Source organism: Musca vetustissima, unplaced genomic scaffold (assembly GCF_032173495.1).
Source record: "Musca vetustissima isolate MV318-11 ecotype Yass unplaced genomic scaffold, APGP_CSIRO_Mvet_v1 utg15158, whole genome shotgun sequence".
Taxonomy (NCBI): Eukaryota; Metazoa; Arthropoda; class Insecta; order Diptera; family Muscidae; genus Musca; species Musca vetustissima.
The window spans coordinates 740,998-885,176 of record NW_026887821.1 but is presented as its reverse complement, the minus strand read 5'-3'; the positions used below and the strand labels follow the sequence as shown (position 1 = coordinate 885,176).

The window sequence follows — 144,179 nt, the reverse complement described above, 5'->3', positions numbered from 1 at the left end:
GGTGGTTTAATTTTTTTTTTAAATAACAACGAACGACTGAATTAAAACCGGAAAATGTTGTTGTATACTACCCCATACGTTTGCCAGACCTACAAATGTTCGAGGGAGATCCAGTCCAGGTTTTTGGTATTTTAATGGTTCCAACCGTGGTGGCAATTAGACATTTCGGTTTTACCGAGAATAAAATGTCGCTTTGCAGAACATGTTGAATACATAGTCCCCATATAAGGGGTGCATAACATTCTCAGTACTTTGAAGGTATTTACCCCGTTTTCACCCAGGTACATTTTCCAACCAAAGTGGATTGATTTGAAAATAACATAAATGTACAATACTAACATTTTCTTCTTAGACCCACTGTGCCCTTCAGAATAGCTCATTTGCAGCTATAGAATTTTTTGAGCATTATAATTTTATATAATAACTCTTTGTGTGAAAACAAATTTTGTTAACAACATTTTTCTTGGCAAAGGTTAAACAAAACAAACAAAAGCAACAAATTAATATTTGACAAGAATAACACTTGTCACACACTCGCTCTTATTAAGTACCGACCAACCGACAGGCATACATACCTACATATGTGTTCCTTCTGCTTACTTGCCTTGCTACGTGTAACAAGTAACAATCCCATTGTGTGGTTATGCGCATGCGCCGCTTTATAACCCCTCATACTAAAACGTATAATAATGCTATGACAATAACTCGTATTTAATGTTGTATGACATCTAATTAAGTTAAAAGTTAAAACTCTTTTAATTTCATATCATTACCGGCGAATTAAATTTAGCGAGGAACCTTGTCAAACTAATATTTATTGCGATTTTAATTTAGCTACTTCTAAGTTATTTTTTTATTTTTTTGATAAATTGTTTGTGGATATATCAACTAATTGGTGTTATATAAAGATATATTTTTTTAAGGAATAAGTATTTCTGGAGGACACTTTTAGTTAATTGCAAAAGTATCCAAACTTGTGTTAAGAAGTATTTATCAATTTCTTCTTCTAACATCAATTAGATTCGAAAATAAATTAATGAATGGCATCAGTTTTAAGTTATAAATTGCAAATTACTAAAATAATGCGGATTGAAAATAATTTGCGTTTTAGAAACGCTACTGTTTTTAAGTGAATATTTTTGAAGCTCTTACGATATTGAATCTGTGCAAGACTCCATTTTTATTATCCAGAAATCGATTATTACAACTGACGATTACAACTGCAATGTTGAATTGAGGTATGCTAAATGTTACTAAATTTGATACAATTTGAATTTTGGTCGAACCGATAGAGCTAGAATCCTGACATTTGGAGTTAAGATCGCTGTGTGGGATGGGAATTTGGAAATTCGTACTAATATGTACTAAATTTGCTGCAATTTAAAATTCGGGTGAATCCATACATCTGGAGACCTGGAATTTGCAGTTAGGATCACTCTTAGGGTGTAGGAGTGGGGTATTTAGAAAGTTTTGGAAAATCATACCGATGTGTGCTAAATGTTACTAAATTGTGTAAACCGATAGAATTTTGTATAGAGCTAGATAAAGATATGGAGGTATTTTGAAATTTTTGAAGAGAACAAAGGTACTAAATGGTATTAAAATGGTCGATATTGATTTGCTCATCTGACATATGTAGTTTTCAGTGAAAAAAATATATATTTTGGCATGTTCCTATAATACCCATATTCCTTACCGAAATAGCGGGCATACTTATCCCTAGTGATGGAGAACTAGAAAAAAATTTTATTGAAAAATTTTACCATTTTGTAGGAGGTAATTCTGACTTCTGACCTGCACTTTGCACATATATAATTTCTTAAAGTGTGTAAACTTTGTGGGGGAGGCGATTGTTTTCATCGTCCTTTTCCTTTTGTCAAGTCCTTGTGTGTCTGTTTTTTGTGAACAGTAACTTAACACCACAAGAAGAGATTTTTCTACCTCGAAATATTCTACAATAATATTCCACCTTAGTTTTTTGATAGGGTTTCCAAAAGGCAGGATAGCGATATGCGATTGTTTTCGTCGTCCTATTCCACTTATACCATTTTACGAACTTATACACTTATACGAACACTATTAATATTCGATAAAATTGTACTTTTGAAGAACTGTCCTTATTTCATTATCATCGAAGAAAATGAAAGTTTAATTGAACTTTTAAATTCAGGTGACCCATACATAAATTATTATTTTCTCTAACCTATGATGATTATGTAAATTTTTGTTGATAAAAAAAAAAACTAAAATATAAACATTTTCCAATAATGGGAATATCGACTACCATTTCTACATTCCAGAAAATTCCCTCCAAAATACCGAAAAAAGAAAACGTGATCGAGCACCTGTTGTCAAAATTTCTTGGCATGGTTTAAAGCCATGAATGAGAACATGTTTAAGCCACCACCACCAACAACAACAACACACTCACACACATGCACATAATCGCATATTATCCCACTGTTGACATTTGCATCCAAATTTAATTCGGTTTTATGGTAAATTCATATTTATCCAATTAGAAATCATTTGAGATGAAGCGCAGCAGCCGCACCTAAATTGATTGTGTCTTGGCCATATTCGGGAGAGGGAACATGGCAGATATAGAAATAAGTTCAAGCCAAAGCAATTTCAACATCATTCAAAACAATGAATTCGACTTGGAAGACAACGCAATGGATGTTAAAGAAAACCTGGCGTTGTTTGTTGTTGTTGTTTTATTTAAATATTCCCCCTGCGACAACCTAAAAAAATAAAATATAAACAGAGATGAAAACAGAAATGTTTTCTATATATATATTTTGATGTATTTTAATGAATACAAATCCGTCTCCCAGCATGGGTGTGTGCGTGTGTGTGTTCAAATCGGAAAAGACTCACAACAGGTGTTATGTAATACCCCCAAAAAATGATTTTTGGTGTTAGGTTTTTTATGCACATTTTTTTGTTCGTTTTGGATTTCAGTTTCCAGTCAGGCAAGCATTTGTTAAACGTTATCTGTTTTCGAATTTCAAATGACCACTGACCGACAGACCGATCTTCATACCATAATCAACAGATAAAACAAACGTTTCACTGTTAACTGGGTCCCAATAATGGCTTATTGTTCAAATTCCTTAATGCCAAAGTATGTCAACGTTTTTTTTTTTATTTCGTTTCGTTTTTTTAAATGCAGCAGCATTCAGCGACCCGAACCCATCGCCCTGCCATTGATTGAATTGATGATGACAGTGTCATTAAAGCACCTTTAAATTAGGTGGATGGATAGATATTGCCACAGAAACACATGCACGCACACGTACGCACACCCTGAACCACCCCGTTTGGAGAGCAGGAGGAAGAGCCCGTTAAAAGGCGACTATTGATTTGTAAAGTGAAGCCACCAACTACGCACTCGGAATATGTAAGATGGTGTCATTAGATATAGTGGACACTATCAGTGGCATGTATCGGTGCAGTAGTTTTATCTGTTAACGTGTATCGTCCGTAGTAATACGTTTGTATGTGTAAGGCGCTCCGATCGGCATCAACTGTCAGTCATTTCAGAGATTGCACAAAAATTCACAATATCAACGTTTTGTCGTTGCTGTTGTTTTTGTTGCGATTCATAAATTGAGACATTTCATTGATAAATCGCATGTTTGTTAGCCCTCCCAAAATAAATGGGCCATTGTTTCCATTTCGAATGGGTGATGGATTTTTCTTTTTTTGATAATATTGTTTGTTTATGCTTTTATTTTGATAATAAATAATTAGGAACATATTGTGAAGAATTGTGAATTAATACACTTGAACTATATGGGAACCATGTGTATACTATTTTGCGAGATGTATTCAAAATTATGTTATTCAATATTTTTGTTTAACAGTTGTATCGAGGGGTCATAACTAGTTTATGAATTTGTAGACCCTAAAAAAATATTGTTTTAAATTGTTTTAAACGCCCTTGGTAGACCCTAAAGAAAATATTATTTTATAATTCCACGCCCTTGGTAGACCCTAAAAAAATATTTCTAAAAACTCCACGCCTTTGGTAGACCCTGAAAAAAATATTCTTTAAAAACTCCATGCCTTTGGTAGGCCCTGAACAACTATTCTTTAAAAATTCCAAGCCTTTGGTAGACCCTGAAAAAATATTCTTTAAAAAATCCACACCATTGATAGACCCTGGAAAAATATTCTTTAAAAACTCCACGCCTTTGGTAGACCCTGACAAAATATTCGTTAAGAAATGCTCGTCAAAGTAAGTCAAAGCATTTCGAATTTCTACTAACGTTACAAATTCATTGATTAAAACAAAATATTTGACCGCAATGAATTATTTATTAATTTGGTGATTAGAAAATAAAAAATTTTATTAATTGCTTATTTGTACCGATTCATATGAATGCCGATGAACAAAGCCAACACCACCAGCACGACCATTAATATGACAACATTTGTACTATTTTAATAAAAAAACACAAAAAACCGAAAGGGGGCCAAAATCGCTTCGTATCTGTTCATTCATACTGAAGAGCGAGCATGCGCAACTATCCAGAAATTAACAACAACCGAAAACTTAAATTTTTACGAAATTGATTTTTTTTAATTATTTCTACACCTGATATTCGTCTCTTTTTCTTCACATACGAAATAAACCAAGCATGCAGAGTAATAAATGGGACAGACGAAGAGACAGACCCACTAGTTGTGGTGGTGCTGGTGGACAGACACTACTGACCAAATTTTATGGTAAACTGAGAAAGATCACCACAAAGCAAAGACAGTAAAATATTTCACAAACCGCTTTTTCTCTCGCTCTCCTTTCCTCATCATTTTTTCTTTCTTTGAACTTTTTTTATGCATATTATGACAACAACACAAAATTCCAACCATAAAAATAAACTCACACACAAAAGGTGATCATTGATCGGACATCGATTGGTAGCGGTCGTAATGTTGATCGGCCCTACCGAGCACCTACCTCCTCTGTTCGTTGAACGTTCAACGTTTCAAGGTGAAAATTGTGTGTAAATGATAATGGTTATTATAAAGGAAAAAAGTGACAAGCGTAGATTTGAGGTACGCCGCCAGTGCGGCAACAGTGCAGTCGACGTCTCTGCCTTTCATGGCCCACTATTGAAGATGATAAACAAAATTCACTGCACGAGACAGCGTCAACGGCGTCCAACAGAGTTGACCGCTGGACAAACGTCAAAATCATCGACAATGACAGAGTGAGTGTCCGTCTCTCGGTTTTGACCACAAATCGTTTGTTGGTCAAATCTTTTAACATATCCGAAGCAAAACTTTGAAAACGATACCAAATCTGCAGGTACATTGAACTGCCAATGTTGAAATTATTAATTAAAATAAAAAAAAACTATTCTGTCTGGGAAAAATATGGTCGGATGTTTTGAGAAAGATCACACCATTTGACTTGTTGTTATTTTGTATAGTTAATACTTATATGAGGTTTTCAAGATCAGCTACAAAAAACGTTTTGAATGTTCACTATATTTCTGTCCAACCAAGTCCATATTTGAACATATAAATATCCAGTTCAATATAAGGTATTTTGATATGAAAGTAAGAATTTAATGCGTCATTCTGTTGGTGGGTAAAAACCACCATCACAAAAAGTAGGTTCCCGTTTTGGTACAGTCCCCGTTATAACCACACCGCCCAATTTTGGTATTTTAAATGTTTAGTCGTGTTTTGCAACCGAACTGGCTGTAATTTGGCATCCCAGATTCGTGGAGGTTAAAAACAATATATAAACATTTTTTAGTAAAGTTACACAATTTGGCAAAGGATCCGCCCCATTTTATTGGATAAAAATCTGATCGCATGATGAAGATCTCAAACTAATTTCCACACTACAATACATATAAGTAGGTTTAAAATCTTCTACGTATATAATTAGCAATTAGGGTCCATATTTTGACATAACTCCCATAAAAGGGTCCCGACCGATATTAGGTACGTTGTATGTGAATGTCGAACATATCGTAACAAGAGGTAATTTCAAGAATTCTTAGTTCTGCAGACCAGCGAATTTGAGTAACCATTTTGACTTAATTTATAAAATGCCTGATATTGGATTTATAAATATTGAAAATGTTGACCATTTGTGTGGGAGGTATCAATGGGTCCTACATTCGGACTTTATCTAGGTTTGATAAAGATAATAGGTTGTGCAAAGTTTTGTTCAAATCGGACATTCCATTCGCTTGATATTTAATTTATAAATATTGAACGTTTTGATGGATCCCATCTTCGAATTTGATCTAGGCTTGGTAAAGATAATAGGATGTACAAAGTTTGGTTCAAATCGGATAGTTGGTCCAAATCTACTGGACGTCTTGCTCGTTTATACCATCAACTTGGCCTTCTTGCAATTTGGCAGATTTCTTCTCAATTTGTTCAATGGTGACTTTTGCCGCTCGCAATGTTCGACCCATTATGTCGATGTCTTCGGCTTAGGTGAGTAACGTATGCTATTTAGTGTACAGAATTTCATTTCTGTTCATATTTGCATCTCGTATGGCCTTTTCCAGCAGGATGTTGAAACGACAAATTGTCCACTTTGTCGTTCGACCCTACCTTAATTCTCATTCCAAATTTCAAGTTTTTAGTTCAATATATTCACGTGCTACGAAATTGTACGAAATGAAATACAATTTAGTACTTTTCGGATACTTATAGTTTGAAAAAACTCTTTGTTACATCTGCCCTACACTCCATCAGTGGCCCTCATTCCAAATTTAATAGTTGTAGCTCTACAGGTTCGCCAAATACAAATGGTACCACTTTTAGTACTTCCCGTGCCGTTCTAGTAGGAATTTTCAAAAAAAAAACTTCCTTATGTGACTTCTTTGGACTACGAGTGATCCTCACACCAAATTTAAAGATTTTTGCTTCAGCCGTTTCATCTGGGCGTTAATGAATTGTCAAGTCAATCAATAAGTCAGCCAATCATTTTTGCAAATGAATGAGAATTACACTTTATATACCTCTATTATTTCGGTAGTTCGTGTAAACAATCATTGTTTCAATGAGAAGCCATACACGAAGGATACAATTTCATACCCTAGACAATTCGAATTAATCCTGTAAGTAACCACAAACTCAATAAACAAGTCAACCGCAAATGTCCCTTTGGAAAAAGGTCAATGAATTGTCAATAATCTAACTACAGTTGCAATTGATTTTCATAGTTAAACTGACTGACAGACGGCACACACGCACGGGTACTCTCCACCCACCCAATAACTGAAATTGGTCACTTGGTCTACTTATTTGTATGGAAGTACATAATTCGAAAGCGTTACACGGCAACCCTCAATTGTCGGTCACACAAAAGATTTCTCAGTCACATGCACGGATAATTAAGGGAACCCCACCCATTCTCGATTTTAATTTTTCAAGATTTTCAATGGGTGGTAAATCAATACCAATGCTTGTTAAGGTTTGTAACTTTGCACATATATATTTGAAGATTTAAAAGAGAAGAAAAATAATTTACAAAAAATTTTTGTGATTGTTTTATTGTTGTTTTTTGTAATTAAAGAAGAGTCCTTATTTTTGATGGCGGGCATGATAACTCCTCACTGGAACATCGGAATCCGAAAATTCCAACGGTGTTAGAAAGAGTACATGTCTGGCTCTCGTATGAACTAGGATTATTGACTTCGCTCTAAAATTAACAAAATGGTGGACCTTTGAAAAAATATTTTTGGAAAATCGCCGATTTTTTACCAAAAACCAAGTTAAAAAATAAGGAAGATCTTCACCGATTGGCTTTATCCTAGTTCATACGAGAGCTATACACTCCCAAAATTTGGAACCGATTGGATTATTAGTTTTTGAGTTATCGTGCTCGCCATTCGCAAAAAAATGTTTAGAGAAAAACGCGTTTAAAGTTTGAGAAGCTCTTCAGCCGTCACATGATGCTGACACAATAAATCGGCTATATCTTCAAGAGTTCTTGAGATTTTCACTTGAAATTTTGTAGAGACATTCTTTAATCAGTGTAGATTCGAATTATATCAACAAAAATTTTGACCCCGAGAATGGGGGGGTCCCCTTAAGGAAAATTAATGAGTGACTAATTTTTAGACATTTATGATCGAATAAGTTCCAACGGCACAATGCACCCAAGCAAATGATTTCCAGCAATTGTAACCCCTGCAACAACTGCAAGTGAAATAAAAACGAAAAACAAATCTAAAGGTGCAACACCTATGAGAAAACCTCTTTCTTTTTTGCGGGTGAGAAATGTAACAGAAACCTATAATTTCGTTGTTTGTTGTTAATGAATAGAGAATGAAAATTAAAAACAACGAAATTGTTTTTGGCTTTTCCTTTCTCACATACGATACGATATGTGTTCGTATGTATGTTTGTCTGTCGACAAAGTGTTGAATGGTAGTATGACAAGTTGATGACATAATAGTAGACAACTCGGTGGTATAAACAAACAACGCAAGTAATAACACGAGAGCTAAATCGAAAGCTTTCATATGAAGTAATCATACACACAGCGAAAAAAAGAAATACACAGCGATATACAAAGAGAGAGGGAGAGAGATACAACAGACAGAATAATGACGAGTACGAGTGATAGATACAAAAAAAGTCAGACCGAAAAGGGGTTGAGAGATAGACAACAAATGTAATTATGATAATGAATAATTTGGATAAAGATAAGAAAAAAAGAGGTGCGATTGTAAAAGAGTATTAGATATCAAATGATATGAGTTGTAAAAACTTCAATCAATGGTGTCAACAAAAATAAAAATGAAGCAATCAAATGACAAATTTGAGATTCAAATCTGTGATATTTTGTCAAAAAATTATTTTATATTTAGCCACGTTCGTCTGTCTTTAAAATATCGAAAGCTCGGATGGATTTTTTTCCCAACCTAACATTACTCAGATTCGTAATATAAATACTGCTCTGCTTACTGTTTTTATAATAGTTTCTATATAAAGGTTTCTTACGAATTAACTGGAATAATAAGTCAATGCATGCCAAGTCAGGCAGCCGAAACGTATAATTGATGGATTATCGGTCTCAACAATTATACGTCGCGGCCGTGTAAAAACGAACCGGTTTGATGCGACATTGCATCGCATTTTCGTGGTGCACAAATATTCATGTTATCCTGGTCGTTTCTCTAAAAACTTGAGACAAACAAATTGTCGATCCACTCCTTCTGGTAGCTCCCCCATAAAGTTGTCAAATTTTGCTGAAAAATTATTTTATAATATCACGAGAAAGGACTAACCGATTTGAATCAAACTTAGATCGTTAGATCTAGTCTGAAGAAGGGACCCATTGGCCCACTCCTTTTGGTACGTCCCCCACAATTGGCAAAAAATATTCGTTATTGTTAAATAATGAAAATAATTCCGACAGAACATCTTAATAAAGGGAATATTTTGACTACTCCAGTAAAAAGGAAGCGGAATAGATGAGAAAAGGTCCCATGTTCAATATTTTGAAGACTCTAATCTGGTTCTAAGAGTAAACCTGCATAAATGTTTTGAACATCGTAACTGCATTTGAGAAGACAGCAACCAATCTGTCATTTCAGGTTTCTTAAGAAGCACTAGCGAACTGACTTCGAAATAAATTTCCAACACAATGAGGTTTTGTCGGGGTCAGCGGCAAAGTATTCATTTTCATTTAATATCATATTTGTTATCCACCGTGTCAATGCTTCCAGAATATCTCTGTTTTGTGGTAGTTTATTAATACATGCAGCCACATTTCTTCTAAAAATTATATGTGCATATCGCTAAACCAATATACTTCATTGGCGATATTCACTTCTTTGAAGCTTATTTTAAACGTTTCGATTTCACACTATGTATGGTTTAATAAAGCCTATGCTTTCGCTTATTCTACTAATCGTTCTACCTCATGACTGCAAAATGGGGTTCCTAATTTGGTCTTTGACCAACATTAGGTTCGACTAGCTCAAAACGCCAGCAATAATGACCGCAATTTTAAATCAAAAGTAAAACTTAAAATTAGATTTTTATTTTCAATTTTATTTTGATAAAAATCACATTTATAGACTTCGTCAACTCTTCAGATTTCGTTGTCTTCTTGCCGGATATTTCAATAAGGTCGCAATATCACCAAAACTAATAACCTTGCCGAAATCTGATAAGTAGATAATTAATTGTACATCATTTTGCTCTTCACTGTTGATATGTGCGAACATATGGGAGCTGTTTTTTGGCAAGAGCAAAGTTCATATTTTGGCAATTTGTTTGCTTTTTTGCTCTTCTTGCAATCGGTCCATACTGTTGACGTACAACGCTTGTTGGCCCCCTTTTTAGCATTAGACAGAGAGAATATATACATACATATATACTCGTGCATATATATAAATTATGTTAAATTTCAGATGATTTATTGTGTCATTTTTGTGGGATAAATATAGAGTTTCTTTTTGTTGCTTGTACACATTTATTATGCATATACGTACATATATACAATATAATATATATATATATATATATATATATTTATTAGATAACACATCAATAATTATGAAAATTACAAATTCGCTTTTGCTGATAACACCATCGCAAAAAATCGCCAAATTGATACATTTGTTTACAAAACGATTACATGACTGAGAGTATTTGCAGGAGGAAAACAGAAAAAAGCTCTTTGAGATGTGTGTGAGAGAGAGTAACAGGAAGAGACACAACAAAGATACCCACCGAAGTAAATTTAACTATTTTCCGTTATCTATTTGAAGGGGTCTCACCTTTCTTTCTTTCTGTCTGTCTTTTTTTCTGATTCTATAACAATTTGTTGGCATTCAATGTGAATGCCAGCCAGGCAACCAGCGAGTCAGTCAGATAGCCTGCCTGTCTGTCTGTCACTACCAGACGTCATACATAGATACGAAACAATGTGTTGTGTAGATGGATAAAAAAATAAATATCCACATAAATAACTATCTGGTAGTCACGAGTGAATGTTTTTCGTTGTTATTGTTGTTGGTGGTTGTGTTGTGTGGCATGTAGCGCTACTCTCTGCGAGAGCCAAGAGCCATCATTTGGATGGAGAAAGAGCGTAGCATGCACTCATTCCTCCCTGAGCAAAGAAACGAAAGGAAAGAGAGTAGGAAAATAATGGCTGTCGCTTGAAGAACGCCGTTGTGGCGTTCGTACGTCGGCTCGCTCGGTGGCCAACCATGTGGTTGCCTGCCTGCTTTTGCTTGGTTGGTTGGCGAATGTGATGATGAATGTTGTTGAGATAGTTTTGTCTTGGGCTTTACGGGCTTCTACTCTCGTGAAATGAGCAGTTGGCTTTAGTTTGAATTTTGCTTTGGGTTGTGTCTGGCCAAAAAAGAAATAGAAACAAAAAATAATAAAACAATATAATTATTTTGTACAACACACCGAGAGATATTCCTAAATCAAAAACAACAACAGCAAATACCCACAAAACATCAACAACAACTACTACTGATATTCTTAACAGGATGAATTAAAATGTAAATACTAGCCTACAAATAATAATAACAACAACAAAATAAATATTCTACTTTTTGAACTTTGCGGTATTGCAAATTAAAAAGAAAAGAAAATTGTGTTAAGAACAAAATACAAATTTGCCAAGACGTGTTCTTTCTGTTTGTAGCTGGCTGTTCCAAACTTGTGTGTTTAGTGTTGTTTATTTTGTTGTAGCCAAAAGCTGCTGCTGCAGAAAAAATATTAAATGAAAATAAAAATGTGTGAAATTTACGTAAATCATTATTAAAAGGAAAAATATTAAAATAATATTTTGCTGAGTAGAGAGAAAAAGAATATGCAAAACATAGATCGGCCCACAAAAAGAATGAAATGTTTAATAAAAGTGTGAAAATTATACCACCCCTTCCTCCCCTAACCCCCTTTGAAGAGACAACAACACAACAAAATATGTTAAGAAATCTTCATTTCGTTTTATAGGTATTTTATTCGGTTTTTTGTTGTTGCAACGTTATTGTTGTTGCACTTCGATATATGTATATATGTCGGTAGCTAGATGAACGGTGTACGAGTAACTGAGCAGATATTATTGACTAGCTGGCAGCAAGAATTTGCAATGTACGATTCAAACTTTGATGAAGTCTGCCAGTCAGCCAGCCATCCATCCGTCCAGCGTAAAACTACTGCTGCAAAAAAAGTAGTTATAGACGTTGCGACGTCGCAGCCACAACAACAAATCTGTTGGTGGTGTGTCATGTGGTCTGCCTTTTTTCGCAATATTGTCGATTTAACTCTTTTTGGCGTTTGTTTTTGCACGATTTTAAAAAAGTGCACATTAAAGCAAACCAATGATGAAAAATAAAACACAACAATAAGAACAAAATACCGCAACACAGTAAACAAAACAGCAAAACGCCACGACGACGACGCGTATTAAATTGTTATTGTGTGCTACACGATATGGACATCGGCATTTGTGCGGCAACATTAAGTAAAAGTTTGCCTCTCAGAATCGCAAAAAAAAAACACAACATCAACAACAGCGTTAAACAGAAACTTCCGTTCCATTCGCAAACATGAAATACACACGCACACACACACAACCCATTGGATTGCCGCCAACCGACAACCCGTATTAGTCTATACAACAAACATAACCAGCAAAAGCAACTGAATCTTTAAGTAAAATTTTTAATCCATATCTTACATCTTATGTGGTATTCAGGCACATATATCGGCATTTCTGTTTCTTTATGTCAAAGTCGTTGGCTATTTTTCGTCTGTCCGTTCATTGTCGCCAGAAATTCTACAATAATTTCCCTAAATTCCATTCTCCCTCCCTCGTGACATTCCTCCTCTCAGAGAATTTGATTCGGCTGTCAGTTTGTTTGTGTGTTAAGTTCATTCATTCTTCCATTCAACCTCTTTTATTGTGTGATAGTATCTAATGTAGAGTAGAGTTGCCATTAATCGTTTTGGAGATAATCCAATTACGGAGTGGAAATATGAGATCCTTATTAAACCCTCTAAATGGCAAATTTGGTATATGCTTCCTATAAAAAATGATTCTGAAGCGGAATGAGTTTTAATCAACTGGCAAATTCTTACTGTATTTTTTTCTAGCCTTTTAAAATTATGTACATAGAGGCAGGCTTGCCGGTTATGAGATATGATTGTTATTTATATGACTATTACATATATTTCCAAGCGATGGAAATGGATATATTTTGGCATTACTGTTTATTGGTTGACAAAAATTGACTTTGATTCTGAACCCGTGTTTTGACCCATATAAGCGTCTCAATCGACCTGAGCTATTTTTATAACCCTCAATGATTGACGGTATAAAAATATCAATTCGGCCGAAATATAAAATGATATATTTTTGTTTATTTGAATTTTGCATGTAAGTTTTTTTGTTTCGAGTCAATTTCAATGATCTAGGTTTTGCAATGAAAAAAAATGAAAAAGTCAAAAGTGCAGATATCGTAAATATATATCGCACCTGCTTCGAGGTGCACGTAAGTAAAATCAAAAAAAAAAAAAAAAAAATTATAATATATTTATGTCCATGTATTCTTGTGAAGAACTTGGCATAATTTGGATGAAACAGAATTATATATGCTTTCATACATATTTTCATCCGATCTCAACTAAATGGTACACAGTGTACTAAATTGGGACCAGTTTGATTTCTGTGAAATTTTGTGTCAATCGGTTTAGGTTAGATATAGATATGGGTCCCATATATAGTTGTGTCCCATTTTATGTAAATGGTGCACCAAACTCCCATTTTTTCCAATACGTTGATTGGATTTTGTAATATATATATATATATATATATATATTTCCATATTAGTTCATGCAATATGTGCACCAAATAATAAAGGTTTCTCCTAACCAGATAAAATTGTGGAGCGCACTGTGCTGCATGTCAAATAGTGTATGCCACGGTTGCTCAATAAAGGTCCAGGTTTACCTAGAGCTCCCATATATAAAGTTGGTCGGTTTTATACAAATGGTACACCAAAGAATCCAAGTCTGCCCGGTCGACATGCAATTTTTCATAGCTTTCAAAATGGAATTTGTATGGTTTATATATATATATATATATATATATACATATATATATCTATAAAATAGAAAAAATTTGTTTGTTTGTTTGTGTGTATGTTCCCGATAGACGCTAAAACCGCTGAACAGATGTTAATGATATTTACACTGTATGTCATGACATGCTCTGAAAGTAACATAGGCTAGCTAAACTTCTAAAATTCCGCGTGGATGCCGAGTTATAGCGTGATTAGTAAACAAACCTCAAAATTTCGGAACATGTAATATGCGTATATCTTAAGAACGGTTACAGATACCGTCTTCAAAATTTGTGTGAATAACGTAGGTGTAAATACACACCATCCATACAAAAACGAGCTTGGATGATCAATGGAAAATACAATTTCTGCTGCATTTTCAAAATCTGCATATTGAAAACAGAAAACATTTCGTTTGTAAACTCAAAAATCGCTGGACAGATTTTACTGAAACTTTCACAGAATGTCATGACATGTCCTGGGAATAACATAGGTTATATAAACCTCTAAGATTCGGCGTATATGCGGAGTTATAGCATCGAATGTACTCATGCCTCAGAAATTATGAACATGTAATTTGTGTATATCTTAAGAAAGGTTACAGATACCGACTTAAAAATATGTCTGAGTAACGTGGGCGTACGTACGCATAATCCATTTAACAGGAAAATGCACTCCTCATTGCATTTCTATCTATACATACATACATATGTACATATGTATGTATGTATATAGAAAATCGAAAGCATATTGTTTGTGGACTTAAGAACCACTGAACAACTTTTACCAAGAGTACGTCAAGCGATGGAAGTAACATAGGTTAGATAAACTCCTAAAAATTCGCGTGGATGCGGTGTAATATCATCAAAAATAAGCATACTTCTGAAAGAATATATCTTTGTATGTATGTATGTTAGTAGCATGTAGCTACTTTCAAATTGGTTTCAGAAAGATGGCTGCAATTGCGCATCATCCAAAGATTTTGGAACGTTGAGGATATATTTTGAAATACATAAAATACAAAATATGTGCATATGTATGTATGTATGTGTATTGAAATACAAAGAAATAATTGACATTATAATTTTTTCATTTTTGTCAGTTTGTGAAAAATTTTATTTGAATAAAAAAAATACCAAAACAATAATGTCAATGTCTGATATCGAATATTAGGGTTGATCATATATAAAAAATGGCACGTTTGGGACTAATTGAGAATAAGTTCATTGAAAATAGTATTTGAAGTGAAGACCCTAACATACTCTAACAATTTATTAAAAAAATAAATAAAAAATGGATTGAATGTCACTTACACTCTTTATAACCCTTGATTTTAATTATAAAACTATTTATTTTCATCTGGAAAACACGTTATAAGTCGGATAGTGGGATATTAAGATGTGCAAAGTAGTTATTAACCCTATTAAGTGTACTGTACTGTACTGACAATAACGATCAGTTCATTAATTATACTAACCATATTCTCTTCATTTTCATGCACATACATACATACTTATAACGAAATAAAATTTGTGTAAAATTTATAAAAAATATCAATTTTAAATTTTTTCAGTATATGAAAAACATCTTTTTCTTAGTTTCAAAGGAAACAAGAATTACCACCATTACAGAAAACAGCGAAAAATTCAATAACTTCTATACAAATATCGTCAGTTACCAATAGGAAGACAGAGAACGCATAGATATTTCACACATTTCTGTATTGTTAATACGAGCATATAAGAATTCAATATTCAGGGGCAGCGAAGCGCCACGGGTCCTGCTAGTATATTATAAAATATCTAATTTAATTTCGACCGATTTCATTTCAATCGTCTTCCAGGATATTGTACATATGAGCATCTATTGTATGTACCAAAAGTGGTGAAGGGTATCATATAGTCGGCCCCGTCCGTCTTTTGAACATTCCTTGCTGCTTAATTTTTCAATCTCGTATAAAGCAAACGGAATATACAATTTCATCCAAACTTGGAACTTTGTAATATTTTTACCAGACCTAGATGAGGTCGATCGGTCCACCTCTACTAGTATCTCCCGGACAACATTTTGAAAATTTTTAAATTCAATATGACCTACAACGATTTTAACCACATCAAGTTCGATGATGGAATCCATATGTTCACTCCCTTAGGAAGTGATGTAAATCCAATTTTTATCATATGAAAAATTCGATTTGATCCATAAAATGTGCATCGTGATATTTCTACAAAAGCCAATTCCGATAATAATTTTGAAATTCAGATCTATAATACAATTTTTCACTTTCTAATCACAGTAAAAACAATACCAATTTTGGGTCATGTTAAGAACAACCCGTTTTTATTCATTAAAAATTGTATCACGTCAAATCACATGTAAGGAATTTCGTGTTGTGTTTTGTATAACACTTTGACGCTATTCCCATTCAAAGTTGTACGTTATTCAAATGTTATGGTAATGTGGATGCTCTAAAATGAAACAATACATTTAAAAATGGGGCCAATAACCCCAATATTATTTAGTATCTATTCATTTAAAAATTATAAACCTTGTTTGTGAGCATATTAAACCCAAAATAAATGACATATTTGAAATTACTTTTGAACGTTTTAATACGGGCCTTTAAATTACGCACCTGTCAGAGGTAGTTGGCCTTGATGCATTCCCAAATATTCCCTTAAATGGCAAAGTATGTTATTAAGGCCTTTTTTTGACAAATACTAGCCTTAAATAGCGAAGGTTTCTAAATCTTATTATGTGCAGATATCATGATATCCGCTGTCGTCACTGTTTAATCATCGATTTTTGCAATAATAAAAACGGGAATAATAAAAAATAAAAACAGGTTTCCATATATAGTAATGGAGATTGACCTTTAGCCGAAACATCATCAAAAACATTAACAATTTGTCAGGTAACTATAAATATCAACAGAATAATGGAGATCTTAAAAAAACAAAACATTTGCATTTCGCTTTCTCATCTTAACAAGACGAGCATCTTCGCATTTCCGTCCCCTGCCTATGAAAAAATAATAATAATATATATTTTACAATTACAAGGGACAATTTTAATTAAAATTGATTATAGTATACATTTTATTCTATAATTTATTATTAAAATATTAATTTAATATATTAATTGAAAACCTTGTAAAACCGATTTGATCACCGCAGAAAAAGTACACACTGGCAATAAATTATGGGCTATTCAAAGTTCATAGAAATCTACAAGGTCCTCAGGTCGATGTGTAATTATACTGAAATCCTGTATAAAGAATTAATTATTTATAATAAATATTTTGCCTAATAAAATATATTGCAATATATTTTACATTTAAAAAAATTAGGATCTTGTTCTGATTTGGGGTTTAGGTCAATATTTTAAAAAGTACACTTTCATTGATTCAATTTTTATTATAAATTTGGGTTAGTCCTATACTGACTTCAATTTCACTCTGTTCGATAAAGAAGTTCTTGTTACGAATCTGGCCCTTCAGATCCTCAGCTATCTCATTCACCATGTTTATATTAAATGTGGGTCGTAGGAGGTATTTTATTTTCCGGCAACCTTTAGGAGAAGCCGATGAACATTTAAGGAAAACGAGATTATAGGCCATGCATTTTTTCCACATGTCAAAAATTAAAAACCACGTGTCTGAAACATAATTAAATACACAATTTTAAGTAAAAATTGTTAAACTACTTATTTATTAAGAACCATTGTGAATTATGTAAATTGGCAACACATATATTTCATCTTATTTAGTGATCCCTAGATTGATCATTTACAATAAGATGTAGATGTAAATAATCGTTACTATGAATAGTGATGTATATTGACATAAGTAATCATAAGAACAAACTAGAATAAGAATTATCTAGAATAGAATGATCTAGAAACAAATAGCGAGTAAATAAAAGAAGTTGCAACCATAGCCCATTGTCTCAGTTGTGAAGTAAAAGCTCTGCTGTTAAAGTGTCGTAAGTTTGTGAAAGTAACGAGTGTGTATAAAAGTGTAAAAAGTCTAAAGTGTTCTGTAAAATAAAGTTTGAAAAAAACTCCGAATTAAGTGTGTTTTAATTATTGCTGTGGACATCACCGGATCAGTTTAAAAGGATATTATCAACAGGTTATGGGCCCAGGAAGCTCTGGATAAAGGATTGCCCAGTCGAGATTTAAAAGATCAAGTGCTGTTCCAGGAAGGAAAAAATATTGTTCCAGAAAAAAAAACTGTGAAAAAAAAACCATAAGTAAAAGGACAACATTGACAAGAGTACTGTGTGGAAAATGAGTTCGTCAATCTACAACATCGAAAAGTTGGACGAAACAAATTATGACTCCTGGAGTTTTACTATGAGAGCTGTTTTAGTCCACCAGGAGTGTTGGGACGTCGTAAGTGGTGCCGCAAAGAAGCCCGAAAAAGATGATGAGCAATGGCTGAAAAAGGACGAGAAAGCGCTAGCGACCATTATATTGAGTGTGAATCCAAGGCAGATCTCCTACATTAAAAATTGCAAAACCTCTTCGGAAGCATGGATCACACTGAAGGATGTCCACAGACCAAAAGGCCCGGTACGTAAAGTCACTCTTTTTAAGCAATTGTTGGGAATGCGTATGAGTGAAGATGACTGCGTTCAGCAACATGTATGTAAGTTCGCTGCCGTAAGTGACAAATTGGCCGAAACTGGGATCGAGCTGCAGGAGGAACTCTTTGTTATAATGCTCCTAGCCAGTTTGCCACAGTCATACGAAAACTTCGTAGTGGCCCTAGAAACGAGGGATGAGCTGCCCAGTTTGAGCGCGTTGAAGATCAAGCTTGCAGAAGAGGGGGAAAGGAGAAAAGCAAACGGTACCAGTGGCGTAGAAAAAGTCGAGAAGATCTTTGTGTCGCACAACAACAAAAAGGAAAGTCCCAGAAAATTCTACAACAACAACCATAAGCGGGTAGACAAGCGTGCAAACAACAACAACAATGAGCGAGCCCATAAATATGTGCACAACAACAACAACAAAAATAATGGAAATTGCTACAACTGCGGCCGTAAAGGGCACTTCGCTGCACAATGCAACAACAACAAAGCAAAGGGGACGACACACACACATTCATACAGTGTATTGTCATCGACAAGCAACAACAACAACGTGCTAAACCCTTCAGTGTGGTGTGTCGACAGTGGCGCCTCAACACATTTGTGCTGCGACAGAGGTATGTTCGCGAAATTTCAAGAACACACAGAGGAAATAAATTTGGCTGGCGACAATAAAATCATAGCAAAAGGCAGAGGCAATGTGTGGCTACACGAATGCAAGGTGATGCTTAACGACGTATTGTATGTGCCCGAATTACAATGCAACTTCATTTCTGTGGGCAGAGTATCAAAGAAAGCGGCCGTAAAATTCAATGACAAAGGGGCGAGAATAATTGATGCAGAGGGCAAAACAGTGCTGTTCGCGAAAAAGGTATGTGATCTGTTTTTATATGGAGCATCAAAGGCAAAATCATTTTTTATTGATAACAATAATGAAGTTATGAAATGGCATTATAGATATGGTCACTTAAATGTAAATAGTTTGAAGAAATTGTCCGATGAAAGTTTAGTTTATGGTATGAAAGCAAATTTTCCTAGGGAAATAAATTGTAAGGTTTGCATGAAAAGCAAATGCACAGCGAAGCCATTTAGCCAGTCAGAGAGCAGAGCGACAGAATTATTAGAAATAGTCCATACAGATTTATGCGGACCAATGAATAAACAGTCGATAGGAGGTTCACGATATTTTTTAACTTTTATTGATGACAGGTCGCGATATGTGTTTGTATATTTCCTTAAAACAAAAGATGAGACATTTGCAAAGTTTAAAGAATTTAAAGAAATGGTTGAACGTCAGACAGGTAAAAAGATAAAATGTTTACGATCGGACAATGGCACAGAATTTGTGAACAATCAGTTCAATGCATATTTGAAACAACACGGAATTGTCAGGCAACTAACTGTACCACACACTCCACAACAGAACGGTGTGGCCGAACGATTTAACAGAACATTAGTGGAAATGGCTAGGTCTATGCTTGTAGCAGCAAATTTAGATGAGTCGTTGTGGGGAGAGGCAGTAAACACAGCTGCGTACCTGCGAAATAGATCGCCCACAGCAGCATTGGACAGCGCGGCAACGCCATATGAAGTGTGGTTTGGTAAAAAGGCCGTTGTGAAACATTTGAAAATATTTGGTTCAACTGCTATAGCGCTCAACAAGAAACATCATCATAAATTCAGAGCAAAGGGTAAAGAGTATGTAGTTGTAGGGTACTCTGAGATATCAAAGGCATATAGATTATTTGATAAAAGTTCGAGAAATGTAGTAATAAGCCGCGATGTATACTTTATAGAAAAAATTAATGATGATGATGTAGTGGAAATCCCAATGAATGAAATAGATTTGACGAAAAAGGAAAATGAACATGAAGGAACAAAAGAGTGCCATAAAGAAATTGACCATATTGTACAAAGTGATAGTGAGTTTGAGTCTGCTGAGGAAGACAATACATTTGTAGAAACGGGAAATCACACTAAGGAGGGGAATAATGTAGAAACCCCGTATAGAGGTAGAGGTAGGCCGAAGATAGTAAAGACAGGTAAGCCAGGTAGACCAAGAAAGCAGTATAATGTTGTAAATTTGATGAAGGCTGAAAATATTGTTGTGCCAATTACAGTTGAAGAGGCTTTGTCAAGTGAATATTCCCAATATTGGCAGAATGCGATGGATGATGAGTATAACTCATTAATAAAAAATAACACATGGGAATTATCTAATTTACCAGAAGGACAAAAGGCAATAGGTTGTAAATGGGTATTTACGTTAAAGAAAAATGCAAATGGTGAGATAGAAAGATTTAAAGCTAGATTGGTTGCAAGAGGTTTCGATCAAGAATATGGAGTAAATTATACAGAAACATTTTCGCCAGTAGTCAGATATGAAACAATAAGAATGGTTATAGCCCTTGCAGCAGAATATAGTTTGCATTTGCACCAAATGGACGTGTCAACAGCGTATTTAAATAGTGATTTAGCAGACGACATTTATATGAAGCAGCCTCAGTGTTTTGTTGACAAAAGGTATCCTAATGCGGTATTGAAATTAAATAAGGCGTTATATGGGTTAAAACAGTCAGGTAGACAATGGAATAGGACTCTGGACAAAATATTAAAAGATATGGGATTTTCTGCGTGCCCCCGTGAACCGTGTTTATACAGTAGAAATGAAAATGGAAAAATTAATTTAATTGCAGTTTATGTTGATGACCTATTGATAGCATGTTCTGATTTAAATGAGATGGAAGATATTAAATCAAATATTGCAGCCAGAGTAGATGTAGTTGACAAAGGACCAGCAAGAAAGTTTCTCAGCATAGAAATTGAAAGAGAAGGCGCAACAGGTAAAATTAGTATCCACCAGAAAAGTCAAATTAGAGAACTCTTAGATGCATATGGAATGAAAGAATGTAGGCCAGTTTGCACCCCATTAGAACCGAAATTTCAGGTAGCATGTGAGAAAGAAAATTGTAAGCGAGTTGAGTCAACAGAATATCAATCATTGATAGGATCTCTTATGTACTTAGCGATATGTACGCGACCAGATATATTGCATTCAGTTAGTAAGCTATCACAGAAGAATACAGACCCGCACATTGAACATATGACAGCAGCGAAACGTATTTTGAAGTATTTAAATAAAACGTTAGATTATAAAATACATTACCAGAAGACAGGAGAACAAGTTACAGCATATGTTGACGCTGACTGGGGTGGTGACATTGAGACAAGAAAATCTTATACTGGCTATGTATTTTTGCTCGCTGGAAGTGCTTTTTCATGGGAATCAAAGAAACAGAACACAGTAGCGTTAAGTAGCACAGAAGCTGAATATATGGCTCTCTCATCAGCAGCAAAAGAAGCGGTGTATTTAAGAAAATTATTGACAGGAATTTCAATTCATTGTCCAGATAAAATATTGATAAATGGAGATAATGTAGGGGCATTGCATTTGGTTAAAAATCCTGTGTATCACAATAGAACAAAACATATTGATATAAAATATCATCACATAAGAAATGTATATATGGAGGGTCATATAGATTTATGTTATTGTTCAAGCTCAAATAATTTAGCTGATATATTAACTAAGAATTTATCAAAGGTGTCTCATGTAAAATTGAGTAAAGAAATTGGACTAATGTAAATAGTGTGTCTATGTATAGAGGTAATGTAAGTCAATATATGAAATGTAATATACAAATGTATGTAAATAGGTAATATTGAAATATATGTGTTGAGGAGGGATGTCAAATATTGTGAATTATGTAAATTGGCAACACATATATTTCATCTTATTTAGTGATCCCTAGATTGATCATTTACAATAAGATGTAGATGTAAATAATCGTTACTATGAATAGTGATGTATATTGACATAAGTAATCATAAGAACAAACTAGAATAAGAATTATCTAGAATAGAATGATCTAGAAACAAATAGCGAGTAAATAAAAGAAGTTGCAACCATAGCTCATCGTCTCAGTTGTGAAGTAAAAGCTCTGCTGTTAAAGTGTCGTAAGTTTGCAAAAGTAACGAGTGCCTATAAAAGTGTTGTAAAAAGTCTAAAGTGTTCTGTAAAATAAAGTTTGAAAAAAACTCCGAATTAAGTGTGTTTTAATTATTGCTGTGGACATCACCGGATCAGTTTAAAAGGATATTATCAACAACACGAGTAAGTAGAAAAGAAGAAAAAACAAAACGTAATTTCTTTGTAATTCTGTTTTTTGTCTTCAGCAAATTAAAAGACATCAAAGACAAAGCTGTGAGTACCCGGTTTATTTGAAGAAAGCGCGCGCATTTGGCATGAGTGTACATTTTACTCTCTTTTGCGAATATAACTCTCAAACAAATAAAACTTCAGAGAATTGTTTTGCTCAATGTTTATTTTCTCAATGAGTAGAAGGAAGAATCTCATTGATTTCCGTTACCCCTTATTTGGGGGAATATTTACGCTCTTAAGCTCTTTTATTCTGGGGGGAGTAAAACCAAAGCTGCATTGCAATTTGCAAAAACAATGTCACAGGATATGTTTGCTCAGGAATTTGGATTTGTGTTGAGCTCTTCAAAATACGACGACAGCAAACAGTGATTCGTGTTTGCGTGAATGTTTGTTGTGTGATGCTGTGTGTGCATTGAATCAACAGACATTTGACTCCTTCTAACACAACCTGATTGTTACCCAATACTATGAGTGTTGTTGTTTTAAATACCCATGCATTTTGGATAGCACATAGCAGCTCCATCACCACCAACAACATACATATAAATACGATACATGCACACAATATCTGTGTCAAATTGTGGCTCTGTGTCATGTTGCTGTTGATGCTGATGGTTGGTGTTTGGTAAGATTATCCGGTTTACTATTTCGGAATTAACGATTTCTGTAAAAGGTGGATGCTTGCTATAAGCTTGGTATTATAATTTGTTGTCAATAAGTGATTTTCGGGTGTAATTTTATTACATTGGTTATTAAAAGGTGTACTTAAATCTAACGGTGTTCGTGATATGTAGGTCGCGCATAATTTGCACGTAGTTGCATATTTATTGATTTTTGCGATAGAAAGGTTTCCTTTTTATATTTCGGGTGCAGATGTAATAAAGTAAACTATGTGCTACTTAAATACTACCCAATAATTATTTACTTTTGGTATTCCCACATTGATATTTGTGGGTGATGGAATAGTTTCCGAAAATCTAAAAATTCTAAAAAAAAATGCTAAACCTTAATGTGAACAATATTGATAATTTTTAGTAGGAAAATTTACTACTTAATGAAAACCCAAAATTTTTATTTTTTTTAAATACCCAAAATCCTCAAGTTACAAAAAATTGCGGACTATGCGTAAAAGTGGGTCGATAATGGTTATTTTTGAAAGGGAGACTTTCTATTAAATTAGAACCCGAAATATAAAATTACTGACAATTCGGTTGAAAAATAGTCTAAAAACCCTTAAAATATGGTTTTAGTATTGTTTATTTCAATTCATGTTCATTCGGATGTTAGCAATATAAGCATGGAGCGATACAGCCCATATCCGAATATGAAAAACACTCATTCAAATATACAGCACCTTTATCGGATCTTCAGATGATCTATGGGAAGAGACTTTCAGATCTTGTGTGGTAAGAAGATGTCATTCAAATCATTTATGGAGAAGAACTTATATTAAAAAAAAGTCCTTCAGTTGTTCTGTGAATAAGACTTTTAGCTACCCTGTAAAGAAGAAAATCATAAGATTTTCTAGGAATAAAATAGGATCTGCTGCTCTTTTAATAGAAAAACAATTCTAAAGAGCAAAAGATCTGCGAGTCTTCTGTTAAGAAGATTTTCAGCACATCCTCTTCTTTGAAGAAGACATTTATTTTTTCTATTGAGAAAAACACATTGATCTCTTCCATTGAGAAGAAGACCTCCATTTCTTCTTAAGGAGAAGACCTTAATCTCTTTTATGGAGAAAAATACCTTAATATACTCTATGGATATTTGCTATTTGGCTTTTTTATAATAAAGAAAACTTCTGGCTCTTCCTTAGAGGAGAAGACCGTCTGGATCTGCTGTGAAGAACGCCTTCTGGAAGTTCATTGGAGAAGAAGACGTTCGGGTTCTTCCATTTTTTAAGCTGGAGCATCCTCAACCATTATCACAACATGACCACCGTAGTCGCTGCAACCAATATGTCTGACTATGTCGATTTCCGAGAATAGGTGGTACAACTCATGACTCACACAGATCTGTCCGTAGATTTTTCGGATGATTTTTCTCTCAAACACTCCAAAAACTGTCTTATCTGCCTGTGCAAGTACCTATGCTTCCGATTCATACATCAGAAAGGGTAATATCCGCGTCTTGTAGAGTGTGAGATTGGCCTGACAAGATGTGGTCTTGTTCTTAAATTTCATACTCAGACCATAGAAGACTCTGTTGGCTAACACATTTCTTCTCGGGATTTCAAAACTGATGTCATAGTCTTATTTATATAATATTTTACATTTATATAAAATCGTTGACAGTCTCAAAGCTGTAGTTTTCAAGTTCCATACTTGGTCCGAGTCTACTGGACGTATTGCATATTAATACCATCAGCTTGGTCTTCTCGCCATTTACTGTCGGTCCCACTTTGGTAGACTACTTTTCGATTCATTCAAAGTTGGCTTTTACCGATCGCAATGTTCGACTAATTATGTCGATGTCATCGGCGTAAGCAAGTAACATGTGCTGTTTGGTGTACAGTGTGTCAATTCTGTTCTCCTTTATATTTTATATGACCTTTTCTAGCAGGATGTTGTTTTTTTATGGAAAACGAAAATTCTAATTTGAAGAATTTTGAATTACAATTTCATCGATAACTTTTTATAAAAAAAACATAAGAAGTATATCTTCGAGTCGATTTATTTTATAGTATAAATTCGTTAAGATATGGTTAAATTTGTATGGAGGCCGAAATAGTCCTTTTTAACTATTTTTTTGCTCTAGTTACAATATGACAAATGTATTATGGGTAGTTCTTCATAGACAATTTATTTTTTTTAATGAGACGGATATTTTTTTATAATTTAACTATATCTGGTTTTAGTACATTATTATGCGTTCAAACATAAGTAACGTCATTATTTATACGTCACCTGGAACCTACGAGAAACACCATTGTTAAATTGTTTTCATTGACCATAACCTTAGACAATAATGGCTAATTAAAAAAGCGCACACTTTTGTGTGTGTGTTATTTTTTTTGCAGAGTACACTTTTATTTTTTAATATACATACACATTAATTATGACTACACAACATAAAGGGGGGTTATCCATTTAAAACAAAAAATTATGTTGCAAATAAAAAAAAAAAAATTGCCAGTATCATTTAAGTATCAAAATATATTTATATAGATAATCGGCAGGGAAGATATTTGCAAACCTTTTCAAACAATTTTTAATGAACGATTTGAACGATAAAAAATCCAAGTGCATAGCAGACACTTGGAATTTTTGTGTGTAGTAATATATATATATATATATATGAGCAATTGAATGAAGATTAAGATGAATGATACCCAATTTGATGATGAGTGTGGATTTTGCTCCTTTTGAAATAATTCCTTTCTTTACCATTTTATTTTAACTTTTTCATATCATATCCATTCAATTTTCAAATAAAAAACTTTAAAAACTCTTGTCAAAAATCTCATATAATTAAAAATCGATTACAACCACTACCCAACCATTTTCTGTATAGGTGTATCGCCATGGAATTTTTCCCGCTATATTTTTTGTTATTTCCACATCTAAATCTTAATAAATAAGTTGATTTGTGGCTGATGCCTTTGAATACAAAAAATCCGCATATAGTATTTAATTCTCTCAGCTCAATCGCGTTTTCTTAAATCTACAAACGACAAACTGTCGTCTGGCACAATCCGGCATTTTTTTATATGCACAATCATAAATGAAATCTTTGTTACAATTGTTGCCGCTGCTGCTGTTGTTGTTGCTGTTTGATTAAAAATACCCAAATGAATTTTGTGTTTGTGGCAAAGCGGGTGTTGAGGTATGATGCGACTGTATGGAAGCTGTGGCGTACACCTTTTTTGTTGTTGTCGTTATTTTATTATGCGGTCGGTAGCTGGAAATGATTCAAAATTAGTGATTTGTGGTCACAATTCTAGAGCACATGTTCCGCAGAGGCAGGCGGTAATTATAGCTTGAGTCGGCACCCAAAAATAGTGGGATACATACATATACATCTACAAAAATATATAGAAATATTTGTTTTATGTGTGGGCTAAATAATAGCGGGAGGCTCGACTTTAATGTTGTTGCAAGTTTTTGTTTTTTATTTTTATTTTAATTGCTACAAAACTGATTTGCGTATATTAGTTAGATAACACCCTCCCTCATTGAAGGTAGGGTATATGGGTTCTCTGTTTCGTTTGAAATGTCTCACAATATTCAATTATACTATGAAACAAAATGGAGCTCATGGTTTGGGGGTAAGTAAATTACATATGGGGATGAATGTTCTTACCCAGAAGGACAAATTTGCCATAGGTGAAATTTTTTGCTTTATATTATTAGTTGCGGCAATTGCAGGATATTTTTCATACCTAAATTTTTGAGCCAAATTTTCAGATAATAAAAACCGATTTACCGTTTTTATCTTATATGCCAATAATTTGAAAACAAAAAATTCAGATGACGTGGAATTAAAAATATTGAAATGTTTGCCCTTTGTGGTAAGGTACCAGAGGTAGGTGACCAATGGGTCCCATTTTCGGACTTGATTTTTGGACTTAGGAATATAATATGTGCAACGTTTAATTCGGACATTCCTTTCGACTAATATTTAATTCTAGCTCTATTGGTTCACTATTAATCCAAATTTAGTACAAATTTGGTGACATTTCCCAAACTTCCTATCGGTTCAACCGAGTTCCCATTTTGTACACATTAGTACAAATTTCCAAAATTGTCTACATATCCCAGTCCTACACCCCCAATTCTACACCCCAACAATAATATAGTACGATTTAGTACTTGTGGTACACCTAAGTACCAATTTTCCAAAACTACGTAAATATTCCGATCATACACTCCGGCGATAATATTGATTTGAAATTTCAGGATTGCAGCTGCATTTGAAACTCTAATTAAAAATTGTACCAAATATAGTACCATATAGTACTTTATGTACACATGATTTCAAAACCACCTCATTATATCGACTTTAATTCTCAACATTAATTCACATTCCAAATTTCAAGTTTTAGCTCGATTCATTCACATGCCACGAACACAAATTAGTACATTTTAGTACTTTTCTTATAGTTCCAATGTCCAAAAAACCTTTTGCTACATCTATTCTACACTCTATCAATGACCCTCAATTCAAATTTCAGAGTTCTAGTTGCACGGGTTCGCCAAATACAAATGGTACCCCATTTAGTATTTTTGGTACTTTTCGTGCCGTTCTAGTACGAATTACCAAAAACCCATCCTTATCTGACCCCTTTGGACCAACAGAGCATTTTATTCTGATCAAATATAAACTTTGTGGGACCTCCGCCAATTATTTCGAGGTGCTGGAGACTGAATGACGACGATTTTAATACACTATCCATCAATTGTCTTAGAACTTTACGAATTGTTTGTTTTTTGACTCAATATCCAATTTAAGAAAAAACAGGTTGCAACATTGTTGCACTTGAAGAATGTTCTGTGTCAGAGATGTTCTTTTTTTTATTGTTGTTGTTTTAATAATTTCCGTAAATAACGGAAAAGGGAATCCCCTTTAAGCCCCCGTGGCAGTGATACAAAAAAAAAAAAAACAATTTACATTTCATGTGGAGAAGCGCAAATTGTACTCTCGGTTGTCGATGATATTCGATTGAACAGTCAATCGACCGGGTTGTTAGGTTCGATCATTTATGATCGGCGGCGGTATTTACAATTCTAAATGGTGATCATGTTTTTTTTGTGTTGTGTTTTCGATTAAAACAGAAAATCCAGTTTGTGTGTGTTTTTTAGTTAATTTTTATTTTTTCTACATATGTATGTAAACATATTGTTGTTTGTTGTTGCGGCATGATGACTGCCTGGCTGGCTGCTGCGTCAATCCATAATTACACGGAAATCTTGTTGGAAATCTTTGTTGTTGTTGTTGATCACACCGGTCAATATATCTCTGAGACTACTATGTCTAGAAAAGCTGCCTGATATTACACAGCCGCAGCAGCACAATGCACCTGAACATGTGTGTAGTATGAGAGCGGCTGGTCGGTCAAACATTCAACTATAGCCGAATTTGTTGCTTAAAATATTCATTCGTCGGCTGTGGCCATTTGGGGGGTAGACATTAACGTTCATTATTTCAGTGGAGCTGGAGTCGTTTAGTCGCAGGTAGCTATATTTCTATAGAACAGATCGACGGAGGAAAAAAGCCTTAAGAAGAAGCAGACGACGACAACGAAAACGTAGACGTTCTTAAATTAACGAAACTGTGTGCGGTTTATTTTTTTCTGGCTTAACGACAAGATACGAAACGAAGCAAAACGTCAGTCCGCCTGTCCGTCCGTCCTTGTTTGTCCGCACAAACTTGGATGATAAGTTTTGATTTGCCTGCTGTTTACCATTTTATCAGGCGTTACGTTGACGACAATGTCGCTGTTTTCGTCGCCGCCGTTGTTTTTAATTTAAGAGGCAATTTACCTGTCACACGTTGTGCACGACGAACGACGAGAGTGTAAACGTCAGCGGTGCGTAAATGTAAAGTTTAGCTTTTGTCGTTGTTGACAAAACATATGTGATCCGTCCTTGGATGGCTTGTGTTCGCACAGTGACTGAGAGAGAGAGTGTGGGAAACTCAGAGAGATTGAGAGAGATCACACCTCAAAGAAAGAGGGCTTTTGTGTACGCCATCGGACGGATCGATCAATGCTGTGATTTCTTTTTTTTTTTTTGAGACCCATACAAGCATAGCGCATTCAAAGACGTTTGTCGTTTTCTGTGCGTCGCTGTTGGCGGTGACGTCGGCACCATTGGCGTTTACGTCGCCGTTGTTTCGTTTAAAGTTTAAACTTAGCTTAGCTAAATGGCTTAACTCGCCAATATTTAGTCGCACGCCTAACGTTGACATTCATTGTTGTGTTGTGAAACTTAAACGCTTAAAACACATAGCCGCCATACGAAAAAAATTAAAATTGAAAAAAATAAACACTAATTTATACGGCCGGATACAATTGGATATTGTAAAGAATACTTGAAGATTTTTCAAAGTGATTTTTATAAATAAAATAATCAATTTTTTCTACACAAAAATGTGAAAACTCAATGAAAATTCTATAAAATAATAACTAAAGTGTTTTAAGAAAAAATATATATTTCTTATTGATTTTTATATTTTCTTTCAGTGTTGATTAACTAACGTTAGAAAAAGAAACCACAAAGAAAAAACCAACCGATAACGCTTAAACAAAAATTTATTTTTTGGAATAGTTTAAAAAAGATAAAAAACATAACATCTTTGCAGAAAAATATTGAAAAAAAGACTTATAAAAATGCTTCAAAATCCCACGACACCGATTATTAAGTGATTACAAACCTCACATACACGCAAAAATTAGATATAACGAAAAATAAAAATATATATACATACCCCCTACAATATATATTTAAATATAAAAATAAATAACAAAAAAAGGAATATATTTACAAATATATTTAAATATAAAAATCGGTAAATCAGAAAAAATCAACAAAAACAACAACATCAACGTCGTCGATAAATAGTACAAAAAGCTCGACTCTCCGACAACATCACTGATTCGACAGTCTTTCAATTGTGTCCAACGTCCTGTTCGAGTTGCTGCTACAGCTGCCGTTACCGCTACTGAGTTTCGTCATAATTCACACCGTTTTGGATTTTTTTTGCAAAACCAAAAAATAGAAAAGGTAAATATTTTTATATTCAATTAACCAAAGCAAAAAAAAAGTTAGACAGCTAGAGATAGATACAAAATTGATCTTAGAATGTTCCATGCTTAAAGAAAAAAAGAGCAAAAAACGAGCGTACAGTGTTTTCAGTGAATCAGCACAAAATTTGTAAAACAAATATACAATACATAATACTAAATAGATTTAAAAATAAATTTATATATGTATGTTAAGTTCCGTTTGACTGCAATTTTAATTCCGGTCTCTAGATGATTCCTTTCAAATGGAAAAAATTAGAAAAAAGAAAAAAAGTTCGTTGTGTACAGTACCAGTAGTAAACAAAATATGTAAACAATATCAGCTGTTCACATCCTAATATTATCCAATTATAATTGTCTCTCCATAAATGTATCATTATTGGGCATGCCATAATTTTTTAAAAACAAATTTTTTAAAAAAAAATGTTTAGGGCCTATTCAAATTATTCGCATTGTTTTGAATTGGTTTTCAGGGTATTAATATAAATGTCAAAAATATTATTGCAGAGTTATTCACAACTAAATTCAATTGAAATAATTATCGAGATGTATTTATATATAAATACACTGGGTCATAAAAGAATGGGTCCCGCTTTTTAGATCAATGCTTTGATTTTTTTATTTTTATTTTAAACAAAAGTATGCGGTTTTGAAGTAAACTTGTATAACCGTACGGAAACTGAATCAGCAGTTTGTTTTGAAAATAGTAATACACAAATAAACTGGCTGAATTAAAAAAAATATTTTTAAATATTAAAAATATTTTTGATATAAGACTTCCCAAAATATTTAAAAAAGTCCACTTTTTATAGTAGCTTTCAAAAATTATTTTAATAATATACACGCTTGATATAAGTTTTTCAGAAATATTTTTTTTAAAAATCCGCTATTCAAAAATATTTGTCGTAAAAAATAATTTGATATATAAATAGCTTTTTTAGGTAGCTTTTCAAAACTATTTCTAAATAACCCACGCTTTAAATAAGGCTCCCAAAAATATTTATAAAGAAATCCACGCTTTAAATAAACTTCCAAAATATATTAAAAAATATGTTTAAAGCCATTCAAAAATAATTTTGAATACACACTTCTTAGAAGCCTTTCAATTATATATATATATATATATATATATATTTTTAATCAACGCTTGATATAAATTGTATTGTTTACATAAAGGCGCTAAATATACTATTTGGCTTTAAGTATTTTTTCAAATTCGAATAACCTGTTATTTTGAAGATTTTTCTTTGTCTAAATTGTGCACAATTTGTACAGTACAATAGTGTTTGTAAACAGCAACACATGTATATTTTTTCAAAACTGAAACATGTTCTGATTTTTATCTTTTCACCTCTTTTTGACTTTCATCTCAAAACGCCTTTTACATCATGTATATCCAGTTCATTTTTGATATTTTTAATTATTAAGAAATATTTCCAGGTATTTTTCTACATGTTTCATATATAAACTACATGTACAGTACATGAAAGTTTGTATATATATAAATATTGATGTTTTCTTTTTATTTATTTTTTTTTCAAAACTAGTTCCAAATTTTTTAGCCTCTAACCATAAATTTGTCAAACAAACCTTTCGAAATAAGGTTGAAAAAAGAGACATGTGTGTGTATACACATATGGAAAACCTAAAATAAATTATTAATTAAATGCTAATCATATGCATAATGTTACAACGTGCCTAAATTCGAAAAATCTCTTAAAACTTTCCCATAACCTGTTTAACATTCGACGACGATACTAGACGAAAAACAATCTATTGAATTCGGTCAAAGACTTCCAGTTGAATTCCAGTATGCATTTGAATTTCTTTAAGAATTTAGGTTTTAAATTCGATTTTGATTTCGAACAAAGAACAAGAACCGTAATCATGTTTATTAGAAATTTTATATAGGATTTATAAAGTAATAAAAATTTATATCAAATTGCTGAATTTTTTGTTTTTCCAACAACTTGTCTTAATTAAAACACTAACTACAAATTTGGAATAGTTGTTGAACTGGGATATAAAGTGTTATGCGAATATTGGTATTTGCAAATTTATTTTATTTGCAATTCGAGGGGGATTTTTTATAGATATTTTTTTTCTTGGCATGGTTTTAAAAAAACTATAAATACAATATATTTAAATTAAAGGGTTAACAAGACATTTATTTTTTTTTTTTAATTTTAACATTTTTATATAGAGCAATATAAATATTTGAAGAGATTTTTTCGCATAAAATTCAAAATATTGTTCCTTAGAAAAATAATGAATTGTTATGAATTTTTTTAATAAATATATAAAGTTTTTGATGAAATAATTCCATATTTAATTTATACATTTTTAAAAGATGTATAAATTTAGGAAACTGAATTCAAATTGTTGTAATTCCGAATACCATTCAAATCTGTTAGAATTGTCTAAAACCACGTATCTTAATAATAAATAAATTATTAATTTAAATTGGTTATTAATAATACCATAAATTTTAAAATATTTGTTTCGCTTCTTTTGACAAATTTTGACTTAATCACTTTTCTTTTTCTAACCGAAAATAAACTCAATGACCACCAACAAACCCCAAAAATAGTCTTCCGCCGCTGCTGTTGTACGTAATTTTACTAATAATAATTTGATGACTAAAGTAGAATTGGTTGGTTACGGAATTTACAAAGAGTCAACGAAAGCCAAAAAGAACAGCAACAACAAAAACAACAACAGTGGCAAGAAGAAAAAAAAATGTGGTATTTGTATACCACAGGAAAAATATGCATGTTTGTTGCCACAGCAAGATGGTTCGGTTCGACTCATTCTGCCAGGTTGTTGGTGACTTTTACTTTTACTGGAATTTCTTTTTTTTTTTGTTGATGGGTAGTTTTTGCCTTTTCTTTTCAATATTCTTGTCTTTTTGTTGTTGTAGGTATTGCTTTTTTTATTGAAATTATGTCAGTAATCGTTTTGGTTTCTTTTGGTTGCTTTTCCCTCTTCCTCAACCAGTAATTGCATTATGTTAATTATTTAAAAGAAAGAGGATAGTTGCCAGAACAATTACAATTTAAAAATTAAGAAAAATTAATCCTTTAGCGCAGAAATATTTAAAAAAACTCCACGCTTGTTATAAGCCTTTCTAAAATATTTTTAAAACTTTTGCAAAATTATGAAATTTTTGAGGGGACCGGAAGTAGTGGACCCTATCTTCTAATTTGAGGTGGACCCTACCTTCTAATTTGAGGTGGACCCTACCTTCTAATTTGTCATACACACTAGTCATCAATACAGACATACGAACGAACATTTGTAAATCGACTACAAAGTGTCTAAAACGGAATAGGGCACACTTTAGTTATATCAAATTCATCCTTCATCAGCCCCAAAATAATATCACTTCTTATCTGATGTTCACACCTGTTCCAATTTCCAAAATGAAATGATGCACATATGACTTCAAATCAAATACACCCCTCAAATTTTGACTTATTTACCCAGCACTTCTGGACACAATTCCAGACAAGAGATAACAACACAAATACCTAATATCACAACAAAACCGCTCAAAGATTTATGATATCCCATGTGTCTAAAGAAAATCCCCAGAAATCATGAAAAACCCCTCCGATAAGATTATATTAAAGTTTTAATACCAACACTTTTTTTATATTAATCAAACAATAAAATAGTGCTAGTAGTCTTTTTTATTACTTAAGGAGGACATTTTGAAACAAGTAGCGGGAAAAAAATTTTCCATTACAAGATCACTAATCACTACGTCAGCCAGTCAGTTAAATTGCCAGTTTGACACTTTCATAATATTTCCTCACTCATCACCTCCTGAATGACGTATCCGATTTAAAAATTATTATTTCAAATCGTTGCTTATTAACTACATTAATTATTCATTAGAATATAATTACTTTATCGCAACTTATCATGATTTGTTTTTTGTTGCTGTTGTTGGTATTGCTGTAAAGTTCATTTACATGTTGTAACCTTTTAGCCACTATGGGGTGAACTTGTGTTGACTTGTAGTGTAATTATTTAATTGTTTACATAACACAAAACTACAAATTAACTAATTTTTATAAAACAAACAAAATAAATTTAAAAACAACAAAAAATTATAAATGATTTCCAGTACTATATATTACTGGCAATTAATGTAATCAATTTGAAATTCATTAGATTTGTTACTTCAATTACACATTGTTTTGTAAATTCAATGGAATCTTGCACGAAGATAACAATTATCAAATGGATTTATTTCAAATGTAATAATATTTTTAAGAATTGTTTGCCAATTACAGTAAAACTCACGGTAAAATCTAGATTCTTTCTAAGATTATATGTTATTTCATAAAAAATATATATATCTAACATTTTGTCTTTCAATGTTACTGTCAAAAAAAAAATCTTCTAAAATTATATTTCCCTTTCATAGACAAGAAACCCGAATTAAAAAATGAACTGTGTTCATATAAAGCAATTATATTAGGAACACTTTATGAACACTATTCATATAATGTATGCCACTTAGTTCGGTGTATGTGTACAATCAACAAACGTTATGATCGATTTCAGAGTTAATTGTTAAGTCTTTTTTTTTGGAAAAATATTATTTAGATAAATAATGAAAAATCAATAAAAAAAAATTAAAAATTAAATCAAATTTTGCTATGATCTAAAATTAATTCGGAGTCTTTGATACAAAAATTGTCGTTAATATGTTCGGGGCAAATATTGGGAAAAAATCCGAAATTAATTTCATTGCACATTATTATTCTTTTCCGTAGTCTATATTTGCTTCATTACGAAAGTAAATATAATATTTCTAAGAAACTATTCCCCCAAAAAGAACCATATGTACTAGGATCATATTTTTTGGTCATCTAGTTAGTTGACCTAGGTCATTTCACTGAACGAACATAAAAAAGTTCGAATCACATTAGAAACGAAATTGCACAACTCTAAGAGAGTGTATTCTTATACCTGATAAATATGTGGCTTTAATGAGAATTATGTTCATAGTTTAAAAAGGTACAACATGTAACGAGTGTCACATTTTCCCACATAATGATGTCCTTTCTTTGAACAAATCGAAAATGACCTTTCCATGTGCTTGGAATCTTACTAAAATTTTGTAGACTTTTTTGTAACTTCCTTTTTTTTGTATGGAGAAAATTAAACACAGATTAGAATAATTAAAAAAGGATGATGAAAGACTTCTAACTAAATTGAGATTTTAATAATTGAGAGATTTATAAATACTTATTTACATAACATAAACCGATCTTAGAAAATATTTCCATTCGTCGCCGTTTTTCCAATTTGAAATATCATATTATCACTTGATCTGTCCATCTTATTCGGTACCTTCCTCTTCTGCGTGAGCCATCAGTAGGCTCGCTTTATCAGTAGGTCTTTTGATCTGAGGCATCCTCATCCATTCGATGGCCAATGTATGGTAGATGGTATAGTTCATGGTACAATCCAGTACGAAGAGAAAACATTTTTGTGATAGAAAAAATACTAGTCTTGTGTCGCTCGTGTACGACCTAGTTCAATTGAACGAGACAGTCCACTGAACGAGTGAACGACATAGTTCAATGTTTATTATTGACGTTCATTGAACGACACAGAATTTTATTCTACACCTTCAGTGTCGTTCAGGGTTACTCTGACTTTGACCAACTGAACGGCGTCAAACAAGATCAACTTCATATAAAATCTGATAAATTGAAACAACACTCGGAAAATTAGTCCCTTTCTAGTCCATTGCGATGTTAAAGAGACCAAATATTGGGAAAAAATCCGAAATTAATTTCATAGCACATTACGAAAGTAAATATAATATTTCTATGAATCTATTCCCCAAAAAGAACCATTGGTACTAGGATCATATTTTTTGATCATCTAGTTAGCAAATACTGAAGTAGTATTTTAAGCATAACTAGGGGACAGTAAATAATTTGAAGCTACATTTGCTTTAATTGACTCCCAATGACAGCAGGTAGAAGGGAGCTGGAAACCACGTAAGAAGTGGCACATGTCATAATTCTTTGTGGTTGATGGAACTGACAGCATAAATTCAATACCAATTAAATTGAGTGACTATTTGAACGATATAAGGCAACCGAACGAGGTGAATGACATACTTCAATTTTAAGAAAATGAACTAGTTTGTTCGATTACTGTACAGAACCTTTCCCTCCGCAATCAATCAGCTATTCTCCACAAACTGGCATAAAATTAATCTTTCCAAAAGGATTAACTCAAATAACTTATATGTAATTCGTTTAATTAGCTTGAATGAGAATTATTTTCATTATACTAAAATGTATGTTGCAACGAATGTCATATCTACCCACAGTAAAGTGTTGTTTCTTTACAAAAAATCTAATTTTTTTCCGATTTATCTCTGATAAATGATGTTATTTCGTCATTCAGGGTGGTCTAATTCAGACCTTTTTCCATCGAATTGCCTTTCTCGCTCACTGCATCTATTATCAAAAAATAAATAAATAAGTTTCCATGTGGTTTCTATTAACAAATCTTCTTAACTTAAATTGATATCAAAATTCAAATACGTGTAACACATGCGTAATAGAAATTCCATAGAAATTATTAAGCTGGTTGCTACAACAATTAATTCCATAGCAATTGTCTATGAGTCAATCATAAATAAACTCTTATTCACCTGAATGTGAGGAAATTTATAAAAAGTAAGCGAAAAAAGAAGACAAATCAAAAATCACTTCTCTATTTTGTTTTTGTTGTAAAGAGACAGGTGCTGTTGCTCTTGCTACGTTTGCGGCTAATAATATATTTAAGCGGTTTTGGTATGAGATGCGTTACCGCATCACACATTTTGTTGGCCTACTGGCAATGATGATGGCGACGACGTGGATGGTGGTGGCGATGATGATGATGATGCTAATGACTCGGATGCAATCTGTTTGACGTAACCCGAAATTCAAAGTCATCAGTGGGTCTGCATTTTATTAACGTTGGCAAACTAAGACGTTGTCATTTGTTAACGTCATTGGCATATCATAGATTGTGGCCAATAGTCGTCGCCAGAGAGAAGGGGGAATGTGTTTGATTCGCAGGAGGTATTTATATATTTTACTACGTGTGTGAACGAACACAAATGCAAGTGTTTGACAATTACAGAAAAAAAACGTAAAGATGACGAATTGGGCTATTATTGTGATGTGTAAATTTGTTGATTTTTTTTTTTACTTTTGGGAAATAATATAAAAAAATATAAACCTCATTGACGCACTTTTTATTGCCGATAACGCATCTCAATTGTAATGGAGGTTGGGGGAAAAATACGTCATAACTTTATTAAACGCAAAACATCTCCGCTGTTGCTGCTTGACGGTTGAATCATTGCGTTCGTCCATTCCAACTCGTACTCATACATACCTGAATACAACATAAATGGTAATCATAGTGTCTGCTTCAGCCAGTTTGGTTATATTTCAATTTCAAAAGATTTATTTTCTATTCGAAACTCCCTCCATTTGAGTTTTTTCTTTTTTTTGTTTCTTCAACGTTTTCAGTTTGTCTTGCCGTTTACATAACACATTGATATATCTTATACTGGCAAATGAATAATATGTTGAATATGAAAGTATATTTGATGATATTTTTACGTTTTTATTTTGGAATGGCATAATTATTTAAAAAAAATATCTCTTTTTGGGATTTGTAGCTCCTTTTCTATATTTTAGTAAATTATTACCACCATAGAAAGGCTACTTAATTTCCCCAAAACCAGTTCTGACCTATTTTTCCTTTTACCCCAAAAAAAAATAAATTTTCTATCTTTAATGTTTTTGTTTTCATTGCATGTGTCATTCCATCTTCAAAAACCTAATTTATTTCCCCTAAAAGAACTATTAATGAAACATTGTCTGAGTTTGATTACAACACCTACACTGTAACTCTCTCTCTCTCCAATAATCTTCCCCCTCTCTTTCTCTCACATTCCCTGACAAACAAACATTTCTACTTATTGCTACAATTAACGTAACATAAAACTAAATAATAAATTAAATTAGTCGCCGAGAAAGTGTTCATAAATTGTCATCATACTAGCAGTTAGTTATTGTTGTTTTCATGAAGCAGACAATAACAACTAACAAGTATTTAATGATGTCTTTCGGACTGCTGTTGTTGTTATTGTTTAATACTCAAATCGTACATGAATGGGGATGGCATGGGCCCCCCTCAGTTTGTGTCTGGTCACACTTAAGAGGTCAGATACAAGTGTTGCCCTTTTTCTCACTCACTGTGACAAGTTTATGAACTAAAAAAAAACACGAACCACAACATGAACAGAACATATCATTACACTCGAAATAAAAACAGTGTTGAAGTAATTCATGTATTCAATTAAAAATGCAACATTTATTACAGCGAATATCAATTGACAATAACGAAGTTTAACAGCAAACTAATATTCAGTTGTTCTCCCTGCACGACCTCATTGATAGACCTTGTTTGCAGTCATCCAGGAAGATCAGCTGTTTCTCAAATCAGCTAATTCCGAAGTGACTTCACATTATGAAGGATCTGTCAAAAAACTGGCATCTCCATTGGGATTGGCTCTAATTCTTACATGGTCATTATAACGGCTTTAAGCATTTGCTGCAACTAGGGAACCGTTATATCTGAGTATCAAACGATCTATATTCATATGGAAAACCCGTGGGCTTTCGTGGATTTTATTCATATTATCCTCTGAACTTTTTCCCTCGAGTGTAATTTTGAATACAAATCATAACAACAAATTAATGAAATTATTACTGTTATTTTTGTTATTGTTCTTGTTATTTTTGTTCACTTAAGTTTTGTTTATAAACAAGACACGACCACAACTTCCAGTAAAAATAACAACAAAACAAAATGTACAATAATATTATTACAATTACAACAACTGTCCAAAGTGTTCACATGACTAAGGAGGGCGTGTTGGGTTTCCATTGAGGATGTCAATGAGGGTGTGGTTTTTAAAACAATGTTCCATATCCTTTTTCAAAACAACAAAATTGAATGTGAGATTTTATATTACCTAATTAATTATTTATTTGCATTTATTTAGTAATTAATTTTGTATATAAAAAACTTTGTCCGATTTGTGGTGCTGCAAAACCGAAGTAAACAATTTCTAAACTATTTTATCCCAATCAACAAAATATCCATACCTACACATCCCTACACAAACTCATATAATATTCCTGCATACTCGCACGCCAAGCCAGCAAACTTCCAACACGCTCTTATGATACAAGTAATTACAATCTCCATGTACTTGTTTGTTTGTTTATTAAATATCTCCTACATTGTTAAAGCAACAAGGAATATATGTTTGTTTGTCTGTTTTGTTTTTTACCAGCAGCGGAGTCACTCACGCGCACAACCCCCAAACGAACAATAAATTAACAAGTAGTCTTTGCCACTTTAAAGCCATGACCGACCAACAACTGTTTTCCCAGACAACGTCGACTTCGACCCGGGACCATTACATAATCATAATATTGTCTTATGATTGTTTGTAAACTTTTTGTGGTTGTTTTTGTTGTTGTTGATAAAGAAGGTGTTTATTTGTATTCCTTTGTGGCAGTGACTAGCTATTGAAAGGCGTGTATGTGAGGCTATACGCAGCCATTTATTGGGGGTGTGTTGACACGCATTACTAGGCGTAATATTTTTTGTTTGCGTGTTTTTCTTTATGGGTAACATTGTAATTAGAATAAGGATATGTCATTTTTGTGTTAAGGAAAAAGTACAGTTACATTTTTCATCAAATCCTTATAAGGACAAAAGACTTTTTAAGAAGTTTGGAAGGGTTCCACTTGAGGTTGGAGAAACACAATTTTGTTACTCAAGATTTTGAGTTTTTAATACTGAGAGATATGTACCGGATCCAAAATAGTTTTGTAAATTAGTTCTCCTCTTAATTGAAATGGGAAGAGGACGTTGTACCCATTATTTTTTCGGGATAGTCTCTTGGGGACATAAAACTTTTACATAGCATCGCTTCCAGATTTTTATCGTTCCGGAACGAACTAATTCAAGGAAATTGTCCTGCTAAATTAAAGATCGGTACTAGCTCCGGTTATTTCGTTCATCTAATTGCTTTTGCTGCAGTAATTCCTCTTTGCCCTTGTTCACCTAGTTTCACCCTATCATTCAGCTAGATCTTCTTCTTCATTGAGAGAATTAACTGACGAGTACCAATGAACTAAATGGAATTAAATGAACGACCTTGTTCCCTTTGGAGGGCGAGCTGAAAAAGATCGAATCGCTTCAGGGCCGAATCACCATGTTTATCCCTGTGTTTGTTTCGTTGATCACTTAATTGGATTTACTCCGGTTAAGTAGATGATTGGTCTGCTGTAGCATGTCCTAGGTGATGCGGCTGACATCTACCGTTACCTAGGAACAACGTGTTTTAGAATTGTATACAGTGGTTAAGGCCCTTGCTTATTTAGTGTTGCCATTTTTCTTATGGTGACGTTTTCTTCCTTGTATTTGGGTTTATCATTAAAACGGGATTTACATTATAACTTTTTTTGGGGTTAACCTACTTCATAAGGATTTATTTGACATAAATACAATGGAATTGACAATTTAAACCCAATGGGTTAACGAAATCCGGTACAATGTAAACTTACTATAAGTGTTGATCCCGAGTTTGGCTGTTAGAATGTCAGATGCTTCGCATTTTTTTCATCATACTCCTATTTTTACAAATATTTGAAAAACCATTTTTGAAAGAATTTCTCTTCCTCCTGAACCCATTGGTTTGAAGTCTAATGATGCATTATTTCCATATACATAAATGCATGTTGTACTACTATATTATTTTTTAGAAAACTTTATTTTTTCTTGTCTCTTATTAAATTTGTATTTTTTCATCATATAACTAATATATATTTTCTTTTTTTTATTTTACAGGTAAATTAATGTACCACGTGAAAGGTAAACATAACATTAAGGCTTTTTACAACAAAACTTTTACGAAATAAAACTTGATGCGATAAGGGATCTTAAACATAATATAACAGATTTGCTTAACATGAAGGTCATCAGATACAAAATGGCCTACAATTTTACATTACATATCTTACATTAATGTAATAAGATCAGATTCAGATCTTCATAATCACATCAATCACATCACATTTAATTGTATCGAAAATTGCTTTAGTTTTTTGATTGACATTTAATTTAGTTAATTGTTTTAAATGCTAGGAAATTTCTTATTTAATTAAACCGTCCTCTCGCACTTATTAGAATTTCAAATATTTGTTTATATCGGTTATTTTTATGATGCTGCTTAAGTAATGCACATTTTGTCCTGTTATTGTTTCAAGTTTCAAGATAGCATGTGTATAGTTATAAAGATGTCAGAGTTTGTTATTTCAAATCTGGTAAAAAATAAATTTATTCAAATTATATATTTTTATCACACGTGTTTTCTAAAAGATAAAAGATATACTCTAGCGGATTTTGAAACCCGACTTCAAAAAACTGTTTATTTGTCACGAGTTTTTATTTTATTATTATTTTTTTGGTTTAGATTTACGAACCTAACATGTGCCAGTTGTCAAGAAACAAGCTAATGAACGCATTAAAGTTGCCATAGCGTTAGACTTAATTAAAAACATCTCGTTTGTATGAGCCTTTTTAATTCCCACAAAAAAAATGTTAAAAATAAATGTTAATTTGTCGAATTTTATACAAAAATTTATAGTTCATTACACTTATATTAGAATTTCCAATTTACTAAACATTCAAATTCAGATATAGCCCGAAAAACAATGTCGAATTCCACTATAATTACTCTCATTGGGCAGAAAATCTTCTAAGTGGAATTCATCACTATTGGTCCAGTTTTTTTTTTTAGGTTAGGCCTCATATAACGCCTTTTCAACCGAATTGACTGTAATTTTGTATTTTGAATTCTCATTGGATAGCAAATCTTTCTACTAAAAATGATCAAAATTGGTCCATTTTAGACCTGTATTTTTGGGTACTTTGGGCATTGGATAGAAAATCTTCATTTCAAAAATGATCAACTTCACTTTTTCAAGTAGCTCCCATATAACCGTATCTCCAAAAGTTCGGTATTTTCGGGAATACTAATTTTGTTGTAATTTAGTATTTTGGATTCACATCGATCAATATTGGCCTACTTTTTAGGATAGTTCTCCAAAGAACGATACCTTCCAAATTTCCGTATTTTGAGGAATGGAAAACTTGGACACGCTTTTCCGAATTGTCTGTAATTGGGTATTTTGGATTCTCATTGGGTATAAAATATTCTTAACAAAAATTATTTATATTGGTGCAAGTTTCAGGGTAATCCCCATGTAACGGTACCTACCATTATTCGGTAATTTGGAGATTTTGGGTATATGTTTTTTCCGAATTCTTTGTAATTTGGAGTTATAGGTTTCCACCGAGTAGCAAATAATTCTAGCAAAAATTGTCACTATTTAAGTTACCCCCATATAAAACCACTTCCTAAATTTCAGGTATAAATGGGGAGCATGGGCACGCTTTTAACCGAATTGGTTGTATGCTCGTATTTTGGTTTCTCATTAGATAGAAAATATCTTTAACAAAAATGGTCAATATTGAAATCAAAATTAAATTTCAGGGTAGCAACATTATTTGATTTTTTTTTACAAAATTTTTCTATTTTTTATTATCAATAAACGTTGACCTTTTGGTATAGCCTTCAGATTCCCCAAACTTGTTTTCCACCTGGCTGATTTTTACCATGACAAAGCTCACATATGAAAGTTCCGATCGATATTGAGGATTTTGACTATAATGGTGAAGGTCATAAAACACCTTAACACATTTTCGTTTGTTTTTTTATGTTTTTTTCTTAAAATAAAAATATTTATCAGCGCGATATATAGGAAGAGAGTAACACATATCAGTTCTTATCTTTATATATATATTTTTTTTTTAAAATAATATTGTATTGTAAATAATTATCTAAAAACAACAACTAAAAGGGGGGCCAACATCTAGAGGTTTCGCGCCAAATCACTGTAATTAAAGAACAACTGATTTTTTCTTTTATTCATTTTATCAAAAAAAAAACTTAACGTCTGGCTCTCTAGTTAGTTAACGTAATCAAATGTCATGTGATACACACGTATGTACATACATATGGGCATATTTACGAAATCTAACTCCCAATGGTGGTATAATCTAGCCACGTACTAAACGAAAAAAAACTATATCTATGTGCATTTAATATAATGTGCGTGTGTGTGAGTTTGTATCTAAGCCGTATGTACACCCAATTAATATGATTATGTTGTCAGTAACAAATATTTTGTTAGTTTTTTTCTATTTTGGTGATAAGAGCGACAGACTACCGCGACGACACGTGCAAGACTTCTCTGATTCGGTGACGTGTTTCATCAACCTGTGGCCACTTTGCCATTACCACCACCCAGTAGTGGTTGTTCATACGCCCATCCACCCACTTCATTACGTTTGCCATAAACGTTTCAGTTTTTTCTTACCAAATCAAGTGTAAATACCTACCATTCGGCCAAAGACGATTAAAATTTTTTGTTACTTTTGTTGTTGTTTACTATTTTGTTGATATTTTAACTGTCATTGCTTACGTTATTTATTTTCCAGTGTCTTTTTCCCCTCAACGTCGTCGTCTGCTTCTTGTTCCTCTTTTATTTTTTACACTGTCATAAGGTTTTATATCATTGACCTGATTTCTGGTGGTAACAGAAAAAAAAAATTGAAAAAAATACTGAACAAAATTTTTTACGTCAACCACAATAACAACGACAGCAGCAGCGAACAATTTAATATCAAGTTGACAGTTCTTATCAGCGAATAAATGGGTGAGCGTAAACTAGCGAGCGAATAACCATAGAAAACATATAACGGAAAATGGGGAAAAAGACAAGCAGATAATAATGATGAGCAAATGAAAATTAACTACTCTGGGTTTTTGGTTAATAAGAGAACATATAATTAATTTGAGAGAGAGGGATAGTTCCAAAGAGCTTATCAATTAAAAGAGATACAATTGAAATTGAATGAGCGTTTTTATCCATATCTAATAGATACATTTTCCCCGCTTTATAACCCAAAAAAGAGCAGAAAGCTTTTTCTCTGAGTACAAAAAAGTCTTCTCAATTATTTATTCACGTGACTTGGAAACTGAATTAAGCTCTCAATTTTCTCCATAAAATTCGAATAAGATTTAGTTGAAATTATCACAACAGGGTGGGTTTTTCTTGCTCTCTTTGTGAAAATCTGAATAGAGTACAAATCTTCCTTTGAAGCTCTCTTTCCTTGTAATAAATTTTTTGTGAATGAAAATTTAACATTTACTTTGTTGTGCCACCACGCACACATGCCGACCATATTTGTAATTTTTTTTCAGAAAGCCCAAGCGCCTTTATGAGTCATGATTTTGGTCGTCTTCGACTCGTTTGTAAGCCGACAGTGTTGTTGTAATTACAGTATATAGTATAATATGTCATCGTTAGCCACTAGTATGGGCCATCAACCAAAAAAAGAGGAGGGTGGCTAAAAGGCAAACAACCCAGCCAGTTTACAGAGGCAGACAAAAAATAAAAAGACATTACAATCAACAATCTCTGGCGGGGTGGTGTTGGTAGTTACTGAGTGCCGTCACATTGTAGGATTTTTTATCGAATGAAAAGCTGTTGTGCTGCTGTAATGGCTTGGGTTGTGTGATGAAATTATTTTTCTTTGAAATCTTTCTAGCATTTACAGGGATGGATTTTTAAATCGACGCCTTTTGAGTCTGTGAAAAAAAATATATTTTTTTTAAATCGATGCCTTTTGAATCTGTGGAAAATATATTTTTAAAAAATCGACTACTTTTGAATCTGCGAAAAAATATTTTTTAAAATCAACGCCTTTTAAATCTGTAAAAAATATTTTTAAACAATCCAAGCCTTGTGAATCTTTGAAAAAAAAATATTTTTTAAAAAACCCACGTCTTCTGTATAAAATATTAAAAAATCCACGCCTTGTGGAACTTTCCAGCCTTATCACAAGTGAATATGGACCCAAATACTTCTAGGCGACTTTAGTCTTTTTTTCAGGGTATATTCTTATTTCATATTGTCTCCATTAAAAACTATTTCCGTATCCCCCACTGTGCTATTTACAAGAATCACAAAATTGCTGCAGAAACTAATACCAAAATTTTGTTTTTCTGGTTTTTCGATTTTGAGCGACCCGGTTAGCCATTGAAGCCTACTGGTTTGGTTTTGGTGTTGCTGCTGCAGCAGATTACTTGGCGGTGCTTCCTTGTTTGGTGTTCGTGTGGCACGCCATGAATGACGCCAAAAAGACGCTTTTTTTTGCACTTTTATTTATTTTGTGCATTTCAACATGGACACAAACACACATACATCAACTCATTTTAATGGATATGTATGCCGTTCCAAGCAGGGTTTGTTAGATTTCCAGGATTTAAAAATGGCTCCCATTGTGCAATCAATAACAATAAAAGTAACAGGATCCCCTTTACATCGTTTATATCCTTGCAATTTTAGTTTTCTGTGTTTATGTTACTTTTACTACTTTTTTTGGGAAATTTTGCAATTTGTTTTTACCAAAAGAACAATAGCCAAAGAAAAATAATAATAACAACAACAAAACAATAACTGAAAATGCATTATGTCAGAATTATGTTTGTGCTAAGCACGAGCGATGAATGCCTGCGTTTTTATGGGCATTATGCCCCGGGCACCCTCACACACCCTCTATATACAGACCACAACAAGATATCAGGCGGAGGGTGGTGACTGGCTTAGTTACTGGCCACAATTTGATATGCAAATTGTGTGCACATTTCCTTAGATAGGTTACAATGGCAGGAAATTAAACAACAACAACTGTGGCAAGGATATCCATCCATCTATCCATCCCTGTTTTAGTTAACTGTCATAAAAAAGGGAAATAATAATTAGCTGCATAATGCTGTGTTGTTGTGGTTGTGCACCGGAAATGGGAAACCAAATAAAAGCTTTTTGTTGTTGTTGTTTTGTTAAAGAAAACAATGGAAATGTTTTACTGCACTTTTTGTTGCCTTGAAACAAAGTGGTGTTTTATGTGTGTTTGTATGTGTATTTATGTAAATTTATTACTTTTTAATGGAAGGGAGGATATGTGTGGCTTTTCCCCTATGGAAATGGAAATGCATTAGGAGAAAACTTAGAAGTTATTGACAAGGAATGGAGGGAGTAAATAACTTATGCAAGTTATATGTCAAAGTGGAAACCTCAAGGATATAATTCTATAAAAAAATCTACTAAAACCACCGTCGTAAGGCATAGTGTATATTAAATTTGTCATTCGCATGACCGCCAGTTTAGCCAGTAATTTTGTGCCTTCGGTGTTTTGGAGGCAGACAAACATTTTTGCAGAAACTTATCATGTTTTAACGTAGACTCGATTTCGACACAATTTTCGGTATTTTGAAGGTTTGGAATGTCGAGATTTTAGTGGCGGTTTTTTTCAAAGGTTCACACAACGTGGATTTTTTGAAAAATATTTTTTTCAAAGATTCACAAGGCGTGGATTTTTTAAAAAAATATTTTTTTCAAAGATTCACAAGGCGTGGATTTTTTAAAAAATATTTTTTTTGGTACATCCAAAAAAGTTTGTCCCGTCCGAATTTAACGACCTTTCTACTTGTTTTTAAAATTATTTTTATAATCTCTATGAAGGATAAATAAATATCTAATAAACAAAATTGTGTTCAGTCATTTGTTTTGATTGTAGAATTACTGTCAATAAAACAAAATATCATATGATTTGTTTTCCGAACATTAATAATTTGCATTATAATTATTTTGCATTCCATTAATATTACAAATATTTTTCTTACCTTGTAAATTTACATGACTTTACACATTTTTTACGCTATTGATATTTTTCCAATAATAATGATTCGATTTTTAAACTGATGACAGGGCTTAAAATAATATCAATAGACTCAATATCATTTGTAAATATGTTTAGGTTAATTCATTGCTGTTTTTGCATAATAAAATCAATTGTGTTCAACATCAGGCAAAAATATTGATTCTTATTCTATTTATATTAGAGGTCCCCGAAATGACTGGCAAAAAAATTCTGACACACCCTAAAAATCAACAAAAGATCTAAAAACAACAAATCCCTTGAACAAAAAATAACAAAAAATAAAAAAACTTTTGAATTAAAGTGTTAATTAATTTGTTTGCCATTAGTTTTAATTTTTCACAAAAAATTGACAAATACGTCGTCAGTTGGTATTCGATTATTGTAATAATTACCTCTGACAATGACCTCAGCTATTTACCTCTGCACTTAGCATTGAAATATAATATATTAGCCATGACTGCTATTTTCTTTCCCCGAATGATAGTAAATTTCTAATTTCGAACCCCATCCCGATGTGATGAAATGCTAACTGAATGCATGCCTTGTAACAAAATAACAATAACAACAATAGGTGTGAAAATTAGAAAGTTCTAAATTGGTAGAAAAGGGACTTACAATTTATTTTAAACTATTATTCGTGTAGCTACCGAAAAGGTTACCGGTTGTGTTCGACGAGCAAAAAAAAAACGTGTTTGAAGTTAGTAATAATTAAAACTAATTAATTGTTTGAAATAATTGAACTAAAAATAATTCCGAAGAGATGAAGGACGAGAAAAACTGTGAAAAAAATACGAAAAAGTTATAGGAATTAAAGAAATAATGGATCACGATTATCAATTATCTATCTTTTCATTCTCATTCAGCTTAAAGTTCAAGGCAATGCTTGAAATTTAATATCACAATTCATTTGAAGATAAAGGAGGACTCAATTCAAGGAAGAATAACTTGAAGGACTCAACTATTAATCCACAAATATGTTTATATAGGCAGTGGGGTTGGTCCCCCTCAGTTATGATTTTTTCCTACAATATATATTTTTTTTTGCAACAGAGGATTTCATATCGCAACAGCGGGCCCTTCCAAAATAAAATATCATGCATTCATGACGGAGTCATTATTAAAAAAAATTAAGGCCCTGGAAACAAATTATATTGATTTGACTGTGGTTAGAAATGTGAGCAAAAATTTCTCAATTGATCGAAATCTATGCGTATTTGTACCCTCAGCCTAATGGCTGATAAGGATATATACACTTTGATACGGCCAAAATGTCCCACATCGAAATATTGGTTTGGAACAAATCCGTTTCAGACAATTTGGAGTCGATTTACAAATTCCGTTCGTCTGTCGGTCTAGCTGGATTGTGTGCACGATAACTCTCGAAGGGAGTAACCGATGTCATCCAAACTTTGCACATCGCAATATTTCTTCCAACCCTAGTTCAAGTTTGGAGATGAGGAATATAGGTCCACTCCTTCTAGTATCTAAAAATTAATTATCTAATAAAATGTGAACGGAAAATCCGATTTCAACCAAACTATACACAACATATTATCATTACCAAGCCTAGATAAAGGTGAATATGGAGCTTCAAGAAGGAGGAGACCACAAATTATAAACATTTTCAATATTATTATATTAAATTTCATACGAATGGAATTTTCGATTTGAACCAAAATTTGCTCAAGATCCAAGCCAAAATCAATTCCAAAGGAGGTCCACTCGTTCTGGTACCTCCCCCACAAATGGTCAAACATTTCAATATTTATATGTCCAATATCAGGCGAATGGAATTCTCGATATGAACCTAACTTTGCACAACCTATTATTTTTACCAAACGGATCACGCCCGAAGATGTGTCCCATTGGTCCACTTCTTCTGGCACCTTCCCCCAAAGGGTCAAAATTTTCAATATTTATAAATTCAATATTAGTCGAAAGGAATGTAAGATTTTAGCCAAACTTTTCACAGCATATTATTCTTACCATGTCTAAATCAGGTTCGAAGATAAGACCCGTCGCCTCTCTTCTTCTGGTACCTCTCCCACAAATGCTCAACATTTTCAATATTTTGTATGTCGAATATCAGGCGAATAGAATGTCCAATTTGAACTAAACTAAATATGAAACTAATTGGTCAACTCCTTCTGATACCTCCCCCCACAAAAGGGTCAAATTTTTCAAAAATTATAAATTCAATATAAGGCGAAAAGAATATCTGATTTGAACAAAACTTTGCACAACCTTTTATGTTCACCATGCCTAGAGCATGTCCGAAGACGAGACGGATCGGTCCTCTCCTTTTGATGTCACCCCCAAAAATAGTTTTACTTCAGCAGTAGGACTCTTAATAGTTCTTTACTCAAACTGTCTTATTTTAGTACTCCAAACCAATAACTCTTTGCAAATTAATACATTAAAATTGGAATTATGGTTATGAAAGTTCGAGTGTTTTTAATTTCTGCTACAAATAATTTTCAAAAATATTTTATATATCGGGATATACATTTTTAAGTTCCTGATGATTTTTAAGTTTTTGTTTTAATATTAATTTTCAATTTTGATAAACTAATTAATTAACTAATAATTTTCCTTTAATTTTTTCAGGTAAAATTCAGCAATAATTCTAAATACACTTTAATTCGGCAAGTAAATATATAATATTATAAATATATATATAAAATATTTATTATTTTATATATCAGTAACATATTTATTATTCTATATATCAGTAGAAATATCAGATCATTAATCAATCTTTCAATGTATTCTAATTCTCCCTATCCCATTGAAATCTCTTAAAATCAATCAAAATTTTAATTAAAGGTGGAACAAATATTCTCACATGTAGAATCTTGCATAACCTCAACACCACGACCCCATCTCATCTCCAACACACATAATTAAATGCGAATAATTTGCTGTTCATTAAATGCTAATTTTAAAATTGACAAATAATTGAACAGCTGAATAACACAACTCACATGTCCCAAATACAAACATACACACATCAATGTGTCACAATATAGGAAAAACATGTTGGGTTTGTTGTTGTCATTTCTTCTCTTTTTCTGTGTCACATTTTTTATTCAAAATTATGTCAAGTTCGTGTGTGAGATAATACTTAACACCATTTAAGCAGAGACACAGAAATCCATCTATTCAATATCGATATAAATATAAAAAAATAATCACAATTTGCCGCATACATTTTTAGATAACAAAAAAGTTGTGGAATGGAAACTATAGATATTCGATATTCCAACATTTCTATAAACAATTTGTGATACACCCACCAGAGTAGCAATATAAACAAAAAAAAAATAACTTAAAATAATTTTTTCAAAGGTCAGCAAAAAACATTATTTCCTAATCTAATGATTGATAGTTGGTTTTTATTTGTTTGCGTTTTTATTACCATTTTCTTCTACTTTCTTTTGATGTTTTTGTTATTTATTGCTATTGCAATAATGTAGTTGTGTGTGTTTCTTTTTTTCCAAGCAAAAAAATGTGTTAGTAATTTTTCAATTTATTCATTTGCAATAATAATTAGTTTTATAAAATAATAACCATAATTTCTGCTATTTTATTTCATTTATGTTGTTGTTTTGTTTTTCTTATTGTTGTTGTTTCTTGTTGTTTTTGTGCAATATTATTTGCTTCTTTATGACTTCATTAACACGAACTACTTATTTTCTATGGATAATGTAGTGTTGCAGGTGCCAAAAATACTGGGCAACAGTAGAATAAGACCATAGGGGGATGTATTCGAAAAACAAAATCCCGACTATTCAAGATTTAGTTAAGGGTCACTAGAGTCAAATCATGTTTATCAAAAGATACATTATTTTATAGAAAAAAACAACATTTCTTAAACATAAAAACAATTAACCCCAGTTTATCTATTCTGTCCCTATTAACATTTTGGGTACTGTAACTCACTCACATGTTTTTATTTACTTATTTTGTTTTTGTTTTTTCGTACTACATATCTATTATATTCTTGAACTAGGCACCGCTATATATCTCTGTATGCCGTAATAAATGAGAACTTTTTGTTATTGTTATTGTTGCTTTTTTTGCCGTATGAACAGACATTTGAACACAAAACAAGATGTATTAAAACAGCTGTTGCACTCTCACACGTACTTGATGATGTGAACAGCAACAACAATAGTAGCAAGAGCAATGGGCAAAGAGGGCACATGTAGCAACATCACCGAACAGAAAGTGGCAACAAAGCCAAGAACCGACACCGACAATATTCGCACAATCAGCAGTGCGGTACTTGGGTGAATTGGGCGAGTTATGGATGAAAGAAATGAGGGGCCTTTTTTAAAGGCATTTTTTATAATAGTTACACCGACAGTTTCGGAAATTATATTTGCTGACAAACGCCCTACAAAGGCATACACCTCGAAATGTTCAGAGGTCTGTCAGAAAAGTATACAAAATCAATTATCGTAGATCTTAAAAGTAAATCCTCGAGAAAGTGGGGGTTTTTCTATAGTAGTAACTATTATGCCTATAAAGTATATGTTTTTTCTTCAAAAAAAAAAAAAAATAAAAATAATTCTTAGAACACTGAATTATTAGCCCTCAATGTGCGTAAGGAACTTGAAGAATTTTCCACCGAAAAAAGAGGTATATTTTTTGTTCACAAGAATATGAGAACCTCTGTAATTTTTAATTTTTATACACGACATTTTTCAATTCTCAGAATTTTCCATAAAAAATAACTTAGGGATTTTAAAACATCATTTTCAGAGAAATCTGTCAGCAATTCCTATTTTTCTATAAAAAATACATTTTTTAAACTTGTATGAATTGCCCTTAAAATGCCTGAAAATTTATTTACTACCCGTGCTGTTACATGGATCTGAAGCATGGGTACTTGCGCAAGCAGATGAGGCAGCTCTTGGGGTGTTTGAAAGAAAAATTTTCCGAAAGATTACGGGCCGATCTGCGTCAACGGTGAATTTCGGTGTCGAATGAATCACGAGCTATACAATTTATACTCGGACATCGACATAGTCAGTCGTATTGAGCTGCAGCGACTACGATGGCTAGGCCATGTTGTGCAAATGAATGAGAATGCCCCAGCTCAAAAGGCATATAAAAATGAGCCTACTGATGATTCCCGTAGGAGGGGAAGGCCACGAATTAGATGGAAAGACCAAGTAGAAAACAACATCTTGGAACGTGGTCTTTCAAATTGGCGGAGATGCGCACAAGACCGGAAATCTTTTTTAAGCTTGGCTTATGGAACAACCGTTCTGTAACAAGCCAGCTATGTAAGTAAGTAAATCGTCAATGGTCTAAGGCGTTTTCAATAAAAAAACTCAGGAACCTGCAAATCTCAGGAGCCTTTAATCTTTCTTGTTTATGTACAAATTTTTTTCTATATATGGAAGCTATATCTAGCACACGCTATTCTAGACTCAATTCAGTACATAAAATCAGACGAAAATATATATGGGAGCCATATCTAAATCTGAACCTATTTTCACCATTTTCAATAGGGTCCTTGGGCCAAATAAATGAGCTTTATCATATTTCATCCAAATCGGATTATAAAAGCGATCAGTACTTTGTTTACAATTCAGCACCAATAAATCGGATTAGAATGTGATTCTAAGCTTATTCTCAACAGAAACTATGGGTCTGTCTCGTTTCCTTTTGCATGCTACAAAAATATTCATATCCTTAGGAATCTGAGAAATTTGTGCAGATACAAATTTATTCTCCGAAAAATATTTATTCTATAGAAAAATATTGATCAGATCATGAGGATATGCTTCAAAGGAAGCATATACACACCTCAATAATATGATATTTTTTCTAAAGATACAAAAGTATTCTCAAAAATCTGAAAAAGGAATTAATTCCAATGGGTTTCGTATAAAACAATTGTTTTTATATATAATTGTTTTATCCTCAGAAATTTAAGGATTTTTCTCTGGGAAAAATTTACATCAATATTTTTTTAATATAATTTATTCAGAAATTTTATAGAAAGAAAATAATTGAGAAATTATTTCTATTTGTTTATAATAGAAAAGTAAAGAAAAAAATTCCTGAAAGATAATATTTAGAAATTCACGGTTAAATAAATAAAGAACTTCTTTGAAACTGAATTAAAATTCAGAGTCCATTGGTTGTATCTGTATTTTGTGGTCTATAACCTAATGAAACCTCAGATCTCACTGGGATTTTTTGTACAGTTATTATTACAGAAGGCCCTTTAAAGTTGTCTCATTTTGTAGAACCCCCATTCTCTACCCCTGTCTACTTACATCTACATCTGCCATCTGCAAATATTGCATAATGTGAAGCGTTTAAGCATTGCTGGCACTTCATTTATTTGGCCATGTTGTTGCTGTTGCTGTTTTGTTCTTTTAATTTTTCGTGCAACATATATTCTTTAGCGGCATTAACAAAAACAAGAAGACGAAGAAGCAGAGCAATGAAGTGCAACGACTACTGTCACAAAAGAAAACGTATAAATAACAAAGAATGATGTTATCATTTTTTTTAATTTGTTGTTATTTTTATTTACATTGTTCTCAGTGCTTCTTTTTTGTAAATGTTATGCTCAATTTGTTACAAAACATATGTATACACGTAGATACATACGTATGTCCTTGACCTTAGAAGTTAAATAAGAAATGTGTAGATCATGTGTGCACATAAATGCATTGACGTATAGAATTTGAATTTAAATGGGTACAAATTTGCAATTTTTTGATGTTCTATTTCACCCGGTATTAATCTACATAGAAAATAATTATAATTTTATTAAATTTCGATACCTAATTTTTAGTGGCAAAGCAAGTCCATGTTCAAGGTTATTATTTTTCATAAATAAAACAAAAACACAACTGAATTTAGTCCATTCAACTATTCGGAACGGAATGTGCAAAACAAAACAATTTGCATTTTTATAATTTCAGCTATAAAAATAAATCATCGACTTGCACAAAAAGAAACTTCTGAGGTGTTTTAAGTCGGTCACATTAATGGTTTCGGAAGTAATTTGTTTTTCTTGTTTGCAAAAAGAAAACAATATTATCTAGACATACAAAATGTTAATTTGATAGAAATAAAAATAACTTGCTATGGAAATTTTATGAAGGTGACTAGAATTTAAAAATATCAACCGGACAAACAAAATTTTATAAAAATAAATTATTTAAATAATGAAAAAATTCAAAATGCATATTTATATTTAATGAATTGTTTATTAAGATCATGTTATCTTTACATACAAATTATGCACTATTAGACCTCCAAAAAATACCAAATGTGAAATTTCCTATAAATATGATCATAAAAATGGAAAATTTAAGTGCACATTTAAAAACGAAGTAATTAAAATAAATAGTTCTTTCAATTCTGTCAACTAGTTCCAATGACATTTCAAAACATAAAAACCCGTACATTCGTTATTTTCATATAAATATTGTTTAATTTTGTTCACTCCCCTTGAATTGTTATAGACATACACCCGTACGTATACTTAACATGTACAAGAATATCAATTATACGCTGCACTGTTGTAGGTACACACATTGAATTCTAAATAATAATAATTATACGCCACCTGGGTTTTCTTTGTGTTCATAATTCGAGTGACTCGCCGAAATGAAAAACAAACATGCCGCACTGTCTGTCTGTCTGTCTGTAATTATTATTAACTATTGATTTTGTTTCTTGCCGCCAGAAGGCGTGTTATTTTAATTGCATCTATTAGCTTCGAACAACAAATGGTGTAAAATATTTAACACACAAGTCAATTGACTTTGTAATGAAATATGTGACTTTTTGATTTAGAATAGTGGGTGTTGAGTTCAATTGAACTTGATTAAAAGAACAATTTAAACTGAAAAATAAAAACTATGTGAAACTAATAAATCCATTTATTGCTGCTTTTAGGAAGGAAATAAAAAATTATATAAAATAATAACGAAAAAACCATGCTGATGTAGTTCAATCATTCCCGACCTCTACATAGATTTAGTTTATTGAACATAAGAACTGATACCTCCTACATTTAGCAATTCTTAATGTGTATACCCTTCGGAATTATGAAGCGTTTATCAACTTTTTCCAAACCAAATGACTGTAACTTGGTATTCTAGGTTCTTAGAGGATAAAATATTAGTTTGGGGATTTATCGTATAGATAGATTTCTCGTAAAGTATCGATCAAACAATTTCAGATATATGCTCTTTAGAAAGGTGACATTTCGCAGTGAAAAAAAAAATATTTTGTTGTTTTTTGTTTGGTGCATTCAGTTGTGAGTTACAGGGTGTAAAAATAGAAGTGAACAAAGAGAAAATTCGGTACATTTTACAGTTTTTCTCTGACAAAAGGCGAAAATGCAAGCCAAGTTCGAAGATTCCGTGCAGGAATTTTTGATGTTAAAGATGCGCCTCGCACAGGTAGGCCGGTCATCGAAAACGTCAATAAAATCGAGGAAATTATCGAAGTTGACTGGCGTGTTAGCAGTCCTAACATCGCCCAGGAGCTAAATTTCGACCATAAATCCATTTACAATTGACCAGAAACGGTCAGAATTGGTCAAACAGGAGAGGTGTCATGTACCACTAGGAAACGCTAGGTCACATACTTCTACAGTGACTCGCCAGAAACTTCGGTAGCTTGGTTGGGAAGTTTTAATGCATCGTCCATACAGTCCGGACTTGGCACAAAGCGATTTTGATATTTACTTGCATTGCAAAATTTCTTTAATGATAAAAATTGGTATCAAGGGATGATTGTGAAAATCTACCATTAGATTTTTTGCAAATAGAGAGCATGACTTCTATTAGAGAAGCATTATGAAGTTACATTTAAAACGACAAGAAATCATACAATAAATAAAGTCCATTTCCAAACGAAATGGATGTAACTTGGTATTCTGGATTCTTGGAGGGTAAAATACTTTGTGAGTAGTAAACCTGAAGTTGGGGCCCGACGGGCCTAATAAGTAGATAAAAATTCTCTTCAAATCGGACATTCTATTCGCTTGATAATAGATTTATAAATATTCAAAATTTGAACCATTTGTGGGGGAGGTACCAGAAGGAGGGGACAATAGGTCCCATCTTCAGACTTGATATAGGCTTGGTAAAGATAAGATGATGCGCAAAGCTTGATGTAAATCGGACATTCCATCACCTAATATTGTATTTTTAAATATTGAAAATGTTGACCTTTTGTGGGGAAGATACCAGAAGTAGTGGACCTACGGGTCCCATCTTGGGACTTAATCTAGGCTTGGCAAACATAACAAGTTTTACAATGTTTGTTTCAAATCGGATAGTCGGTTCTCATAATGATAGTTTAATTAATTTGTTGCACAATTTTAACAATCCATCATCGAACATAAACAAAGTTTGGAAGAAATATTACGATGTGTAAAGATTGATGAAATCGGTTACTCCTTTCGAAAGTTCTAGTGCGCACCAGACATACGGACTGACGGAACGACATTTGTAAATCGACTCCAAATTGTCTGAAACGGATTACGCCCAAAGAAGCATGGGGTCTAAAACCAATATTTCAATTAGGAACATTTTTGCCATATCAAAATGTACATACCCTCATTAGCCATAAGCAACGACTAAAGTCGCGATTCGCAACATTTTCGATGCCCTGTGTCTCTGTGTACAACCTTTTAAGCTTTGTGCTACTTTTCTTCCATTTTTTTTTTTGTTACATTGTATTTTCCTTTTTATCTGTAAATTCAAATTATTATGGATTCATTTACTTTGTTTTTCAGTTCAAGGAAATTTTACATATTCTCCGAACTGTTCTAATCAAAAACTTACATTTCTGTGCGATTTTTTATTTATTTAAGAGAACATCAATAGGAATTTTTAAAAATTCCTCTGGCCATAAGTACTATTGCACTTCCTTTGTTTCTTCTATATTTCCTGCAGCATAAAATCGCATAAATTATAGAATTTTCTACTCATATTAAACACAAATTTCCTGTAGTTCTTTATGTATGCAAGATTGTTAATATTAAAAAAATACCTCTATATTAATGCGACTTCTATTTTATCACTTGAATTCCATTTGTGATTCATGGTGTTAAACAGTTTATTTTGTTTTTGTGTTCTATGACTTCTTGGCATACATAATATATATATTTACCGGCACAAACAACTTATATATTATAAAAGACTGATATACAAAAAATATATACAAAAACAAACAAATAAATAAATAAAATATTGATTAGACCACCAGACAGACAAATGATGACACTTCGAAATGAATGATCTGAACATAAAAACGAAAAGAAAAAAAAACAAACGTTATAGGTTAAATAGAATCGCATACTTTTGCTATAATTTACATATATGTATAAATAATTAATATACATAGGTGTGTCTGTCGGAATAAATGAATATTAATTTATTTTTATAAACAAATATATGTGTGGCCCCTTTCTTTGATCTATAACTTTTATGGCAACACCTAACCCAGCTTTTAATCTTTTGAAAGGGTGAATGACCATTGGCTATCCTGTAATAAATCTAAAGATGTCAACATATTCATGATATTTGTAAATTGTATGTATGTCAAAAATTACTATAAATTTGGTTATCTCAACAAAACTGCATTGTAATTATTATTATTTTCAAATATTTTATTTTCTATGTATGCGACTGATTACAGCATGGCATATTTTTTTATTAATTGAATTTGATTTGGTTTTATCTAAATCAATTTCAAAGTCTAAACAGTCAAGACAACGTCAATCTATTTACGATAACATTTAACTGGCCTCCACACAACAGCAAGAAAATATTCCCGAAAAAAATATTGATTCCCAATTACCTTTCAACCAATAAAAATTACAAACGTCCAATTGTATTTCACACAATGTTGTGTGCAACTAACTCACAACTCATATGTTTGGTTCCTAAACTCTTTTTTTGTCGTTTGATAAAAAATCCTAATCAATGAAACAGACACACACGCACGCATACCAACACTTTATAATAAAACCTTTATCAATCATATATATATTTTTTTCAAATGTTGAACCAATTTCATTTTATTCGATTTTTTTGTGTGTGTGGTTCGGTACGTTCTTCCACGAATATCAAGCACCTGCCATATGTTTGTGTGTGTGTCTGTCTGTATGTCTTTTATTTCGGCGAACCACATTATGACTTTCTTTAGATTAAATTTAATATTTCGAAGTCAGTTGTAGACGGTGTTTTGTTAAAGAAAGGTTCGTTTCCCCTATCAAGAAAGAATAAAAAACAAATATTTGGGCTTTGACCCATGATTCATTGTGAAGCTGATATAGAACGTCCACAAATTAATTCATTTAATCATAAATTTCAAGTGCTGCAAATCAAATTATTCATTACCCCCCTTGAAATAAAAATCTAAATAATCTCCCCCAAATCCGCGTTAAATGACTTTCGGACCACTTCAGAGATAATCTTAATTGTGGTCATTTCAAATTAAAAGCCATTCAAATTGTGTGAACTTATAAACAAATTATTCTATGATTTAAATTTGAAACAGTGGTGTGGATACAGTTAAATGCAAAAGAAAAAAAATAAATAAAATAAAGTAAAAAATTAAGCCAAAATTAAAAAAAAATAATGAAGAATTGAAAACTGAAAACCGATAACTAACTACAATTTGTGTAGTTCAATATTTATTCTAGTGATCGCAATGGACTGTTAAAGTGCTAAAAATACAAAATCGTTTATAACGACGGTATTCAAAAATCCCGAAAATGCTGCCCTTTTTTTAATATTGCTTATAACGATTATCACTTATTGAGTCCCTTGACCATCATTATAAATGATTTCGACTTATATAGAATAATCGGTGTAATCAAGTTGGATTTTTGGGTTTTACATTTATCTTCCGCCTACCTACCGTAATCGTCTGTGTTATCTCTGTTATGTCGGCCATTGGAAAACATTTTTTGGAATAATGATTACAGTCGAATATGGATTATTAATACTAACTAACTGAAATTGAACTTTGGAACCTGACCAGCTGATAACATATTGGAATTATCTATAATATTGGAGTTTTGAAATATAACCTCTAATATAATGACATCTAATGATTTACAGGATTGAAAATTATCTTCTCTATGAGAACAACAGTATTCATTTAAAATTAATTTTTAGCAGAAAATATACCATTTTGTGAGAGAGGTACCAGAAAGAGTGGACCTTCGAACTTTAATTAAGTTTGGTAGAAATATTACGATATGCAAAGTTTGAATGAAATCGGTTACTCCCCTCAAGAGTTAGCGTGCACGCCTCAAAGTTATCAAGCGACTCAAAATTGTCCGGAACGGATTTGGTTCAAAGAAACATGAGGTCTAAAACCAACATTTGGATGAGGCACATTTTTGCCGTATCAAAGTATACATACTTTTATTAGCCATAAGACTGAGGGTATAAAAATGTAATTAGTGATAAATCCGGATTGACCCATACATTTTGACCGCTCATAATGGTGTTGTCATGGTGAAAAATGATTTGTCTTCACTTATTCATTTTTAAAAGTTCGCCGAAGACGTCGTCTCATGATCAGTTTTCCCACTGACAGTTTTTGTGGTATTTATAGTTTCGAATCCCATTTTTTTACCCTCAAACATATTGCATTTGCAACATCTTGACATACCAAAAATGTTCAACACTGATCCATTTGTTAAGGAGATTTTATAAAATCTCCATAAACTATCAATAATGACCTTATTTTCGGTGTAGGTCCCATATTACGATAATCCTATTATTCCGTATCTGGGCACATTTTTCAACCGGATTCGTTTAAATCACAATTTTGTTATCAAAAATATCCACACAACATATTTTGAACATCCACTTCATGGTGAAGGGTATAAAAAGTTAGACCCTGTATGTCGCATTTGTTATCCGAATGCGATGAAATTTGGCACGTCTAATTTATATGACCCAAGGATGATTGCTATAGAAGTTCGTGAGAATCGGTGTACCAAAGACCCGAAGTTTGTTCGATTTATTAATTCGTTGCACATTTTGATATAGCTCCCACACACAATTTCGACCGACCTCATGTAAAGCATGAACAAATGACAAAAAAATTATTTATTCTACTGAATTGAGTCTAGAATAATCTCTGGCAATATTGCTCTAAATCGGTACATATTGATCACCATGAGAATTATCTTGGGCTTCCGAATTGAGAGATTATCAATTGATCATTTATATGAATTCGAATTACTCTTCTATGAGATGACCATTTGCCCTTTTATTATAAATCCAATTAATCTTGTGTGGAAAGACATTTATCTTACTTATGATACGAGGGTTACTTTCTTTATTTCTAATACAGGTAACATCAATTTCATTTAAATTGGATCAAATTTTATATAGTTCCAGGCTATTTTAAGCTCGATTTTGTTCAATTGACACACTCACCGTTTCGTCCGATTAAAACATAATTGTTGAAACACATTTCCCAAGTTTCCAATAAATCGGTTCAAAATTTTAATATCGCTTTAATATATAACTAGCTACGAGATAACAATAACTAACTCTATACAACTGACCATTTTTTTCCTGATTTTTTAATTAAATGTTTCACTCTGCTATTTAATAAGAACTGTTTATTGCTTGAAAATCGCATAATATTTATATTATGCGATTTTCAATTATGTTTATGGTATTATTTAGAATAATATTTCCGATATCAAATTAAACCAAATTTTTTATTTTCCTCTCTTTACAGATACCACAGCTGCAATTCTAAAAATTTGTTAATCTTCGTACTTTTTTGGTAGGCTACTGTTATTGTTGTAATTACGGATACAACAACAAGAATAACCAGTAGCATTTGCTGAATAATTAACAACAAAACAAGAAACCCAACACACACAAACACAAAATCACAATGGCCTTAGTAATGAAATATATAAACATCATGAACAGATATATGGACTCACATGGCGGTAAGTTAATAAAAAAATTAAGAACAAAATTTAAAAAATATTTAAAAAAATCCAGCTGGACTGTATATAGTCCGGAAATTCTGATATAAAAAATTAAATATTCTTACATAGCCACACTACAAGTTTTTTATTCAAAAGAGGAAATATATTCTGGGAAGTAATATTACCCTCATATTCAGAAGAATTATCGAATGGGCTATGAATTTACTTCCTAATTTTCTAAAAAGGCAAAAATACACCCATTTAGAAATTTCACAAAAATTATTTTCTTATCAATTCACATGGCGGTAAGTTATTCCTCTCTATCTCCTCCTAAGTATGAATTATTAAATTTCAATTCATAAAAAATTCTCTTCGCATCTGAGTTAATAGCCAGAGCCAGCAAATCAAAATCTACACTGCAAAAATTCAATATCTCCAAAAATAGCTGATCCCCGCAACCGTAATGGTGTATCAAATAATCAAATTCATTCAACAATATCCACTGACCTTGAAAATAAGTTTCCAAGTTTTCAGTATTTTTTTGGTTTTGGTGTTGGCAACAACAACTAACCCTGAACAATATTTACAAGCCATTGGAATATTTTTTTCTTGTGTAAATTTTAACATATTCCAACTAATTGATTGGCCCTCAAAACAAATTAAGTTTACACTAGGCTGGTGGCCGACCAAATGCTAGATTAGGCGTGTGCTCATTGGTTAGCTGGTGTAATTGGACAACACCAACGAACATGTGTGCTGGAGATGGTGGTGAAGTGGACTTTGATTTTGGCCAGGGGGTGTAGTGGCTTTATAATATTATTTTTTTTTTCATTAATTCAGGTATTCTGTCATACATTGTGTTCCATACATCTTCTGTGGCTGTTTGTCTGTCTGTCTTGACTTTGTCACGCCATAATTTTTGGCTAATGTACTTAGCTTTGCTACACCTTGTCACACATTTGCTTGTTTCTTTCAAGGGGTTTTTATTTGTTTTTGTTGTATTTTCGTTAAATTTTATAAATCTTGATATGTTCGTCTGTCCGTCCGTCCATCCATCCACCCAATTCGTTAAAATTCAAAGCGGAAATTTGGGAATTTTTGGAATTATTATTTATCGTCATATTTGTCTTTTAGCACACTACATGCGCCATGAGTTTTGGAGGGAGTTTCGTCATTTTGTTCACGTTTTTCAATTAATAAAAAGGTGTTACACTGGGCAACAAACAAATGTCTACAGACAGAAATTAATTTTGAAAATATTATTTGGTAAAAAATGATAAAAAAAACATTGCGCATTTGAGAAATTCAAAATGTGGAATAATTTTTGTAGGACATCGTATTTCAGTAGTGTTGGCGGGTTATTTAGTATACCCTGTGTATTTTGTTATTACAGGCTTAAGATCAACTCTATAAAAAATTGGCTCTTATATAAGAAAAACAGTTGTACTTCCGTGAAAACACAATTTTCCTTCTCTAAGAAGACAAATTGCTCTTTTATGGGACGATCTTTTATTAGAAATCCCATTGATCTTTTATGGGAAGACCTATATATTCCATATCATACGGGGGCTACTTTTTTGGCACAAATAACACCATCTTCACTTTCATTCACAACTCCCTATTCTATAGTACACCAAATGGTACACCAAAATTTGATTGTCCGAAGTCTTCTGAGAAATTCGATAATCGAACATGAGAATTCAAATCATTGTGCACCATGGTAATGACAGCTCTGAGCGCCTTTTTGCTCGGTTAGAGGCTGGAATTGAAGGGTCATCTGCCTTACAGCCTTCAAAACCAAAGGTTTTTGTTACCAGAAGAGGCTGCTGGAGCCTTCTAAACTAATGTTCTAGAGCTGAAGAATACTTTGACAAATAATATATCCTGAAATATACAAAGTACATAAGACAAATCATTGTGCTTTACGGCAACGACAGATCTCGGCGGCTTTTTGACCGGCCACAAGTGAAATTAAAGCATCATCTGTCTTACAGCCCTGATTTGGCGTCCAATGATTTATGTTAATCCCGCACATTGAGAAATATTGCGTGGTCACAGGTTTTTGTTACTAGAAGAGGTTGCTGAAGCCTTCAAAACCAATGTCCTCAAGCTGGAGAGTACATTGAAAAAAAAAAAAAAACAATTTATAGCCTGAAATTTATATAGAAATCCTCGTACGATTAATTACTCATTCTAAATGGCACATCCTTACGGGATTGCCTGAATCATCTTTGTTTGGTCTAAGATTTTCGTCGAGAGAAGATACTGTCGAAGCCTTCAAAAACCACGTCTTGGAGTTGTGTCAATCGATGGTTCTACAAGAAGACCATTTCCTCTTTAAGTGCCTTATTCACCTCTAAACGTTTCAGGGGGGTTACTCTGTATTGCGATGCGTAAGAAAAATTGTATCGCATCGCGTAATTGGTACTCTCTAATTCGTTTTCGTATCTCCTTTCGCATCTACTTTACGCAAATGTGGCATCACCGCAATCTGTAATACGAAAACGCATGTCAAACTCGTTCGTTAAACGCAAATATCTTGCGTTAACAAAATAGCAAACGCAAATGAAGCGAAACATGTAAATAAGAACAATTAAAGTTTTTATTTACATCTAAATTGATAATTATTTTGGGTGAAAGCCAAAAAAAGTTACATTTGACGACTCAGCACCGTCAGTTCCAAACTTTAGTAGATTTTATGGTGCAACACAGCGATTTGGCAAGGGGCCAGTTGTAGAGTTCAAATGCGAAACGACGCGCCAAAAAATTGTAGAGAAAACTGGATGATGACCTTAATTCCTGTAAGAGATGTCGCTGGTTGGGAAAAAGTAATGTTTTATATTTTATATATAAAATGTGAAACTATGTGTGCATATTTACAGGTTGGTGTTGATAACCACCTTGTCCAAGCAATTTCAACGTCCACTTTTATTGGATTTGGAATTGCTGTGGATCTATTTGGAACGACGAGGTCATTTTTAATAGTGTTTATTAAAAACATAAACGCATCTTTATTGAGACGAAAATTTTGTACAAATTTATAAAAATTAAATATTTGAAAACGTTTGACACATTATTCGTACTTCTATTTTCATACCCGTGTTCACTTAGGTAGAGTATATTTGATCGATCTCTTAAAATTCTTTTTTTTAGTTGGTTCATCATTTTTGTTTAAAAAAAAACACTCGTACCACATAAAAATATGTTTTAAATGTTTAATGTTTAAAAAAAAAACACTCGTACCACATAAAAATATGTTTTTATTTACAATTTTTTGACGTTTCCTTTTGTCATTTTTCGTTATTGTTTACTTTGTGGTGCCAGTGTTGCTTTCGATTTATTTTGCGAATGCGTTTGCGTGAGCGATACAGAGTACCAAATTGCACTCTTAACGCATTTAGCTTTCGCATCGCACTGGCTTTCGCAACGCAATACAGAGTAACCCCCCAGGTTACAAATCCCTGACTTATTCAATTCTCTTTTCTTTAATTACATTATTAAACAATTAATTAATTGGAAAACAATAAATATTGAAATTTTACAACAATAATTATTTATGCACTTGGCAGCCGTTCAAAGTACAAAAATCGTGACGCCTCAAACCATTGTAATAATGTGTGTGTGGCATTTCTCCCCCGTGGTTCGAGGTGTCTGTCATGTCAGTTAGTTTATTTTTTATTTATATTTTCCATTTGATATGAGATGAGGAACTTTACGTCACTTCCATCAATCAATTCTTGTCATCCAGTGTCACAAACACACACTTGTTGTATTCAGTTTTTGTAGACAAGGACTGTGGAATTGAATTAGAATGGAGAAAGAAACAGGAGAAAAAGAAAATTGAATACGAAAAAAAAACTAAATTAAAAAAACATGATATATAGATGACAATCTACACTGGCTTCGCTTATTTATTTATGCTGTTTATTTATTCTATTTCCAGATCCCAGAACGAAGGATTGGCCAATGATGTCATCACCATTTCCCACATTAGCTGTATGTCTCACATATGTCTACTTAGTCAAGGTAATTGTAAATGGAATATATAAACAAAAAATAAAAAATATTAAATTAATACAGTGGGATATATTTTTTTTTTTTTGGTCTGTTTTCCTACTAGTTTAGTCTCAAAAGATCTATTCAAATGACTTAAAACTTATTCTTACACACTTTATTAAATTGCCTTCCCATTTTTTCTACGTTTTCCAAATAACAGGTCTTAGGTCCACGATGGATGGAAAATCGCAAACCATTCCGTTTACAAAACACATTAATTGTCTATAATGCAGCACAGGTGATATTTAGTGCGTGGATATTCTATGAGGTAAGTTTGTCATGACCTGGCCTTTTTTCGTTTTGCAACACCTCCCCACACCTTAGCAAGGTATAGGTGTGCGTTATTTTGTTTCGGTCGTCTGGGTGTATCGTTTCAGCAAAATAGAAAAAAATAAAGGAAGAACAAGTCTAGCCGCGTACATCTCTTCTAGTAAGCTTCTGCAACAACTACAGCAGCAACGACAATTACATGAATTGTACAGGAATGTTACTTTTTTTAGACTACAAGCAACAACATCAGCCACATCACAGTCATCGCCATCATTTGTTTCAAAACTGCACATTGGTTTCCTGTTGTTTTTTGAAGCTTTTGTTTTGTTATATTTTTTCATTTCAATTTTATTTTCTAAGCACCTGTTTTGTTTTTTAATTAGTGCCGTTTTCTGTGCCGTTCTACTAAGTTTAAGTTTGCCATATTTATTTTTGTAGTGTTTAATGGGAGGCTGGTGGGGTCATTACAACTTAAATTGCCAACCGGTGGAATATGCCGATACTCCACGTGTAAATCGAGTAAGTTGGTGTCAAGCAAAACCAAACAACGTAATCCAGCAACAATGAACAAAAAAACAAAATCTGAAATTGGTTTATAAAAAATGAAAGAATCTCTAAATGATGTTAGCACTCTCGAAACAAGTTACTATCACGCTGGCATATCCATTTATAAACAAAAAATCTATTTAACTTAGATGACATTCATCACAGCGCAAACGGCGGGTAAAATATGCCTTCACATCATAATAATGTGCTATATATGTGTGTTATACTCTTCACATTCATTAACCGGAGAGTAGAACTTTTAACAATCTTAGAAAAACTTTCATGCTGCTTCTTTTTTCAATTGTAATGGGGCTTAATTTAAACTACGAAGTGTATCATTTTCAAATATATCTTCTTTTATTTGTGTTGCTTTCATAAATTTGTAGTAGTTAGCTTTTTTGTTTTCTTTACATCAATCGAACACCACACACACACACATTTGTTTACATACAAACATATATACAAAAATTACATGAATTCACACACACACACATACATATACACGTATATACAAATTTCCTTATTTATTTATTGCTTCTCATATATGTATTTGAAATTAAAAATTAAATGTGGTAAGAAATTTATTTTTGCTGGAGAAAATTGTAATAAAAAACAAGCCAGCAAAACAGCACTTCATCCATTGCCTACATATAAGCTGAGTAGTAAGTAGTCGAGTAAGTAGTTAATTGTTATGGGATTTGTTTTTATTTGTTTACGATATTAACTGTTTGCGTCATGTTTCTGTGAAAATTCGAAACGAAAGACTTTCAGTGAGTTGCAATCTATCCTCTAAGGGTTTTGAACCATATTCCAGAAATTATTGTTTGTAATCAATCAAGTAATAATGTTTGCCTAAAGAGGTAGTTGTTAGTAAATCCCTGGAATTCGTTCGCATCGAATTTTACAAAAACTAAACATAATTGTATATTGTTGCACAGTGGTATAAAAGAAAAAAATGTATACAAATGTTTATATACAATGATAAAAAAGTATACGAAAAATGTATAATAATTAATATTAAAATATCATACCAACAGAACAAAAGTCATCGATTGGAATTTCCCGAATTTTGTCATCATATTATGTGAGTAGGGTGAATAGGGGCATTCTGTTAAAATGGTGTTGTATTACAATTCAGGAAATTCACCACTGATGGTTAGTGTCTCTGCTATACACCCGAGGAGCCATCTAACGGCAATTGTCTGAACAATTTAACATGATATAATTTTAACCGATTGAAGATTAGTCTTCTCTTAGTCGGGTTTCAAATTTCTCATAGGCTCTAGAGGAATGACAACATGACAAGAGTTTTACTGAAGGAACTGGCGACCACTTCTTACGAAGTACATCTTTCACGAACAACTTTAGTTGAATTTGGCTCTCTTAAAAGACCCACGCTGTCGAATGTTGTTTAATTTCGGGATCTATAATTCAAACGCATAGAAGTTATTGTATTGCCGAAGAAACATGCGATCATTTGCTTCGAAGTGTTTCTTCCACGAACAAATTTCGTTGATTTTCGAGAGATTCCCAAATTGTGTGTTATTCTTAGAGTCATGGGATACCATTTAGAAATGACGAGGGATCTTCTTCAGTCTTTGTGCATTTACACACGAGACCCACAGCGAGACATTCATTAAATTTAAACTATTGCAAAAGTTATAAAATATATGATTAAATATATATATAACATATATGATTAAATATAAAATATTTAATCAAAAATCAATCAAACAGCTAGGTGAACGAACTTAGGGCCCATCCCCTATTTTTGCAACCAGTTTGAACCATTGGACATAGTTTTTCTCAGCTTATCGTTCAAAAGATTTCCAACTGGTTTCTCCGTATTTATGTCCTTTCGATTCATCTTCAAGGCTGGACCAATGACAATTCTCTTCCTCAGCGTGTCACCGACCTAACCGGCTAATGGATAATGTATTAGCTGTTCGGTACGCTTGGCTTCAGTTTCTTCAGTTTCCAGAGCGACACATCCACATTAGCTTCGAAACTCAATTCATTGAGACTTCTTTCAAATTTTTGGATCTTAAACCATAAACAGAAGTTCGGTCCGTGCAGAGCCTCCCACCTTCTATCTGCAGCAGCTATGTTCAGAATTGAAGCTTCATCGATAAAATGTCTCACCATCACCGCCTTCTTCCTTACCGCAGTCTACTTCTGACTCTGCATTTTATTCATAACTTTTTATTTCTTTGGATTTTCCGACAAACTGTCAGAGTTTCCTCCACCTTAAAGGTAAATTCTTTAGCACTTATTTCTCCAGGATCGATCAGCCCGAAGGATCAATGATGAACGAGGGATCTTTATAGTTGGTACGGATATTCTCTGCGGAGTGAAATCACGTCTAATTCTAGTTTATTCAAACAATTCACCACTTGCGGTTCGTGTATATGCTACAAACAAATCCGGAGCCATCTAACGGCAATTGTCTGAACTAAATGGTAATATTACATAATTTTAAACAAATTCCCCTTTTTATCCTACTCAATTTGGTATTCTTATTAATACCTTAATAATGAAATTCAAACAATTGCATCATTGACATAATTATTTATATATGCATTATTTTAAATATGTATCATTTTACAAACAAATTGAAAATATTTTCTTTTATCACCACTGTGCAACATTTACAAAAATACCACTATATAATCGTCATCGAATATTAATTGAAAAATTTGGAAAATGTAAGGCCACAAAACTATTGTTGTATGGCAAATTACCTTACATTGAACAATATTTGGGTTATTAATATCATAAAAAAAACTATTGTGTAAGTTAATAATTTTTTTTTATTTGTTATATGTAATTAGTTAAAAAATGCCTAAATGTTTTGGTTTTTAATGCAATGCAATGTGCAGCGGCAGAGGCCATTTACAAGACAATGGTTGCCAAATTTGTGTTGTATGTTTTATTAGTGTTATTATTTATTTTTTTTAATTTTTTGGTTTGTAGTTTTGCTTTATTTTTTCCATTCATGGTTAAACAGGATAACATTTATTTTTTTAAATGCTAAGAACAACATTGAACAACAAAGAAAAATTAGACAAAATTTATAAAAAAAAAAAATAATTAAGAGAAACAAAATTTGTAGAAGCATACAAGAGAGAAAATTTTACTATTACTATTATTTTTTTTAAATTAATTAAATAAAAATCTGTTAAACTACGATGACACACAAAAACCTCTAAAGATAACTAAATGACACACACACACAATTGAAAAACGAGAAAAACAACTTCCTTCCAGCGTACGAACTTTGCGTATAAGAACAAAATTACACACTCAGCAGCAGCAGCGTACATCCACGACCGTTACTATCGCCATTATTAGCTTTTATCGCTACTACCTACTACTGCTCATAACGCCATTGACATTTGAAGTTCATACGAAAAATTTTTGTTGTATTTCAGATTGGTATTTCCGGTTGGCTGACAGGACACTATAGCTTCCGATGTCAGCCGGTTGAGTATAATAATAACCCTAGAACGATAAGGGTATGTGTTAACCATCAAAATCAAAATTCCAAAAACCAAAAATGCTAAGCATTGCAAAATTTATTTTTGTCCATTTAACACAAATAGTAAATAACCCCCACCTTAGTATCCTAGTTGTCTCTTTCTCTCTCTATAGAATACTGTTTTTTGTTTCTATTAGATGCATTTCTCACCCACAAATCCACTTTCTTTTTATTTCGTTGTTATTTAAAGACTCTCTCTCTCAACATTAAGAATAAGGAAAATGATTTAAAATATATGAAAATAATAAAAAATTGTAATTTAAATAATATTTTTTTTTCTTTTGTCCCGAAAAATCATTTTCCTTGTTTAAAATATTTTTACAGCTTTTACGCTCGCTTCCCTTTAAAGCAAGCTTTACACAAATTCTCAATTCAGTTTGTTCTTTATTTCTTACTTGAATCTCTTTATTTTTTCCTTTAATTTTTATTTTGCAATTTTATTTTAAGAACCTTAACCAGTAGTTGATAATTATGTTACTAATATTTGGTGGTGTTTTTAGCTTTTATTTAACCAAACAAAGTAATTTTTATTATATTTTTTTTCTTTTTCGAGAGAGCTATTCAAGTTTTTTTAAATAAAAAATTATTAACAATTAACTATATACTCTTAATAAAAAATCAAATCTCAAGATTAAATGTAACCAAAGAGAATATAGATTATTGTTAATAATTTTTGATCCCCCCTTTTTATTGAATTTTATGTTGGACCCCCTTTAAAAAATTAAATGTTTTTTGCATGAAAAAAACATTTTTAAATAGATTTTAGCTGTCAATGAAAAGTAAGTAATATATCTGCAATTCAAAATAATTACATTATACTTAATAAAATATTGAAAATAATAGAAAAATTAATTATTTTAAATCTTAAATTAGTTTTTAAATATATATATATATATATATATATATATTCAATTTTGTTCACATAATTTATTTTTCCAGAACGAAATATCTGAGAATATCTACAGATCTAACACCTAAACTACCTTTACGGAAAGTCATTTCGAATGATACCACAATTATAGCAGCATCAACGAACTTATATCATTTCAATCAGGGATATAAATAGTTCACGTTTTCTTTCTATTTTCTATAAAAGGTTAAAAAATGCGTTTTAGGGTAATTTATAACAGAAATCCTTCTCCGCTACAGTGATTTGTACACTTTTTCATGCCCTAAAAGCAATTGTCGTAGCACATGTTCCACTCCAATTGAAATGCCTGATGTGAGTAGGGTAAATAGGGGAATTCGTTTAAAATGGTAATTTATAACTGAAATCATTCTCCGCTACAGTGATTTGTACACTTTTTCATGCGCTAAAAGCAATTGTCGAAGCACATGTTCCACTCCTATTGAAATACCTAATGTGAGTAAAATGGTGTCACCACTTATGGTTTGCACCTATGCTACAAAAACGAGGTGTTATCTAATAGCAATTGTCTGAACTAAAATGTAATAGAACACCATTTAAACCGAATGCCCCTATTTAACCTAACCTTGCCTTTCTGACGTTCAAAAAGACACATTGAGCTGATGTGCCAAACACATTTTGCCTTTGGGAAAAATAGTTTGCCAGCAAAAATTAGTGGCGTGTGAGAGGCAAAACGCTATTAAGAGGCAATATAACGAAGAAACATAACATAATTAATGTTTTTTTGTGGGTGATTCACCACTGATGGTTCGTGTCTATGCTATAAACACGATGAGCCACCTGACAGCAATTGTCTGAACTAAAATGTAATAAAACACCATTTTAACCGCATGCCCCTATTCAACCAACTTATATGATGGAATAAAAATAAATTATTGGATGCCAAGTGAAGGCTGTGTAGCAGATGAATAATCAATATCATATTTCGGCCAGTCAAAAAGACATAAAACTGTAAAGATATTTTGCATTTTGACAAAATATGTTGTCGAAAAAAATTAGGGGAGTAGGAGGGGCAAAACGCCATTGAGAGACAATACAGACAATACAACACGAACAAACATTAACAAAATTCCGGTATATCGGCTTAAAACACTGGACATTGTACGCTCTGCCGTTACTATATCATAACCACAGAACAAAATTCATCAATTGGAATTTGTGGAAATTTATGTTACCATAGGGTTATTAACCATTGACGGTTTGTGTCTACGCTACAAACAGTCTCTTTAGGCAATTAGCCACTCATTATTTGTGTTTATGTTATAAAAGAACACAAGGCGCTCTCTAAAGGCAATTATGTGAACTAAAATGAACTATATCACTCAAATGTCCATATTTACCCTACTAGTGGAATAATAAGAAATCATAGAATGACAAGTTTTGATTGGGATGTACAATTGATTCAAATTCTCTTCTTGTTTTTTTCGTATTATCTCCGAAAACTTGAGGCAAATAAACTGCGGAGTACTAATCTGTATTCGTCGTTCAACGTTTGTCATGCGGAACATTTGTCAAATGACTATGGGTTTTACAGGAAAAATTTGCTTCCAAATTTCTATTCGATAGTTGAGTTTTCGAGCTCAAACCATATAATGATTTTTGAAAAAGCTCCTTAAACATTCACAGTTTTCAGCCTACAAAGGAAATTAGCGTAATTTTGTTTTATAAACCTGAGCGTATGAAATTAGTTCTTAAATAATACTACTGATTTTTTTTATATTTTTTTATTTTATCAAAGTTTTATTTAACAGAATTGCAGATATATTACTTAAATTTTCAACAGCTAAAAAATACAAAAAAAATCTAAATTTCGAAATCCAATATTAATGTCATAACTTTTCTTTATAATTTTCTTAAAAAATTATTCAATAAATATATAGATGGTCCATGCTTGTTGGTGGTATTATTTCTCGAAATTCACAGAGTTCATGGATACGGTAAGTAAAAGAAAATTAATTTATTTTCTATGTGTATATTAAATTATATTATTTTCTTCTCTAGATATTCTTTGTTTTGCGCAAAAAAGAAAGTCAAATCACCACTCTGCACGTTATCCATCACGGTTGTATGCCCATGTCCGTTTGGTTCGGTGTTAAATTCACACCCGGCGGCCACAGTACCTTCTTCGGTTTGCTCAATACCTTCGTACACATTATTATGTACACCTATTATATGTTCTCGGCCATGGGTCCCAAATTCCAGAAATATTTGTGGTGGAAGAAATATTTGACAACTTTGCAAATGGTAAATATTCGAAAGGGGACATTTTCATAGTGGGATTTTTCTAATATATTTCTCTCTCTCTCTCTTTCGAATTTAGGTGCAATTCATTTTGATCATGGTCCATGCCTTCCAATTGTTGTTCATTGAATGTAATTATCCCAAAGCCTTTGTCTGGTGGATCGGTATGCATGCCGTTATGTTCTTCTTCTTGTTCAATGAATTCTACAAACAAGCCTACAAAGGACGTAAATCGGTATGTATAAATTTTCTCCATTATTTTTAATTTTTTGGTAGAAAATTGTTTAGTTTTTTCATAATGTTTGTAAGGAAATTAAAATTAATCGAACAAGATTATAATTAAGAAGCAACTAAAGATTATCAGTTACATTAGTTAGGGGTTTACATCCATTGTAATAAAATCCATTTGTGATGACAATGCCCTACAATGTATATAACCTCAATTGTTCTTCAACTGTTTGTTTTTAATTTATTGGCTTTTAATAATACTGTATTAATAAATCAAGACATTTATAATAATGTCACGATTTTGTTTCTAGTTTACATTGTGTATAACAATTTTTGTTTTTTTCATTATTTATTATAATTCATAGTAAAATAATTCGAATGATTTATTTCTTTCTTCGACAAAATAAAGTTTAACATCATTTCATTAGATATTCACTTTATTGTAATCTTGTTCGATTTATCATTATTAATAATAATTTCATATAGATATATTTGCATTATTAGTGATTCAAAAACAAAACAAACAAAAAAATTAATTGCAAAATTAAGACATTGCACATTCAAAATACCATTGCACCTGGTTGGGGAAAAATATATATTTCTTTTAATTTCTAACAAAAAAAAAATTACCAATAATACGCGTATTTCAATTAGCAACAAATTATGCACTTAACGTAATAAGTCACAAATGTGATGACATACGCCAGAACTCAAACCTTAATTTTAATAAAGCTTGGAGCTAAACTAAAAAAATAATTTCTTGGGACGTTTTTGTTTTTTGGCTCTGATAATATAATGCTCAAAGCCTTTCTCACAATGTTTAACCTAATAACACCTTACGAAATTTTCTTAATCGTAGATGATGTACGAGTCTGATTAAAACCTATTTTTCACTATTTAAACATTTTCAACAGACTTTTTTCATCTTGTTTGCTAACAGACCGTGTTTCGTAATTTCTTTTACATTCTCAATCGCAGAAAAAACGTCGTCGTTTTTTAAGCACCTTCATGGTTGTTGTGTCTGAGCGAGCGTAGACCACAATCGAGTTCATTACACTTGTTTTTACCGTGCTATAGGCTGTTGTTTCATATCCAAAATTTTTAAATTTACCAAAAACTCTGAGACGATATACTGTTGAGGATAAACTTAGGAAATAAATAACTAAAGGTTTTAAGATTTTTCCAACCCGACATAATTCTTCTCAAACGAGGAGTTGAATTATATAAATCTCATGTATGAACGAAGCTTTTATTAGCGAATTCAAACTATTAAAGTTAAGTATAAGTCACGAACAAACGTTTGGTTTGTGTCTACGCTAAAAGCAAACACGAGGCGCACTCTAAAGGCAATTGTCTGAAATAAAATGAAACACATCACTCGAATTCCCCTATTTATCCTATTATTCGAATAATAAGGAATCATTGAATGTCAAGTGAAAGATTTACTACAGACGATCTATCAATTTCATATTTTGTCCGGTCAGCTCGTTGATTAGGATGCACAATTCATTCGACTATGCTTCTATGTTTTTTCTTATTTTCTCCGAAGACTTGGCGCCCTCGTCAATATTCGAGGTCTGATCAAATGGTATTTTTCACTATATAAACTTTTCTTTTTAGTTCATTAAAAAAGCAAATGAGAAAATTTGTTCATTTTAGTTCAAATGTGAGGAGCTTTTTACTGACCTAGTTCGATTTGGTCTAAAAAAAAGCGAAGCCAATCGCGTTTTTTTTTGCATCTGATGTTAATTTTAAATTCTTCTGAAACTATTGTTTGCCATATAGTTTCATAACATGTATGACATTCCATTCCTCCAAGAAACTATAAACTGCGATGAACTATCTAAAAAACCGATCGAACTAAAACCAGAGCTGAATAATAGCTTAATTGCGAACGATTGAACTATAAGACCGACCAAGTTCACTCAAAAGAGCGGAACTAAAAAGGGCGATCAGACAACTTATCTAGATGGAACAACTCTAGTATTTATGAAGATTTCCTCAAAGATCAAAACAAGGCCTTTAAATAAAATCGTCCAGGGAGATCAGCTGCCTCTCAAGTTACTGTCAAAATCTATTATTGTGAATTGAACTTCCATTACGAAAACGCAAAAAGAAGGCCAAATTTTTGAAATTTGACTTGAGAAGAATCAGCTGACTTTCGCCGGCCTTATTAATGGATCTTACATTAAATCTTTTAGACTTATCAATACAAAAAGTCGATTGACTTATCCCTATAATTAAGTTATTGTTGAATTATGAGAATGTACTTACAGGGATGATCTTTATACAAAAAAGTTAGAACCAATAACCATTCATTGGAAATTAAATTTTTTTGAAAATTTCCAGTTTTGTATGTTATGACCTCTTAAATGTGTTTACGATCTAATTTAATTTGTTAGTAAATTAATTCTTCATGTCACTGTAAATAACACAACACATGGACGTACGTCGAATCGTACGTGTGTACGTTTTTGCTGTACTTAGTGTTGCATATTGCCTGCTGGTCCCCAATAACAAACCGGCCGCAATATCAAATTCTAACACAGGAACAAAGCTATTGCTATTTTTCTTGCTAAATTGAAACCTCAAAAACAATTTTTTTTAATTATCGATTTCACTCCATTTGATTTTATTAGCTGAATATAAAAAAAAAACTATTCAAATTCAACAAAAATATAAAATCAATTAATTTCTCAATAAGCCAAATGATTTATGATAAGAAATAAATCAATGTGCATCAATTCAGCTAGCTGAAAAATGTTCGCATAATGTTCAATAATTGACGAGGTCAAATTTGAAATTCAGTCACTCTCTTTAAAATATATTGAAATGGCTTAATTCCTTTCACATGCGTAATACGACAGTTCGATATAATATAATATTAACTGAAAAAATAGTATTTTTCTTTACATTATTAGATGGACAAATTAGAGAAAAATTAAATTTGTTTCGTCATCACATTAGTATTTGTTTTCGAACCACCCTTTAGAAATAATCCATTTCATTTTTACACTTGTAGATTTTGTGTAATAGTTGGTAACCATAAAATTACACTCGTTTTTGTTGTTGACAGCAATGCATTAGAATTGAAAAAATAATTTCAATTTCGATCAAGTTTTTAGAATAACATTATTAATTATATAAAAATTATTTATATTCCATACAAATGTATTTCCCAAAATAAATAAATCTCATAACTTTTTCTTATAATATTTCCAAATCACTTCCATTTATCGAAAGTCAAATGCCATAATATAATATTAGGGTCAAACTTAATTAAATAGCCATAGAGGGACTGCAACGAAATTAAAACTATTTTCTAATATTTTGTTGTTGTTTTTTGGTATTTCTTGTCATCACCTTATATGAATGCATGGTGTCGTCACTGTTATGGGCCAATGGAGGGGGCATTTTGTTGTTGGTTTACAACAAAAATTCATTGACATTGATTTTGTCTGCATACATATTTTGTCGTACCTTAAACACCATACAACAGCCATGGCAACATCTAACAGTACTCACACACATACACACTGATAGCAATATCTCAATGGTAGGGGGATTTTTATTTTTAATTTGGACTCCAATGTATTGGCCCATTCAGTCAGTCATGAATGGAGCGCCATACAACTAAAAATAACCCTATTCAAATAATTTTTTTTCCTTTTTTTCAAAATTGAATTCAAACTGAGCCACCAAAATGTTTGCTTTCATTTTGTATTTCTTTTTCGCTCTTTGAGTTTTTTCTTCTTGAATTTACCGGCAAGGCGGCACGTTGGCTTCAAACGAAGAAATATGGGTCTTGGGGTTTGTAGTGTTTTACCATATTTCACTTTGTCTAACTGTTTTTTTTTTCGGAGCAGTAACGTTGCACAGTGTCTTGCGGATGAATATTTTTGATATCTTAAATCATTTTGATTTACCAGTATTTCAAAATTCTCTTTACAATAATATTTTTGTTGTAATCTGTAGACTGTCATAGAGAAGACTGATACAGCCTACGCTGAATAGTTATATCTCTGTCGACGTAGACGTCGTCGACATTTGTTTCTTTGGTTACTATTGTTGTTGTCGTCATCATCACTACGACCATCTTGAGTAACAAAACAAGTGAAAGTTTAACTGAAGAAACAAAAATTAACAGAAATCCATGAATAAAAAATAACCGTATATTCGTCTCACACACTGATCCATAGATGGTCAAGACGTACAGCATCGAACATAACACCAAGCGCCGTCAAAAATAAAAACCATTAACATACAAAACTGAACACCAAAATTACATAATAATCGTAATGATGATAGGTTTTCTTGACTAAAGTCGTTGATCATTGGATAGTTTTGGTGGCTGGTTGGTGGATAGCCAGTCATCCACCAGATGACTACGATTACAAATACAGACGATTACACAAACAATTTTGTTTTCTTAGAGGCTTTTTTGGCATCGATTTTTGTTTCTCCCTCTATTTACATATTTAAAACAAATTGCTAACTAATGGATGTCATAAGAGAGAGGGAGAGAGAAATGTTTAAAACGAGAGAAAATCAAGTTTTTAAAGCAAAAAAAAAAAATCACCTGAACAACTGAGGAAATAGCTATTCAAATTTTTATTGAAAAAGTAGAAAATATTCGGAGAATAATTATTTGTTGCTAAATGGCTAATTCAGGGGATTAACAGCTGTGCGACTACTACACAAATATTTAATTAAAATAAATTCCAAATATTGTGAGAAATTTGAATTTTTTTAGTAGAAAATATATAATCATGAACTGAAATTTAAAAATACAACTCGAATTAAATTAATAGGAGTATGAATATTGATTTATAAGTAGCTGAATGCTCGGGTTGTTATAAAGGAGCTCACATATCTCTACGATGGTCTGCAACAATATTCATGCTTGAACTAAACCCCCCGATCTGGGAAATTCAGTTTTGAAAAATATGCATAATTTTAATTTAGGAACACCACAATGAAGACTAATTTAAATTAGATTGTAAAATATGAAATATTTGAATGTATTTCATATTTACAATCTATCTATTTTACAATCTGTAACAGAGAATCTCCCGAAACGCGAAAGATGTTTTTTGCTGAATATGGGAATTCACTATTAGCTGTCTTCTCAAATAAAGTGAAAATATTCTCAATTCGGAAATTTAAATAAACGTGTTCAAACTCCAAAAGAAAATATGCAAAGTTACGTTATTTTTAATTGCTGAATATGTAAAATCGGTTAAATTCGACAATTGAGCTAGCTGAATAGTACCTTTGTGATCGGTATAAAATCATAAATCAATGAATTCAACTAGCGTCGATATATTCGACCTACAATATCTCAATATTTGATTTAACAGAGCCTGTTGCGATATTCTTTATACTTATTTGAAGATATTCTAAAGTTGGGAATTTGGCTTCATAAAAATATACTTCATATATAGAAAACTTCCAAAAAAGTTATAAAACCTGCTGAATTAAAAATACTATATTTTTTGTTATCTGAATATAGTTTTATTTATATTATTGTCGAAACCTGTGATTAATTATAAATTTGGGAATTCAGCTAGCTGAAATTTATAACTCAGCAATCTTTTTTTGGAAAATGTTTTCTTTACGTATTTAATTCTTATTTATTTTATTTGCTGAATATGAAAAATAATTGAAATTCAGCAAGGTGAAAATTTACTGTTTTCACGTTTCCATTCATTTTCCAATAAATCTAATGTTTAATGGCACTTGCACAAAATTCAGCTAACTGAATATGTTCTAATTTATTTATTTTTTTTTATTGTTTCACTTATCATTTGGTAAGTTTTATATACAATTTTGAAATTCAGCCAACTCAATAGGCTTTCTATTATTTATGATATTTCTCTTTTAAATGCAATTCAGCTAGCTAAATTGGACTGATTACTACCCTAGACTAGATTGTTTCAAATTTAAATTTATTTAGTATTGTGCTGATCTGAGCACCTTATTTCGCCCGGAGACCATTTTTAATTTTTTTTATGTAAATACTTTAAATTTTAAAATTCAGCTGGCTGAATAGCCATAATTATGGTTCTAGTTATTTTGAAAATATTTTAAATTAAATTGTTCATATATTACATGATATTCAGCTAGCTGAATTGAGCTGATAACTCCCCCAGTCCATTGTGATTATAATGATTGTTTTAAAGTAAATATTTAATATATAAAACGTTTAATAATTAAAAAACTATGCTAGCTGAATTGTGTTTATAATACCCCAAGACCAGTGTACAATGATTAGTAATGAATGTTTTATGACGTTTACAGAAATTCAGCTAGCTGAATGTTGCTAATAATACTCATAAACTTCTTTAAATATTTTTGTTTCGCATAAAACATATCGAAGAGTTTTCGAATATTTAAATACGACAACGACAATTAATAAACTCTCCAAAAATAATGGCATGGGTTTGAGCGAGCGCAATTATCGATGAGATTTTGTTTTATTTTCAAAAAAGAAAAGAAATAAAAATACAGCACAACCCTTCCATTAGTTCTTGGAAACCCCATAAATATTGAATTTTAAATCGTGTTGTCTTAATAAATCAAAACTATATTGAAACTCGGAAATAAATAAAAAAATCAATTGAAACCGAATCCAATTGATATTTTTTTATTAATTAAATAATGCAAATATCTTTGTTACTTTTTTTTAATATTTCCTTTCATACATGCGACATATTATCTTCTGTGTTGTTGTTTTTATATTTCATGTAGTTGTATTTCTAACATTTTTTTACTCAAAAAATAACATTAATGGTAATCATCCAAAAAAATATTCTACTTTTATGTGCGCTCGCTCCATCTTCAACCAACAAAAAAACCACACCATCCATTTGTGACAAAATGTGTTTGCCGCTACCTCCTACTCCACTACAACGTAACGTATCATCGACGTAAATTTAATGCCAAACAAAAAAATAATAATAATACGAAAAATACTACGCTTGCTAATTTGTTGTAATGTAAAACCACCAAACGTAAATTCTTTTTCATTGTTAATAATGGTATAACAATCATTGTTGTTGTTGTTATTGCAATTTAATTTGAATTATTTAGCAATACAAGAATTTATTAATGTTCTGTTTGCAGCGTCCCGAAAAATTCCAGAAGGAAGATGCCCCCCTCTTGGCCAACGGCCATGCCAATGGCGATTGTCAGACAACGGAAAAGAAGCTCTTGAATGGACATGCCAATGGCAAACTTCTGGCCAATGGCAGCAGTGCGAAATCCTCAAATGGCTACACCAGCAGCAATGGTTACAAGAATGGCGCCGTGCTGGCCAATGGCGTCAACGGTCACACAACAGAGCTGACGCAGCGGAAGGTGAAATAATACAAGGCCAAAAATGGCAAACGTAAAATGCTAAAAAAGAAATTGGACATTTAATCTTCTATATAGTAATCTACAAAAACAAAACAAAAAAAGAGCTAAGAGACCGATCGCTAGAAAATCAATTGGAACGAAACTTCATTGCAATAATATTCTAATATTACAACAAAAAATAATATACAACAACACCTAAAAGAAAAACTATTGTTTTGTAGTCTAGACAAAAGAAAATGTAAACGAAAAAACCAAAAGGGATCTCCTAACTTCAGGCCGGACCGCGACATTACATTGTATGATGCTGTTTGGTGTGAGTCTGAAGAGTCTAAAATCCCGTCGAATTCTACATTAGCTGAATAGTTGAAAAAGACAAAGAAAAGTCAAAAAACAAAACGTTGTATTAAACTAAAGATTTCTATACAATTTACAAACAACAAAAAAAAAACAATTTTTGTGATGTATTTTTCTTTTTATAAAAACATATTTTTTGTGTAAATTTTCAAAAAAAAAACCAAAAAAAAATAGTTCCATAATATTTACAAAGCAGACAAAAAAACAGAAGCAACAACAAAAACAATACACACAAAATAAACCAAAAACAATAAGAATTATAACACTGTACAATATTATATTAAAAAAAATAAATACAATTTTGAAAAATGTGAATCAAAAAGTGAGGTTATGTTCATAAATTTTCTTTAACATTATATTTAAAAAACATTAAATAAAGTCTTACAAAATTAAAGAAAAACATTTATCATAACCTCACTTCCCAAAATAATTCTACAGCACAGTGTCATAATTCTTTTTGAAATTTAAAAAACGGTTGGTTTTCCTATAAACTCTGGTTCTTTTTCTACGTTGGTCTTAAGTTAAAAAATCACACACACACAGTTTTATACAATGTTATATATAAACAATTAATTATTTTTGTTATAATTATTTTTTTCATTCTTTTGTTCTTTACAAAAACAAATTCATACAAAAACCAACAAATCTTTATAAAAAAAATTTTGTAGCTTTTTAAAGTAAAAAAATAATCGCTTTAGTTGTACAAATTAAAAGAAAACAAAAGAAAAAACAAAAATAAATTACAAAAAATACGAAGTCGAAGTCGCAAAGAGAAGGTTTATATAGTTTAAAATATAAATTAATTTAATTAAAAAAACAACAAATGTATAAACTATTTAATATATATATATATAACTTAAAAACAAAAAATACATAATAATATTATTATAAACAAACTATATTTAAAACAAAACAAAAAAAAATTAAATTTATTGTGAGGTTATGTTATTATATATAGGTAATAATAAATATAAAAAACAAATCGTATCTTTTTTAATTAATTAATTAATAATTTTGTATAAAAAACAAAAATGTTATGTTTAATTAAATTAAATCGAGTCATGCTTTAGCAAAACAAAAAAAAACAAATAAACGAAAAAAAAACACAAAAAACAAAGAAATTTGAATTCATTTAAAACGAAAAAAAAAAACAAATCAAAAACGAAACTCCTGTCACAAAATCAAAAATAGTTTCCCCGCAAAAAATAAGAACAAAATTGATAGGGTATATTGAAGCAAATTTTCCACTTATAAATTACAGAATATAATTTCCATGATAAAACTTTTCAAAAAAAACTCAAATTCCGTTGTAAAACATTTCAAAAAATCAAATTCCTTTTGCAACACACCTCAAAAGACGTTAATTTCTTATTTCATTTTCACTCCCTGTCCAATTCATTCACAATAGTCGTAGCAATGCAGCCAATTGTTATGATTTTGTAGCATATTTTCAGGCGTTGCAAGTCTTTGAATTTCTTAAACACAACAAAATAAATAAAATCTAAAGCAACAATAATAGATAGACATGGCTATAAATAGATAACAAAAAAAAAATAAATAAAACAACAAAACCTAATGGAGAATTGTATTTATTTTTTAAGTCTACAATAATAATTAATAATAATAGTTATTATTATAAATACAAATTAGCACCTAAGTTTTGTAGTACGTCTATACATACTTCAATACAAGGCCACAGTCACACATTTACACAGATCTTTACAAAAATCCAAACACAACAAAACTCCCTCCCTCCCTACCATACTTCTATAAAACAACTCTTTACAAACAACAACAAATATATTAATTATAAATATATATATTTACATCATACTGCTATGGTAATCATAATATGTGTTATAATATTTAATAATAATTTAATAACATTTTTTGTGTATAAAGTAATACATACATAATACCAAACTGGGCGTTAAGGAAGTTGAACATATTTTTTTCAAATACAACAAAAAAAAAAACAATAAGAAAAATCGAAAATAAAATAAAAAACAACAACAAAATAATATCTAAAAATTCAAAAATGTGAAATGCGTTTTATTTTTAAATGACTTCCAAAAATTGGATACATATAAATGAGGTGGCCATACGTCCTCTTTTTAAGAGGACAATCATCTATTTTAACTGGCTGTCATCTATAAATTGAAATTTCAGTGAAGTAGGTATTGTTGGTATTTTAGACACACTTTCCAAGAGAATTATGGATTGAAAAATGTCTTTGGGAAACATAGTCGGCACAGGTTTGCTTCAAAGTTCCTTATATAAAGATCACAAGATTATTCGCTTGAGACCAACAATTTAGCACGGTCGTAATTAACGACTTTTAACCCAATCGATTTATTATCGATACACATAAAAACTACAAATTCTCCCCTTACCAATAGTGAACGTTTCATAATACATGCATTCATTACTGAGATATAACCATTTGAAGTTGATGTTATGTCAAAATATAGCTTCTAGCTATTCTATCTGCCAATAGGTGGTATTTTATCCTTCGAAGTCTGTAATATTAAATTACAAGCACTTTGATTGTAAAATCGGTGAATGGGAACAGCATTTTACCAATTGAAATGATGTCAGATTGGTAAACTTGCACAGCAAATTTCCTTAATAGCCCTAATTTTTCTTAAAATGAATTCTTTTCCAATGACAACAAACATTCAACAACAATCTAATATCAACATTTTCTCAAATGCACCAATTTCCAGCCATTCAAAGCTAATTTAACGTTTTTGCAAACGATCATGATTTTCATAGTTCTCCGTTGTGAAAATGCTTGTTTATCGATACACATACAAACTAAACAATCACCTCTAACCAACGGTAAAAGTTATATGTCGATAGGTATATTCATTACTGAGTTATAGCCATTTCAAATTGACCTTGTGTCAAAATATAGCGGCTACACGATTCTGTTGGCCTGGTACCTCAAATGGAAAAATGTTTGAAATTGGCATTTTCACAAAAGCGAAAAAGTAAAAAACAACAGCATCATTGCCACATTGTTCGATTTTTCTTTGATTTGATGGTTGGTTTACAAATTCTAAGCATACTTTCAGGCGCATCATTTAAAATTATATCCATTTGAAAGTTATATGGTTCTTGATTTTAATATAACGCCTAAAAGTATGCTCAGAATTTATAAACTAACATTAAAACACTATGGTGGCGATCTGGTAACATTGCAGTATTTTATATTTTTGCCCATGTGAGATTTCTTCATTTTTCCAATTTGAGGTACCAGGCCAACAGAATCGTGTAGCCGCTATATTTTAACATAATGTCAACTTCAAATGGCTATAACTCAGTAATAAATGAACGTATTGACATAAAACTTTTACCGTTGGTTAGGGGAGATTGTGTAGTTGTTATGTGCATCGATAAACACGTACTTTCACAACGGAGAACTGTGAAAATCATGATCGTTTTCAAAAACGTTAAATTAGCTTTGAATGGCTGGAAATTAGTGTATTTGAAAAAAATTTGGTATTGCTGAATACTTGTTGTCATTGGAAAATAATTAATTTTGAGAAATAATAGGGCTATTAAGGACATTTGTAGGAAATAAAAAAAAACATGTTGTGGTGCAAGTTTAGCAATTTTACATCATTTCAATTGGTAAAATGCTGTTCCCATTCACCGATTTTCCAATCAAAGTGGTTGTAATTTAAATTACAGGCTTCGAAGGATAAATACCACCTCTTGGCAGATAGAATCGCTAGCAGCTCTATTTTGACACAACATCAACTTCAAATGGTTATATCTCAGTAATGAATGCATTTTTGGCATGCAATTTTGAATATAATGTTAGGAGATAATTTGTAGTTTTTATGTGTATACATATATATATTACATTTGGTCTGCTCACGTACTGCAAGAATCTACTAAATTTTTCTATTTTCTCCGATATCATAAAGGAAAATTCGTTATCGTAGTAAAAATTAGTAGATTCTTGCAGTACGGGAACAGACCAATTTATAAAATTAATAATTAACAAAATTAACTGCTGTTGAAGTTTAGAATTAAGGAATTTAATTGGTTTTTGTTCAAAAATAAGGATAATTGAGGGAATATCAAGGACATAAGGGACAAATGCTGCAGTAGAAGTTCAAGTACTATACGTCATGAGTCGTTGTAAAATATCAATACAATTTATAATAATAATATATTTTAAATATGGGGTCCTCAATATGTTTTATATATGCATGTACTTTTTTAGAATAAAATTGTATGCCGATTTTGACATGTCCGCCTGTCTATGCGCCCGACCGTCTGTTTGTCCGCTTGTCTGTTGAAATCACGATAGAGCTCTCAATGTTTAAGATAGAGATTTGAAATTTTAACAATTTTCAGAGTTCCAGTTCCAGCAAACACAGTTCTTGACACACTCAAATTTAAAATAAAACGTAACTATATACCAAATATGTAATTATACTTGCCAAATGAATTTCTAATCACAACCAATAAAAACACGACAAAACTATTATGTATTGCTAAACGTATAGGAATATCTCACTCGTTGTATTTTATTTTTCGTGAAAAATATAGATAATTAAATAGTAAATTTAAAATAAGCTAAAATTAAAAAATCTACTAACACTACAGCTCAAATTTAAAACACAAAACAATTTTGATTCTATAAAAAATATATCTAAAATTAAACATTTTCTTGAAGTTGATTCATGTTTCCAATTAAAAAAAAAAAATAAAACAAATATTATGGCCAATAACTTTAGCATTAGCCTTTACAGTAGAGGGAATATAGTTAAGATTGCCACAATGGATGCTTACAGACTAAAATCTAAAAAGTATTTATATTATGAATCATATTTTTACTATATCATGGATTGAATGCAAATCGATTCAGTTATTATTTATGTATGCTAACATAAAATTAAAATATCAATGCGGTGGAAATGAATATATCTGGTATTGAAACTATGTATGCAAATGTTGAAAATGTTCAGTTCATGGAACGGGGTCGTTTTAAATAAAATTCTATCATATTATCAATATCAGTTATAGTCTTTTTAGATTTTTTAATATTCGAATCCAATACACGTAAATTACTTGTGTAATCGGGTAGTTTATTTAGTGTCTGTGCCATTTCGCGAGCCAATTTTTTGGCCCGCTGTGCCAAAGAAACAGGATTGCGTTTAACACCTTTGCGTAGGAAAATATTTTGCAACTTATGATCGTGTAATTCACCAAAATCAAGAACTTCCCAGTCACCCGTCGACATATTCCAGGTGAAGAGAACCCGACATTCATATTGACGACGATGAAAGGCGCAATTTAATTTTCGTGAGCAATTCAGGCAGGATGTTACTTCTTCGCGAGCTGAAAAATGTGCCATTAGTAGGCAAAATAGCGTCTGCGACAGGGGACAAACCTGTAAGGAGAACCATGGGACATTAAAATAGATCGCATTACTATTATAAGACAATATATCATACATACATTTATCAATTCATATGCCCAATCGTAAAAGAAGTCATAGATTTTCTGATTTTTCTGACACAATGTACTTATGACATAGTACGTGAATGTTTCCATATCAAATGAATGCTGTTCTATGACCACACTTGTACAGCGCAAATGTTGAAATGAAGCCTTCGATATCATTTGCATTTCAGAATAGCACGAACCATGTACCTCGACTGGTAACAGCGTATGGTAGCCTGGAGAAATGCAATCATCTGAAAATGGAAATTGAATACAAATATTAAAATATGTGGGAGGAAAACAGAATATTTTCCAAAAATGCATTTTTATTATTCAATATGATGTTCTGCAATTCTTATACGACATCGTGAAAAGTCTAAATGCTTAACCATACGGCCACAGATCAACTTTTGGACTCATATGTGTGGATTTAATAGTTGTGTATATTTACCTTCTTCACTTGTTATAACCGATGCAGCATCATCCTCTTCAACATAACGTCGTTGAAATCTCTTCGTACATACAGGCTTTTCGGCCGCACCACCTTGCAGTGGAACTTCAAAGGATCGTATTTCATCGCGACGTGGCGACAAAAATGGATGTTGATAGTTTGGTGATATTGAACCACCTCGGTCTAAATGCGAACGTTTTGCAACCGACAACTGCAGTGGCAGCAGCGTACCATGGGGCTTATAACTCAACATGTGTTGAGTTGCAGTTGAGAGACTATAATGCGGGGGTGATTTGTGATTGTAATAATTATTGCTCACCAAGTGGCGACTCGGCGAGCGCATAACGGACGAACCACCTCCACCGCTAATATTGCTACCGTTACCACCAGCACCACTGTATGTCGGTGTTATAAGACCCGATGTCGAAGGGGGAGATCGAAAGCCCAGTGGCGATGTACAGCTGTGGCGTAAAGGAGACAATGCTGAAGGCGGCACATAATGACCATAGCTACTCACATTTGAGCTATGAGGATGTGGTGATGAAGATGGCGAGGCATATGGCGAGTGATTGCTATGTAGATGTGTTCGAGTGTGTCGTGGTGAATGACTGCCTGTGCTTGTGTTGCTCATTAAGGAACTAAATGTATTCGAAGCTGATGTTCTAGACTTTGTATAGGGTATAATGTTCTCCGAATTATCCTCGGAGAATTCATATTTCCTTTCTGCCAAACGTCGTTTTCGTAGTATGGATATTTTTTCACACTTTTCATTTTCCTCACAAAATTCATAGGTTGATGCACGATCATTGCTCGTCGAATTATTGGCACTTGAAGTGCCACTTGTAGATGAATTGGGCGAAATGGTGTGGGTGGTTGTTATGCCAGTCGATGAAAAGAACATGGAGACACCTTTGCGGAATGATTTTGACACAATGCGATGTCTACGCCTAGGACTGTTCTGAAATGGAGGTGAAGTGTTAGTTTTCATTGTACTACCCGACGTTACAGCTGACGGCGATGATGATGTGTTTTGTGTGGGTGGTGTTGTATTTGTCATTGCAGAAGAAATGGCATTGACACGACTAGATACGTTCGGACTACAGGAAAGAACGATTTCTTCGCCAGTCTTTTGGCTCAATGTCACATGAGATATTGGAGATTCTGGATAGGTTAACGTTGAGGTTGGCGATTTTAAACTCATTGACGTCAACTGTTGTGGTGTTGTTGTTATGGCAATACCACTTCCAGAATGTGTTGAATCAGTCTCTATATCAGGAAAATCCTCTATTATCCGATTTACAACATTATTCTGAGAGCTAATTGTCGTTTGACTATCTACACTGAAATTATCCGCCTCGGCATTGGGTGTGAATATGACAGGAGTATTGCGTTTCTCCAACTGTTGTTGTGGACTCAACTCGCCGAGATGTGTTGGTGTCGATGAGCCGGCACATGTTGGTTTCATCATTAACACAGTTATCATATTTTGTTGTTGCTGCTGATTTTGTATATTGACTACAGCGGCCTGTTGTTCTTTTGGTGGTTGCTCCAAACGAATGTGAAGCATATGGAAGAATCCATTGGCAATAATTAGTATACGTTCTGGGCAAATAAGATGCATATATGGATCGAATTTACAGTTCGATTCGTTAGGTGTATACTTTGTGTGTACGGTTAGATTACATTTAATGCAGAGGACATTTCGGCGGAAAACTGGAAATAAAGGGAGGATATAAAAGCAGAGTTAGAATATTATTGAATATGAATATCTAAAAAGGTTTTAATAATGTGCATGAGTCGGTAAGATATTGGAGTCTGTGAAATATAACTGAATGTTTTTTGAACGTGAGTTGTGTAAGACGAGTAGTTGGTAAAAGTTCTCAATATGTCGGTAATCAATCATAGAAAATAAGGGGTATTTACTGAAGCTGGATTAAAGCAAGGTAAAAATATGCTAATTCAGGAGACATTCTAAGATGTTGGGAATAATTTTCTCTAATCAAGATTCAAACGTCGTAGTTTTGTACAGCGAAACTGGGAGCTACATAAAGTTTGGAGTTTTATCCTGATGTGCATATAAACTGGGGTCACTATATTGCGTTGCATTTTGATAACATTTGTTTTTAAAGTGATGTATGAAAGCTATGGCGTAATGTTGAGAAGACATACGGCGGTACATAATGGCCATTGAATGTCGACGAAATCTCTGATATATAATTACAAGATTCAAGAATATCTTTAATTTGTTGTGTGTCACGAGGAAACCGTGTACTATTTAGATGAGGACACGATGTTTTCCCTTATGTCAGTATAGCAATACGGGCTTAAGTATAATATTGGGTCCGGTAATGTATTTTGAAATTTTTACCATATTCTTTAAGGCCATGATTACAATGGTATGAATTATTGTGGAGATCTTTTTAAATTAAAATCTATAGAAAGTCCTGCTTACAAAACGTAATTATCGAAGACGTCCATTCTTCCTGAGATATATATATATATATATACGGTAAACATTTCAAAACGATCCGCTAGATTTGTACTGCAATAGACTTTCTGATAATATAATTTTTGTGGAATCAGTTCAGCATTTAACGTTTCTCTATTATTCTGTACACTCCAACTGAGAATGGAGAATTCTTTGTCTTTGTCGCCTAACGGTAAGATTTTCTTGTAATACATGATTTAAAAATGGTAATTATTGTACATTTTTTTGTAATATTTGCAATACTTACATCCTTCCTCCTCCTCAGAGTCTCTTTGTTTTCTACACTCTAAACAGCCCAATTTAGGAACTTTAATATATGATATATAAGAGTCTTCGTTTTCTTCCTCGGAAGCACCATGCACTATTAATATACGAGGATCAGTGTTCTTCCATTGAATCATGCTGACTTCCTTTATATTATCCACACCGTGATCATCAAAAAGGCAACACTGATAGAAGATTCGTAGAGGTTTGTGCGGTTGAAAAATCCAAAAAAATAATCTGTCAGGGAAAAAACAAACAAATTTAGATACACTTCCATGCTCATAGCAACCAATACTTACGTGTATTTGTAACCAATATTGAAAGAATAGTGGCTAGCGTTAGGTGCACTCTCACTTGAAGTTACCTTGTAGCTTAAGAGGAATTGTCCACAGGCTGATAGACCCATAAACATGTGGCTATAATAATAATAGGGAATAAGGATTAAAATATACATAGATAAATGAGACAACAACAATAACGGTAAAAACCACAACTCACCCCTGCAAGAAGCCTGCTGGAACTAAGTTTCTAAAGCAAAATCTTAGTCTTTTTGGCACGGTAGTAAACAAGGGTTTTGTATTTTGATAATAACCCCGATTGCCCATATACTTTAGGGGTAACAAACAAACAATTCACTTATTGCAATAAATAACAATAATCAATAATACTCCATAATAGATACTTACTTCTCTTTGTAAAAGTTTCCTGGCCAAATTACCCTGAGTACATTTATCGAAATCATCTCGCAAATTTCCACTGGTGGTTTGCATCACCTGAGCACCGCTGCTTGTCTGGCCATGACGAAAATATTGCCTTTGTAAATCCCCCAGCTCATCATCATCCATATCGGTTTCAGAGCTTTCGGCCATAGAGAACTCCTCGTCTTCTTCATCCTCTTCCGAAGAAGATAAATCAAGGTAACTATGGCTACCGCTGTGAATGCTGTGATCCATCTTTCAAGGTATGTGTATACCCCCACCACCACCACACTTCACTGTCTCAACCAACCAACAAACAAAATTGACAAATCCTATATAATAGGATACCACAGCCCTTTTTCCAATTCCTCCTCTTACACGCAACTTTCAGAGTATTTGTTGCAATTTTCCAATTGTTCAGCACATTTTAGAGTTTCCTTTTTTCTTCTTTCAGTTCTTAGTTTTACAAAAGAAATTGATTTTAATTCGATTTTTTTCTACTTTTGTCAAAGCAATGCAAATGAATTACTCTGCTTGCTTGCACCCTCCACTACAGCGACACACACAGCTTCACAAAAATACCGGAACGAACTAGTTCAATGGCACAATTCTCTGACAAGAATGATGAGAACTATTTGCAAATCACACGAATGGAAGAGGCAGAAGAGAATTAGGGATAAAACGAAAACAGGATAAAATGCTAGGCACTTCGCTATGTTTACGAATGAGTGTGATGGATAACGACAAAAAACATCAGCTGTTGATTGAACTTATTCCGTAAAATGAACGTGTGGAACTATTGTTGGCTTATAGTTCTACTTAATTCATTGAATAATAGTTATAAATGAATAATCTTAATATATAAAAGAGATTAGTTCGTGAATGACAGACGAAACGGCATAAGTAGAAGCTTGATACTGTGTAGGCGTGAGATAAAGCTGAATTTTTCGAAATTCGAACTAGAAGGGTACGAAAAGTTCTAAAATGAACTAAATAAGGTAACCTTTCTATTAGGGAAACGGAAGAGCTAGAATTCTGAAAATATGAATGTGGGTCACTGTAGGAAAGTTAGAAAGATGTGCAAAAGAGTTTGGAAATTAGACGTATTTGTGTACGAAAAGTACTAAACTGTACTAAATGTATTTCTATTGGTATATATATTGAACATATATAGCTAGTACTAAATTTGATACTATTTGCATTGATGTACCTGATTTAGGAAGCTTTCAAAGTACGAAAAGTACTAAATAGTACTAAATTTGGTAGAAGTTGGGGTTAAGTGAAGATATAGAGCTATATAGACGTATTTGTATACGAAAAGTACTAAATGTAGTTCTATTGGTATATATATTGAACATATATAGCTAGTACTAAATTTGATACTATTTGCATTGATGTACATGATTTAGGAAGCTTTAAAAGTACGAAAAGTACTAAATAGTACAAGTTGGGGTTAAGTGAACATATAGAGCTATAGTCCTGAATTTGGGTATTAAAATGAGTTTGGAAACTGCGTACTTATGGGTACGCAAAGTACAAAATGGTACTAAATTTAATATAATTTGTATACCAAATGGTACTAAGCCTGGTTAAACTTTTTAAAGGGATAGAAATGGAAACCTGAAATTTCAATCAAGTTTACCGCTAGAGTACATGCAGACATGGTGGTACGAACAGTACTGAGTTAAGTACAATTTGAATTTTTGGTACACGGATAGGTCTGGAAATCTGACATTTGAAATTTGGATTAATGTTGAAATGTAAGATTGAGCTATGGAGACTGCTTTGGAAATTCATATTTATGTGTACGAAAATTACTAAACGGCATTAAATTTGGTAAAGTAGCTTGAACGGAGACCTGGGACCCTAAAATTTGTAGAATTAGGATATGGGGGCATCGTACTTATGCGTGCTAAATGGTACTAAATTTGGTACAATTTGATTTTGTGTGTGCGGATAGAGCTGGATTCCAGATTTTTGGAATTACAATTACTTTTGGAGTGTATAATTGAGGAAATTCTTAATTATGGAAACAAAAAGTACTAAATCGTACCAAATATTGGGCTGAAATTCTGTAATTTGGAATTAAAACTAGTGTTGAAATGTAGAATTTAGAATTGGCTACGAAAAGTGCAGAAGGGTACAAATTTTGTTACAATTTTGATTTTGGTGAACCGATAGTGCTGGAATTCTTAAATTTTCGCATACGAAGTAGCGATTAAACGGCATTTACATTAGAACTTTTTACCGACTTATTCAACGTTTACATTGTACCAGATTTCGTTAACCCAATGGGTTTAAATTGCCAATTCTATTGTATAAATCATCATAAAGTAGGTTAACCGGATAACAAGTTCTAATGCAAATGCCGTGCTAACCTAATTTTATTGAGAATTTAGATTTACTGGATTAATATATATCGGGTACTATATTTTGAAGTTCATTTAAGACGCGTTTAGACTATACATTCTAAAACGAGCCGATTTGTTGATCGAGGTACCAAATTCTAGCTTTGAAATCATATAGAGTTTATATATTTTACTTTTTATTAAATACTAAAATATAAGAAATACAAAAAAATTAAATAAATATTTTAATAAATAGTATGAATTGCTAATGAAATAATAAATTATTATAAATGAGAAACATTTATTTTACTAAATGCTAAAAATCAGCTACTGTATAAGCCGAAGTTCCTTTAATATAGGAATAATCCTGAACACCAATCAATTTCACGATATGTTTATCGCATAAGGAAATACAAAGTGAATTTGTATACAAAAAATTACTAGAAATCACAAGAATAAAAGAGCTACACAAAAGAATAGAGATAAAGATCACAAACATTAACTCATTTAAGAGTTACCAAACTAAAAATTACAGTCTGTCCGTCCGTCACATCCAGTTGGTTCTAAATATTTTCATTTTTATTATCAATTCCATTAATGGTAGTTGTTGCAATATCTGTCACAGCATTTTCAATATTTTCAGTTGTGGTAAAATCCTCCAAATTATCTATAGTTGTGTGGGGAATTTCAGTTTGATCTACATAGCCGTGGAATGTGGTATCTATAATGCTATGCTGTGTTGTTATCGTTGAAGACACATCCGTCAGGTTGTCAGGATTTTGAGTGGAATGTAATTGATTGTGACGTTTTCTTTTCACATTTGCCAATGATAGCCAAATATTTTCACGTATTGGTTTCGGAATTTCAGCTGAGGGAGAACTATCCAAATTGATGTTTGGTACTTGCGGTGGTAGAGGTTCTTCTTCTTCTTTGTTTGATTCATAAATTACCCAATTGTCAGGTCTAAAAATTAGAAAAAAGGAATGTAAAATTAAAAATAGGTATAAGCCAAATTTAGACTATACAAGCAAATTGCAGAGAAAAATTCTGTTTGGAAGTTAACCTTGGAAATTTGATGAGTGAAATAACAACACATTTGTCATAGTTAAACCTTTTTTGTCCTATAACAAATCCGCTCATCATAGTTCTTATTACTTTAACCAAGGTCTCCCATACCAAAAACGAATTTTCAGCCCCTAAATATTGTTGCTCGATTTTTTATTCTAAAACTTACCTTTCTGGTTTGGTCAAAACTATTATCGGGGCAAAGGCAATCTTCTCCTTATTTTGTTTTAATACACTTAAACGTTTTTGATTCAAATCAAATACAGTGGGACTTTCATCAGTATTTATCTTTGAATCCTCCTCATCTTCCGGCTCCTCTTCGCTTTCCTCCAAATCCTCCGCAAATATATCATTATTTAATTTTTTACCTTCAGAATCAGGGAATGCTGTGGATCCCGCGGTGATATCCTCCAGTGGCTCATTTGTAGGTATATCTTCTGTACTATTCATCACAGGTAATACATAATTGTCATCCAATGTGAGGTTGGTAGATGCCTCAGCAGACACGCCCATTGGTAAAGTTTTATTAAAACTTTCCAACATTAGCTCCGGCCGTAGATAACCATCCCTATTAAATTTTCTTACCAAGGGGGAACTACCATAATCCTCGTACTCATATTCACTTTTATCAGCTACGGGATCGGGATCATCATAGGCAGTTATATTGAGAGCGGGATGACGGGTTCGACTCAAATAACCATAATCACCTAATTCTGGTTCGGCATAGTAAGACAGGTCCTCTTTTAGTTGAGGCCTTGTCTTTTTCCTTATGTAATAAGTTTGTGAATTGGAAGTGGAAAATGGACTGGGTAAACTTTCTCTGGGTGGTACTTGATATGGATTTTGTCCAGGTAATTCAGGTTTTTCGTTATACCAGGGTTTGGCAGCTGGTGCTGCAGCTAAGCCGTAAGAACTGACACCATCAATGCTGGGACGATTAATTTGTGTTTTATCCGGTTTGGGTCTGATATTAAAACTGAAAGTACTATCGGCTCCATTGGCACTGGCAAACCCGGTTATGCTACCATATGGACCATTACTTATGGCCTGACTGGTTGCTTGGACGACGCCACCATTTAATTGAGCCTGGCTAAAACTTGTGGCCGCTGCAGGTCTTTTATTTTGATAGTTCGATGGTAAAATTGGTCGCGACAAGACTCCATCATAACCAGGTCTTTCATTTGATTCCAATTCGCTGCTAGGTAAGGGTCTCGGTCCCCCGGAATTCCAACCTACTATGCTGTGTACAAATCCTGGCTGTTTGGTTGTATAGCCCAGGGCATGTTCGTCATGTTCATTGAGGAAAATAATTGTGGGTGGTTTGGTTCGTTGATTGTTGGCCAGTGGAGGAGATACTTGCGCAGGCGGCGCCTGATAATAGCCATAGAGGGGTGTGGTACTGGGGAAGGACCCAAAATGACTGGTATAACGATCATAGGGTTTAGTTTTATAGTTGGTGGTATAATCGACAACGGTACTTTCCAATGGAATAGGACTTTTATTCGTTTGCCGAATATTGATTTCAATTTCATATTGATTATCACCATTGGCCGCATCCACAATGACCTTGTGGGGTGGTTGTTTAGGATAGCCTGGTCTCTTCTGATATTGTCGCAGTTCAACATTACGTAGGGGTTTTGGTAATTTGGTAGTGGTAGTTCTATTGGTCAGTGAGTGACTGCTGTTGGTTTTCAGGGCCGTTTGAAGTGCAGCAAATTTAAGTTTTTCCTTTGGTTTTTCAGTTGTAGTGCCTGGCAATGTCAATTTGCGTTGAACCCTTTTGTGTTCGGTCGTTGGAGAATTCGCTAAGGGATCAATGTCAGAATCGTTTGAGGTTTGTGTAGCCATGGGGACAATTGTGGATTGTTCTTGGCCATTGGCAACATCCCTTTTGTGGGGTTCGGAATCCGAAGATACTTCTACCTGTTCATTCAAATTCGCACCAGTTGTATCACTATTTGTTTTCGTATCTGATTCATGAGAATTATTCTCTGTGGGCTTTATTTCGTTTCCAATTTCATTGACATCATTGTGCCCTGTCCTATCTTCTTCTTCTTTTCTGGAGTCGGTTTCACTTCTTCGTTGAACAATTCTATTATCAATTTGAACGTTATTCGATTCTTCAATGGTATTCAGTAATGGACTTTCCATGTTATTACTTCCACTCTCTGTTAGATCAAGGTCTCCAGACCTACTTTGAAGGTCCATTTCTTGGTTTGAGGAATTTTGTTCTTTCATAGGCGATGCTAGGTTGTCGACTTCATTATTTTCTAACGAAGTTATATGTGATGTCAGATCATCTGTTTTGGATTTCAGACTATCATTGGTATTCTCCTTCGGGTCTGTTGAAGGCTCTGCGCGGTCACCATTCTCAGTTGTTTTCGAAGTAAGTGCAGTTTCCTTTGTTAATGGCAAATCATCTGTACGGGACTCTAGCATAGTCTGATCCTCATCCATAACCCTCTGTTTTGTCAAATTTTCCTCCTTTCGCTTCTCATATTTCCCTTCGAAACGATTTCCCAATTCCAGTTCTTCGGTGCGAGATTCTAACTTATCATCGGTAAATGTATCCACCGAACTTTCTGTACGTGATTCCAATTTCTCCTGCTCAACATTATTATCCCCGCTAGACTCCTCAACTGCGGTCAAATTTCCATCATTTGTTCTCACCTCTTCCGCACGAGATTCCAACTTGTCACCACGTTTAATTACTACCTCTTGACCGGCATTACGCAGCTCTATGGGTATATTATTTACAATTATGGTTCTACGAGTTGTGCTCTGTACCGAACCATGTCGATGCGAACCCTTTCGTGAGTTTTTATCCAATTTATTGTTGACACCAGGTACTGGCTTTTGTTTGGTCACATGTCCCGCTGCCACCCCTTTCCTCTTTAAATCCAATTTATCATTGATTTTCGTAGTGTTTTTAAATCTCTGGGCCATTGTACTTCCCGAACTGGAGGGTGATATGAAAGGAGGATGCCTGGTAGCTGAAGGGGGTAGTTGATTAAGGAATCCCACTTTGTTGTCGGTCAAAAAGTCTTGCGGTATGGGTGCATTACTTTGTAGTTCACCTTGGACAATTTCGAAAATACGATCCAAAACGGGAGGCTGGAATGTTGTGGGCATGGGCGTTGCGGAAGGTGGCATGGCTGGGGGTTGTTCTGGTGGTGGCAAAGGCGGTTGAGGTAATTGTGAAGGTAATTTGGGTGGTGGCGGAGGTCTTGGTGGAGCTTGAGTGTTCACATTTATTGGCGATGGAGTCTGCAACTGTATGGGTGCAGGTTTTGATAGGGCTGCAAAAGGATCTTGCTCTAACCAAGGTTCCAAATCGAATTCCGCCAATGGTCCTACTCCACAGGGTAGACGCTCATTTTGTGGTATATTGGGTGGTAGGAAAATGTGAGGCTGGAATGTTCCTCCACCCACCGAGCGACAGAGAACCGAGGCCAAAGTAACCCTTCTAATGGAATGTAACTGTGCCGGGGTGAAAGAACTTTCAAATCCACCATTTTCATACCAAAACCGATCGCCTTTACGGGAATTACTAAATTGCTGGGCAATAATACAGGCAAAAGTTGGACCCACTAGGCCTCCTACCACAGGTCTTTCAGCAATGCCACCCACAAAGAGATCGATATCGTGGACATTTTGATAGGCATGGCTAATACGCCGAGCCGATTCGGGACCCACAACATTGGCAAATTCCTCCCAGGTGTTAATGGGTGACAAGCCACAGGGTACACGCCAATGCGTGTAGGGTGGTATGCCGTGATCACGGCCACGTTGGATGTTGATTGCCGCCAAATCCAAGCCAAAGGGGAATCCTGGAAAAGGAAAAGTAAAATTACAACAACCACAATTTTAGAGTACCTCTCCAATAAGTTCACCTGGTGTTTGGAAGAGATGGTTGGTTAATTCCGGTGTAATAAACTCATCCCGCTGCAAAGCTCTTTGATTGGCCATGCCACGAATCAAACGATGCAAAGAACCCACAGAACCAATATCACCTCTCTGGAACTCCTCATGTAGACTTACATCTAAAATGAATAGGAAAGAGGAATTATTATTCTCCATACTTTCAAACCATGGACTCCCTCACTACTCACTGTTACTCAGCACATTATGGAACCGATCACAACGCATGTAGGAGTTCTGCACCAACGAATGACCAAAACGAAAAGCTGCTGCCGCAAATGCATTTGCCACTCCCGGGTTTGTCTTGTGATCATAACCCTCATAGTATCCCGAATTCAGCAGTTCCAAATCGAATAACTTCACCACTTCTCTACCCAAAATAATAGGCAGAAATTCCCTATATGTTATGTGCTGGAACATAGCACCTATAATGCGTCTGGTCTCCTGATAAATTTTCTCATCACTCCAATGTAAATTCATTTCACTCAGACGCATGGCAATGTGATTGTGTTCACCAACCCAGACGTGGTGCAAGGCCAATAGGCCGGGTTGTTCACCACTGCGACCATCACCAGCTCTTATACAACTGGTGGCAATTGCACCTCGCTGGCAAACATCATCATTGGGATTGCCGCGGCCAAATATCAAAAGACCATTTCGGAAGACTCTGGCATTATCCGAAGACTTGACACTGTTCGAGTAGATGGGTGAGGCATCAATGTACGAAGTGGCCTGATTGGTTTGTTCACGCCATGACAATACACAATCTCGCCGCTGGGCCGGCGCCGAACGTAAAAATTCCAAGCAGCGAACTTTTAAAGAAGATAACCAGGGATCATCCAAGGGAACTTTAATGGGAAAGCAGGAGGGGTGGAAATCTTTGCTGCCGCAACAACTGGGCACTGAACCATTTATGGATCTTAAAACAAAAAATATAATTAGGGATTTTATTTTAAAATCTTCAAATAATTTACCTTGGTTGTGCTGTAGATGTTAAATCATGATCCAACAATTGACCCCATTGAGCCAACATCAGAGTCAACGGTGCTTCACCATCTCGGGCGCCATGTACCAGCAAACTCACAAAACGCGAAGAAGATAGTGGACCGCCATTTACAGATTTACGCACCGAATCTACTCCATCGCCGTATTCAGGGGGTAGAAAACGACTAAAGGGCATTTGTGCTGCACCCCACCTAGGTCGCCTTTTATTATTGCAGGTACCATCATGGGTTCGATAGCGTTCAGATGCTGGCATACATGTTGGCGCCTCACGCGGTGGACATAGACTTTCCAAAGATGTTCGTCGCAAGGATACTTTTTGACTGTGTGCCTGCCTAGCCAAATCCGTATTCAGGTGATAACTGAAAATGTAGAAAAGTAAAATAGTGGAACGTTATTTAGGGACTAGGTTATAGAATTTACTCATAAGATATATACATTTACAGCTCTACAGGAGCGTCTAAAATGCATAGGAGGTATATAAAATAATACATTGGTGAAAATTCTATCGAATTCTTTAAGGAGAACGAGCTAAAGTTTCTATGTCATCATATGAGGTAAATGGGACTACATGGACGGATGATCAACTATTCTATGGAGATGGAGTTTCTAATGTCAATTATTCATGATTTTATTTTATCATTGGTAAATTATTTTTCTTCCGTTCGTGGTTTCATTTCCTTTGTTCAACATTATTATTCTCCGTGGGCTCCTCAGCCGCTGTCAAATTTCCATCGTGTGTTCTCACCTACTCTGTACGAGATTACGTTGTATTACAACCTCCTGACTTGCATTATGCAACTCTATGGGTATGTTATTTGCAATAATCGTTCTACGAGTTGTGCTCTGTATTTTTATTTTGATTTTATATATTCGAGGTAGTGAATTTTTATTTTGATTTTATATACCTCGGAACCACCATAAATAAACCTAATGACATCATTTTTTAAATTCGGAGAAGGATAGTGTTGGCCAACAGATACTACTATGATCTAAGTAAGCATTTTAGAAACAAGGTCATCTCCCGCCAGACCAAACTCACACTCTACAAGACGCTAGCCGTGCTGGTGTATGGATCTGAAGCATGGGTTCTTACGCAAACAGATGAGGCAACTCTTGGAGTGTTTGAGAGAACAATTCTCCGAAATATCTACGGGCCGATATGCATCGACGGTGAATATCGGCTTCGAATGAACCACGAATTATACTATATATACACGGACATCGACATAGTCAGTCGAATCGAGCTGCAGCGACTACGGTATATATAAGCGAGGCAACTGACGGTTCACGCAAAAGGGAAGGTCACGATTTCAATGGAAAGATCAAGTGGAAAAGAACATTTCGGAACATGGTCGTTCAAATTGGAAGAGCTGATAACAAGACCGACGCGTCTGGAAATCTTTTTTAAGCTCGGCTTATGGAAGAAATGGTCTGTCACAAGCTAGCTAAGTAAGTAAGTGGTTTTAACATACTCCCTAAGGGCTTTTATCGCCACAAGGAATTTTCCTCCCCCCAAAATGTTGTTGCACAGTGTATTCACTATCTCTTTCAATTATAATATTGTTATTATCAATATGCTCACTTTTCCTGGCTTTAAATTTTTTACTTATATGTAACAAATTTTCTTCCAAATGTAGGGTATAACAAACTACCAGTTATTGTAAACAATTTCCAACAACAAAAAAATCATTCAAAGAAAATAGTTGTTATAAAATCATTACAATTGCTTGGAATTTGGACAATTCATTGGGTACACTTGTAAGCAGCATTACCAAAATTACTACAAACTAATAAAAATAAAAACCAGCTACAAGTTATATGAAGCATTTAGTATTGGTATCATCGGATAGTATGGTCATAACGTCTAGCTGACTCTCGATGGGCAATAATGATGCCTGCACTCCTATCTATGCCTGCAATACAGCAGCGAAAGAAAGAAAATCACGTACACCATACACAGAGGCACGCACACAGACAAGTGTTTAAACACGCGCACTGCAGTGTGACCGCGACCAAGATTCGTGTAGAGGGGTGGGTGGTGTTGGTATGAAACAGGAGGGCCAGTGATTAAAAACGTAGTCCCCGACCAACAGAGCGGTCAGTGAACCCTCATTCCACAGTTACAAAAACAAAAACGGCAAATAAGCCATTCCAGACATACATTCACAGCGAAAAAACCCACTGGCACACGGACCACCACTCACCACTAATAACACTCCATTGAAAGAAAAAACACAAACAACAACAAAAACTAAATATTTTATATTTGTATAAACATTAAGTTTTTAGTATGTTTAACGGACACGCTCACCCATACACATGCACCAATTCATTCGCCACCCATTCATTCATATTCGCCAATCAAGCCATTTGCACATGCCGATCTTTTATGGGGGTTAACGCGAAGAAATCGAAAGTATGTTTTTTTTTGGTTGATGTAACCAATTATGAATGATCAAATTTTAATAATAACAACAATCGACAGTAATAAGCAACAACATCAACAACAACAAGAATTATAACAATCAAACAACGAACCAGCCAGCCAGCCGACCAACCCAGCATACCGTGATACAGCAACAAAAACAACAATGAATACAATGTGCTTAATGCATGTGAGAATGTATTAGTTACATGTTTTATATTTTGATTCATTGGCGAATACACAAACACTGCATGCCAGATTGGAGTTGTGCTTTTTAGCCATTCGACATGTATATCTAAATTTGAATGAGAGAGTACCAGGCGAATGAGTAATATTAAGTCGTCGTAACTGATTAACTTTGGGCACCGGCATTCCTTTGTTGTTGGTGTGCTCACTACTGAGAGTTTGAAAAATGTCATTTCTCAAAAAATACAAGACGACATTAATTACACTCGGCTAAAAGTTTTACTTTCATTATCGTCCTCTTCATCTCCATTTCGGTTGTTTTTATTTTTTATGGTATGTAGTGATGATTAACATTGTGATGATCATTGTCTTTTTATTTATATTTAAGGCATAATCGGTCATACATCGACTTCTCGTGTTCACTGCTCAATCATTGATTAAACAACAAAGTAACCCCTGTAATCGTAGCCTTTATGTGCAACCCAGTAAACATTTTTATATGAGGTTAAGCCTAACGATTAAAAAACAAATAGTATCGCAAATAAATGGAATCTAAATTTATAAAATAGTAAAGTGAATCTAAATTTATAAAATAGTAAAGTGAGTGGCTGACTTAACAATTCACCAATGCTTAGGCGAAACGGCTGAAGATAGAATTTTGATATTTGGGATGAGTGTCACTCTTAGTCCGAAGGTGTCAGATATGGCTGGGTTTTTGGAAATTCGTACTAGAAGGACACGAAAAGTACTACATGTGGTACCATTTGTATTTGGCGATGGGTCACTGATGGAGATGGAGTAAAAAAGGTTTTCTTTTTTTTGGAAATTTGAGTTATTAGTGTACGAAAAGTACTATATTGAAATTTGGAATGCGAATCAAGGTTGAGAAGTAGGGTCGATATACGGAGGTGGTTCTGAATGTGTGTACAATTTGAATTTGGAGGAAAGGATGGAGCTTAAATCTTAAAATTGGAATTTAACATTATTGTCGAAGTTTATAATTTGTACTTGTGTGTACGAAACGTACTATATACTACTAAATTTGGTACACATTGGAATTGATTGTAGGGTTGGGGTATGGAATGAATTTGATATAATTTTGATGAACTGATAGAGCTAGAATCAAGAAATTTTTAATTAAAATTACTGTTGGAGTGTAGGATTAGTGTATGTAGAAAGTTTTGGGAATTGGTACATATGTGTACTAAATTGTACTTAATATGATACAATTTCGATTTGGGACTATGAAATATGATTTATATTGAATGGTTGAGGTAATGTATACTTATGTTACATAAATTTTGATTTGGGTGAACCTATAGAGTTCGAATCAAGAACTTTGAAATCAGTTTTACAAATAAGTACTACAAGAGTACAAAAGGTAATAAATATAGATTTAAATTTCTGTTGCGGTCAGAATTGGAGTATAGAGATATGGAGGTAGTTTTGAAAACTCTTGTTACGTGGGAACAAGTAAAAAAGCCTATCGGTGTTGCGACAGATATATACTCCCAGTCTATGCTTTGCGGAGTCTTCGGAATTGCATACAGATTTTATTATTAACTTTATATAAGATATATGTTTTTATCGAGGGGATTTGGATATAATTTTGATTAAATCGGATATTCAATTCGCTGCCATTAAATATATAAGTTTATACAATACTGATTATTTTTGAGGGAGGTACCGGAAGGAGCCCATCTTCTGACTTGATGTAGGTTTGGTAAAGATAATAGGTTATGTAAAGTTTGGCTCCAATCGGATACTCAATTCGACTGACATTGCATACATATATATGAAAAATGTTAACCATTTGTGAGGCAGGTACCAAAAAGAGTGAACCAACCAGGACTTGATCTAAGGTTGATAAATATTATTCTCCGGCAGATGGCTGTACTGATATATTTTTCGTAAAGTATCGATCAAACTATTTCAGATTTATGCTCGTTGGACGGATGACATTTCGCAGTAAAAAAAATGGATTATTTTTTGTTTGGTGCATTCAGTTCCGAGTTACAGGGTGTTAAAAATTGAAGTGACCAAAGAGAAAATTCGGTAAATTTTACAGTTTTTCTTTAATAAAAACAGAAATGCAAGCCAAGCGGCTAAAATTTTGAATGGTCTTTATGGTTGCGATACTGTAGCAGCTAATTATGTGTAATATTGGTTTCGTAGATTCCTTTCAGGATTTTTTGATTCTGGTCGTCGAAAATGTCGATAAAATCGGAGAAATAATCGAAGTTGGCATTTAAAATGGCAACAAATCATATAAGAAAACGTTGTATATTTGGCCCAAATCGGACATTCCGAAGCATGTTAAATAAAGTCCTATAGTTCATATAAAAATAATGGATTTATTTTTCCCCAATCGTATTTACAGTGGAGGTATACAAAATCATCATTAAAATTTCGACTATAAACTGCACAACCCAAATATTGGTTGTAGACCCATTATCATAGTATATCATAGTATACCGATTATCATATCTCTAGCTACATCTATCTATGTGTGTCCGTCCGTCTGTCCATTATAAACTCGGAGTTATGGACCGATCACCGTGAAATTTTGCTCGGTCCTGGTCAATGCCTTTATGGATAAACAACTTTAGTTTTGTCTGAGGTCACGATTGATTTATTCTATTTTTTAATTCTAGTCGGTATTGTCGACAGATATATTCCCCCGGCCTATGACGAGTATATTGCTGAGGCCTATGGAATTATTGTTTAACGTCGAGATGGATCAATATTTTTATTATATTTATACATTTTCAAAATTACAGTTTGTGGGGGAGTTTCTATATAGCCGATAATAATAATTATTTTGGGATGTACCACAAGAGGTTCCTGATCTCATATGAAATGTACTGTTTAAAATAAGCTGGGTGATATATATATATATATATATATAATTTACCTATTATTTTAACTTTTGAGTTACCTGATATAATACAGTCAAATTGGAAAATTGGTAACATTTTTTAGATATCAAACAACGTTTATTAAAATCACTGCTGTACTGGTATTTGAAAATAGGGTCCTATATTATATTTTTTGACCACATTATTTGCTAAAAAGCCCATGCACACAATTAATTTTCTTTTTTTTTTGGTTGATAATTTAAATTACATTCAAACGACTTTCGTTAAGTTGACGTGACACATAAATAGTTTGATTTTATTGGCTTTGCAGTCGGACGGGTCAATAACCCCCGCATCTGAAAACAAATAATTAATTAACTTGGAAATGTTGTTGGATTTGTTAGGGAATTGTTGGTTGTATTAAGACAGGTTATTGCTGTTGTTGTTAATATTTCACAAATAAACAACTGTCAAATGCAGTCAAACTGTGCTGGTTGGTCATTAGAGTCTGGCAGAAAGGAAATAATGATGGGACCACATGACCACCATACCATACCACATCACATCATCGTCACCATCAACCAACCCATCATTACATTCTTCATAATCAATATTTTACGCAACTTGTTATCTGACTGTTTCAAAGAAAATGGTAACCATTATTATTACTACTACTACGACTGCTGCTGCCGCTGTTGTTTTTATTAACGAATTTGTTTATAACAAATGGAAAAGCACCGCCACCACCAAAAATGTTTTTGTTTTCTATAAGAAAAATACACTAACAATATTGTTTAAACAATGAATGCGCTGCAACGCAAACAGCAACGCTGAAGATTAAAACAAAACACGTTTTACAGGCGTCACAAAATTCATTGAACTCTTGAAATGCCTGGTGGTCCCCTCCAGTATGGTGGGAGAGCTGGTGGGGGATGGGGCCAGATGAAAACATTCACATACAAAAAACAAACAAACATTTCAAATAATTTTAATAGTGTAAAAGCAAAAGCCATTTGAAGCTTTTAGCCATCGTCATTACAATAACAACAGCAGCAGCAACAACAACACTAACAAAGCAACCACTTTCCTGCCCCTATCGCAGCACTGACAAATGTTGTAGCTGCTGCTGCTACCAAGAGAAAGTTCTGCTTATGCTACCGGTTGTTATGGTCGTCTGTCCGCCTGCCTGCCTGCCCGTCCGTCCTTCCGCCCCTCTGTTGCAAAAAATTCACTCTTCTTTACCGAAAGTAAACACAACATTTTGAAAGAAACAAAAAATCCCACTGCAGAGCTGCTAAATGAAACTAAAATGAAATAGACATTTAATTTCACTGTTCCGTGAATGAATGATGGACAATTATTTGTGACTTCTATGAATTTCACTAAGACTCTTTGTTCTTAATGCCATTTTTTCGGAGAATACATTTTTCGGTGCACAAGGTCAGCAAGAGGTATTTTAATAATATGTACAACCAATTGGAATAAATTAATGGGACTTAAATTAAATTTTGCATCAGAGAGATTGTACTAAAAGGAACTATGCATATAAACCGTGAACTAAAAAAATACTTCCTTTGAGTTGTGAAAATCAATTTGGATTACCGAAATTTTAGATCGACCTGTTTGCTCAATACAAGTGGTACAAAAATTGGTTCTGTGACGCAGCGTGACCGTTGTGCCACTAAAGTATCAATTTTGATACTTTTTTTCGGCCTTGCCACTCTTGTGCCACTTTTTTATTTTGATACCAAATGTGTCACTTTTTTAATTTTGTGCAACTTCTTCCTATATTTTGCCACTTTGTTTTGAAATGCTCGTACACGAAGATATTTACTAAGGAAATATTCATGTGCACCATTATTCAATTGGTTTTATTGAAATTGTCTACTAGAATTTTTACATCCTGTGGTACAGGGAATTGTTATTGTGCATTTGACATACGGAAAGTATTTTTGTAACCCAAATGAAGGTAACATTAATTATCCGAATGGGATGCAATTTAGTATGTCTCATTTGTTTAGCCTATCCAAATTGTCGAGAATCGGTTAGGATATAGGTATAGCTCCCGTATACAAGATGGTGCGTGACTTTTTCCCAATTGGGTATCGAATAGAGTCTACAATGACTTTTCATGGGATACAGGCTTGGGATGAGAATAATGTGGTATTGAAATATTTGAACATAAGACTTAGCTTTTTACCGATTTTAAAATTTTGTAAGTACCGTCCATATATAATTTCATCAGATTCCATGTTAATATCTAACAAAATAGTGTGCCACTTTTTGTGCCATCTTTTCAAAAGAGTTTTGCCACTTTTTTTCAAAAATGATACTTTCTGTAATACTTTTCGAAAAATTTCAGCGGTCAAGCTGCTGTGACGGCTTGATCTTTGATTTTGTAATTTTTATTTTTGGTCAAGTTAGCATTGATTTTCAGTTTTTATTTTTGTTGACAACAAAACTAATTTTTACATTTCTAGTTAGTTCCATTTTATCTCTCTTCCAATTTAAAATGCCATGTTTTAAAATATTGTCTTTCATTTAATCTTTCCATCGAATTCGTAGCCATCCACATCCGCTAGAAGGACGATATTCAACGAAGGTTATATTCACGGTCCATAGATCATTCGGATAATTTTTCTCTCAAACACTCCAAGAGCTGCCTCATCTGCTTGCCCAAGTACCTTTGCTTCATCCAAACACCAGTACGAGTAGTAGTGGGTACGTTTGGTCCGGCGAGAGCTGGCCTTATATTTAACTTGCTTACTCAGACCATAGTAGCATCTGTTGGTCAACAATATTCTTCTCCGGATTTCAAAGCGGATGTTATTAGTATTGTTTATGGCGGTACCGAGGTATATAAAATCGTTCTTGTGCGTTGATACTATCAGCTTATTATGTAAGATTTCACGAACTTTTATACCAGACATAATAATCAATCCTCCTGCTGAAAATTCAGAGGAGAAGCGTGTCAAAAAGCTCCTGACGGACATTGAACTAGGAGACAAGAAACCTTCAGAATTAATATTCATCACAAATGAAGGCAATATTGTCCGCACTATTCAGTTTTCCCAAGTTCAGGGCTTAGAACCGTCTTTGGTTCGAAACATTAAATAGAAAATCTGTTATTTAGTGGATACAGCAAGATATTTAAATGTATATCCAATTCCATGTACAATCAGCTGGTTTTGTATGCCGCAAACCAAACGCCGATCATGACATATGGCAGAAAACCCCTTTCCATAGATTTGGGAAGGAATGGATTGTTTAAATGGAACGTCATTATTGCGTATGTACAAAAACCTATATAAATACTTATCGTTTCAAGAATAAAACTCTTAAAGACCCCCACACCAATTGAATGCAATGGTTCTATAGCAAGCTCATTTTGTATAATTATGGTACTAATTTTCAAACATTTTTTATTTTAGCACTACACACCTCCATACAAAATTGCAGGAAAAGTACGGACCATTCGAAAGACAGAGATTTAAAGGCAAAGCAAAGGAAATATATGTATTAAGGAACTTGTACATTTTTAAAAAAGGAACGTGAAAGATCGATCCACTCGATGAACTAGATTGCTCGATTCTTTATATGCGATTGGCATCCTTATCATTATTGAAGGTAATTCTCGTCTTGAACTGGAAAATCAATGCCATGCACAGAGTTCAGGCTTGGAATTAACGAGTTAGAGTGGAGGTGGAGGCATACAGTTGTCTTTCATTTGAGTTTACAACGGTCGTTGATATCGTCAGGTATGTTTTGGGGACTGCTGGGGCTTGATCATATTTTCAGAGCGATCTATATAGGGGGTGGTATGCGCAACTTACGGTTCACCTGTATGGTGCAACAGCAGTACCTCAGAAGAAGCACCAGTCGTGTCATCGGGTCGTCATGTTAGCGTGTTTGCCAGTGTGTCACACATATGCGTCTCATGTGTTTCTTACCCCCATATTTGGTATAACACTGTCCCTTAGGTGTTCCCGGAAGGGTAACGCATAGGCCAGATCTTCGCTTCAGCTTAAGTAACGCAGAACACGCGTGTGGGCGTAAACGTTTAATTTATATTTACAGTAGAATAGAATAGGGAACCAGTCTAGTGTAAATAATTACTGAACAAGCTTATTGTAAATACCAATGATCACTAAAATACAACCATGCATGTAAGATAGATATAAAAACAGTGAATGATTCGGCGGTTGAAACTATAACACATTTTCTTTAATTTATAATATTATATTTTTTCTTTAGTTATTGTTTTTCAGTTTTATCTAAAAAGCATTCTAATTACCTACTGCTGTCGGGAAAATGAACACCAACCAATCAACCAAATACTTGTATTTGTAATAATTCACCATAATCAAAATAGAGAAATAGAAAACCCACTTCCGAGTGTAGTTTCATTTTCATTTGGTTATTTCAAGTTTTCCTTTCGATCGTATAGCATTTTTTAATCATTTCTCTCTTCATTTTCTTTCGCTTCATTTGGCCAAGTAGTAGTAATTGTTGGGATACCAATTTTGCCACCATCATACAACCGCTGAAGCAACTACAACAACAAAACACCAATTTGAAATTCTTCAAGATTGTGTAGCTCAGATTATGGCTTACTGGGGTAACGTACATTCAACTCCAAATGGTTGGAGCGTGCAAAAAATAGTAAAAACCCCACCGCTAACGACTTTACACAAGTCGCCAACTCCACTCCCAAAGTCATGACAAGAAAACGAAACCCGCAAACGAAGAAAGATTCAGAAAAAAATTCAAATTACCAAGCAAGCCAACCCAACCAACCATCAGCTACGACAATAGTTTCAATGTCAAAGTGAAAGTTGGCTTTTTATTTGCGATTGTTTCAAGAGCCAAAACGATGACGACTTGAACGAGCGGATGAATGGTGGGTATAATCTCATGTATGAATGTGGGTATATTTAACCGGATATGACAACAATAATAATAGATTTTCACATATCACAGATCACATTTAATAGTTTCCTTTCTCTGTATTTTAAGAACAGGATCGAATTTTCTATACCCCATAAAGTGGAGCCAAATTAATAGGATATAAAAGTAGGATTATGACGGCGCCGCCACCTAGAGGAAAATGGCAATACTAAATAAGCAAGCAATCACTGCACAAAGAGACGTTTTTTCTAGGCTACGATATGTGGCAGCCTCATAAACTAAAATAGGCTGCAGCATACCAACCATATACTTAACTGGAATAAAAATAATGAAATTGATTAAGGAAACTAACAGAAGAACGAATCGAGTGATTCTCCAAAGAGGAGTAACAGGAGAAAAAATTTCTAAACATAGGTTTCCACCGTGGGAGGGAAAAAATATTTCCAAGTTTCCCAGATCGAATGCATACCAAGCCCTCTAAGATTCTTAAAATAAACTTCAACTTCTACACACAAGGATATCACAAAATAGGAGTGGCTGATAGGAGCGCCACCCAGAGGGAAATGGCCATACTAAGGAATCCAACCACTGCACAAAGAGGCGTTGTTTCTAGGTTACGCTAGATGGTCCCATCTTCTTATAGAGGTTTCTAAAGTTGAAGCATATACTTATAGTACGTTTACATTGTACCAGATTTCATTAACCCGCTGGGTTGTCAATTCCATTGCATATGTCAAATAAATCCTCGTAAAGTAGGTTAACCCGCTAAAAAGTACTAATGTGAATGCATCTTTAACGAATGATTAATTAATTAACGATTAACGAATGGCGATGCTTTTCTACCTGCATATATTTCGAAAATTTTCTGCGAGGATTTTTCATTCCTTGTGTACCCAATATGATTAAAATGGTTCCGACTGTTCAATGCTATTAGTTGTTTAGAATACCGAAGATGAGCGGTAATGTTGGCTGAAAAATCTTAATGTTGGGTAAAAATCTTCAGAGAACCCGAATTGTGGAATTAAAGTCACTTCGTATAGAAACTATGACCTACAAAACAATAAAGGATATACCTATATGGGTGTTTTGGCAAAACATGGACCTATATTTGAAAATTGAAAGATCTGGAAAACCCAGCCTAATCGATTGGAACATGTTGCTGGGATCTACAAAATACCCTATTACTCCCTGATAACCAAGATTTCCAACTTGTCTCCACCTGCAAATTGCAAACATTTCCTACGAAAAAATATTTTATAACCGAATAACACAGAATACCAAATAAATTCCAATTATGATGCAGAAGGTCTCCGACAAATTTTTGAGGTGTTTCTTTTTTATGTTACATTGAGAAAACTTGATACCTACTTAATTTCAGGAAGCGTCGATTATTATAACTGAAAATATATTATTAGGATATTATAAAAATCTCACTTACTTCTTGCGAAAAGCCTTGGCTGCTGTCAGAGTCGCATATGCCGCCATTTCTCGTCTGGTAGTCTCCACAACAGGAGCACTGAATTTAGATAGCAACGCCGCAGGATGATTATCATGCAGCACATGACCTATAATCAAATTAAAATAAAAATATTTTAATTTTTCCCATTAATCCTCTTTCGCCATTCCCTCTTACCCACCGTTTTTCAACATTTCCGGTTCCACTTTGCCATACAAATGATGCATGGCATTGAGTCCTTCGCGAGCCGATGACTCCAGAACAATTTCCATTAGGGTGGGTCTTGGTGAGGTTCGCGTATCTTTGTCCACTAACAATTCATCATGAAAATCAAAAAATTCCGATCTACCAGAGCGATGGGAATATATTGGTTGTGGTATTTCGACGGGTGGTAATTCTTGATCATCTCTAAAATTAATTTCTTTGGGCCGCAAATCCTTTAGATATTCTTGTGCCCTCAGAATGCAGGGCATTTCATAGAGTATGAGGAAGGTGAGAATGAAACGTTTGCGTAAAAACATGGCATCTGAAATGAGATTGTGAAATTTGTCTTATTATTTTCTGCATAATAAAGGAAGGTGTATTTCTTGCTATATTCATTCGTTCAGAGGTGTAACAGTTATATAGACTCATTATTTCATTAATCAAACGATTGTTTTTACCAAAAAGAGAAGTTGATCAGTTTCAAAATGTACGATTTTAACAAAGGCCACAATTATGGCCAGAACACCACGAAATTTTAAATAGGGAAAGGAGATTTGGCCAATACTTATGTGTTATGGCGTATATATTTACTACTAGAACGCAGAAGATTGCGGTATATGCAAGAGGAATGGGCCTAACTAAATTTACCAGGCTTATCATCTATTAATACTCCATAGAGCGCAAAGATATAGACAATTGTCACAAATTGCCTCGGGATATACCCTGCATAAATTTAAAGTCTACTTTACTGTCACTTTGGTCCTATGAAATCGCACTGACTATAATCTAATTTTGAAAACGATACTCCCAATATTAGTGTTAACTACAAATCCAAATTGATTATTGATATCCAATTAGAACTCACAACGTAGTACCCACTATTGTTGTTGTTATTGTTAAACGCATACCTTTAATCGGTAGCTCATCAATATTTATAATGAAATACATTTCATTACAGAAACGCGCCCAGTTTTAAGCAGAAAATGCAAATGTTTTTTGAACTGCTGCTTGTTGTGTTGTTCAAAACTGTTGCAAAATAAAATTAAAAAAAAAATTAGTTAAATAATATTAATTTACAATATTAGTTTAGTATAATATCAGCTTCAAAAGTTTTCAACACCACTGTTTGTTTTCATATTCATTTAAACCAACCAGTCCGTGCAGTATTATACATTATTTAATTGTAGTCAAGATTCTTTGCCAATTGAAAATTGTGTTAATAATAACAACGATTGTTGTGATTAATAATAATGGTAATTGCATTTGTTGTAATCGGAAGAAAAAATAAACTAATTATGCATTCAAACCACAATACTGGCAGGCCGAGAAGGGCGAGAAGATGTAAATGAAAACAAAAGAAACATCTATTTTAAAATAGTCGACAATTGGTGTGAATAATAAATAAAATTATATGAAAAAATAATTGCATTAGATGCGAAAGGTTTTGATATTCTCTCCAATATATGAACTACGGTTTTGAGAGTCAATATGGTGCAATTGTGGTTTTCCATACGAGACCTAATATTGATGTCTATGCATGTGTAAAATGTAATGGATTGTAGAATAGGAGATTTTGGAAGTCTACTAATTGTGGGGTGGATCTCTAACGAAAATTCCTCCTTTTCGACAGGAAGATCCGATTCCAAAAATTCCAACTGCAGTCGAAAGAGTAAATGCCCGTCTCTGGTATGAACTTAGATTATTAACTCCGCACATAAATAAACAAAATAGTAGACATATGAAGTTGTTTTTATTTTAGCAAAACTCCCTATTTTCGACCACAAATCAAATTAGAAAATAAGGAAGATCTTGACCGATTAAATTTATCCCAGTTCATATGATAGCTATAATTAGTTGATAAAATCTGAAACTAATTGGATTATTAGAATTTGAGTTATCGTGTCCGTCATTTGTAGAAACACAGTTTTAAAGTTTGGAGTCACTTGATGCTAAAACATTTTTTGTTTTTTTGAAACCGAGAATAGGGGTTCCTTTAAGTAAGATAATTTTAATACTTCAATATTTTTAAAAATAGTACTGCGAATTTGAAGCATCCTTTTAAGGAGAAATACGTATAGGTGTATCACAAGCTTTTTTACAAATCGAGATGTTAAGGAGTCCGAAAGAAGTCCGGAAATTTTACCAACGAGTAAAACACCAACCTGATGGCTTTGGTGCAGGCACATCCCCATGTAGAAATGAAGAAGCAAACCTGCTAACATATACAGACAGCCTGTTGAGGATCTGGAAGGAACATTTTAAAAAGCTTCAGGTATCAAATAGTAGCGATGAAGAAGATACCCCAGAATCAATAAAAGATGATGGTATAGACTTTATACCACCTAGCCAAGATGAGATCGGAATAGCAATCAACCTGCTAATGAACAATAAAGCAGCAGGTGCCGATGGATTACCAGCCGAACTATTCCAGACCGTTGATCAGATGCTGTTCAGGAACATGCACCAGCTGATTGCAGTCGACTCCGCTTTATTGTAAGTCGTTTAACTGAAAAATATCGGATAAGTGAAATTGATTTCCTGCACCATTGCATTTTAGGTTAACCGCTCATAAGTGAAACTTCGCATAACTGAAAATATCGGACAACTGAAATAGATTTTGAAGTCAAATATTGCAATTTCCTTTCAAATCCCTCCGCATTACTGAAAATTTGTGAGAATGAAGGATAATGACAGAATATTTTGCATTGAGGAATACACATCTTCAAAGTTCACCCTAACACATATTTTTCTGCAATTCATGATTTTTCCGATGTATGGAACGTGTGTGTAAAGTATATATAAATTTGACGTCGAATAACGTTAAGTTCGTTCGGCCAAATTTTTAAAACCATTTGGAGAATTCGAAAAAAAACTCCGTTCCGCATTTCTATATTTTATATGCAAGTAACAAAGATGTACCAAAATATGTTACAGAATGTACGGTTCATAGGGGAAATGTCAAAACGAAGTCCACTTTTAACTACTATAAGATATTATTAGGGCCTTCTAGATGCTAACCAAAAGGTCATTAATTTGCATTAACAGCCTTAATTCAAATTAACTTCTACATTATCCTCATTTTTATGTGTAAAGGCAAGGGTGAAAATTAATTGTTTCAGAAATGAAATGAAGGCGGGAGCTGTTTAGCTATGATCATAGTTGCTATTCCTCCATTATGTCATGTATCTATTTCCTAAAGAACATGGTCTTTCAAATTGGAAAAACTGCGCAAAAGACCCTTTAAGCAGTGACCATGTCAACCAGTTTACTTACGCAAAACTGAAATAATTTTCGCTTATGAGAAGTTCGGATAACATGTAAGTACAATTTGGCATCTGTGCCAACTATAGAGGAATTAATCTCCTTTCCATCGCATATAAACGTGGACGACTGAAGCCAATGGTCAATGACATTATTGGATCATACCAATGCGGCTTCAGACCTGCAAATCCACCATTGACCAGATTTTCACTCTATGCCAAATCCTGGAAAAGACCCATAAAAACACATCGACACATTCCACCTATTCATTGACTATAAAGCCGCATTCGAAAAAGGTGTTTAAAGCCATGTCTGCGTTCGGTATTCCAGCAAAATTAATACGGCACGGAAAAGGTCATACGAAAGGCAAAGCTGAACTGAAATGGCGCTCTGAACATGGTCTTTCAAATTGGAAAAACTGGGCAAAAGACCGACGCGCATGCAAATCTATTTTAAAGACGGCTTACGAGGTACAAGTATGACAAGCCAACCTGAGGTAAATTTCAAGTAAGTTCTTGACATATGAATGTAGTGTACACTTATCCTGTCCTTATAGTTTGACTAACTCTATAGTTAATATAGACATTTACGCCAAGTTTGGATTCATTATTCGCTATATATAATGTATATGTTTTTACTGAAGAGGTACCAGGAAGAAGTTGATCTAGATAACCTATATTCGAATTTAATGGCAATTCCATAAAATCGTGTACTCCATTCGCTATATACGGAATTTAAACGTTTTCAAAATGTTGACACTTCGTGGGGAAGCTACCAGAAGGAGTGGACCGATTGTCTAATAGAAATATTACAATATTGGATTTACAAAATTAAACAGTAATGAAAGTTCAAAAGTCAGACGGGGTCGATTATATGTATCGATAGAATGAACGTTGCATCGTTGGGAGCCCACTGACTTAAAATCAAACAAAATGAAATATGTGATTTATAAAAATTTATGCAAATACTTTAATCAATCTATACACTATGAGATATCTAGGAACTATATATAAATCACGAAAACTGATTTTCTCGAAATTTAGCAATAATTCAATAATTTTAATAGGCTATTTCTTTGAAATATTAAACATTTGTATACCCTTCAGCCAAAAATTGTCTTTCCGTTTGCAGCATATCTAAATATTATAAATAAAATTATATGTCGATTTAGTCATGAACGTATTGGTATGTAAAACTCAGTTTTTAGTTTTGTATTTGAGATTCTAATTGGGTAAAAAATATTCCTATAAAAATATCAATATAGGTCCACTCAATATCGGTCCTAGCCCAAGGTTTCCAACCTGGAAGTCTGTAGTTCGATATGTTGTTTTCTCCTGGCAGCAATTTACCATGGTAAATTACACCCGATACTTCCGAACACAGATACGTTTTTATTTGTTAAGAGCTAATGAAATCATATCAAAATTTCACATACTCTGAAGCTTATGGTATAAATTTATTGCTGTATCCAACATTAGGTTGAATAAACTCCACGCAGAGTAGGGTTATATTTGATCATGAGCTGATCAAAAATACAAAATCTAAGGAAAACTTAAAGATCATTGGTCAACGAGAATCACATAAGAATTAAGGTGAACAATTTCAAAATTTTTATTTGAAAAGAAAACAATCTTGTATTAAAATCACTAAGTTTTCAAACTTATATGTTTTCGGGATAAAATTAATTTATATTTAACAAATATTAATATCCAATATCGATATTATCAATAACGTTTGCATTAATTTATTCATGCTTTTATTTCATGATTTTTATTAGCGGATTAAACACATAAAATTCGAATGATCCAGAGAATTCGCGTCTCGCACATAATCGATACACACTGATACATAATACAATCTTCAACGAAATCACATATTTTCGAATTCAAATAAATATTTTATTCTTCTCAGATACACCAGGAATGCAATGTCATTTCACTTCTTCTTCTTCTTTGACTTAACCGGATTAGTACAACCATTACAATGAGCAAAGGAACTCGTTTTAATCACCTGTCTCTGCTGATAAGCTGCTTCGAGATATTTTCTTTAGCTTTGCGTAAAATTTGTTTAGTGTTTTTTTTTTGTTTTTCACCCGCCGATAAACGAACGCATGCGCGTACACCACCAATCGAACCACAAACTTAAAGTCCTTTAATGTTGCGATGTAAACCGTTTCAACTAAACTCGGCCAATATTCCGTATTTCGGTGGTCGCTATTAAGGTTATTCGTTGTTTGTTATTGGTACGAGGCCACGAATTTTGCGTTTGTTTCATAGATCGCCGTAATGTAGACTGAATTGATTCTCGCTTTGTGATTTTCATTAGAAGTCACTGCGAAGATTGTAGAAGAAGAAGAATGTCCGTCTGTTTATCTGCCGGTAGGTTGGTCGGTCGGTCTATCCAATATAGCCGAGAGTAACAGCAGCAGCACCATTACCATTTCGATCATCATCATCACCGTCATCAGCCATGATCAGCCATCACCAACAGCAAACAGCCACTTAAAGCATTTCGTTTGGAGTAAGGCGGGCTGTTCAGTTTGCTTGGTAAAAGACTTTTTCTTACACTTTTTTTGTCTTATCTTATTTAACATTTCTTGCACAGATCCATGCACAGTGGTGTGAGAGTGAGATGTCAGCGCTTACTTCATTGGCTATTGACAATATATGTGTCAAATTAGTTATGATTTTTTTATAGAATGAATGAATAAATTAATTAACTAAATAGAGGAATGATTTATCTTGAATTAGTGTGTGAATTTTATTTTAGTATTGTTTTTGTAATTTTGAGTCTACATCAATACTACAGCCGAAATATAACAGCAATATCACAGCAAGTTGGCATTAAGCGTAGTCATTCCGTTTGTAACATCTATATGTAACATCGTAATGTTCACCCGTGACCCCATATCAGAACAAAAAATTATTATTTGGTATAGCCTCGAATAAAACGGTACCTCGAAATTTTCGGTACATTCGGTACATTGATAAATTTTTAAGTTAGACCAAATACAAAGGCACCTCCTAACTTTCTGTTGTTTGGAGAGTTGGACATGTTTGGCTGTATTGTATATATTGACACCCTCAGCCTTATGGCTAATGTGGGTATATACACTTTGATACGGCAAAAATGCACCTCATCGACAATTTGGAGTCGATCCGTCCATTCGTTTGTCTGGCCGGCTGGTGGACATTTATCCAAACTTTGCTCAAAGTAATACTTCTACAAGGTGGAGAATATCCTTTTATCCCTTCAATATTTATAAATTCAATATCAGGAGAACGGGGACTACCGGATTTTAACCAAACATTGAACAACATATTATCTTTACCAAGCCTGGATCAAATCCGAATGTGGGACCCGTCTGCCGTCTCCTCTGTATCTGTATAGGGTCAATATTTTATAAACTTGTAAATTTCATATGAATCTAATTGAATAACCGATTTGGTCAACATTAAATCCGAAACATATATGATAAAAACATATTCCATATATCAGTAAGCGGATCAGTATAGTGGGACGAGGCTGACCTTTTCGCCATCCTCTTGGCTGATAATATATCAACAGCACCTCTTCCTTAAACTGACATATTTTGCATCCTCACTCCTCTTGGATATACCGATATATGTCCTTTAGGAGTAAATATATACGCCATAGAATACAAATTTTGTCATTTCTCACACAAAAGCCAGGGTCCATTTGACCCGCTAAATAGTGACCGATCTTAATCAAAACAGGCATGCTTATTATTTGGCCGGTTCTTCATATAAAATTTCGCGATGTTCCAATATTGCGGTCTCTGGGGCGACCAGAAAAAACCACAAAAATGAAGTATTTGGTCCATTTCATCCCCTAAATATTATCCTATATTTACCAAAACCAATATCCTACATGCAAAATTTCGTGAAGATTGGTCTGTATCGTGTTTACAAATTATAATGTACAGGCGGACGGACACACATGTCTAGATCGACTCAGCAAGTCGAGATATGACGATTGGTATACATAAATGTGGGTCTAGGACCAATATTTCGCGGCGTTACAAACTCTTGGGGCTGCGCAAACATCCCAATGGAAACGTACAGAAAAGAACAGACATGAACCGAAAAGAGCTTAGTAAGTTCGGTGAAATGAGAAGGTTTATCTAACTGGTTGTACTGTCAATAAAACAAAGTTATAACTGCAAAATATTCAAAATTAGTTTATTATATATAAGGTGAACCGATATATCCCATTTTCTATTCGTGATTTGAACACACATATATGCTCAAATCGACATTTGTCGAAATCAATCCCTTATCTGCAAAACATTATTGTCAAGGATTTAAAAATAGGCAGACTAGTCCTGCTGGATCATGTTATGATGAAGGCATCAATCGAAAACCATTCATAGCGTATGAAACTTCTGCAACGTGACGCAAAGGAAAAGACAAGGAAGGTGTATATACCCTATGTGGTGTATGGTAACATAGAGTCCGATACATAAGAGTTTTATTATCTATTTCAGACCGAAAATAAAAAAATAAAATTTTTTCCACCTTTGCAACCACTGTGCTTAGTTTTGCCATCCAAACATTGTTTTATTTATTAAGTATTTAAATTTTTGTGTGTCTTGTCATCTTGATCGATGACCGGGCTGTTATGGGATTTTATTTTCTGTTCGGGTTTTTTCTTATTTTGGCTAACAGTTGATGGCTGTAAGAAGGAAATGGGCTGGCATTCTGGGAGCTGCAAGGGGGTGAAGTTGTTGTTAGTTAAAAGCTAATAAACAACAGCAGCATCACCAGCACCACCATCGTCGTCTTCGGCATAGTCGCCTTACTTACATTATCAGTATCTCAACATAAACAGGGGTCGGTTCGAGTATTCCCAGAATCCAGTTCTGTTTTGCTTTCATTTAAATTTTCTTTTTCATTTCACTTTTTTGAAGAGGCTATTTATTTTGTGATTCTGGCTTTGTTGTGTATGTGTGTGTAAGTGTTTTGTTTCTCCTTCTATTGGTCACTTCACTTTTATTTTGATTTATTTTGGGGGATATCTGTAACAGAATGAGTGACTGGTTGACTGCTTGGCTGACAGACTGACCGTTTGCACCAAAACTAATTAATCTTTTTTGATTACTGGCATTGTATTCAAATGCTGACATGCTCTCACTCACTCTCTCCCATTCTTCTCCTTAATGCCATAGTAAATGTATCACACACAACCACACATGTCTCATATCAAGAAGTGACATAAAAATGCTGCAGGCATTAAAAAATTCCCATTACCGCAAAAGGCCAAAGGGAATAACAACATTTGGTTGTTATTCCCAACAACAAAAACAACTGAAAAATATCACCAAACAGAGTCCGCGAACTAGACAGCCAGCTAGCTGTTGGTAAATAACTACTCCTCCGCCTCACCATGCTACGATCTATTCCATCCATGTTCGATGCTGGCTGTTGTTCATGCACATAATGGTGTTTGTGTTCCGGAGCTATTTGATCGACAAAAGTCCGTCTGCGTGGTACAGACCAGCCATCTAACCATCCACCCAATTGCTTTGGAGTGGAGAAAGTTCTTTTGGAGTTTTCTCCTTCATCTCCATCTTCTGTTTCTCGTTGTTATTATTTATTTGTAATTGTGGCTGCCTTCTATTGTGGGAATTTTTATATTAGATACGCCTTCAGTTGCCAGCTGAGGAGGATGAGATCATTCATTCTTCCGTTTTGCGAGTTGTGCGGTACCAGGTTATGTTAAACACATTTTCGGGTGGGTGAATGTCAGTGAGAATCTGCATTGTATGAATGAATTATTTGTTAATTAAAAGAAAGAAAAAAGAAATGGAAAATAGTTGCTTAGTCATTGTGAGAGCCATTATTAAGCCAGTCATTGTGGCCGAAGAGGTCCGTCACAAGTTGTGCAAAAAACTAGCAAATCCACGGAAATACTTTCAATTTTATGTTGATGTTGTTTTTTTATCTTGGCGAGATTAATGACAATTAAAATTGTAGTAATCACAGACACAAATAAACAAAAATTTCACTTTCGTATCTCTAAGCAGGATCATAACAAGATTTTATTGTTTTTAATGAGAAACTATATGCTAATTTAAAGTAAAGGGTGTTAAGTTCGCACGGATGTTTTAAAAGAACGCCAATGCTTTTAAAATTCACTGCTCATGGACTAATAAAAAAATATCTCTGACATTGACATGGAGAAGTATTAATAGTCGGAATTGATACTGATCCACTTGGACCTAAAATATCGTTGCTTTTGCAGAGATAAGTAGTATTGTGTCAATAACTCCGAATGAAAATGTGTAATGTATAATGTATGGTAATACTAAACAATATCAGGATATGCATATCTCTCTAAACATTGACATATAACTCCCACGTCCAAGTGCAAACATAATACAATCGATACCAATGTAAACGTCAACCACTCTACTTGGGTATACTGTCAAATTCTAATATATAGGTCCTTATGGAGTAAATACATACGCCGTAGAATGCCGTTTTTTATCCGCTTTTTTATTCTGCTTCGAACCGGACCGAACGCCATTTAAAATTTTTGACAATTTGTTCATAACTGCTGTTACGTTGTTATAAATTATAATGGACAGACGGGCAATAGCACGGATGGACACACATATCTAGATCGATTCAACTAGTAGAGATATGACGATCGGTTTACTTGGGAGGAAGTAAATGGGGCATTCATACCGAAAACCGTGAAACTACCCTACGAATATATACCGATTAGCCTATATTTCCATCTACTTAAAAACTGCTGGACTATGAAATAAGAAACTTATTTGATTGGGACGAGATCAGTAAATCGCAACATGTCTGTATCTAAAGAACATCAGTGATTACTGTCTCACATGAGGTGGTCGGGCATATAGAGAGGAAAATGGTTTACTCCAGCTTCACCTTGGCTGTCTCCGTAAATATGGAAGGTGCCTTCATAACATGAAAATCAATTCTATAGATTCTGTAATTGTAATTGTGTGTATTTATCCAATACTCCGTAAGAAAAACGTTCGACAGAGGCACAACCCGGAGAGGTGTACTCTCTATATCTCTCTTGTGGTTCCTGGTAGTAAATAGGCACCGCAAAACTGATACTATGCACTAGAAAACGTAAGGTACCAATCTTCTTTCAGCCCATATTGGATAAAGTGGTTTTGGAGCATTCATTTGAAGTTAAATACCTCCAAAGGGAGGCAAGAACTCCAAAGGGAAGACCTGGTTAATGAAAATGGCGAAAGACACTTGACACACGGCATCATTCAATATAACTGGTGCCCCAAGCTGCTTTAAATTTAATTCTTAATCTGATGAGGATAAAAAAAGGGGCGTGGCCAACATCGCACTTTGGAAATATTTTTTAACATGAATTGAAATTGTGATTTTCTGGATAATAAACGTCAGGACTACTTATCTCCCGACTTAGACTTTGGGGAACAGGGAATCCTGGACAAGTGGCTCCCTATCAATATATACAGGTGGGTACATGATAAAATAAGGCACTGGTGCAGATGTTTACTTTGAAGAACTAGTCATAAAATAATTACAAATGAACGATATTTCTAGAGTCCTTCAGGTAGCCACCTGGCTCTAAAGCAAATCGCATATCATATGTTCTGTCCATGAATGTAAAATTGTTCTGCAGAACTTGACCTCACATTGGTCTCCAGAACATGGCCACAATAGTTTGAGCTACAGATTGAGGTATTACTAGATCTGCTGCAAGTTGGCAGCATAGTGTTTGGAAGGCTTAATGCAGAAATACACACTCCATCTGGCCGGAATGTTCACGATGTAGGTATATCTCAAAATATCATGAAAGGTCATTGCAGGATCTGGTCTCTCACATTTAAGTGGAAATATCAATGGATGTTAGGCTACACATGTTAGTTAGTTAGTTCGAAAAGAGGGGTGGTTAAGACCACACCATGTCCATTATGGGACATACACTTAAGCCATAGGAGGCCTGTTGTGCGCTCTAGGAAGGAAAGGTATTTAGATTGGCATTATTCATTAGATTTTTGTTTTGTCTCCCTATTCTTCTAGGAATTCTGTATTTTTACAGAAGTCCTTTAGTATTTTCCATTCACACCCCCTTAGGTCATTATGTTCAGGAATAGTGTCGTTTTTCAAGAATTGGGTTCGGATGCATGCAAGAGCCGGGCAGTGGCATAGGAAATGTTCCAACGTTTCGTTGTCTTTCCCACACGCTCTGCACCTGCTGCTTCCCGAACACCCAATCTTGTGTAAATGTGACTGCAGGTTAAGGTTTCCTGTGAGAATGCCTATCAGTCTGTTTAGTTCTTTCTTGTTTAGCGTAAGTATTTGCTTAGTATTTTCCTCATTTGGGTCTCCCCATAAGATTTTTGTGTTTTTTCCAATCCTCTCGTTATTCCAGAGCGTTTTGTGCGCCTCTTTCGCCCATGACCTCATTTCTAGAGGTGAAGCGCTAAAAGGTTTTGCACTGTTCACATCTATGTTGGTTAGGTCAGTAGCACGTCTGGCGAGTTGGTTGGCTATCTCGTTTCCTATGACTCCTGAGTGACCCGGTACCCATATTATAAGTACAATACCGTATCGTGAGAAGTTGTTTATTGTTTTTATGCATTCCAGTACAGTTTTCGATGTAACTGTTTTGGATATACATTAGTTCGTAGTTTAGTTCGAAATGTCCAAAACGGCAGCACTGAAAAAAAACAATTCATGCCTGGGAGAAGGTTATTTTTCTATTAATTATTAGATGGTACGATCCGTGGTTCATTCGATGGCGATATTCACCGACAACGCAGATCGGCACATAGATTTTTCGGAGAAATTTTCTCTAAAACACTCCAAGAACTGCCTCAAAAGTACGGCTAGTATCCACGTCGTGAAGAGTGTGGATTTGGTCTGGCGAGAGTTCTTAAATTGCTTACCAAAACCATAGTTTAATTTATGGCGCCACCGAGGTATATAAAGCTGTAGTTTTCAAGTTCCACAGGTGGTCCGAGTATACTGAACGTCATGTGCGTTGATACCATAAGCATGATCTTCTAGTCATTGACTGCCAGTCCACCTTTGACATACTACTTCTCAATTTGCTCAAAGGTTGTTGTTACCGCTCGCAATGTTCGTCCCATTATGGCGATGTCATCGACGTAGGCGAGTAATATGTGATGTTTGGTGTACAGTGCCATTTCTTTTCAACTTTGCATTTCGTTCGGTATTGAAGGGCTCCGAGAGGTCCTTTGCGACTTTAACTGCTGACGTTTTGCCAGTTACAGTTATACTGCAAAGCCGTATTAATTTTGCAGGAATACCGAACGCAGACATGGCTTTAAACGTCTCTAAACGGATAGGGGGAATAGGTGGGTCTTGGTCGGTCTTTTTCAGGATTTGGCGCAGAGTAAAAATTTGGTTTATGGTGGATTTGTTATGTTATGTCATTGGCCATTGACTTCAGTTGCTCACACAGAACGCTGAATATGCGATGGGAAGGAGACTAATTCCTCTATAGTTGGTACATATCGTCTTGTCTCATTTTTTTTTGTGCACGGGACACAGGATGATGAGAATCCAATCATTGGGCATGCATTCTTCAAATTGTACTAATCAGCTAGTGCATGCTCCCGACAGAAATTTAATTGATATTCTCAACTCATTCTGGCTATGTGGTATTCATTCTATACCGTCATCTCTAATTGGTACTCGGGTATCTTCTTCACCCCTACTATTTAATACCAGAAGTTTTGCAAAATGTTGCTTCCAGATCCTCACACGCTACATGTATCAGTCACCAGGTTTTATTCTTTATCTCTACAGGGAGATGTGCCAGCACCAAAGCATTGGTGTTGAAAATATCCGGACTTCATTCTGGCTCCTGTGCATCTCGATTTGCTAACGCTCACGTTTGTTTTCTTATTGTACTATGCGTTATATGGAGTCTTGGTAAAAACATGAACCTATATTGAACATTTTCTGTAGATAAATTTGTCACCCTCAAATAACTAAAAATATGATCTTCGCTTTTAAAACTCAATATAAATATCTTGGATTTGTATTCATCTAATATATTTTATTCCAACCTCTTATACCTTCCTGTTTCACCATCCAATACCCAAATTTTCGAAATATATTTTAGGCTGATCTCATATTCCCAAGATACGATATATAAATTAAAATCTTTCACAATTAAATTTGTTGCGTTGAATAATTAAGCTGCGGAACTTAAATAAAATTTGTTTGGCTTTTTATTTGACAGCAGACACCGCGACAACATAAAGTATTTAACCAAAAACCTCATTGACGTTCAATGTTCTCCACCATTAGTCACGCAATTCGACTAGACTACTGTGATTTGAAATGTTTGGAATGTGTCAAGTCATGTCTACGAGATATAAATAAATCCAGTCAGCTTCTAAAAATGGTTCTGCCATATCGGGTGTATGCATAATTAATGGCTGCACTATAAAAGGCGATGGCGCACAATAAACGAACCAAAACAAAAACATTCCTAAATACTTCTCAACAAAATTCAAAGTCATACTCGTGATTGAACTGGTTCGAATTGTTGTTGTGTGATATAATAATACTTATGAACGTAATTATACATATTTATGATAAATTTTGATACATGCAGTAATTTAGATGCGACTAATACTCTTTCAGGATATAATTTTACTAAAATATTCTAAATATATATCATTGTATATTTCCTCCCAAGTATTTAAATGTTCTCCTCCTCCTCCTCTTGATCTATTTATATATTCTTCTTATCTGTCTGTCGTGTGATAATTATCTGTGTCAACAATAAAATATTCTATTCTACGTCTGTGTTTGTATGTGTGTGTGCGTTATGCACCCAACAAATTGTTTTCAATTGACAATTTCAAGGCAATGTCACGATCACACAATTGTGACCAAACTACTCCACAACGACCAAATGACAGAGTGTGTAACGAAGTGTGGAATGAATGCGAACAAAAAAGTGATCGATAAATGTAATTTAAATTAGACAACAAACAACCAAGTAACCACCATTACCGGCTTATGGAATGAATGGTCGAGCGTTATGGCCCTCACAGAATATCAGAATTTAATTATTTTGTAGCTTTGGCCTATTTTCTGTTCTTGTTTTTTTTCTCCTTCTAAAACAATTTCAATTCAATTGACCTAGTTGACCACAACATTCATACAGACATACATACGTATGTACATACCTATTGTATGTACGTAAGTGTTATAAGAATTCTTATCAATAGTTAAATGAAGGTCTCATACACATTCTGACCATGTTTTTTGAAGCCTAAATATAGATTTTTTTCGAAAATGTAAATTGAATATATTAAAAACCGTAATCTCTAACATAACTGGATTAACGAATTTTATCATGAAAATCAGAATTGTGCTTCATAAAGAATTGCCTACAAGGTACACCACAGATGCATTAAAATAATTCATGGGAGTCTTCAGTTCGTCTTCCAATAATTCTCAAAATTGGTTCGTGATTATATACGATGACCTAAATGAGCTTATTTCGTACAGGACAAGTTTCAGACAGAAATCGTAGCAAACGGGAAATCGGTGGAAATTGTCAATGAGCTTACTGATAACAACCTAGGTCCACTGACTATGTATGACAATAGTCAGACGGCCCTTAAGATAATCAAGTTGGATACTATGACTTATTTCAAAACTTTAATCTACTCAAGTCTTGATATATGACAAGCTTGCTCAGTGTACTCGAAAAATCTACTGCGAGAAATTTGGTAACAGATGGTCTGAAAATAATGTATGCAGATCTTCAAAAAACCAACTGACCTGGGATTTCACAACATAAAATTACGTACATTCTGTCATAGAGTAAAACGGAGATCAAGCACACTATAGGGATCATGACAAGTCACTACATAATACATCACAACATATAAAAGTGATCAAGACAGGTCACTGCAGGATAAAGCACTCACATTCAAATGGGCCATCAAAGGAAGGGATTATTGATGTTTATGTGAGGATGAGACCTAGACTGTTTAGCAGATATTAAATTAATACTCTACCATTCTTCCCTGAATAGATTCCATCAAAATATTTAGCTTTGACAAATATTTTACATGGTTAAGCTAAAATATCTAGCTTATTCCTCTACTACCTTCAGTTGGAAAATTTTGCACTTACGTTGTCAATGTTAACGTCGGACGAAATAACCGTACAATCTTCGGCGTACGACTCCACTGGTCACAATGGTCCGTTCAGGTGGTCGTCGCTGATTGAGGCCATTAGCAATCTTATAAGTAATTTCTTGCAAAGACGTTGCAAGACGTAGCAAGAACGAAATGTTGTTTCAGGGACGGAAGCAATATAGACTCTAAAACTTTGGTTACTGGCGAAAGAAGAGAAATCTGGCGGTAGGATTACCTATTTGTAGAATAGGAATAATCCGGTAAACTTTCAAATTTCAGGAATTATCAACTGTGACATCGATAATTCAAGAATTTTGGTCAGATAACCCAGCTCTGTTGCACCACGCTTCTTTAACATGAATATGGAAATGCCGTCTGGACCAAGGGCTTTCGATGGCTTGGATTTGGGAATCACTGACTCTACCGCACTGAATGCGAATAGCCCCTATCATTCGCATCCAGTGCGGTAGAGGCAGTTATTTCCAAGTCTCTTTTAACATGCTTGCATCTCGGGTTAGCTGCTCGCTTGATCCTGTCGTTCCTGTTATGTCGTCAGAGGGGATTTTGGCACGAACTTGGTCTCGTTGCTGTGCTGATATGGTGGCCCTGGGTGGATAGTTTGGTCTGATTAGAGGAATTCCGAACGCAGGAATGAAGCGTTTGCCGCTTTTAGAATAATTTCACGGAATGTATTCTCTGTCATCAATGAATTTTGTGTTGCCAGTTGGCTTTATTATAATTTATGAATGTACGCTGATCAGGCCCACGAAATCGTTTGGTTTCTCTACAGCGACCAGGATGGGAATATGATCTGAAATTAAAGCGACCTTGGCTTGCCAGGAAGTATACGGAAGGTGCGATGGACTGACTATGGAAATGTTTTGAGAGCACTAATACCTAGCAATCCAGAGCAGGGATGGGAAATGAAAAATTTGAAAAGGTACCAAAGAGTACTTTTTTAATAAAAGAGTACTTTTTTTCAAGAAAAAAAAAACTAATATTTTATTCAGTTTCATAAAGATCGATTTTCAGGATATCATCACTTATGTCTATCTTTCTGATGGTAATTCTTGCTTCTTTCGATTGCATTTGAATAAGTATTTTATTGACTAATTTTAATTTCACTACCTCTTTCTCGAAAGCCAATATACCCCAAACTAAAATGAATTTCAGTTCCAAAGTACTCCTGAAATTATTGAAGTAATCACGACGACTATGAATGTAATAAATTTGCCTACCTCAGGAGATAGCACAGAGTATGCCAAATTGAGTATTTGACAAACTTATCCGGTTAAAACAAGATTGGAACTGATAAATTAATTTAATGTTTGTACTTTCAATCATAACTGAACAGTTATCAGTCGTAAACCTATTAATTTTTTTCAATCACATCAATATCTTTATCTGCAATACTTTTGCCGGTCAATTCATAAAATATTCTAATCCAAAAAAATATATATCATGGTGTAATGAAGGATTGGAATGGTACTGGGTACTGCGGTACTTTTTTGGGTAAAAAGAACTGAAAAAAGTACTATTGTACTGAAATTTCCATCTTTGTTTGGTTGTCACAGGTGATGAATCATGGATCTATGCTTATGATCCGGGTGCATTGTTGAAGTGGTGTCAAATCTAAAGAAAGATTTTCGTTAGGGAAGTCAATTGTTTCCTATTTGTCTGCGTGCTGACAGTTCCGCTTGAGATAATGCGGAAAATTAGGCAATCCTGATTGGGGTCTGCAAATAATTGTCCGAGATTTTACTGTAAATATTTGCTAATCACGTAACGCTGAAGAAAACACATGCAAAATTGTATTTTTTTTATTTTGTAATGAATTATTTTACGTTTACGTTTTTATTTATTTTATTTAAATACTTGGAATTACATCATTTAATTTTAATATCTAATTTAAAAATATAAATAAAATAAAATTTTCTAATAAAATAAATTGTTCAAGATGGACATAAAATATAGACGAATTTATTTGATAACAATTAGTTGACAAACTGTGTGTGTAATCGATATGCTATTTTTATAATCGCGGCTGTTTTGACTCATGTGCATGGTATTCTTAAGGCCCAACAAATCTTAATGATCTCCATTGTTTGTAGCCGCATACACAAGAACACACATACGTACGTACACGCATTTCTATAATCTACACACAGCGCAAATAGAATTTCTGCCTAACTGTGACGTAGGCATTATTAAAACTTTAACAATAGCGCACGACAACGAAGCGATCCGATCGAAACGAATCGGTCATCAAAAGTCATTCAAGCAAGCTGATTCTCGTAAATAAATTTGTTTGTATGTATGATGCATTCGTGTGTGTGTGTATCTTTTGTATTCAGTGCATGTATACATCGTGAAAATCCATAAGAACGCAATAATTGCCAAAGAAAGCATAAATGGAGGAGGATGAATCGTACGAAAGCCAAAGAACGAACGAACGAACGACAGAGATCGGCCGACCTGCCGACAATTTGTATCGATCATCTGGAAGCAAAACAAAACACCAAAAGGCAAAAAAAATGAAAACGAGAGACTGGGTCACTGTTACTCGCTGCCAGCGTCAACGTACACGACGTTGACGTCGTCGTCATCGTCTTGATCATCCACATTAGCCCTCGCGGGGGCTGTTAGAAGTTTTCCAGCTTTGCAACAATGTTATGGGCGGCAATGTGCGTACAAGTGTATGTGTTTATGTTCGTAAGTATTCTGTGTGTGAGTGTTTCTCGAGGGGGTCTTGGTTTTGTGTAGAACGTATCAACAACCGGTTAAATTTTATTTGTTTTCGTTTCACTCATCGTTTGGTTGCTGTTACACCGTCTTCACCTCCGTTCGTTAGTGTGATCGGTATCTGTCGTAGTGGCTCTTTGAAAGCTATCGTGCTGCTTGCTCTGTGTGTGATTAGTAAAAAATTCTTTTATTTTTTTGTAATTTTGTTGTTTTTCTTTTCTTCTATGTTCTGTGTTTGTCGACAGACTGCAGCCGGGTGGAGTACAAACTCCAACATGACACACACACAAACACACTCATGCTTTCGTAGCGCAACATTCTATGTTGCTTTCGTCTACCATCGTCTGTCGGCAGTTTAACTCTTTCGTTTCGACTTCAGGTTCTTTCTTCGTCTTCTGCATGACTTGAATCATCTCTTCGGGCGGTTTTGTGTGTAAGTTTTGTTTTGAGCTGGCTGACTGTTTGGTTGACTTACTGTTGCGGCTATTGTTGTTGTAAATTGTGAAAGCAAAAGCGTTCTGATTTTTTCTCGCTGTTGTTGTTTTTCTTGTAGACTTCTTGTTTTTGTGTGGTTTTATGCGGTTGTTGTCGTCGTCGTGTCGTTGTTGTTTTTTCTTTTTTCGATTTTGGAATTTTTTTCTTGTTGGATTCTTTTAACTTTCACACCGGAGCTTTGTTGCTTGTTTGGCTGCTTAAATTGTTTGTTGTTGGTTTTTTATTGTTTTTATTTTTCTTCGGCGCGTAAGTGTTTCATACGGAAGTATATTTTATGAAATATGGGTATTTCCATAGCAAAATATTTTTAAGGATTTGGAAAGAAATTGGCTTTCTTTTGATTTGGAGAAAGGAATTTGGGGTAAAATTAGTATTAGAAATGTTAAATCCCCATCAATCCAGGCTTTGAATCACAATATCACGAATTTCAATTGTCAATTACCAGTCCCATGTAATGATGATAGACATAAATAAGTTGCAAACATTTTTCTGTAAAAATATTATAAACGTTTGAATTATGTGTAGAGGGTTGATAAACCAACTATGACTAGATTTTGGCAAAGCTGTAAGTGATTACCAAACTACATACTCTCGGGTCTAGGACCTTGAATATAACATACACAGTGAAAAATTTAATATACACCACCTAATAGTGATTAACGACAGATTGACTAATTGGTCAGAAAAATATGAAAAGATAAACATGCACATATCTACCTCGCAGGGCGAGAAATTATTTTACGGCTGATAACATATTTAGAGTATTGGTAATAACACATTTGAAGCATAAAAAGAAAACATACACATTTTTCGTAGATTTCAAAGCTGCTTTTGATCGATGGATGTATCAACAAAAGTCTTAAGATTTAGAGAAAAAATTACGAAAAAAACTACATTTTCTGAGAGGGGCTCTCAGATCGGGTTTAACTCTAAAATATATCTTCATATTTTTAAGATTTTTTACACTTAGGTTGATTTTTGGTCTATTCTGCGATTTATAGTAAAACTCTATGGCGAAAATTTCATGTAGAATATTCTGACCTGCTATAACCCCGTTTGAAATGAAAAATGTCCCTTCAGAAAGTGGACTGTGGGTTAAAAAATATTCCTCACATTTATATCAGTAATATTGTCTAAAGGCACAATATACCAAATGCAACGGGTTTGAAAAATCTTAATCCTAATATTTCCAAATGTCTTGGAAATGGGAAATATTGCCACGCCTTTTTAAGTAAACTCCCAGATACACGTGTATCTGGAAGTTACCTCTCTATAATTTGGAATTTCCGATATTTTTTGTGCATCACACAGTGTAATGTTTGAAGATGCCAAGTTTAAAGAGTTGACCATCTGATGGCATCTACCATAAGTTGGCCTTAAGACTAATCTTCGTATTTATTGTAGATTTGCTACAAATATTACGATGAGCAAGTTGTGGGTCAAATAAGATACTCCATTAGTTTCATATGTTTCATTTTAAGTTATAAAAAGAATGCATCATGGGTACATTGTGGTTTTGATAAAGTTATAACCATGTGTAATGATTGGTTCAAATCGGTCTGATAACCCGCCACATTTCAGGTGGCAACATAGCTCCATCGGATTTGTTGAAAAATTGAGGGTCTCAGCTCAGGTCCCAGCTATGTGTCTGTAATTTGATATTTCATTGTACAAAAATTTTATTTTTACTGTTGAGTTGTTGAAGATGACAAAAATTTTATTTTTACTGTTGAGATGTTGAAGATGACAAAAAATCCAGAATTTCTATGGCCAAACTTATCCTCGAAATAAAAAAAATATTGCAACCAAAAATAAAACACCAAATAATTTTTATATATTTTTAGTTAATATTTTCTTGTATTTTTATATTACATTTTATTATAAAGAAACTTAAAACTAGAAAAATTACATTAAGGAAAATTATACATTTTACTTCCTTATAACTAAAAAAAATCACATAAAACATGGAAAGTTGGTCTAGCGTTGTAGTTGTTGGCTCAATTAGTTACAACACAGTTTTAGATTTGCAACGTTCAAAAAAGAAAAAAAAAAATAACTAGCCACAGGTTGTGTAGAAACAAAAAAGCAAATGAAAGAAAAAAAAAATAAAAATTGAAAATGAAACTTTAATTCAATCAATTGAATTCGATTAAAGAAAATAGACAACAAGAAAATTACATAATGTTGTACCAATGAAAAAACACAAAATGCATTGTAGTTATAAATTACATGTTGTAAATCAATTGAAAGTAAAAAAAAATGAAAATGACGAAGAAGATATAAATGAAAATAAAAATGTAATGTAATCGAGTATTCTGTAATGTATGTTTGCTTTTAAGGCCTATTGTTATTAACAAAAAACTGATATTGTATTATATTAAAAATAATAAATAATAAAACAATGCATTTTTTATTATTGAAGTGTTGTATGTGTACGTAATTGTTTTATATTTCATATGGGCATTACGTTATTTCATCAGTCCAGTTGAAATAAATTTTAAATAAAATATAAAAAAATATAACCATTGATTTCTTTTGTCCACTGTTTTTGCCAAGTTGTGTGTTTCTTTTGTTTGTAATTCACTTATATATATATGTATGTAAGTATGTACATGAAAAATATTATAATTATTTGATTTTTTGCATTCCATTTTTTTCCAAACTAGTGTTCAATAGGCATATTTTATTGCTGCTGTTATTATTCTTCTTATTTCTTTCTTCATTTTCTTCTATATTCTGTGATAACAAGATGATGTAATCTTTGTTTCAATTTGAGTATGTTAGCTTAGAAACAATAACAGCAACAACAACAACAACAAAATATCAAATGACATTGTTTACAATTTTAATACAATGTAAGTATTTTTTTTTGTATGTGTTCGGCTTTTTCTGTAATGTATGAGAGAGATTAGAATTATCTTTGACAATTTTTTTTGTTTTTTTTTTTACATCTAAATATTTTGTTTTTTTATTTAAGGAATATAAGAATATTTTTGTTTTTATAATAACATTATATTATATATGTATGTATTTTTTGAAATTAATAGTTATTCAATATTGCACTTTACTAAAGAAAAGTAATTGCTAAGTTTTTGAATTAGACTTAAAATTAGTTTTCAATATATTTTTTGTATTCGAAATTTAATGCCATGTATTTTGTAGAACTTAAAATACGTTTTATATAATCATCCCATAAATATTGGAATTTTAGAAAAGTTCAAAATTGTTTCTGGTCTCAAAAAATGTATTGTGATGATGAAGAGTTTAAAACATATATTATATTATAATATATGTTTCATTCGAAATTCAATTTTTAAGTTCTTTTTTATATTAATATTTATCTTTTAAATTTTTAACTTTGTATTGCAATTTCTTAGACATTTTTATTTTAGTTTTAGTTTTAATTATTCAAAACTGTACTTTAAAGCATTAAGTCATTTATGCTCTCAATGCCTTATGACGCTTTTAGGATATATATTAGTCTTCAATTGTGAAAGGACATTGTATTATTAATTGCAAATATAATCCTTATATACTTCATTGTCCTGTAACTCCTGTCAGCACAAAATCGGCCCCAAATAGTTTAATTGTTTGGAATAGTTTTCAAGGATATTTACAGATACTTCTATAATTTTTAGAACTCGGAATTTTGTTTTTTTTTAATTTTTCTGCCGATTAACTTTTTATTGATAAAAAAAAATATGAGAATGCATCTATTCAGATTCCCACGGAAGATTTTTATTTCTCAAAATATGTATTTTGTTTACTTTTGCTAAAATTTGTAAAATCCGAGATCTAATAGTACACTAAAGAAAACGGAACAAACTACTTTAAAAATAGCATTTTCTGGAAAGTATTACTTTTTCCTGACTGGAATTTTAGACCTATACCATACTAACTAATTTGAAAATTAAATTTAAATTTTACTACTGTAATCGACAAATTTGTAGGGATATAAACTAAAATTCCCGATAGTTATTTTTAATATTGATTAAATTGGATATTATTTTGAGCGAAATTTTCGAGATAATCAATGATTTTCAGAACTAACATTAAATGCTTGATATGAATACAGAATCAGAGATTCTGATGTGTTTCATTGCCTGGAAAATATTAACTTTGATATATTTATATTAAAAAAAAAATAATTAAATTTGAATGAAATTTTATAACGAAAAATAATTCCCTTTACTGAAATTGTTTCTAAAATCTCATTGAAAATCTACAAATACTTTAGATTTTGGAAAAAGGGGGTGCAAACAATTATGTTTTAAATTTTCGACTGTAATGAAATTTCAGCTTAGCATATATCTGTAAATATGAATAACAAATCGGAATATAATAACTAATAAATAAACCTTCTGAAATCAGAAACGCCGGTGAGCGGAGCAGTATCATATGCTACTTTACACTGAACAGTTTCTGTGGATTTATATTCCGAGTCTGGGTAATATTTCTCGATATTTGCACTCTCTTGACCGAAATATCATCTGATCATAATTGCAAATTATAGGCGTTGTGATAGATCATAACCTGAACCCCAACAAAATTTCCTAGTCATTAGCGCTACATTTCCGCCATCTAGTGTGGTAATGATATAAGAATACATAAACCCCGGTAAAGTTTAGATAGAACTTTCGTATCCGGGTAAGTAAATCAATATATTGTGTATCAACTTAAAGGTCAACTTCTCTATTACTACCATACTATCAACTTCTCTGGTGTATATCATTCAGGGGTAAATATATACGCCACATAATTAAACTTTTTCCAATTCACACACAAAAGTGTGGGTCCATTTCACACACCAAATATTGATCGATCTTCACCTAAACAGTCATGCTATTCTATGGTAAGAGCAATTTCTCTGTGTGATGGTCGAGTCATAGTAGTGCCCAGAAAAATCGATAAAAATAAAGTTTGTGGGCCACACAAATCTATAATACCCTGACGACATAGTTGCATAGGGTATACAAATCAAAGCAACAGAAGAATTAAAAACACCTTCAGTATTTTCGGGACAAAGTAGTGTTCAGGTAATAAATAAAAAATATAATTATTATTATGATGATTTTTTGAAATCCTGGTAGTTAACTCTCCATTGATCTTAATTAAAAGATCGATTTAAAAGACAACAATTTTTTTTCATATAAAAGGGCTAAAGCTTTATCAACAATTTATTGTTATATATGAAATATTGAAATATTGGAAAAAAATCGTTAAAATTTGAATGCCATGTCCAGAATGCTATATTAATTTAGAATTTTAACTCCAGTCGATCCCAGTAGTTAATAAAACATTTGAAGTCTATATATTCCGATTTCATTCAATTTAATTTTATTTTTGAATTTATATTTCTTGTCTATTGAAATTATTTTTTTCCAAAAAATAAGACGCTTTATTTTGATTTTTGAGGATTTCATAATGAATGTATATTTCAAAGACTAAAGACTACTTTTTTCTAATGAAGTGCCTTAAGACTAATATTTACATTCCTTATAACGTATAGGTAATTTTTAATTTCACAAAAATTTAAGTATTAAAATATAAATAATGAACAATGATAAAAATAAATTTTAAAGTTACCAAGGAATTGCAATTTTAAGATAATTTTTGTAAATATTTTTAATCACTCCACAGTTTTGTTGACCAGAAACAATACCTCAAGTGAATTTTATAATTCTTCTCTAAAAAAATATTTTACATTTTGTTAAACTAAAACATTTGTTTTATAACCCATTACCAATTTTTATTAATAGCTTCTTGAACGTTTACAAGAGGAAACGGAAGCCAAAAATTCTTGTAAGCCCAAAAATAGAAATGAAAAATAAAGAGAATTTTCAATGAAAAACAGAACATTAAAAAATAAACAAATTGTAAAGTCAGACTAAAGTAATAAAAATAAAAAAAATATACACAACAAATAAATTACAAAAAAATTAAAAGAAAAAAATAACTTAACAAAGCAGGAAACATTGCTCATATAAGGAAAATTAAGGCGAAGACAAAAAACTAAAAAAAAAATTCTATTAAAAATAAACTAAATAAAATACATTTTCTTTCAATTCCTTAGACTCCAGACTTTTTTACAAAAAGTCAGACAATCACTAATTGGAAAAAAATGTTCAAACGGTACTAAATAGACTCTCGTTTTTTATATAAATGTATGTATGTTTAAATTATTTGTTAGACTTAGTTTATAAATTAACACAAAAACATTAATAACTAATAACTAAAAAAAGAAAATATTACAAAAGAAATAAAGAATTTCATTTCATCAGTAGGAGGGGGAGGAGGAAATGTTTTTGTCTAGATTTTCTCTAATAATAATCACACATTCATTCTTCTGCTTGAAGAGAAAGATAAATAAAAAATAATAATAAAATAACCCACCCAAGAAACATTTCTAAGCTCTATGTCAAACTACCCACATATAAAACCTCCATACACGCGCACATACATACATATGTACAGACGTACATCAATCTAACAGAACGACAGAACTTTTCTATACCTCATTACAAACGAAACAGTTTTCAGTTTTGTCGCCCCAGAATAATTACATGTAAATTGGATTGAACGGTGTGTTGGGGTTTCTGCCTTGTTGTCATCATCGTCGTCGTCGTCACCATAATCATCAGCGTCACTTAATTTCGACGATCGGCTGCACGTGCCATGGAATGACGTGATTTCTCTTTTTCTCTCAGCTCCTTGATAGCACCCACTGTGCCCACAATCAGTTTGGCAGTGAACTGGGTTTGTGCTCCTGCCGATGATTTGGTACTGGAATTTGCATCCCGATCCAGGCCAGTGTTGGCGTTGGCATAGGCACTGGTATAGCCAACATAGTTGTTGTTAAGATCGCGACCGCAACTGCATTGATGGGACATGATGATGCTGCTGCCGTGGATTGGGTTTTTTGCTTCGCTGCGAATGGGGTGGGTGGTGGATAATAAATTGTATTTTAAATGCGGTTAGGAAAAGTTTCCGGATTTATTTTCTTTTTGTAGTTGTTGTTGCTGTTTTCAATACTTTTTTGTTTTGTACGAAAAGTTTTTTGTTTTCTCTTCTTTTAGATTTTTTATTTTTGGTAAAATGTTCTTTCTTTGTAATTTGCTCCAATTAAATTTTTCGACTTTTTTATTATTTGTTTTTAATTTTTATTTCGGTAGCAATTTGAAATGTTGTTTTGTGTGAGTGTATTTTGTCAATTCTTCATCTATTAACAAATGAATAACACCAAACTATCAAAAAAACTATTCCACAGCAATCAAATTTTATTAGAAATTAGTTTCAGAAATTGTAAAACCAAAAACACAAACTGTCGATTTTTAATAATTCTTCAGATATCGTTTTCTTCTTCTTCTGTCGTCTATCCGTTGTCTTAACGAAAGCAAACCGTTTCAGTGAAATTTTTACGTAAAACTGATCGTCAAACCAACGCCAACCAAATGAACAACAAACCGAACCAAAGATACAAACGCGCTCATACCTATGCATGCACATACACACATAACTATCTGCCTGGCTGACTGGTTGGCTGCCTGGCGGTTGTTGTATGCCCACAACAAACCCCCTTTGCATTCATTCATCGTTGGAGCGATATTTGTTTGGGTGTGTGTGTATGCCTATCCAATTGAATTGATCACCAAGCCAAACATTGATACTCTGCTCACTCAGCGCGCACACACATTCAAAGAGAATTTCACGCTCTCACAGATACTCTGTTGTTAGAGCTTTTATTGTTTACAATAATATTGAAAATAAGCACTTGTTTTGTTTTTGTTATTTGGGTGGAAGAAAACTTTCACATACATAAGCTTTTACTGTCTCACTCACTCACTCTCTCAAAAAAGATCATGATGATTTGGGAGAAAACTTACAAAACAAAAGTTCTAATATTTATTTGATGGACCTGTAAGTTACAGTGTCACTATTCGGAAGAAAATGTGGACATATTTTTTGAAGTGATTTTGAACTAAGAGTATAAAATGAACAACATTAAATTTTGTCATAAACATTTTAAGAGTTTTCCGATGCTTCCAAAATAATCGGTATTTTTTCAAATTAAAACTCGAATAAGTAAATATATTGTAAATAAAAAAAAAAAAATAAATAAATAAATTTAATAAATTATGTTCAAAAATATTGGGTTGTGGAAAAAGAAATCCGTTGGTTTTATATCAACTATAGGACATTATTTAACATGCTTCTGAATGTCCGATATGGGCCAAATATGCACCGTTTTGTTGCATAATTTGTTACCATTTTAAAGGTAACTTCATAATAACTCTATAATTCAAGTCCTGATCTCTTTTTGCAAAAAAAAAAGACTCTAGTAGTCGCTTTTCACAATTTTCACAATCCTCCCTAGATATCATTAAAGAAATTTTGCAATGTAAGAAAAAGATGATAATCGCATGCTGCCAAATCTGGATAGTATGGCAGATGCATTAAAACTTCCCAACCAAGCTCCCGAAGTTTCTGGCGAGTCACTGTAGATGTATGTGTGTGGCCTAGCGTTGTCCTGGTGGAACACGACACCCCTCCTAAATGGTTTAAAACAGTTTTATGGTCGATTTTTAGCTCCTGGGCGATGTTACGACTGCTAACATGCCGGTAAACAATTTTAGCAGCTTGGTCGATTGAAACCCATGGAATATTGACCGATCATCAGCTGTTCTAAATATTTTGTAAAATATGTGATGTTCTGCTTATAAATGAAATCCAGAACGACTAGAAAATGTGACAAAAAATATCATTTCAACATCACCGAAAATTATAGAAGATTATAGCAATATTTCAAAGCGATCAGCGCGACAATTCCGCTCTCTAGTGGGCGGACACTTTAAAAAATTAAAATTAATAACTCCCAAATCGGTGCACATACAACAATTTAATTGGTATCAATGTTAAAGTCAATCACTTCTCTTGAATATACTATCAACTTCTAGGATCTATGTCTTTCTGGAGTAAATGTAAACACCCTAGAATACAAAGTTTTAGTCCAGTTTATTTTCTAAATATTAATCGATTATTACGAACAACAATAAGGGTCTTCTTTGGCTAGAACACATCCTACTGGCAAAATTTCGTAACGATTGTTCCATAACTGTGGCCTGTAGGGGATGCGCTATTGGCCAGAGATCCCAATAGCAAAAAATTTGCAATAATTAGAGCAGTGGAGTTATGAAATAAATATCACATATAAGGGTTTCAGGGACGCTGACTACAAACAATGTAAAATTCGATAGGGTGGATCGAAAATGACGGTTATTCAATTCGCTTCAAATTAAATTTATAAGTTTATAAAATACTGAAATTTTTTGAGACATTTTTTTGGAGACGGCCGATTGGTCCCATTTTCAATCTCGATCTAGGCTTGGTAAAGTTAATAGGTTTTGCGAAGTATGATCAATATATATATATATATATATATACAACAAATTTTCTTAAGGAGATTTTCTATCTAATGAAAATCCAAAATGTGAAATTTAAAATATTACCAAACTCAACAAAATACAAATAAATCTATAAATACCAAATTTCGGCTAAATCGGCTTAGAAATATGCCAAAGAAGTTGCCAAAATACCGAATATTGTTGGGTACCACTATATGGGGACAACAATTGCGTATTTTGGGGATTTTTTTCGCCTGAAGGGCTTGTCACGCCAACACTAAATTGATTTCATGAAACAAATTGTTCATAAGTCGAGCTCCTCATGAAATATTCATCAATCGATTTGACTGAAGATATGCGATCTCAAAAATAAAACCTCTTATAAGGGTGATTTAGATTTAGTTTAAGGGAACCCCACCCATTCTCGATTTTAATTTTTCAAGATTTTCAATGGGCTGGTAAATCAATACCAATGCTTGTTAAGGTTTGTAACTTTGCACATATATATTTCAAGATTTAAAAAAGAAGAAAAATAATTTACAAAATTTGTTGTTGTTGTTTTTTGTAATTAAAGAGAAGTCCATATTTTTGATGGCGGGCATGATAACTCCTCACTGGAACATCGGAATCCGGAAATTCCAAAGGTGTTAGAAAGAGTACATGTCTGGCTCTCGTATGAACTAGGATTATTGACTTCGCTCTTAAATTAACAAAATGGCTGACCTTTGAAAAAATATTTTTGAAAAATCGCCGATTTTTGACCAAAAACCAAGTTAAAAAATAAGGAAGATCTTCACCGATTGGCTTTATCCTAGTTCATACGATAGCTATACACTCACATAGAAACGTGTAAAAATTTGGAATCGATTGGGTTATTAGTTTTTGAGTAATCGTGTCCGTCATTCACAAGAAAATGTTTAGAGAAAAACGCGTTTAAAGTTAGAGAAGCCCTTTAGCCGTCACTTGATGCTGACACAATAAATCGGCTATATCTTCAAGAGTTCTTGAGATTTACACTTAAAATTTTGTAGGGACATTCTTGAATTAGTGTAGATTCGAATTAAATCAAAAACATTTTTGACCCCGAGAATGGGGGGGGGGGGTCCCCTTAAAACATTTTATTGCTACCAATTGATTATGAACATCTTTTTTTTAACCTGTCAAGAAAAATAATTATCATAGCTGATTTAGAGAGCACTTTGCACTAAAAGCTTTTACAATAATTTCAATTACAACTACTTCTGTTTGCAATTCTCGTTTCAAAATTGAAACTATCTCTCTCTTTCTCAAAATTTGATATCTTCAAAATACTTTTTTTTTTGTAATTGTAGTGGTGTAAAACGTTGGCGTCATCATATGTACCACAGCTCCAACAGATTGAATTCCCTTTTTCTAACTGTAGATTCATTAAAAACATATCAAGAGTTTTTATTTTTAATTTCCATCGCTGCTGACTGACTGACTGCAAATCGTTTGTTTGTCTCTCAGCTCTTTTCACTGGAGAGCCATGTACATATGTAACGCAGTGGATAGTAGTGGTTGATTGTAGTTAAAAATGATGATCATGATAGTGACGTTGATGATGATTATTACAATTTTTGAATTTCGTCTATGAAAATGAAAAAAATTTTTTTTTGTTTATGTTTCTCCTCGTCTGACTCCGTCTGTCGCTGTCTCGTTGGTTCCAGTATCTGTTCAACTTGTTTTTGTTTTGTTTTGCTAAAACGTAAACTACAACTAAATGTTTGTTTTGGTTTTTCTACGACGCATCCACAGACTTTGTTCGAGTATGTTGTCGTCGTTCGATGCTGGACAGACTTTTCATCTTAATTTCGTCTTAAAAAAATAATAAATTTTTTGTATGCCGAAAAGCTAGCCTGAGAGCACTTGTTGCATTGGCTTTTTTTTGAGATAAAACGTTGTTGATGTGACTTAAAAGTTTTCCACTTTTTTAGATTTGTGGTATTTTTTACTAGGAAAAACTGTTTAGGCGATGTATGCACAGCAAGAGTTTATGGTTAACGGGAAATATGGGATTTCCCCATGGAGTTAAATGTTAATAAACAACAAATATGAAAATAAAAAGTATTTCGGTTGTCGGTTAGATGAATAAACATTCGAATTATTTTACGGAGTATAGATTTTTTTTATTTGATCCATTGTCTTACATTATGAACCTGACTTTTGGAAGTAAACGATATGGTTAAGGGCTAATTAATATATGTGTATGAATTTATTATATATGCTACAATACCACCAAAAATTTGTCGAATGGATTTATTTCAAACTTTATTTTCACTCTTAAAATTTCTTCCAAACTGTAATCAAGACAGGGAATATCGAACCAAACTTCTGGTATATACCTAGAATTAGTTCTCTTTTGGAGTTCAGGTTTTTAATATCGATTATTTTTAAAAGAAGTAGTTCCAAAAATTTATTTAATAAAAGGTACTTAATTTAGTAGGAGATAGGGGCACTTTTGACAAATTTTTGCTTTCAAGCCACATAACATTTTTTATTTAATAACACTGTGCGACACGAAAATTATTCAGGGGTTCTAATGTACCAATTGTGTTTATTTGGAGTCCCTGGACCACGAAAATACCTTTAGTTTTTCTGGGTCACATCGAAAATTACCCCAAATTCACCCCAAAGACCAAATTACATCCAATTAGATTGAAAAACGTGTCCGAAATACCCTAAATATTGTGTGTAGCCCCCACACAAACTTGGGTCAAAAGAAGTAATATTTGGTACACAATGAGAATCCAAAATCCTAAATTAGTCGGTTGAAAACCGTATCAAAAATTCCCAAAATACAGAATATTGGGAGTACCGTTACATGAGGATACAACAAATCATGGACCGATATATCCCATTTGCAATGCCAAAACGTCAAATTTCTATTGTAAATAATGCTATCACTTTCGTGATTTCAAGAGACGAACACGAATACGTCGACATAGAATTGGCGTTACCGAGATGTATAAAATCTTTGACTACCTCGAAACTGCAGGTTTCAAGTTCCACAATTGGTCTGAGTCTACTCGAGACCTTGTGCGTTGATACTGACAGCTTGGTCTTTTCGCCAGAGCCACTTTGGCAGACTCCTTCTTAATTTATTCAAAGGTGGCTGTTACTGCTCGCAATTTTCGACTAATTATGTCGATGTCATGTGCTGTTTGGTGTACTGAGTGTAATTTTTCTTCACTCTTGCCTCTCGTATAACCAGCAGGATGTTGAAAGGTTCACACGAGTGGCTGTTACCTTGTCACGTTCGGTATTGAAGGGCTTCGATAGGTAATGGTAAAACCAGTCATGGCTTTAAACACATCTTTTTAAAGCCATGTCGACGAATAGGTGGAATGTGTCGATGTGTTTTTCGTGGATCTTTTCCAGGATTTGACGCAGAGTGAAAATCTGGTCTATGGTGAATCATAGCACTTTTTATGCGATGGGAAGGAGACTACAGGCAATTATGTTGAAAAACGAGCACAAAATTTCAAAAAAACCAGCTATATGAAGTACCGTTATATAGGGACTACCCCAAAGAGTGGAGCAAAATTTATCTTTTTTGGTATGTGTATGTGCTACGCAATGTGGTCTTAAAATATCAAATTACTACCAAAATTTGGTTGAAGGTGAGACTAATTCTCTTAATTCTTTATAACTTTTGGATAAACCATCCCAAAGTCCCTATAGAAAAAGTGGAGTGTGGATATATTTGAGGAAAATAAATGTGTGTAATATTCGATGATTAACTCTAAAATGTATGGTTTCTTTATATTTGTTAAAATCTACACATACTAAGCTGTGTGTACATCTTCGCTTGCCAAAACGAGACCATACATCAATTCATTTTTTAAAAACGTTTTATCCACTAATCCCATCAAATTCCAAATTATAACTAAAAAAGGTTATTTAACAATATAAATATAATTATTAAGCTCCATCTTCGTCATATATATATTTATATATATATTGTATCATTTATAGCGATTTGTAATATATATTTGTAACGGTCGTATTCAAAATTCCAGAACAAAATCCCGCCATTAATTTGATATCGCTTATAGCAACAAATTTCCCTGACCGTCATTAATAGATTTCGAATGTATATAAAAAATCAGTATTTTAATATATTCTGGGGTCATTGACCGATGTATTTTTTTAATACCTAATATCTTTAAAAGTTACCAACATTTCAAATTTTCCACTGCACATCAAATTGTTCCTAAACTGGATATTCGTCTTGTTTTTTTATTTTCAATAAAAATGTGGCGGGAATTATTTTATTCTATGTACAAACATTTACACATTCACAAATGTCTGTAAGTTGATTTCATATAAACCCAAAATTCTATTTTGTTGAAATTAGGTCACAATTTCGTTCAAATGACCTCAGAAGTGACGTAGGCCGTTTTTTTATCTGTCATTCTTAAGAAATTTGTAGAGTGAAGCTCTGACAAACTGTGTCCATATGTATGCGTCTGTGTGGGTTTTAAGTTTTCATTTTCAAAAAGAAAGCGAAATTCAAAGATTACACACACACACACAACAACAATAATACCAACTTGTATACGAGACACACACACACACCTTTTAAAGCCATACATGTGTGAGTGTGGCTAATTCTGAAACAAGTTTAACCGTTAACAGTTGTGTGGATCGTCAGAAAATAAAAGCTTTGATGCCTTGTCTTTCAACGTTCAAGTTTATTATTATTATTTTTTTTTATTTCATTTTTTTTGAAATGAAAAGCCGTTCTGATTCTTGTTCTTGTCCAAATGTTCGTTCGTCTGGTGGCTGGTTACATGGCTAAAGATCTTTACGATGTGTTGGACATGTGAATGGATGAAATGGCTTTTCACAGTGTTTCAAAGAATGTATCGATGTGTTTCCCTACATCTAACGAAGCGATCATTAAATTTAAGTTAATTTGAAAAAATTTTCAAACCACTGTTCCCAAACATTTTTTATGACGTTTTATTGTGCTTTTGCTTTTCGTAATGTTCTTCACTTTCTGCCTGGCTGGTCGGTTGACTGTCCCTCATGTCTGTCTGAGCTTCTTGTTCTTTGTCCACGAACCCAACAACAACAAACAAACGGTGCCCCCACATTTCAAGAACTTCTGTTAGCACTGAGAGCAATAAAAACGAACAAGTCTTTGCCACAGCATGAAGTTCAATTTACATATTCAAGAGAAGAAAACAACAAAAATTTAATAAAATTTTGTTTATAAAAAAGCCAAGAATAACAGTCCGAGTAA

The 144,179-nt window shown here is 33.3% G+C and overlaps 4 protein-coding genes across 6 annotated transcripts; 1 reads left to right on the top strand and 3 right to left on the bottom strand.

Annotated features, from left to right (window-relative positions):
* Positions 1 to 26,641: 26,641 nt before the first annotated feature.
* LOC133335532 (uncharacterized) lies at positions 26,642 to 136,420 on the bottom strand. Its single transcript, XM_061543806.1, has 2 exons — positions 136,151 to 136,420; positions 26,642 to 26,662 (listed from the first exon to the last, which is right to left on the bottom strand). Exon 1 carries the CDS (start codon positions 136,397 to 136,399, stop codon positions 136,157 to 136,159), a length of 243 nt encoding a protein of 80 aa, XP_061399790.1. The 5' UTR covers positions 136,400 to 136,420; the 3' UTR covers positions 26,642 to 26,662; positions 136,151 to 136,156.
* LOC133335531 (elongation of very long chain fatty acids protein AAEL008004) lies at positions 61,492 to 80,788 on the top strand. Of its 3 annotated transcripts, none has more exons than XM_061543805.1 (8): positions 61,492 to 61,591; positions 65,517 to 65,599; positions 65,790 to 65,897; positions 69,877 to 69,960; positions 72,792 to 72,848; positions 72,913 to 73,155; positions 73,232 to 73,387; positions 80,506 to 80,788. In XM_061543805.1, exons 1-8 carry the CDS (start codon positions 61,534 to 61,536, stop codon positions 80,746 to 80,748), a joined length of 1,032 nt encoding a protein of 343 aa, XP_061399789.1. In that variant the 5' UTR covers positions 61,492 to 61,533; the 3' UTR covers positions 80,749 to 80,788. The 3 variants fall into 3 exon arrangements, with proteins under 3 accessions (XP_061399789.1, XP_061399787.1, XP_061399788.1); XM_061543803.1 differs by having other exon boundaries at positions 80,473 to 80,788; XM_061543804.1 differs by lacking the exon at positions 69,877 to 69,960 and adding an exon at positions 66,338 to 66,418 and having other exon boundaries at positions 80,473 to 80,788.
* LOC133335571 (uncharacterized) lies at positions 86,074 to 90,498 on the bottom strand. The gene is made up of 7 exons (XM_061543880.1): positions 90,446 to 90,498; positions 90,258 to 90,367; positions 90,059 to 90,175; positions 89,743 to 89,996; positions 87,008 to 88,720; positions 86,572 to 86,810; positions 86,074 to 86,503 (listed from the first exon to the last, which is right to left on the bottom strand). Exons 2-7 carry the CDS (start codon positions 90,362 to 90,364, stop codon positions 86,075 to 86,077), a joined length of 2,859 nt encoding a protein of 952 aa, XP_061399864.1. The 5' UTR covers positions 90,365 to 90,367; positions 90,446 to 90,498; the 3' UTR covers position 86,074.
* On the bottom strand, positions 93,369 to 99,074 carry LOC133335570 (uncharacterized). The gene is made up of 5 exons (XM_061543879.1): positions 98,766 to 99,074; positions 97,983 to 98,710; positions 97,764 to 97,913; positions 94,040 to 97,700; positions 93,369 to 93,768 (listed from the first exon to the last, which is right to left on the bottom strand). The coding sequence occupies exons 1-5, from the start codon at positions 99,047 to 99,049 to the stop codon at positions 93,369 to 93,371; spliced, it is 5,223 nt and encodes a 1,740-aa protein (XP_061399863.1). The 5' UTR covers positions 99,050 to 99,074.
* Positions 136,421 to 144,179: the final 7,759 nt, after the last annotated feature.

Coding starts and splice junctions, on each gene's coding strand:
- LOC133335531 (XM_061543803.1), top strand. CDS start 61,534: ATGGCCTTAGTAATGAAATATATAAACATCATGAACAGATATATGGAC. Junction 65,600..65,789: donor CATATGTCTACTTAGTCAAG/GTAATTGTAAAT, acceptor TCCAAATAACAG/GTCTTAGGTCCACGATGGAT. Junction 73,156..73,231: donor ATTTGACAACTTTGCAAATG/GTAAATATTCGA, acceptor TTTCGAATTTAG/GTGCAATTCATTTTGATCAT.
- LOC133335571 (XM_061543880.1), bottom strand. CDS start 90,364: ATGGGCAATCGGGGTTATTATCAAAATACAAAACCCTTGTTTACTACC. Junction 90,176..90,257: donor CCAGCAGGCTTCTTGCAGGG/GTGAGTTGTGGT, acceptor TTATTATTATAG/CCACATGTTTATGGGTCTAT. Junction 86,811..87,007: donor GGTTATAACAAGTGAAGAAG/GTAAATATACAC, acceptor TTCCATTTTCAG/ATGATTGCATTTCTCCAGGC.
- LOC133335570 (XM_061543879.1), bottom strand. CDS start 99,049: ATGCCAGCATCTGAACGCTATCGAACCCATGATGGTACCTGCAATAAT. Junction 98,711..98,765: donor ACATCTACAGCACAACCAAG/GTAAATTATTTG, acceptor TTTTGTTTTAAG/ATCCATAAATGGTTCAGTGC. Junction 93,769..94,039: donor GTTTTGACCAAACCAGAAAG/GTAAGTTTTAGA, acceptor TCTAATTTTTAG/ACCTGACAATTGGGTAATTT.
- LOC133335532 (XM_061543806.1), bottom strand. CDS start 136,399: ATGTCCCATCAATGCAGTTGCGGTCGCGATCTTAACAACAACTATGTT.